The 108,022-nt window shown below is 36.5% G+C and overlaps 6 protein-coding genes and 1 long non-coding RNA gene across 8 annotated transcripts; 3 read left to right on the forward strand and 4 right to left on the reverse strand.

The window, feature by feature from the left end:
- Positions 1-10,481: 10,481 nt before the first annotated feature.
- LOC138316340 (uncharacterized) lies at positions 10,482-12,151 on the forward strand. The gene is made up of 2 exons (XR_011207640.1): positions 10,482-10,906; positions 11,777-12,151. It is a non-coding gene; the product is annotated as an uncharacterized lncRNA (long non-coding RNA).
- A 2,980-nt stretch (positions 12,152-15,131) lies between these two features.
- Positions 15,132-15,902, forward strand: LOC138316818 (uncharacterized). Its single transcript, XM_069258476.1, has one exon. It carries the CDS (start codon positions 15,132-15,134, stop codon positions 15,900-15,902), a length of 771 nt encoding a protein of 256 aa, XP_069114577.1.
- A 480-nt stretch (positions 15,903-16,382) lies between these two features.
- LOC138316819 (atrial natriuretic peptide receptor 3-like) lies at positions 16,383-24,312 on the reverse strand. The gene is made up of 3 exons (XM_069258477.1): positions 23,868-24,312; positions 17,046-17,258; positions 16,383-16,546 (listed from the first exon to the last, which is right to left on the reverse strand). Exons 1-3 carry the CDS (start codon positions 24,310-24,312, stop codon positions 16,383-16,385), a joined length of 822 nt encoding a protein of 273 aa, XP_069114578.1.
- A 12,794-nt stretch (positions 24,313-37,106) lies between these two features.
- Positions 37,107-39,198, reverse strand: LOC138316342 (uncharacterized). Its single transcript, XM_069258031.1, has 2 exons — positions 38,291-39,198; positions 37,107-38,093 (listed from the first exon to the last, which is right to left on the reverse strand). The coding sequence occupies exons 1-2, from the start codon at positions 38,676-38,678 to the stop codon at positions 37,471-37,473; spliced, it is 1,011 nt and encodes a 336-aa protein (XP_069114132.1). The 5' UTR covers positions 38,679-39,198; the 3' UTR covers positions 37,107-37,470.
- Positions 39,199-41,880: 2,682 nt separating this feature from the next.
- Positions 41,881-59,347, forward strand: LOC138316341 (atrial natriuretic peptide receptor 1-like). Of its 2 annotated transcripts, XM_069258029.1 has the most exons (22): positions 41,881-42,598; positions 45,037-45,249; positions 45,639-45,785; positions 46,189-46,340; positions 46,728-46,863; positions 47,415-47,509; positions 48,108-48,237; positions 48,721-48,802; positions 49,232-49,367; positions 49,963-50,091; positions 50,569-50,673; positions 50,940-51,011; positions 51,266-51,434; positions 52,338-52,496; positions 52,815-52,989; positions 53,819-53,965; positions 54,310-54,433; positions 56,572-56,640; positions 57,237-57,411; positions 57,529-57,627; positions 58,421-58,512; positions 58,783-59,347. In XM_069258029.1, exons 1-22 carry the CDS (start codon positions 42,151-42,153, stop codon positions 58,840-58,842), a joined length of 3,114 nt encoding a protein of 1,037 aa, XP_069114130.1. In that variant the 5' UTR covers positions 41,881-42,150; the 3' UTR covers positions 58,843-59,347. The 2 variants fall into 2 exon arrangements, with proteins under 2 accessions (XP_069114130.1, XP_069114131.1); XM_069258030.1 differs by lacking the exon at positions 57,529-57,627.
- A 1,128-nt stretch (positions 59,348-60,475) lies between these two features.
- Positions 60,476-68,698, reverse strand: LOC138316343 (fatty acid hydroxylase domain-containing protein 2-like). Its single transcript, XM_069258033.1, has 5 exons — positions 68,492-68,698; positions 64,923-65,044; positions 62,646-62,851; positions 61,199-61,471; positions 60,476-60,925 (listed from the first exon to the last, which is right to left on the reverse strand). Exons 1-5 carry the CDS (start codon positions 68,550-68,552, stop codon positions 60,799-60,801), a joined length of 789 nt encoding a protein of 262 aa, XP_069114134.1. The 5' UTR covers positions 68,553-68,698; the 3' UTR covers positions 60,476-60,798.
- A 4,141-nt stretch (positions 68,699-72,839) lies between these two features.
- On the reverse strand, positions 72,840-73,916 carry LOC138316820 (FMRFamide receptor-like). Its single transcript, XM_069258478.1, has one exon. The coding sequence runs from the start codon at positions 73,914-73,916 to the stop codon at positions 72,840-72,842; it is 1,077 nt and encodes a 358-aa protein (XP_069114579.1).
- Positions 73,917-108,022: the final 34,106 nt, after the last annotated feature.

A 108,022-nucleotide genomic window follows, 5' to 3' on the forward strand; every position in this document is an offset into this window, starting at 1 on the left:
ACGAGGGCTTCACGTAATCGTGATGTCTTCTTAAGCCATCAGATAACTTCGTGTTTCTTCGAAATTATAATTGTGCCCATTATCGCCGATGATTACACAATGGGAAGACGAAGAAGACACGAACAAGATGTCCTCGCGATTGCCTTACGAAGGGCAAGATGGACACACGAATTGAACACGAAAATGACCTTCCGCGTAGTGTTTGGACAATATTTTGATATCCAAAGATTATGGCGTCACTCACGAAGTTACCGTCGATGTCTGAAAAACTTCCTGGACGGTCATACGATGGCTAAAGATGCCCTCACGAATGGCCCGATGTGCTCAAGATCAGCAACGATTTTTATTTTTTTTTATTTTTCGTGTGTCCATCCTGTGTGTGACGCCAACAATAAAGTGGATACAGGTTAACTGCTCTGTGAACGTACCTTGTGGAATTCTAATAATGTTTTTCTATTCAGTTCAACAGTAGGTATAGCCAATTTCCTGATGGCCACGATATTACCCCTACAGTTCCCCACGCACGTAAACAACTGCTGGTGGGTCGCATCTGTGTCCTGTTAAAACCGACAAAAGTAACAGACAAAATAAGCAAATTGTTTCAAATGTCGTAGGAGATGATACATAGTGATCATTATAATACACCGTGAAGGTCGTAGGAGATGATACATAGTGATCATTATAATACACCGTGAAGGTCGTAGGAGATGATACATAGTGTAGGAGATGCCGGTAAGTGATCATTATAATACAAATTGTGAAGGTCGTAGGAGATGATACATAGTGATCATTATAATACACCGTGAAGGTCGTAGGAGATGATACATAGTGATCATTATAATACACCGTGAAGGTCGTAGGAGATGATACATAGTGATCATTATAATACACCGTGAAGGTCGTAGGAGATGATACATAGTGATCATTATAATACACCGTGAAGGTCGTAGATGATACATAGTGATCATTATAACACACCGTGAAGGTCGTAGGAGATGATACATAGTGATCATTATAATACACCGTGAAGGTCGTAGGAGATGATACATAGTGATCATTATAATACACCGTGAAGGTCGTAGGAGATGATACATAGTGATCATTATAATACACCGTGAAGGTCGTAGGAGATGATACATAGTGATCATTATAACACACCGTGAAGGTCGTAGGAGATGATACATAGTGATCATTATAATACACCGTGAAGGTCGTAGGAGATGATACATAGTGATCATTTATAACACACCGTGAAGGTCGTAGGAGATGATACATAGTGATCATTATAATACACCGTGAAGGTCGTAGGAGATGATACATAGTGATCATTATAATACACCGTGAAGGTCGTAGGAGATGATACATAGTGATCATTATAACACACCGTGAAGGTCGTAGGAGATGATACATAGTGATCATTATAACACACCGTGAAGGTCGTAGGAGATGATACATAGTGATCATTATAATACACCGTGAAGGTCGTAGGAGATGATACATAGTGATCATTATAATACACCGTGAAGGTCGTAGGAGATGATACATAGTGATCATTATAATACACCGTGAAGGTCGTAGGAGATGATACATAGTGATCATTATAATACACACCGTGAAGGTCGTAGGAGATGATACATAGTGATCATTATAATACACCGTGAAGGTCGTAGGAGATGATACATAGTGATCATTATAATACACCGTGAAGGTCGTAGGAGATGATACATAGTGATCATTATAATACACCGTGAAGGTCGTAGGAGATGATACATAGTGATCATTATAATACACCGTGAAGGTCGTAGGAGATGATACATAGTGATCATTATAATACACCGTGAAGGTCGTAGGAGATGATACATAGTGATCATTATAAACACACCGTGAAGGTCGTAGGAGATGATACATAGTGATCATTATAATACACCGTGAAGGTCGTAGGAGATGATACATAGTGATCATTATAATACACCGTGAAGGTCGTAGGAGATGATACATAGTGATCATTATAATACACCGTGAAGGTCGTAGGAGATGATACATAGTGATCATTATAATACACCGTGAAGGTCGTAGGAGATTGATGATACATAGTGATCATTATAATACACCGTGAAGGTCGTAGGAGATGATACATAGTGATCATTATAACCGTGAAGGTCCCGATGATACATAGTGATCATTATAAAACCGTGAAGGTCGTAGGAGATGATACATAGTGATCATTATATAACACACCGTGAAGGTCGTAGGAGATGATACATAGTGATCATTATAATACACCGTGAAGGTCGTAGGAGATGATACATAGTGATCATTATAATACACCGTGAAGGTCGTAGGAGATGATACATAGTGATCGTGAAGGTCGAGGAGATGATACATATATCATTATACACCGTGAAGGTCGTAGGAGATGATACATAGTGATCATTATAAACACCGTGAAGGTCGTAGGAGGAGATGATACATAGTGATCATTATAATACACCGTGAAGGTCGTAGGAGATGATACATAGTGATCATTATAATACACCGTGAAGGTCGTAGGAGATGATACATAGTGATCATTATAATACACCGTGAAGGTCGTAGGAGATGATACATAGTGATCATTATAACACACCGTGAAGGTCGTAGGAGATGATACATAGTGATCATTATAATACACCGTGAAAGCATTTCATTTCTTATTATAGGGAAGAATTGAAATAATGACAAATGCTTGGGAACATTATTCTGTTAAAGCATTTATGCCTCTAGAAGGATTACAATTGACTCAACTGACTAAAGTATTAAATAATGTGCCAGCCGAATGGTCCTATGATGTCCGTTTTGACATACGCTACTAATGACTGGATGTATCGTGTATAGTCAGCCTTACCGATGATACCATGGATAACCGAGACTTGGATAGAAACGACCCCCTCTTATCCGCCTTAGACAAAACCACTTCAGCCCAGGTGACAAGCCATACTGTTTTTCCACTTTCCATTTCAAACTTTATTTTTCTGAAAACAAATTTTCGAAAAAAGAAAAATAAGTAGATATGGATGTATTGATGAAGATATAACATCCGTGTTTTCCCTGTGGTTATAGTCATGTCTTTAGTGTAATATATAATATTATCGGGTACATCAAATGTATTCTAAACATACAATAATAACACATTCAATAATTTACAATATAATTTGGCTTGATCACAGTCCACGATAAATGCATTATGTAACGTGTTTTAACACTTTAGAAATATTAACTTGGATATGCTTGTTTTGTTATAGAAATATAACAAACATCTGAATGTACTCTGAATGAAGCACAAAACGTTAATTCATATGATTTTCATCTTTCACTTGTAGTTCCACTTTTTTATATTGATATTTCTTTTAGAAATAATAACAATGCCGTATCACCCTATTAAATGTCACTTTATGAACGGTGACGCCATTCTTTACGTTATGGTCTGACACTTTATGAACAGTGACGCCATTCTTTATGTTATGGTCTGACACTTTATGAACGGTGACGCCATTCTTTACGTTATGGTCTGACACTTTATGAACAGTGACGCCATTCTTTATGTTATGGTCTGACACTTTATGAACGGTGACGCCATTCTTTATGTTATGGTCTGACACTTTATGAACGGTGACGCCATTCTTTATGTTATGGTCTGACACTTTATGAACGGTGACGCCATTCTTTATGTTATGGTCTGACACTTTATGAACGGTGACGCCATTCTTTATGTTATGGTCTGACACTTTATGAACGGTGACGCCATTCTTTATGTTATGGTCTGACACATATGAACGGTGACGCCACTTTATTATGGTCGGAACGGTGACGACGCCATTCTTTATGTTATGGTCTGACACTTTATGAACGGTGACGCCATTCTTTACGTTATGGTCTGACACTTTATGAACGGTGACGCCATTCTTTATGTTATGGTCTGACACTTTATGAACGGTGACGCCATTCTTTATGTTATGGTCTGACACTTTATGAACGGTGACGCCATTCTTTATGTTATGGTCTGACACTATATGAACGGTGACGCCATTCTTTATGTTATGGTCTGACACTTTATGAACGGTGACGCCATTCTTTATGTTATGGTCTGACACTTTATGAACGGTGACGCCATTCTTTATGTTATGGTCTGACACTTTATGAACGGTGACGCCATTCTTTATGTTATGGTCTGACACTTTATGAACGGTGACGCCATTCTTTATGTTATGGTCTGACACTTTATGAACGGTGACGCCATTTTTTATGTTATGGTCTGACACTTTATGAACGGTGACGCCATTCTTTACGTTATGGTCTGACACTTTATGAACGGTGACGCCATTCTTTATGTTATGGTCTGACACTTTATGAACGGTGACGCCATTCTTTATGTTATGGTCTGACACTTTATGAACGGTGACGCCATTCTTTACGTTATGGTCTGACACTTTATGAACGGTGACGCCATTCTTTACGTTATGGTCTGACACTATATGAACGGTGACGCCATTCTTTACGTTATGGTCTGACACTTTATGAACGGTGACGCCATTCTTTACGTTATGGTCTGACACTTTATGAACGGTGACGCCATTCTTTACGTTATGGTCTGACACTTTATGAACGGTGGACGCCATTCTTTACGTTATGGTCTGACACTTTATGAACGGTGACGCCATTCTTTACGTTATGGTCTGACACTTTATGAACGGTGACGCCATTCTTTACGTTATGGTCTGACACTTTATGAACGGTGACGCCATTCTTTACGTTATGGTCTGACACTTTATGAACGGTGACGCCATTCTTTACGTTATGGTCTGACACTTTATGAACGGTGACGCCATTCTTTTACGTTATGGTCTGACACTATATGAACGGTGACGCCATTCTTTACGTTATGGTCTGACACTTTATGAACGGTGACGCCATTCTTTACGTTATGGTCTGACACTTATGAACGGTGACGCCATTCTTTACGTTATGGTCTGACACTTTATGAACGGTGACGCCATTCTTTACGTTATGGTCTGACACTTTATGAACGGTGACGCCATTCTTTACGTTATGGTCTGACACTTTATGAACGGTGACGCCATTCTTTACGTTATGGTCTGACACTTTATGAACGGTGACGCCATTCTTTACGTTATGGTCTGACACTTTATGAACGGTGACGCCATTCTTTACGTTATGGTCTGACACTTTATGAACGGTGACGCCATTCTTTACGTTATGGTCTGACACTTTATGAACGGTGACGCCATTCTTTACGTTATGGTCTGACACTTTATGAACGGTGACGCCATTCTTTACGTTATGGTCTGACACTTTATGAACGGTGACGCCATTCTTTACGTTATGGTCTGACACTTTATGAACGGTGACGCCATTCTTTATGTTATGGTCTGACACTTTATGAACGGTGACGCCATTCTTTACGTTATGGTCTGACACTTTATGAACGGTGACGCCATTCTTTACGTTATGGTCTGACACTTTATGAACGGTGACGCCATTCTTTACGTTATGGTCTGACACTATATGAACGGTGACGCCATTCTTTACGTTATGGTCTGACACTATATGAACGGTGACGCCATTCTTTACGTTATGGTCTGACACTTTATGAACGGTGACGCCATTCTTTATGTTATGGTCTGACACTATATGAACGGTGACGCCATTCTTTACGTTATGGTCTGACACTATATGAACGGTGACGCCATTCTTTACGTTATGGTCTGACACTTTATGAACGGTGACGCCATTCTTTACGTTATGGTCTGACACTTTATGAACGGTGACGCCATTCTTTACGTTATGGTCTGACACTTTATGAACGGTGACGCCATTCTTTACGTTATGGTCTGACACTATATGAACGGTGACGCCATTCTTTACGTTATGGTCTGACACTTTATGAACGGTGACGCCATTCTTTACGTTATGGTCTGACACTTTATGAACGGTGACGCCATTCTTTACGTTATGGTCTGACACTTTATGAACGGTGACGCCATTCTTTACGTTATGGTCTGACACTTATATGAACGGTGACGCCATTCTTTACGTTATGGTCTGACACTTTATGAACGGTGACGCCATTCTTTATGTTATGGTCTGACACTATATGAACGGTGACGCCATTCTTTACGTTATGGTCTGACACTTTATGAACGGTGACGCCATTCTTTACGTTATGGTCTGACACTTTATGAACGGTGACGCCATTCTTTATGTTATGGTCTGACACTTTATGAACGGTGACGCCATTCTTTATCGTTATGGTCTGACACTTTATGAACGGTGACGCCATTCTTTACGTTATGGTCTGACACTTTATGAACGGTGACGCCATTCTTTACGTTATGGTCTGACACTTTATGAACGGTGACGCCATTCTTTACGTTATGGTCTGACACTTTATGAACGGTGACGCCATTCTTTACGTTATGGTCTGACACTTTATGAACGGTGACGCCATTCTTTACGTTATGGTCTGACACTTTATGAACGGTGACGCCATTCTTTACGTTATGGTCTGACACTTTATGAACGGTGACGCCATTCTTTACGTTATGGTCTGACACTATATGAACGGTGACGCCATTCTTTACGTTATGGTCTGACACTTTATGAACGGTGACGCCATTCTTTACGTTATGGTCTGACACTTTATGAACGGTGACGCCATTCTTTACGTTATGGTCTGACACTATATGAACGGTGACGCCATTCTTTACGTTATGGTCTGACACTATATGAACGGTGACGCCATTCTTTACGTTATGGTCTGACACTTTATGAACGGTGACGCCATTCTTTACGTTATGGTCTGACACTTTATGAACGGTGACGCCATTCTTTATGTTATGGTCTGACACTATATGAACGGTGACGCCATTCTTTACGTTATAGTTATGGTCTGAACGGTGACGCCATTCTTTACGTTATGGTCTGACACTATATGAACGGTGACGCCATTCTTTACGTTATGGTCTGACACTTTATGAACGGTGACGCCATTCTTTACGTTATGGTCTGACACTATATGAACGGTGACGCCATTCTTTACGTTATGGTCTGACACTATATGAACGGTAACGCCATTCTTTATGTTATGGTCTGACACTATATGAACGGTGACGCCATTCTTTACGTTATGGTCTGACACTTTATGAACGGTGACGCCATTCTTTATGTTATGGTCTGACACTATATGAACGGTGACGCCATTCTTTACGTTATGGTCTGACACTATATGAACGGTAACGCCATTTTTTACGTTATGGTCGGACACTTTTTAAGCCAATGAAAATGTTCGTTTCAAACAAAACCATATTCTATTTGTATATTTCCTGAAAGCTTCACGTTTGAGGTATTAAAATGTCTGGTTTGCTACATATATATACGGCAAACCAACGTAGGTTCGCGTTGACCTGTTTTCCATGCCTTTTCTCGTCTTTACTCGACGATTTGTAGTCGCATCCTTTCACTGTATGTGTACTTAGAACATTTTCGTTCAAATATCCGTTGATTTATAGTAATCAGATAGTAATATGATGAGTACTGATCGAGCTATAGTGGTTGAAACTAAATAGTAAGCATCTATGTAACAGTCAACACTGTTTCCATGTCACAGAGTTGGTGTGTATGACTCACCTATACACAAACATGAAGGCGATCAGCCCTACCACAAGTACACTGGTCAACGACAGACTGACCGGCAGTACCACCTTCGTCTCATCAGCGTCAGCTAAAAAGTAGGCATATACTTATAAATACATTTTGTTGCAGTTCTTTATTACTTTAGACTTTTTAGCTTGTCAGTTTAAATATACATACAAGCATGTAATACAGGTGGAAACTCTCTTATCCATTCACCCATCATCTGGCTGTTGTACACATTACCTAATCAGTAAGGTGTTGTTATAGTTCCTTAAAAATAAATAGTTTGATAATTTTCAGACTTCGGTTTTGTTTTCTGATTCCATAGGTTCTAAAACCCTAAACATGCTATGTCTTACATAATAATATTTCCTAATATATGGTATTCCTATTTCTGTATCACATTGAAGTATATAATGAAATTTCCTTTTGAATGTCCCCGCTTTTACAACATATCATATGAATTGTTCGTGGTTTTATAATAACTAAGTTTGGTGTCTCTTTGAGATAGGTACAACATACACACCTGAGATACATAGTTCGTTTGTGTATCCGCATCCTGGCTTATCCACAGGTAAACCGTTCGGCCAGCTAATTTCGATTCCCGGAAGAGCTTCATACTGTTGTGTGAAGCCTCGGAACACCCCAACAATCTGTCCAACATAATATATTGGGGGTAAGAATCCACACGTATTTACTTTTTATTTGACGAAATCATGACATTAACTTGTACTAATATTATCTGTCTTTATTTTCAACAGAGAGATTATAATCATAATTAATATAATATATTTATTATAAAGAATAAACATATGTATGAATGATTTGAATGTCAGTATGAGAGAATCAAATTTGCTGAAGTTATGTATTTATTTGTAAAATAATATACGTAATATGCATTTCTTGAATAAAATATATGTTTAACGAAAAAAAAAAAAAAAGATCTGGTTTTAATCAGATTGGGAAGTTCATACATGTCCTTTAGAAATGAAAGTGCCTGTGCTTCTGAATTACTATTCATTATTCAAAAATTTAATAAAAAAAAACCTTAAAAATGAATCAACAACAAATAAATGCAAGTGCCTGTTAAAAAAAAAAAAAAAATCCACACGTATATAATATTCTACTATTAGACAGACCAATATACACGTATTAACTACTTGTTATAAAGGATAAGTAAAAGGAAAGCGATCATTGTGACTTACGTTAAATGTTTTTGAAATAGGGTCCGTCATATCTAGAAAGTCAAAATCTGCGATTCTGTCCCCGAACTCATCAATGGCGACTGTCCCCGAAATACCTAAAACAAAACTCTACATGTAAGAGAAGCAACATTTAAAGGAAATATGATACGTTCGGTGAGTCGCAGTTGAAGAGACTATCGTGCTCGACTGCTAAAGTTTAGAACCAACTGACCGATGTTACGTCGATTTAGTTACATGTACTACTTTGGCCTAACTATGTACAAATGTACATTATGCATATAGTTGTCATATTCTTGTGTTCGCACTTTCTTTTCTTACACGTTTTCAAGTTTTTAAAAATCTGTCTTGCAATTAGTACAACTTTTGCAATCAAATCAGCTGAACGGAAATATCTATCGTGTGAAAAATACAGATCACCGCATGTTGCGTCAACGCATTTTATCAGCATCGAAAGAAAATGTTTTTAAGAACATGTAAGATAAAATTTGGCGATTTATATTTCATTTATAAATAATATTTCAACATTTTCTAAGATGCTGATTTTCAGAATGTTAACATCGAGAGTCTAGGTGATTTTTTTAAATTCGCGATTTATGCGAAACAAAACAGCTACTCCTGTATAGAAATATTAAACCTGTTCTGTACAGTATAATTACCTGGATAAGTACTGTTCCAAAGTTTCTGGGCGACTGTCAGGCCGTCTGTGATATTCTGTCCGTCCGACAACGTCCGGTTAAAGGCTTCGGACAGATATAACACACCTTCATAAAAGGCTGTGATAAAGTAGTTCACCTGTAATTAAGAAAAACAAATACAGCTAAGAATAAAGAGAACCGGTAAGGAAATGGTAATTGCTGTTTTTATTTATTTGTTTGTTGTTATTAGGGGGGATGAGTATGAGTTTGAAATATAAAAAAAAATTGAACAAATGCTTAAAGCTAAACAAAGCTGAGTAAAATTCAAAACGAATACCTGCCTTTCGCTCTATCTGAAAATACCCATAAGTATTAAAATAAACATTAAAAAACAAACAAACAAAAATCATATCTTAAAATCAGTTTAAGAAACTAAAGTTAAACACATTTAAAACCTTACGATAAACAGCTGTTTTACCGTTTCATCGCCAAAGTCAAACCCGTAGTCACGGCTCGCACGAATCTTAACTTCAGCTGCGAAATTCAGATATTCGGAACTTCTCGGGAGGTGAAGTGTAAAAACTAAAGCGGACTCGTACGCTCGGGTTACACCTGCATCTTTGTAGTCACCTGCAATAAGTAACAGATAACCATTATCTTAATGACAAACATAATCAATCTGAAGCCATTTTATTTACAGAGCCCACATCTTCTTTATACATCTATATTGTTTGCTTTTCATCGAGTTTTTTTGGATTTCTGTGTTTGATATTGCTTTTCTTGTGCTCAGATATTGGCTCATTACACCTGTATTTAATCTCATTCATATAGTTTATATAAATTCTGTCTCGAACAACACTGTCATCCCTCACCATTATGTCTCAAATGTTACCTCCTCTTCCTTATGGATAAAGGCGAATTCATGTTCTTAAAGCCGCATAATCCGTATCTTTCAGGGTCCGTAAAACAAACAATGACAAGATATTGTGTAATAGCCCTAAAAAGTTACGAACTTTCCCCAAATTACAAGTCTAGAAAGTTAAGAGGTCCAAAGATATAAATATACAAAATTTTATTTTAGACTTATGCGCGGTCCGACAGAAAGTCAAAAGTTAACGCCTCCAAATCTTAAAAATGCTACTTTGCGCATGTCCGGAAATAAAAGTTGTTTACCGCAATGGAGCGAGCTTTGCAGTGAAAGCTCGCCGGCTTAGAATCAACTGCTGATTCGAAGTGAATAAGGAGATTATTTAAACTAAGAAATGTTGTGAATTGCTGAGAATATTATATGGAAACGAATTCGAGCTATGACAACAACTATGATTTGCGAATGATCTACCAAAACCACATAAACCGATTTCCCTTCGTCTCTATAAGGTGAGTGGGGCCCCGAAGGGGGTAACAGTTAGGCCTATATTCTATAAGTGTTTGGTCGCTTTTTGGAATTGGTACCATAGTAAAACAGAGATTAGAAATCAGGAAAAGTGTTGATAAATCGGGGAACATATAACAGATTTAATCTTGGATTACAACAGAAGCATTAATAGAGTCGTATTATACGCGTTTCCTTAAAAGATGATCGCATTCTTTAGTGTTATACATGTACATATGTACGATATATATACATGTAGCTACTGTTACAGGCTTACAGCGTCAGGAGTGTGATATCTTTTCCGATATCTATTTGTGTATTTATGTATATCAGTGATATGTACCCTTTTACTGTATGCTATGGATATTACTGTATTAAAGAAGCCACTTTCAAACTTACTTCATCAGTGCTCGTGTGTGTAAGATTGTATTTTTTAGACTTACAGTCACTTAGTCACGTACTCGTTATCCTATCTAATGGTCATAATTATATAAAATTCACACCAATACATCATAAGTGGTGTAAGTAAAGAATAGTAATTGACTTTTTACAATATGTATTATATATTATGTCCAATGGCAATATATTTAGGCTACATAAATTCTGGTACTAATTAGTACCATTATTCTTCACATGAAAATGCCTAGACCCCTGTAATTCAAGAAATGACTAACTTATAATTAGTATCTAGTGAGGTTTGATTTTGATAAACTTGTGTTCAAAAGATGTGTAATTGTTATAAATTTGTGTTTGACAGAAAACAATTGGAACTAGTTTGTTTTACATGCAGGATAACACTGAAAGATTATATGCATGCATGTATACAGTATTAATCTATGTACATAACTGACATTTACTCCATATTTTCTTTATAGAATGTATGGGACCTTCAACCAGATGACAGAAGTGCAAGATGTGATGGCAGCTCGCCCAAAAATAATAGGGAAAAACAACTACATGTATCTCTGAGATCAAAACTGACAGTAAAAAATAAAGTCTGTTTGTAATGTACCCATTATGAACCAGAAAGAAATTATTTTCAAGAAGGAAGGACAGAACAAACCTAGCATAATTCTTTACTATTATCACCAAGATATTTTCAAATTATTTATTTCTTCTTCACACAAATGAAAAAAGGAATAATAACAATTATTGCATGTCTACATACCTAGTATGTATAACTTTTGAATAATTTATATGGGACAAGGAAGTAATTCCAATTTATGAACAATAAACCAATTAAAATAATATGTCATTTGTCTGAGTTGTTAAATTATGTATTGTTCATTTTAGAAATGTTCAAATACAGAAAATAAATAGCAAACAAGATTGGAGCTAGATCAAGGGTTATTTGGGTCAAAAGTCAGTGTCAAATCTCAAGGTTTTGGCTCTATAGATATACAGATATCCCTATGTGTAATAAAAAAAAATCTTGTTGTTGTGTTATACACAAATTGCACATATATATAAGAATATCCATATATCTAGAGACAATAGCCTGTGATGTATGTTGTTAAATTGCATTATTCATTATAGACTATTTTAAGTTGCAAAGTTTTGATTGAATTAGAAAGGAATAGACTGACAATAATTTTAATTAGTCCCAGGTCAATGAAGGTCTACATGTACAAGCTCTTAGCAAATTCACTTAGTGTTTGGAGCAAGATCACACTAAAGGAATTAGGATTGCTTAAATATATAAAGATAAACTAACAAAATACAACTAATAAAGTTGGATTTTCCACAAGGTTAGACTAAATAAATACTAAAAAATGAATTTTACTGCAATTACTCTGATGATATGAGAATCACATGCAATGGTCAGCTTATTTACTACTGGATGCTATTTTGAACTCCAGTCATTTTTTTATTGACTTAAAATTCAATGCATAATATGTGTACATGCACACTATACCATGTATATGAATGTGCTATTTGTGCATGAATATGATTGTATAAGAAACACCTAGGTCTTTCATTATACATGTTTCTGATTCATTTGATTCAGAGGCAAATTCACGGCTGGACATCATATTATATGGTAGCTATTATATGGTTCATTGGCAAGCTATCATGTACATTTAACCAAGGGAGCTGTCTTCATTATCTACACAGAAAATATATACATAATTGCATGTTAGACATTCAGAACTTTTAACACACATTAAACCGCCGTATTGCAACCTCGACCGCATTTTTTCTTTTATTTTTTTTTTTAATTTTCTGTAATCCTTGAAATCATATAACCAAATGTTTATAGTTTCACCAGAAATTTATCATCATGTTTTTAACGAACACGGAGCTTTTCCAACGTAAATATCAGAAATATACATACAATAACGCGTATTAAATTTTATACTCGTTTATGGCGGTACATGGTGATTTTTTAACTAATAGATATGTATGTATACATGTATACATATATATATGACATTGAACAAAAATACATATTATGTCAAGTTTGCTCTCCGTGCTTACTTTACTTGATTTATTATTATATTTCATTTGGACCTTTATAAAACAAGTTATATGGTTATCCAACTGGCAAGTCAAATATCGTCCGAATTATTTATTTTAAAAAATATCACCAGAGATTTACATGTACATGTAGATAACCATTTTCGTCTCTATATAGTACGTTGTGTCTTGTCTATTTCATTATTTATCAATACCATTATTTATATATCTGATACATTTTTGTAAAATTTATTATCTTGTCTAGTACGATGTGTGGTATCGCAACACATATTTTATACGAAGGTTAAATACCGTCCCCACAAAAATCCCTCCGGTGGCCCCCGGAAATTAGGCAAAGCATAGTCAACCGATCGCCGTATTGTAAACACTCAAAATGACCGAATGGAAGTATTGTTTACACGACGATAATGTATATATATTGTTCTGGAGGACTCTTTAACTTCATCACATAACAAAACATTCATTTGTTCATGATAAGTAACAAGTTCTTCCGTAGAAGTTCCTGCTAACATGAACGACACGCTTTTGACTGGGCACGCCATTTCGTTTGGTCTGGAAAGTCACGTGATCGTCTACGATTGAAAATGCATATTCAAATACTCTGGATATCGAATTTTTAATCATTAATTTCTTTTGAACTCGGGACTTTTTGGGTGTGTAATTAGGGGAAAGTTGATAACTTTTTATAATATATGTACCCGAATTTTCTTTTGTTGATTTACGGACCCTGAAAGATACGGATTATGCGGCTTTAACAAGTACATACATCTCAACAAAATGACAAAATTACAAAATCACGAAACCATTACAATGATGTCACGATAACGGTGACAATGAATCCTTCACTGCCTTACTTATATGTCAATAATGATGACACGATGAGGTAAAACAAGACAAGTGAAAATGTAACCCTCCAATCCCCTCAACGTGAGATCTCAACTCTCCAATCCCCTCACATGACACGGGAGATCTCAACTCTCCAATCCCCTCACATGACACGGGAGATCTCAACTCTCCAATCCCCTCACATGACACGAGAGATCTCAACTCTCCAATCCCCTCACATGACACGGGAGAACTCAACTCTCCAATCCCCTCACATGACACGAGAGATCTCAACTCTCCAATCCCCTCACATGACACGGGAGATCTCAACTCTCCAATCCCCTCACATGACACGGAGAACTCAACTCTCAATCCCTCACATGACACGAGAACTCAAACATGCACTCCACTCCATCCCCTCACATGACACGGAGAACTCAACTCTCCAATCCCCTCACATGACACGGAGAACTCAAATCTCCAATCCCCTCACATGACACGAGAGAACTCAACTCTCCAATCCCCTCACATGACACGGGAGAACTCAACTCTCCAATCCCTCACATGACAGAGAGAACTCAACTCTCCAATCCCCTCACATGACACGAGAGATCTCAACTCTCCAATCCCCTCACATGACACGGGAGATCTCAACTCTCCAATCCCCTCACATGACACGGGAGAACTCAACTCTCCAATCCCCTCACATGACACGAGAGATCTCAACTCTCCAATCCCCTCACACTGCACGAGAGATCTCAACTCTCCAATCCCCTCACATGACACGGGAGAACTCAACTCTCCAATCCCCTCACATGACACGAGAGAACTCAACTCTCCAATCCCCTCACATGACACGGGAGATCTCAACTCTCCAATCCCCTCACATGACACGGGCGGGAGATCTCAACTCTCCAATCCCCTCACATGACACGGGAGATCTCAACTCTCCAATCCCCTCACATGACACGGGCGGGAGATCTCAACTCTCCAATCCCCTCACATGGCACGAGAGATCTCAACTCTCCAATCCCATCACATGACACGGGAGAACTCAACTCTCCAATCCCCTCACATGACACGGGAGATCTCAACTCTCCAATCCCCTCACATGGCACGAGAGATCTCAACTCTCTAATCCCCTCACATGACACGGGAGATCTCAACTCTCCAATCCCCTCACATGATACGGGAGATCTCAACTCTCCAATCCCCTCACATGATACGGGAGATCTCAACTCTCCAATCCCCTCACATGACACGGGAATTCTCAACTCTCCAATCCCCTCACATGACACGGGAGATCTCAACTCTCCAATCCCCTCACATGACACGCGAGATCTCAACTCTCAAATCCCCTCACATGGCACGGGAGATCTCAACTCTCCAATCCCCTCACATGGCACGAGAGATCTCAAATCTCCAATCCCCTCACATGACACGGGAGATCTCAACTCTCCAATCCCCTCACATGGCACGAGAGATCTCAACTCTATAATCCCCTCACATGACACGGGAGAACTCAACTCTCCAATCCCCTCACATGACACGGGAGATCTCAACTCTCCAATCCCCTCACATGACACGGGAAATCTCAACTCTCCAATCCCCTCACATGACACGGGAGATCTCAACTCTCCAATCCCCTTACATCTGACAGGAGATCTTAACTCTCGGAGTAAGAATCAAAGTAGTTGAAACAAACACGTGAACACATCGTGTCTTACACACTAAATATCCTTGTTCTAGGAGTAGCACTGTCCCATATTGACTAAGATTATAATCATCTTCATCATTTTGAAGTTTTTTTGTTCATTTTTCTGTTCAATTTCTAAACTGAAGTGTGGAGTTTATGTCAATAATTACAGACCTCTGAATAAATAAACCTGGTGTAAGGTTGTTGGTTTGCATTTTATATACAAATATTAAATTTAAGTTCGAAATTAATAAGTAAATATCCATCTGTAGCCTTATATTCATGCCAACTGTATGTTACCATTATCTTTCATTCAATTTTGTAATATTTTGCGAAATTCCTTCCAAGTCGCCTCCAATCATTATCCCTTGTTGTTTTCACCACTACAATTGAATCATAAGTTAACTAATTATTTTATAGAGTTTTAATTATAATTATATACTTTGCATACATTCTTTTCATGTACTGCATAAGAATTCAATCTAGTACCCACACTCACCGCGTAGGAATTCGGTGTAGTAGCCAAGCCAGTCACTAGGAAATAGTTCCATGGTAAGGAACACATAACCGCCATCAGCCATCCCTAGCTGATAGGCCCGGTACATAAAATCTCGGAAAAGCTCCGCGTCACAGAAAATGACAAATACTGAAACAAAATTAGAAGAATGTCATACAATGAGTAATTGAACTGTTACTGTCAGGATGTTCCTGCCATGTTTACTATTTTACTTTTCTCACAGAAAAAAAACGAATATTCATACAATCTACCAACAACCATTCTTAATATTTACATATAGTATTATTCTTATCTTCAATATAATGAATATTTGCAGACTGATACGAAATCAAAGAAACCTGTGAATTATCTTTGGCGATCATTAGTCCCCCATCGGGAAACAGAGAGAGGGATATAGGTTAGCGAAGTGCCTGTCTGTCCGACTGACATTTTCCAGGCTCTATACTATAAGAACTTAGAACTTCATACTAGGTACGTGTATGTGGGTCCACCTTCATTGTAGGTGAGACGCTGTGACACCTACCAAAATGAAGTCACCTGAACCTTTGACCTCAGTTTCAAAAACATATATGAGACACGCGCTTTGGGAATAAAGTCCCTTCATTAGCTTGTTTTCTGCTAGACCTACCCCGAGATTGTCGACTGGCCGTCTTCAGCAGGATCCCGGGATCAGAAAGCTTGGACGCTGCAAATTGTAAATCTAGAGGACGTGGCCAGGCACCATTGTTAACGAAGTCACGAACCAGGTTAACTCCAGCAAGCTCAAAGAAGATGTATTCCACGTCATAGATGATAGATATGTGTCTCCAGTCGTACTTACTCATCAGCGACATCAAAGAGGCTGACAATAGATCAACCATAGGTTATTATGACTTTACCCTTCTACTTATTGTATTACAACTACATTACTCTATAGAAAATATCATACATTTCATTATGAAGAACCGTTATATCCCCTGTTTAATTGGCTATAATTGTTAGTTGCTTTCCATGGTACAAGTTGCAATTTTTTTATCAGCATGATGCTTATAACCTATGCATAAAATCCATTACGATGTTGTGTGGACGTAGCTAAACGCCACGAACTGTCAATCACGGTCTGCTGTGCAATTCAAGCATTTACCGAGCGTACACGATAGGTGTCAGGGCTAAACACGGCATAATTCTGAAACCCTTGAATTCGTGATTAGATACGCGAACGTTGACTGATTTATAATAACAATTTATGAACTACTTGTTAAATACATCGTATCACAAGTGTGTTGTTGATCTAGGTTGTTTATTGTTCTCTCTGTAAACATAACAACCGTTAACGACGAACATTTCACAGAGATTACGATCGTCGAGGTTTAATGCTGTAATAATAAGTGTGCAATATGGCATTGCCTGTAAATGTTGTAATAATAAGTGTGAAATATGTGTAGAAATAACAGAGGACAGAGTTGTGATTACTTGTCAAAACGATGATACAAAATGTGCGCTACTACTTAATGGAACGGAAATAAAAAAAATCAAACGGTGAAATTTTTTGAAGTCGAAAAAACTGACAAATGTTACAATCAAAGATGCATCATACGAACTAGGCGACGATGATATCGCTTCTTATATGGCTAGATACGGCCAAGTCGTATCAGGCAGTCTACGCAGAGGTAAAATTCGTGATACTTACATTGAAAACGGCACAAAGTATTTGAACTTTATAGGATGTGTCCCTACCCTCCCGTTGCGAACTTCAATTGGGCGTTTTGATATAAGAATATTTGCAAATAACAATAGAACGCCATGTTATCATTGCAACTTAAAGGACCACTCACCATTTAAATGTCCAAACAAACCAGTGCGTGAGCAAAGAAAATGTTTTATTTGTAAAAATACTGACCATCTTGCTCGAAACTGTCCACAAAAAGAAACGCCTATCTGTAATTACTTTAACATGTCAGGTCACATTCAATCTGAATGTAGACAACGTGATTCGGACCAATACGGGGATTACGCGGAAGAAATCAGAGAAGGTCGTAAAAACGAAGATGACAAAACTGATGACGTAATACCTAATTCTTCAGATAGGGATTCCGTACAGAAAAAGCAAAATCAACCGATATCTCTATTACTTGGCGCGTCTAACGCGAAACGAATCCAGTTCAACTCGAGAAATATTATTAACGCCTCGGTGTCTGGTGCATCACTGGCGGAAATCAGCCATTCAATCGAGGAATCACTCTCCTGCATACCTGAAGACACTGACACAAAAATATCACAGTTTGTCTGGGTACCAATGACGTGTCAAGAAACCAAGGCGAGTCTGACCAAATCATTGTTGACCTAACTTCAGCAATAAAGAAATTGAAAATCAATTCCCAGATGTCCCCATTTGAATATGTGGAATCCTACTCCGAAAAGAAAACAGCGAGAAAATTTCGTTCCTGAACGAGATAACTGAAAGTGTCAATAGTTTCACTGAAAAAATGTGTAAAACAAAATCCCATATAGAATACATTGATATCCCGCTTCTTTTCCGTAGCGACGGAACGGTTAATGATCATCTATATGACGGTTTTGACACCTCAGGTGTACACGTAAATAAACAAGGAGCGTTTAAGTTAAGAGAAAAATTATCAGTCTTCATGCAAACAACTGTAGGACCAATGCTGGGCACGCCAAAAAATAGAAAACGCTTTATGAGTTCGGCAACACCACCATCAACTGAACGACAACACAATAAAATCCAAAAGTATGATACCCCAGAGAACAACTGAATGCTTTTAAACATAGACCTTTAAGCAATATTCATAAACTCTAACCACTTTATATTAACTTTTGTCTATATCTATAGCATCAATTAACATTAATGGGCTGAGAAATGTTGAAAAAAGAAATGCGTTTTTCTATTGGTTAATCAAAAAGAAAATTGATGTAACTTTGTTACAGGAAACCCACTGAACTGACAAAGATATCTTCATTTGGTCTAAAGAATGGAAAAATCTAGGGGGAGGCTATAGTTTATGGAATAATGGTACCTCCGCCTCAAGAGGCGTCGCAATTCTAACAAATGGGAAAACTAAATTGTTTTTTGAAAGAATTTAGCAGAGATAAAGATGGACGGTTATTAACATGTATTTTAAAAAATGACGAAAGAAATATATGCAATATAGTAAACCTGTATGCACCTAATAATAGCTCTGAACGAAACCAATTCATAAGAAAAACTATTAACAATCACCTATTTGATAATAGTTATATATATGCTGGTGATTTTAATTGTACGCTAAACAATCAAATCGATAGATACCCACATAAAAATGCAGATGACTCCACAACATCATGTCTAAAAGATTGAATCGATTCATTTCAACTTGTGGATATTTGGAGACTTCGTAACCCCAGAAAATCGGAATACACATTCAAAAGAGGATATTCAAAATCAAGAATAGACATGTTTCTTGTTACCAAAGACATTGAAAATGATATAGCCAAAACAGATATTACAGCGACCATAATATGATTACATTAAAAATCAATACAGATAAAGTGACAATTGGTCCAGGGACGTGGAAAATGAATGTTAATACAATAAAAAACGATATGTTCAAAAATACATTTCAAGCCTTTTGCACTCATTGGGTTACAGAAAAGAACAAATATGATAATTTGAAAGACTGGTGGGACATAGCAAAAAAATGAAGATTAAAGAAATAACAATTTCTGTTGCAAAGTGCCTGAATAAGACCGACAGGTACATTGATGAAATTGAAAAAGAACTGGATGCATTAACAAAGACTAACCCAGATAATGAAAAAATCAACATGCTAACTAACATTCTGAGAGAGTATTATAGTAAAAAAGCAACAGGGTTGAGAGTAAGAGCGAGAGTGCAGGAGTTCGAAGAGCATGAAAGATCAACAAAATATTTTTTTTAACCTAGAAAAACAGCGTGCTAAAGAAAAGCTTTGGCATAAAATTAAAACCGCAAAAGGAGATTATAAAAATGACATAAATTCTATCCAAAAAGAACAGATTAAATTTTATAAGCAACTCTTTACATCGGAAGGATGGCACAGAGATGCTGCGGATATTCTTTTAGTTAATCTAGAGAACAAAATTCAGATGATCAAAGAACATGTATGGATAAAGAGAACTAGTTTATTGAACTAGTTTATGAAATATGTAATACTAATAAGTTATCAATATCACAAACAAAAGGAATACTAACGTTATTGTACAAAAAAGGCGAGCGTGAAGATATTAAAAATTGGCGACAACTAACGATGTTAAACGTTGACTATAAGATAATTGCAAAAACATTGGCCAACAGAATAAAGAAAGTTCTTCCAGATATCATACTTCCGGATCAAAAAGGTTTCGTTCCTGGACGAAACATTGCTGACGCGAATAGATTGATACAGGATGTGAAGAGGGGTCTGTTATCTTTCAAGATCAACAAAAAGCTTTCGATAGGGTTGAATTGGGATGGATAGACAAATGTCTCGAGCGATTTAATTTTGGAATAAATTTACGGGGTTGGGTACAATTGTTGTTAGTGGATGCGAAGAGAAATGGTTTTATCTCGGAACATTTTGGCATTTCAAGATCTGCAAGGCAGGGCTGTCCAATCGCACCAATTTTGTACATTATTCAAACAGAACCTTTGGTATGTTCAATTCGCAAAAGCAATAGTATAAACGGCTTAAAACTTCCCGGTCAAATTGAAACAAAAATTAACATGTTTGCTGATAATACGCAATTGTTTCTTAGAGATGAAAAGTCTATTACGGAATCGTTTAAAATTTTAGGACAATATGAAAAAGCATCAGGCTCAAAAGTAAATCTACAAAAAACTACTGGAATATATCTTGGAAGATGGAAATATAATCTACCTAGATTAACAGCAATTAATTGGACACGATCGAACATCAAATACACTAGGTATTCACCATGGGCATGAAATAGATAACGACGCAATATGAAGAGACAAAGTAAATAAGATTAACAGTTGTATGCACGTTTGGAAAGCGAGAAACCTGTCTATCTTAGGTAAAAATGTTATTATTAAATCACTTATTATATCTAAGATTGCAAAACTCGTAAACACCTTAATTAAATATTAAATAATATTAGATGATATTATGCTTCAGGCAGGGTAATTTTAGAAAATATGTAATACAACATTGTCATTGATATGTGATATAGAGTATTAAAAATCAAAAGAAAAGTAATCATCGTGATGAGAAAATGAGAATAAAACACAGTATCAGCTATGCAAATTATACCAATATGTATGTATGTATGTATGTATGTATGTATGTATGTATGTATGTATGTATGTATGTATGTATGTATGTATGTATGTATGTATGTATGTATGTGAGAGTGAGGGTGTGTGTATGTGAGGGTGTGTGTATGTATGTATGTATGTGTGTATGTATGTATGTATGTATGTATGTATGTATGTAATCAAGCTCATCGAAGGTAATCAATTCGATGGTAAAATGAACAACACAGGGTTTATTTCCAATTAAAAACAGAAAATAAGAATTTTAGTAATTATTATCTCGAGATGCGTACTATGTTCTACGTGTTTGTTGACATTTTCTACTATTCTCTGTAATGTTTACTTATACTTGTTTTACACCATCTAATACTCCTTTAACTTTTTTAAAGTTATAAAAAATGATGGCCGACAACTTGAAGGGTTCGAAGAAAGCTCATCTTCTTTCGAGTGCTATAATATCATTCAGAGGTTCGATATTTCTTTTGATGCCAAGTGGATTTAGACGTATTCTAATTGTCATCGGGTAAATAAAACATTTATCTTAAATTAATCAATACATATTGAATTTAAAATCTCCTTTCAAAAACCGTGATCATTTCATATTTTAAAACAATATGCCGTTATCTACACAGTGTGTATAATAACCTGAAAACCAACATAGTTCAGAATACACAAGAACATATGTATGTACTGGAATGTTAAGAATTTTTTGTGTGAACAATTATTGTAAGACGCTTATCTTCTCATTGTCATTCCATGACTGATGAATATTTGTAATTATTTTCCTTAAATGAAACTTATTTTGGAAAAAGATATCAAAATATAAAAAAAAATATAAAAAATACGAACAATTACCATAACTTTACCTAGACATTCACTATTTCCTAGATGAGGAATGTACAGTCCAAACTGGTTGTAGCGTCATTTTTTGCCCTTTGCTATTGAATAACGCTGGCGATAGTGTTAACTGTACAGGAAAACTTGTCAATCTCACTGCAGTTGTTTATTAGTATAAAATGGTAAGCATTTGTGTATAGAGAACAATTAAAGGATGGCTAGATTGCGAATATTGGAGATATAAATATCATCCGAATTGCATTTACATTGTATATATAATGAATTTCTGTCCTATAAGATCTAAAACATAACCTTCTATTTTGTTATTAATGATTTTTGATCTGATATTATATCAAACTTAGGATTAAATTACATATCTTTTTTTTTAATATTTACATTTTGCCATAAATACTTCCATTACTCTAATGATAATCATGATCTTTACTTGTGTGATTACATACAGCCTAGACTTTTGAGGTAATATCTATACTCCTGAATGGGAAACATGTTTATTGACACCAATTTAATCCGCAGTTGATAACTGGCTAAATGAACCAGATTAGTAATGGAATTAAAACAAACATTTGAAAAATCAGGATTATTAATGTGAAATGTAAAAGTTAATGGAAATGTGTTTTTATTGTCTTTTAAAATTATTTAAGGAACTATTTTTATTACATTGACCTTAGCTGTTCAGGTCAAATGGTTAAATCGGAAATTCATATGTTCACTCGCATCTAAAATAATTTTTTATTGTGTAATAGAAACAAAATGAAAATATTACAATTCAAGGATTGTTAGATTGCAATTATTGGACTATTGGTTATAACAAACCTCTGGGGACTTACGACGAAATCACTTTGTTATAAGCATAGTTTGGCTGATTGTTCGAAATTCAGATATTAGTAACAGATGAAAATTGGTACATAGAGGTTACGATGGATATCGAACATAGTATAACGACTGCGAGGTCGTTTATTTTACTGGACATCTGTAATGGTCCCCATTACAATCTGTTCTTAAACGCTGCTCCATCAAAATGTTTTTAAATGCCAAAAGAACCTTGGCGCCTCTCGTTAATGTTACCATTTATCGACATAGTTAATATGCACCATTAACTTGTGTGGTATTGATATTGACTATAAACAAAATGTCTAACAACTAATCGAATAAAATGTTTAACAGGAGTTGTCGTTCCTTTCCCTTTCGAGAGTAAGGAACGAAAATTATATTGACAGAGCTTGTAAAACCTATTTCGAAAATCATATTCACATCGTCGTTATACCATTTAAAAACATCTAGATTGCATCGTATGAAGTCAAAATATGTTATTTTAACACTTACTTGAAAATTTTCCGAGATTGTATGACATTCTAGTGAAAGTTGTATACATATCCGAGGGAGACCGAATGATGAGATCGCCAACACCACTCACCATGGGGATGTGTAAATACTGAGCAAGTCTACCTATAGATAAGATAGTTTCCGAACAAGCCGGTCCTATTACGGCCTGAACACTGTGGTCGTAATAAAGTTCCGAAAAGTGTCCAATCGAAGACTGTTTGGGGCAAAATCCGGTGTAATTCAGAGTCACTGGGATATATCTGATTCCGTAATAACTTTCCGAGAATTCAAACGCGATGTCTAATGCCGGTTTTATACGACGTAGATCAAAAGGTTCCACGGCCTCCGTCATCAGAAGAACTCCGACTTTCACTTCCGTCACGGTACCACTTATATCAATACAGAGTAGTAACAAACACACACAAAAGTCATATTTTGTAGACATTTTGCCTCTTTTTTTGCTTTACATATCAAGTGAAATTTTCGAACTCTCTTTCAAATTTGTTTTTTCTGACTGTTCCACTTGAATAAAAAAGCTGACCTGAATTGAAAAATATTACGCATTCATTTTTTCCGTCTGTAAATCAAACGCGTACAAGCAGCACTAACTCAGTCTTTGGACACTTGGTTAAGGCATATCATGTCACTGTATCACTTGTTACAACTAGCCTTATGTAATATATACTACAACATCGGCGTCTAAGGCCGCTATAATAAATGTTTATTGATGCTAATAGATTGTGATCCTCTGATTGAATAGGACGCGTGGCGTATAAACACGTGCGGATGTCATTAAATATATATATTAACGTTTTTACACAATCCTGCGCCGTGTGTTTTGTTCCCAGTGTCGTGATTGCGTGCGAGTGTGAAAAACATTCGATGACGCGCCGAGATCTCACACTCAGGTAAATCGATCACGGACCCCCAATACTGCTTCTATAGTAATGGTCATGATTGTAAATTTGTTTCATAGTTTAAATGAGATGACAGGAGATTTTCCTCTATTGTGGTCAGCGATCTCCGATAATAAGACAATCCGGGAGTTTGAGATTCTACAATCGCAAGGGCCAATCACGATTAGTCATTCGGTCAAAATATCAAGTCATAAATGACATCATAATCACCAGAAAGAAGGACTTATCGACGGTAATAGCACATCTCGAGATGCCGTACGTATATTACTACAGTCTTTAAGGAGACTTTTTAAATTTGGCCATATAACATTGACAAACAGTTCAGCTAATCAGATTCAAGCCGAGCGTTCTTTTAAAATAAAAACTCTTTGTACGATTTATTGATTACCAGCTTAAACGTACGTTAACCCTCTGAGATGACGCAAAGTGAAATAGTAAATGTATTAAGGGGACTAAATGAATGTCGCCGGTAAAATGAGACTACATGGCCATATTTTACTCAGTCGGTATGATGGTTTACATTTCCATCTCTTACTAATTGGATGATTATTTTGTTAAGGTGACTTATCTTTGAGGTGATAGATGACGTTCTTTGTAAAGGTTGCGCTTCAGTGTTACTTAAATCTACATTAGTAACTATGACTAGGTACAGCAAGAGTCCTTAACAAAGCTACCTAAGAGCAGATAGATAAAAACGCAGGTGAAATACACAGGGACCTGGCACGACTTTTTAAAGATGCTCCACCGCCGACAAAGCATAAATGATATTCCTCAGTTGAACAATAATTGGTGTTTGATCGTGAATGTATATTTGTCTGATTAACAGAAAAAATAATAATAATAATAATTTACGTCGCCTTTGGTCCCTGCGCAATCAGTACCTCCTTCCATATCGGATATAGTGACACGAAATTTTTTCGGGATGCAATTAATTATTTTTCATATTTTAACTTGAAGTAAAATTAGAAGCTCAAACTCTTCAATAGTGGTAATGGTGTAAAGAAAGTAACTTTTGTAACTGAAGAAAAATACTAAATCGTCTGCTCCTGTTTTTGATAGTGAAAAAATACCATTTGCCAGCTGTGGAGCAACAGTATACACATATATTTATATTATAGTATCATGTAAATGAACTCGGTGGTAAAGAAAAACGGACCTATGTTCATCTGCATCATTGCAATACACTCGACCGTTCACTAAGTTCATCTATATCATTACATTATCAATCGACCGTTCACTAAGTTCATCTATATCATTAGATTATCACTCGACCGTTCACTAAGTTCATCTGTATCATTAGATTATCACTCGACCGTTCACTAAGTTCGTCTGTATCGTTAAATTTTCACTCGACCGTTCACTAAGTTCATCTGTATCATTAGATTATCACTCAACCGTTCACTAAGTTCATCTATATCATTAGATTATCACTCGACCGTTCACTAAGTTCATCTGTATCATTGAATTATCACTCGACCGTTCACTAAGTTCATCTGTATCATTTCTTTATCACTCGCCTGTTCACTAAGTTCATCTGTTTCATTGAATTATCACTCGACCGTTCTCTTAGTTCATATGTATCATTGGATTTTAACTCGACTGTTTACTAAGTTCATCTGTTTAATTGAATTATCACTCGATTGTTCACTAAGTTCATCTGTATCATTGGATTATAACTCGACCGTTCACTAAATTCATCTGTGTCATTGCATTACACTTAACCGTTCACTAAATTCATCTGTATCATTGGATTATCACTCGACCTTTCACTAAGTTCATCTGTATCATTGGATTATCACTCGACCTTTCACTAAGTTCATATGTATCATTAGATTATCACTCGACCGTTCAATCACTCGACCGTTCACTAAGTAATCTGTATCATTGGATAATCACTCGACCGTTCACTTATTTAATCTGTATCATTGGATTATCATTCGACCGTTCACTAAATACATGTTCACTAAGTAATCTGTATCATTGGATTATCAATCGACCGTTCACTAAATTCATCTTTATCCTTGAATTACACTCGACCGTTCACTAAGCTCATCCGTTTCCTTGGATTATCACTCGACCTTTAACTAAGTTCATCTGTATCATGGAATTATCACTCGACCGTTCACTAAATTCGTCTGTATCATTGGATATCGCTCGACCGTTCATTAAGTTCATCTGTATCATTGGAATTCACTCGACCGCTCACTAAGTAATCTGTATCATTTGATAATCACTCGACCTTTCAATAAGTTCATCTGTATCATTAGATTATCATTCGACAGTTCACTAAATTCATGTTCACTAAGTAATCTGTATCATTGGATTATCACTCGACCGTTCACTAATTAGTTCATCTGTATCCTTGAATTACACTCGACCGTTCCCTAAGCTCATCTGTTTCCTTGGATTATCACTCGACCTTTCAATTAGTTTATCTGTATCATTGGAATTCACTCGACCGTTCACTAAGTAATCTGTATTATTGGATATTACTCGACATTTCTCTAAGTTCATCTATATCCTTGAATTACACTCGACCATTCACTAAGTTCATCTGTATTATTGTACTTCAATCTACCGTTCACTAAGTTCGTCTGTTTCCTTGGATTATCACTCGACCGTTCACTAAGTTCATCTGTATTATTGTACTTCAATCAACCGTTCACTAAGTTCATCTGTTTACTTGGATTATCAATCTACCGTTCACGTTTATAATGACCCTGGAAATTGGTGTTTCATTGACATCCATCTTATAATGATCCTGGATGTAAGTGTCTCCTTGAAACCCATTTTATAATGATCCTGGATGTAAGTGTCTCCTTGAAACCCATCTTATAATGACTCCGCAGGTTATTGTTTCCTTGACACCCATGTTATAATGACACTGGATGTAATTGTTTCCTTGACACCCATCTTATAATGACTCCGGAGGTTATTGACTCCTTGACACCCATCTTATAATGACCCTGGATGTTGGTGTCACCTTGACACCCATCTTATAATGACCCTGGATGTTGGTGTCACCTTGACGTTTATCTTATAATGACCCTGGATGTTGGTGTCACCTTGACACCCATCTTATAATGACCCTGGATGTTGGTTTCACCTTGACACACATCTTATAGATCTTGAAGAAGAGCTTATTTTAAAAGACTTTGAAGGGGTGTCAATAAATTTTTTGAAATTATTTATATTACTTTATGCAGATGACATCACTTTGATGGCCTGCACTAGTACTGGATTACAAAAGGGTCTGGATATTCTGCACGGTTATTGTGATAGATGGAAATTAAAAGTAAATGTTGAGAAAACCAAGGTCATGATTTTCAGAAACGGTGGTCGATTACCAGAAGATTTAAAATTCTATTTGGGTGAGGAGGAGGTGCAGATAGTTAAAAAGTTTTCTTTTTTGGGCTTAGTACTGTCATCCAGTGGGTCATTTTCCGATGCCCAATTAACTCTAGCAGGACAAGGAAATAAATCACTTTTTCAGCTGGAAAAACAATTGCAAAAAATTATTAGCCTTTCACCTAAACATGCATATAATTTATTTGAAAAATTAGTATGTCCCGTAATGAGTTATGTGTTGGCAGTAGAAAAGGTTCATTTAAGGTTTTGTAAAAGACTGCTTGGAGTGAAAACTTCGACACAGAACAACTTTATTTACGGAGAATTATGATCTTTGCCACTAAACCTATTTTAAGATAATTAAGTATTGGCTACAGATTGTCCATCATAAGAAAAATGTATTGGTGAAGTCAGTCTATGATGAACTTTATCAACAAGCTGAATCATATAGAATAATTAACTGGGCAAAATTAGTAAAACAATTATTATGTACGTATGGTTTTGGTTATGTTTGGTTAGAACAACAAGTTGGAAACGAAAAGGTATTTTTAGAGTTATTCTAAACTAGAGTTAAAGATATTTTTATACAAAACTAGCATAGTGAGCTGGTAGATTCGCCAAGGGCAAGATGTTATTTATTGTTTACAAATGAATTTGGAGATAAGAGTTATCTCGATACTGTAAATATTGAAAAATATAGAAAAGCTCTAACAAAGATTAGAACATCATCACATAGATTGTACATAGAAACAGGTCGGTGGCACAAGCCTAATCCAATTCCAGTCGATTTGAGATATTGTTTTAATTGTGCAAAAATTGAAGATGAATATCATTTTATCTTGGAATGTCCTATTTATGTAGATATTAGATCAAAACTGTTAAAAAAGAAATTTTGGTTGAGGCCTAATATGACTAAATTTATGGATCTCTTGATTTCAGAAAATAGTAGCATTGTTAAAAAATTTAGCTATCTTTGTTCACAAGGCTAATGAAGTTAGAAATTCAATATTATTTGATAATTGATATATTTGTTATGTGCATCCTTTCGCTGATTTCTTTTTTTTTTTTTTTTTTTTTTTTTTTTTTTTTTTTTTTTTTTTTTGATTTATATATATATATATAGTGTACATTCTTTTTCCAGAAAAGTCTGTTTACCATTGTCATGTCTGTATTTGTTTTGCACAAAGGCTTTTTAGCCTATTTGCTAAATGAAATAAAGATTGTATAATGACACTGGATGTTAGTGTCTCCTTGAAACCCATCTTATATTGACCCTGAATGTTGGTGTCTCCTTGACATCCATCTTATAATGGCCTGGCCCTGGATGTAAGTTTCTCCTTGACACCCATCTTATAATAATGACCCTGGATGTAAGTTTCTCCTTGACACCCATCTTATAATGACCCTGGATGTTGGTGTCTCATTGACACCCATCTTATAATGACTCTGGATCTAATTGTGTCCTAGCCATATATTTTATAATGACTCTGGATGTTAGTGTAACCTTTACATCCATTTTATAATGACTCTGGATGTAAGTGTATACTTGACACCCACTTATAATGAACCTGGTTGTTAGTGTCACCTTGACATCCATCTTATAATGACCCTGGATGTTAGTGTCACCTTGACATCCATCTTATAATGACCCTGGATGTTAGTGTATCCTTTACATCCATCTTATAATGACTCTGGATGTTAGTGTAACCTTTACATCCATCTTATAATGACTCTGGATGTTAGTGTATCCTTTACATCCATCTTATAATGACTCTGGATGTTAGTGTAACCTTTACATCCATCTTATAATGACTCTGGATGTTAGTGTATCCTTTACATCCATCTTATAATGACCCTGGATGTTAGTGTAACCTTTACATCCATCTTATAATGACTCTGGATGTTAGTGTAACCTTTACATCCATCTTATAATGACTCTGGATGTTAGTGTAACCTTTACATCCATCTTATAATGACTCTGGATGTTAGTGTAACCTTTACATCCATCTTATAATGACTCTGGATGTTAGTGTAACCTTTACATCCATCTTATAATGACTCTGGATGTTAGTGTAACCTTTACATCCATCTTATAATGACTCTGGATGTTAGTGTAACCTTTACATCCATCTTATAATGACTCTGGATGTTAGTGTAACCTTTACATCCATTTTATAATGACTCTGGATGTTAGTGTAACCTTTACATCCATCTTATAATGACCCTGGATGTTAGTGTAACCTTTACATCCATCTTATAATGACTCTGGATGTTAGTGTAACCTTTACATCCATCTTATAATGACTCTGGATGTTAGTGTAACCTTTACATCCATCTTATAATGACTCTGGATGTTAGTGTAACCTTTACATCCATCTTATAATGACTCTGGATGTTAGTGTAACCTTTACATCCATCTTATAATGACCCTGGATGTTAGTGTATCCTTTACATCCATCTTATAATGACTCTGGATGTTAGTGTAACCTTTACATCCATTTTATAATGACTCTGGATGTTAGTGTAACCTTTACATCCATTTTATAATGACTCTGGATGTTAGTGTATCCTTTACATCCATCTTATAATGACTCTGGATGTAAGTGTATCCTTGACGCCCATCTTATAATGACTCTGGATGTTAGTGTAACCTTTACATCCATCTTATAATGACTCTGGATGTTAGTGTATCCTTTACATCCATTTTATAATGACTCTGGATGTTAGTGTATCCTTTACATCCATCTTATAATGACTCTGGATGTTAGTGTAACCTTTACATCCATTATAATATATGACATCCATCTTATAATGACCTGGATGTTAGTGTAACCTTTTACATCCATCTTATAATGACTCTGGATGTTAGTGTAACCTTTACATCCATCTTATAATGACCTGGATGTTAGTGTAACCTTTACATCCATCTTATAATGACCCTGGATGTTAGTGTAACCTTTACATCCATCTTATAATGACCCTGGATGTTAGTGTAACCTTTACATCCATCTTATAATGACCCTGGATGTTAGTGTAACCTTTACATCCATCTTATAATGACCCTGGATGTTAGTGTAACCTTTACATCCATCTTATAATGACTCTGGATGTTAGTGTAACCTTTAACATCCATCTTATAATGACTCTGGATGTTAGTGTAACCTTTACATCCATCTTATAATGACTCTGGATGTTAGTGTACTTACACCCTTGACATAGTGTAACCTTTACATCCATCTTATAATGACCTCTGGATGTTAGTGTACCTTTACATCCATCTTATAATGACTCTGGATGTAGTGTGTAACCTTTACATCCATCTTATAATGACTCTGGATGTTAGTGTAACCTTTACATCCATCTTATAATGACTCTGGATGTTAGTGTAACCTTTACATCCATCTTATAATGACCTGTGTTAGTGTAACCTTTACATCCATCTTATAATGACTCTGAGTTAGTGTAAGTGTCTTAAAATGACCTGGATGTTTTACCATCCATCTTATAATGACTCTGGATGTTAGTGTGTAACCTTTACATCCATCTTATAATGACTCTGGATGTTAGTGTAACCTTTACATCCATCTTATAATGACTCTGGATGTTAGTGTAACCTTTACATCCATCTTATATATGACTCTGGATGTTAGTGTAACCTTTACATCCATCTTATAATGACTCTGGATGTTAGTGTATCCTTTACATCCATCTTATAATGACCTGGATGTTAGTGTAACCTTTACATCCATCTTATAATGACCCTGGATGTTAGTGTAACCTTTACATCCATCTTATAATGACTCTGGATGTTAGTGTAACCTTTACATCCATCTTATAATGACTCTGGATGTTAGTGTATCCTTTACATCCATCTTATAATGACTCTGGATGTTAGTGTAACCTTTACATCCATCTTATAATGACTCTGGATGTTAGTGTAACCTTTACATCCATCTTATAATGACTCTGGATGTTAGTGTAACCTTTACATCCATCTTATAATGACTCTGGATGTTAGTGTAACCTTTACATCCATCTTATAATGACTCTGGATGTTAGTGTAACCTTTACATCCATCTTATAATGACTCTGGATGTTAGTGTAACCTTTACATCCATCTTATAATGACCCTGGATGTTAGTGTAACCTTTACATCCATCTTATAATGACCCTGGATGTTAGTGTAACCTTTACATCCATCTTATAATGACTCTGGATGTTAGTGTAACCTTTACATCCATCTTATAATGACTCTGGATGTTAGTGTATCCTTGACATCCATCTTATAATGACCCTGGATGTTAGTGTCACCTTGACATCCATCTTATAATGACCCTGGATGTTAGTGTAACCTTTACATCCATCTTATAATGACTCTGGATGTTAGTGTATCCTTTACATCCATCTTATAATGACTCTGGATGTTAGTGTAACCTTTACATCCATCTTATAATGACTCTGGATGTTAGTGTCACCTTTACATCCATCTTATAATGATTTTATAATGACTCTGGATGTTAGTGTAACCTTTACATCCATCTTATAATGACTCTGGATGTTAGTGTCACCTTTACATCCATCTTATAATGACTCTGGATGTTAGTGTAACCTTTACATCCATCTTATAATGACCCTGGATGTTAGTGTAACCTTTACATCCATCTTATAATGACCCTGGATGTTAGTGTAACCTTTACATCCATCTTATAATGACCCTGGATGTTAGTGTAACCTTTACATCCATTTTATAATGACTCTGGATGTTAGTGTAACCTTTACATCCATTTTATAATGACTCTGGATGTTAGTGTAACCTTTACATCCATCTTATTAATGACTCTGGATGTTAGTGTAACCTTTACATCCATCTTATAATGACTCTGGATGTTAGTGTAACCTTTACATCCATCTTATAATGACTCTGGATGTTAGTGTAACCTTTACATCCATCTTATAATGACTCTGGATGTTAGTGTAACCTTTACATCCATCTTATAATGACTCTGGATGTTAGTGTAACCTTTACATCCATCTTATAATGACTCTGGATGTTAGTGTAACCTTTACATCCATCTTATAATGACTCTGGATGTTAGTGTAACCTTTACATCCATCTTATAATGACTCTGGATGTTAGTGTAACCTTTACATCCATTTATAATGACTCTGGATGTTAGTGTAACCTTTACATCCATCTTATAATGACTGGATGTTAGTGTAACCTTTACATCCATTTATAATGACCCTGGATGTTAGTGTACCTTTACATCCATCTTATAATGACTCTGGAATGTTAGTGTAACCTTTGACATCCATCTTTATAATGACTCTGGATGTTAGTGTACCTTTACATCCATCTTATAATGACCTGGATGTTAGTGTACCTTTACATCCATTTATAATGACTGGATGTTATGTACCTTACATCATCTTTAATGACCTGGATGTTAGTGTAACCTTACATCCATCTTATAATGACCCTGGATGTATGTACCTTTACATCCATCTTATAATGACTCTGGATGTTAGTGTAACCTTTACATCCATCTTATAATGACTCTGGATGTTAGTGTACCTTTACATCCATCTTATAATGACCTGGATTAGTGTACCTTACATCATCAATGCCTTAATGTATTGTATCCCTGACGCCCATTTTATAATGACTCTGGATGTTAGTGTAACCTTTACATCCATCTTATAATGACTCTGGATGTAATTGTATCCCTGACGCCCATCTTATAATGACTCTGGATGTTAGTGTAACCTTTACATCCATCTTATAATGACTCTGGATGTTAGTGTATCCTTTACATCCATCTTATAATGACTCTGGATGTTAGTGTAACCTTTACATCCATTTTATAATGACTCTGGATGTTAGTGTAACCTTTACATCCATTTTATAATGACTCTGGATGTTAGTGTATCCTTGACATCCATCTTATAATGACTCTGGATGTTAGTGTAACCTTTACATCCATTTTATAATGACTCTGGATGTTAGTGTAACCTTTACATCCATCTTATAATGCCCCTGGATGTTGGTGTCACCTTGACATCCATCTTATAATGACCCTGGATGTTAGTGTCACCTTGACATCCATCTTATAATGACCCTGGATGTTAGTGTCACCTTGACATCCATCTTATAATGACCCTGGATGTTAGTGTAACCTTTACATCCATCTTATAATGACCCTGGATGTAAGTGTATACTTGACACCCATCTTATAATGACCCTGGATGTTGGTGTCTCATTGACACCCATCTTATAATGACTCTGGATCTAATTGTGTCCTAGCCATATATTTTATAATGACTCTGGATGTTAGTGTAACCTTTACATCCATTTTATAATGACTCTGGATGTAAGTGTATACTTGACACCCATCTTATAATGACCCTGGATGTTGGTGTCTTATTGACACCCATCTTATAATGACTCTGGATCTAATTGTGTCCTAGCCATATATTTTATAATGACTCTGGATGTTAGTGTAACCTTTACATCCATTTTATAATGACTCTGGATGTAAGTGTATACTTGACATCCATCTTATAATGACCCTGGATGTTAGTGTCACCTTGACATCCATCTTATAATGACCCTGGAAGTTAGTGTCACCTTGACATCCATCTTATAATGACCCTGGATTTTAGTGTCACCTTGACATCCATCTTATAATGACCCTGAATGTTGGTGTCACCTTGATATCCATCTTATAATGACACTGGATGTTAGTGTCACCTTGACATTCTTCTTATAATGACCCTGGATGTTACTGTCTCCTTGACACCAATCTTATAATGAAACTGGATGTTACTGTCTCCTTGACACCCATCTTATAATGACCCTGGATGTTGGTGTCACATTGACATCCATCTTATAATGACCCTGGATGTTAGTGTCACTTTGACATCATTTTATACTGGCCCTGGATGTTTATGCCTCCTTGACTCATTTCTTATAATAACCCTGGATATTGATGTCTCCTTGACATCCATCTTATAATGTCCCTGGATGTAAGTGTCTCCTTGAAACCCATTTTATAATGACTCTGGATGCTGATGTCTCCTTGACATTCATCTTATAATGACCCTAAATGTTAGTGTATCCTTGACACCCATCTTATAATGACTCTGGATATGAGTGTCACCTCGACACACATCTTACTATGACTCTGGATATGAGTGTCACCTCGACACACATCTTACTATGACTCTGGATATGAGTGTCTCCTCGACACACATCTTATCATGACCCTGGATATGAGTGTCACCTCGACACCCATCATACAATGACTCTGGATGTGAGTGTCACCTCGACACACATCTTACTATGACTCTGGATGTGAGTGTCACCTCGACACAATCTTACAATGACTCTGGATATGAGTGTCACCTCGACACACATCTTACAATGACTCTGGATATGAGTGTCACCTCGACACACATCTTACTATGACTTTGGATGTGAGTGTCTCCTCGACACACATCTTATAATGACCCTGGATATGAGTGTCACCTCGACACACATCTTACAATGACTCTGGATATGAGTGTCACCTCGACACACATCTTACAATGACTCTGGATATGAGTGTCACCTCGACACACATCTTACAATGACTCTGGATATGAGTGTCTCCTCGACACACATCTTATAATGACCCTGGATATGAGTGTCACCTCGACACACATCTTACAATGACTCTGGATATGAGTGTCACCTCGACACACATCTTACAATGACCCTGGATATGAGTGTCACCTCGACACACATCTTATAATGACCCTGGATATGAGTGTCTCCTCGACACACATCTTATAATGACCCTGAATGTTAGTGTCTCCTTGACACCAATTTTATAATGACCCTGGATATGAGTGTCACCTCGACACACATCTTACAATGACTCTGGATATGAGTGTCTCCTCGACACACATCTTATAATGACCCTGGATATGAGTGTCACCTCGACACACATCTTACAATGACTCTGGATATGAGTGTCACCTCGACACACATCTTACAATGACCCTGGATATGAGTGTCACCTCGACACACATCTTATAATGACCCTGGATATGAGTGTCACCTCGACACACATCTTACAATGACCCTGGATATGAGTGTCACCTCGACACACATCTTACAATGACCCTGGATATGAGTGTCACCTCGACACACATCTTATAATGACTCTGGATATGAGTGTCACCTCGACACACATCTTATAATGACCCTGGATATGAGTGTCACCTCGACACACATCTTACAATGACCCTGGAAATGAGTGTCACCTCGACACACATCTTATAATGACCCTGGATATGAGTGTCACCTCGACACACATCTTACAATGACCCTGGATATGAGTGTCACCTCGACACACATCTTATAATGACTCTGGATATGAGTGTCTCCTCGACACACATCTTATAATGACCCTGAATGTTAGTGTCTCCTTGACACCAATTTTATAATGACCCTGGATGTTGGTGTCTCCTTGACACCCATTTTATAATGACCATGGATATTTTTGTATCCTTGACACCAATCTTATAACGACCCTGGACGTTAGTGTCTCCTTGACACCCATCTTAAAATGACCCTTGATGTTTGTGTATACTTGACACCTATCTTATAATTACCCTGGATGTTAGTGTATACATGACACCCATCTTATAATGGCCCTGGATGGAAGTTTCTCCTTGACACCAATCTTATAATTACCCTGGATGCTAATCCTTGACACCATTTTACGTTGGTTTAAAAATATGAGTTAGAGGGAGATAACTCCAACAAATGAGAATGACAATATTTCACGCCGTGGTACAGATTCAAACGGTTTACCCTATAGATTGTTAGACACTTATTGAATGGGTATGAGGGGAATAGCACTTTTATGGTTCCCAGAGAAACGAACTATTTTCCGAGGCGAAGCCGAGGAAAATAGCTCGTGTCGAGGGGAACCATAAAAGTGCTATTTCCCGAATATACCCATTCAATAAGTGTTTTATTATACCTTTGCTTCATTTTCGCTATGTAAAAAGCATACATGGTGTATACTATTACAGTGACGAAGATGTCATCGTGATTAAATGACGCGTAAAATCAAGAACATTTTATTGGTAATATGTTCGTCACCATAATACCCATACCTCTGACCATGTCTGTGTTTTATAATTATAGTTCTGACAAAAAACACAACTGAAATACTGTATTAAATTAATGAAATTTTATTGATATTCAAGAAATGCACAAACAGTAAATAAGATAACATATATAATATTCCATAACAACAGTCAGTATTTATATGATCCAGTTAATTCTACTTTGTGATATTGATGGTAACATTGCAATTATTGAGATGGAAATTTCCTGGAATATAGCCTGATGTACTCATTGGGATGTTATTGCAGACATTTGTCCTAGTAGCGGCTAGCTCATATGCAGTAATGTCAGCCATTATACTTTCGAATTCGTCGTCTAAAAAGTCGGGAAGCTGGAGGTTGGAAGAGCATGTAGCTAGTTCATTTCCGTTGACAGAGTTGTGTAGTTTTGGAGACTTTGCTGGGACAACATTTTCACTTAGTATGTCCGAAATTTGGCGTTTCTTGTTTTCACTTAGTCTCTCACTATAAGACCTGATAGAGTTTTCCGATTTGTGCCCGCTTATGCCCGTGATGTGCCTTGCTTCGACTCCCTTTTGGTGAAGCGTCGTGATACATGTTGCCCGTATACAATGGTTGGTGTATTTAACAGAGAGACCTGCATCTTTGCTGAGCCGTGACATGAAATTGTTCAAAGTATTTTTACCTACAGCGCAATTATCATAACACACATTCATGCTCTGATCGACAGTTTTCTTCGGCCTTTGCCAGAAGTTGTCATTGTTAGGATTTAATTTGCTTAGGTATTTCTCAATAGTAGCCACAGGACAATTAGGATTCCCTGAAACATATGAAGAGGAAGGAAAATGAAATGCATTATTTACTTGACTCATACAAATGACAAAAGTCAATGCTAATGAAAAATGAACACGACGTAATTGTAAACGAATTTGGTATTGTTTGTATAAGCTACACCTTTAAATACGCTTTTTCAAATTTGAAATATTAAAACTATCAATAAAATCAACGTTACAGTACCTGGTTGATCATACATGCGTCCCTCCTTGTCATTGTCTCTTAAATCGTCGCCTCGATGGTTTTTTGTTTGCCGACTGGTGACGGTGACGTATCGTCTCCCTGTAGCATCAGTATTGATGTTGAAATCATTTTTCTGAATATCTCTCAGGTTCTCACGGCCTCTATTACAGAAATAGTATAGATATTCAAATATTGTCCGGTTTTGTAATCCCTCCGAGGTGTTTGTAGAAAAGATTTCACTTGCGTAAAGCTTCTCCATGTCTTTTGCATCAATTGGAGCTTTGTGTTTCGTATCCCCTAATCCCGCCTTTTTTAGGTTCACCAACACCGACTTGAACATTTCATTTGCTTTCTTAAATGCGTCGGCGTTTATAATATCCTCATCCATCGCGCTTCTTTAAAAAGTACTTTTGCAATCCATACCTGATTGTAATCATGGATTGTTTTAGTGTATCGGGATCCATCAACTTTTTTCAACTCCGCGTAAAACTTTCGAAGAATACCGTTCACATGTTCGCTTGTTTCACCCTCAAGTTCACTGATCGTTCCAAGTGATTTTTCTCGGAAGTAATCCTTCAAGATGTTTACCGCAGTTTTGATGACCTGTTGGGTTTTTGCACTGTCTCTTTCGTTTACCAACTTTGTTAGTGTTTCCTCGTCGAAGTTGTCAAATCGTGTTCCGTTTACAGCCATTTTCCCAAACACCAGCCTTGTCGCTTTGCGATGGAACGTCAATGACGTCACATAAACGTCATCTGACGTCATGAAACGTCGTCAGATGACGTCCAATCAAAATCGCTATAGAGGGAAAGTCCGCCAAATTTGAATGCAGGTAAATAGCCTTTTCCCACGGTAAATAGTCCAAATGACTATTTACCGGGGAATAGCTTTTTATGACAGTGAACATTTTAATAGCATTTCTATTGACTACTTTTTATATAGCGAAAAAGAAATAAAGGTATAATAAATATAGTTATTGACGTTCAGTGTATAGTTTTATCAAATTGATAATTATCCTCTCAGTATGAAGCGTATAATAGACAATGCTATCCCTAGTGGAGAGTTTTGAATTTGCAAAATGGGTTTTACCGTAATGTTAAAAAAGAAAAAAAAATCAATATATGTTACGAAAGCATTAAAATATACACTATATATACAATATATTCTCCTACACTGTAGAAACAGCTTAATACGGCTATTATAGAGCCTATCAGTTAAGTGTTTACATCACACTAGTAGTTTACATATCCTTATAACAGTCGTTTTTAGTCAAGCGAATCTTCACCGCACGATTGTATTCCTATTTGAATGTACAAGTAGTAAAACCAGGATCTTCTTGTGGCAAAGGATACCTTCCAGATATCGTTGGAGTCCTTCAAAGATACGAGCTACTCTCATATCTTGACACGTACCTCAGGTCATGTTCATTCCCTATAAATGTAAATAGAAGTCGATAGTGAATACCGCAATATCATCTACTGAAAACGCGGCCTTGAAAGTGAGATGTTTCAAATTCGGCTGTGTCATTCATCCTACAAACCGTACGTCATGTTGCAAGCAGCAACATCCTTATTGGATGTTCAGGTAATTTACTGCTTGTGTTCCATGTTGACATTATCAGTCACCCATGATACTATAGTGTGTGTTTTGTGCCTTCAGCACTTCCACGACGCCATAGTTCATTTCTGTGCTAACTGTGATCATTCCAGAGCTCTCCGCAACAGGTTTCTGTAGGAAATCATGACTGAATTTGGGCCCAGTGTCTTCACCACTATCATAAGCAAATATGACATTTCATTTGCTGGAACCCTTTTAGGCGAAACGGCAGGAGTCCCTTTCCAGGGTGCTGCTGATAGAAAGACATACCTGATGAAATCAGCTCGGTTCATCTTGAACGCCTTGCGTTTATTCCATCCGTGAAAGTGACTTTGATAAAAATTCACTTAAAAGAGTAATGGCTTATGATATAACCTAAAACTTACAATTTCTCTCAATTAGAAAATAAAGTACCGGCAAGCAATATAGTTAAAGTTGGTAAAATATTTGCATCAACTGAACAGATAAAGCCGAAGATATCACATCGCTTAGCTTCGGTTTTGAGCGGTGAAATCTAAAGTATCAGTCCAACACATGTCAATTAGTCAATTTTAAAGGTAGGGGAACTTAGAAGAAATTAAGGGAAATGTTTGAAATAAATGAATGTAATCACTTGTATTTGTAATAGCTTTACATGTGTAGCTACCTATGACATGCGATTAAAGTTATGAATTAAATGTTCGTTGCGGTAGTATTCATGCGTTTAAAATATCCTTTTCTTAGACTAGTTCTTTTATAATTAACGATATTTCAGCTTCCGAATCATATGGATTTCGACTAGAGATGTTCTCGCCATTAGAACACTGTCGTGTGACTGCGTTCGTTCGAATCAGTAGGTAGGACCCAAATATCGAGTTTGTGTTCAGCTTTGGCACATTTGTATATTCTTTAGACATTGATTACATCGTATTTTCATTTCTTGTCTTCTTTTCGGAATAAGAGGAGTCAAACACTCTCGGTCAAGTTCAAATCACGAAAACGGTGTTATTCCGTTACCATGGAGAATACCGGGTAATAGTATATACATATTTAAAGATGCTCCACCGCCGACAAATGGCATTTTTTCACTATCAAAATAAGGACCAGACGATTTAGTATTTTTCTTTAGTTACAAAAGTTACTTACTTTACACTATTACCAACATTGAAAAGTTTGAGCTTCTGCTTTTACTTCAAGTTAAAGATATGAAAAATAATTAATTGCATCCCGAAAAAATTCCGTGGCACTACATCCTATATGGAATGAAGTATTGATTGCGCATGCACCAAAGGCAAAATAAATTATTTTATATAACTTTTTGTGTTAATTAGACATATATATACACGATAATACACCAATTATTGTTCAAATAATTAATATCATTTATGTTCTGTCGGCGGTGGAGCATCTTTAATCTAATTTTAGGGAATATGACTGCGGCCCGTTTTCTACCTGCCTGCACGCCATATTGCGTAACATTTTCTATCGCTATAATAAAATGAACTTCCAGGACACTAACGAACAGACAGTGCGATGGACGGGAGTACGGACTTAATGTATTAAAGATAGACATTAATGAACATGGACAATGATAATGACCGATATGTGTTCACACGAACTATAATGAGGGGCACGCGAGATCCACCCCACCAAATCACATGCCAATTAGGGAGCGATTGTTTGGTAATTATCGACTAAGATGGACTGTTGCCGATTGTCTGTGCTATCAATTGAACCAATATATACGCACTAATTGTTTCTATTCTTTCACATCCCATCGTACACATAGATAGTACACCAGATGCCTGTATATACACGCGTTCAATTCCATGTTAATATCATGAAATCGATTTTCGACTAATCCGCTGATGGCAACAATCTATAACTGTTGTTAATTTCCTTTATGACATCAACAGGTTGTGAATGTTTCATTTAATTTGGTTACGCTAACCGAGTAGTTACCCGGTAAGAGAACTTGGTGACAATGTATTAGTACTTTCAGGTGTGTCCTAAATGACACGATGTCCTTCCATTGGAAGGCGTTGCTCAGCCATTTGTCACCTAAATATTATATAACGACAAACGAGTTAGTTCATTGGACAATATGTATAACTTTGTATAGAACTGAGCAATGGTTTAGGTAATATAATTAAGTAATCTGATAAAATGTCAAAGATTCACCCTTAAATACTACAACAGAGCTTGTATATTGGTCAGATATGATGGAACTGGCAGATAGGAACGAATGTTTGTGCAAACCTTCAGCTTTAATGTGATTTTCGAAAATGGAATTTAAGTTTAATATTTTACTGTTCATATACTTACAAACAATTGATTTGAGTTATTCAGTAACTGAAATTAAAGTCGGAGTCCTTTTGATGACAAGTGCCCCAGAACCTTTCGATTTAAGACGGATCGGACCAGCACTTGACATTGCGTTTGAACAATCAGAAAGCCGATATGGAATCAAATATGATGTTTTCGTACATAATTACACGGAGGGGACGTGTCCTCGACAAACTACGATCGGACATTACGCCGAGCTAGCGTACCAACAAAACATACAGGCAGTGATAGGGCCTGCCTGTTCCCAGTCCCTAGACGCCGTAGGAAGACTGGCCCAATATTTAGAGATGCCCATTATCAGTGGGGTTGGTGATCTGATCATCAGGACGGGCCCGGAGATGTATACCACACTCACTCGCACGTGTTACAACCTCGGCAAATTCTCAAGTAAGTTCTCTGTCAGAATTTCGGCACTTGTTTGAGCATTTTAGTTGTGTTTTGTCTGCTGCTGAAGCAGTAAGACATAATTTAATAATACGTAAAACTACATTTATATACGACATGGCAGTCAAAGTCATCAAAGTGATAATTAACACAAACCCAATGTAAGATAAAGATTTGAAAGAATAAACCCCAGAAATCACTTAAATCATTCACGAGATTGTACTTTTAAAATACAATTGGTATTAAATTAATGTTACTGTTATTACAGTAAGCATGATAGAGGATACATCTGATATACAATCTATCTAGTATGTTTTTTCTATTTCTTTTTTATTTATTCTATTTCTTTTTCTTAATTCTATTTCTTTTTTCTTTATTCTATTTTTTTTTCTTTATTCTATTTCTTTTTCTTAATTCTATTTCTTTTTTTTATTCTATTTCTTTTTTCTTTAATTTATGTGTTTTTTCTTTATTCTATTTCTTTTTTCTTTATCCTATTTCTTTTTTTTTCTAAACGGGTATATGATAAACGGCACATGTTAATATAAAAACAAGAGTTTGAGATATATATACATTTGTATATCCAAATACTCAATGACCCATCTTTAAAATACTGTCTTTCCTGGTTTCCAAAGAATGCATTGTAAAACGCTTTTCTCACATTAGTAAGTCACTAATCAATTTTCAGAAAATATCTGTTACACTATCATTTATTTATGAAATAAATTATTTATTTATTTATTGGTTTTCAGACATTCGATTTACTTGTAAATTACCAGTTGAATGAGGGTAGGCGTTTTGAACACTGTTATTATTAAAAAAATGAACATTATTTTTGTTTCTTTTGTTAAAGTTTAAAAGTTACTCTGAATTATTAATGAAGGTTTCCTCTCAAAACCATAAGACGTTGCTACACTTGCAAATCAACGGGAGTAAGTCATTAGAAAGAAGTGTTATGAACACTGACATTATATGTGTCGTTACAATAAAACTGAAAGGTTGTATTCTTGAAAATAACGTGTACTTTTTATCATATTTAATTAAGTATGTTTCCATTTTGAAGGCATAATTCGAGTCACAATCTATACTGACATTTCACACCTGCGCGCACAATAGGTGTAAACAAATATGTAGACGAACACGTTGTGTTAGTGTTATTTCGGACTGAAGAAGGCCCTATAATGGCTGAATATATATCCCATAAAAATGATTTTGATTTTACTTTGAATTTATTTTTACTAGCTTTATACCGTTTTTATCTCATTATCACAATCTATACATTTTAAATATAATATTTGATTTCTTGCTGTATTTGAATATTTCCCACCAGGTGTTTTTTTATATAGAACGATGATAATTAATTTACAAATACTCCAGATATTTGATTTGTAAGTTCTTAGAGCACTGCATTACAACATTTAGAATGACATTAAATGTTCATTCAATTGACTCGACACATCAGACGAGATATGTACGAGTATATTATTGATATTGTTTTATAGCCATTTAACGATGAATCATTGATTAACACCCCAATATACTCTAATGACAATGATAAACTGACAAATCGATCCTCTGTGGTCAAGTCCAAGGTCTGATGGCAATAATATATACCTACATGCCTCCGGACAGACTTCCATCCTTCACTTGACATTCATTCATCAATACATTATTTGGAATATGAACATTAATACATTGAGTGGTTCATAACTATATTCACACAATATACTCAGTAATACAAATAAAACTACAAAGACTTCGAACAAACTACTAGAGTAGCGATTACAAGTTTTGAATTAGTGTTTGTATCGCATAAATAAGCATGGTTCACAATAGAACGATCATGTTATAACTCTACAACAGTTGGTTATCGTTTATGTTTACACACAATGTGTAAACACCTACGGGCCTCTTATTGGTTATCTCCACTCTCCCATGATTTCGATTGGCTTTCAACTTCTGATTACTTTTCACCGCGCATGTTTTAAACGGTATTGCATTGACTGTATACCGTATACTAGGCAGTAGTAGCTCTCCATTTATATTTTATGACGGAAAGACGATATGACGCAGTATGAGGTGGTTAGATTTTCGGAGTGTAGATAGAAATAGAGATATAGTTGTGGGATAAACGAGTTTCCCAACACATGACTGTTATTAATCATATTGGTCTAACACCATTACCGCAGAGATTGCGGTTAACACCGGAAGAATGCAGGAATTTGATGTGGTAAAGGTCCACAAAATTGTCAAAATACTAAATTCTGCTGAATTAATCAACAACTGAGGTAGCCCACTTGGTGGAGCAGACATTGTAGATTTTACAGTATTGTAAACTTTACAGTAGTGTAAACACTACTAACTTTACAGTAGTGTAAACACTACTAACTTCACACTACTAACTTTACAGTAGTGTAAACACTACTACCTTTCCTTACCAGCCTCCATTATGGGCCTGATGCGGCAGTACAGTTGGCAACATATCGCCGTCATCTATGACGTCGATTACATCTTTTTTGAGCTGGCTGGTGGCAATCTCGTGCGAGACTTCCATAATGATGCTTCCTTTCCACGACCCCTTGACCTCCAGTTTCAAGCTTCCAAATTAGCTGACCCGGGTTCATTGTTGGTAGAGGCGAGTAAGGAAGCAAGATGTAAGTTGATCTAAAAACGAAGTGTAGAGTTAATTTATGTGTTGAAAATTACACAAAAGGTTTATCACCGCAAATATATATTGCCACAAATATATTGATAGGTAAGCATTCATTTTATACAATTTTAAAATTCGTCAGAACAGAAATGCTGTTTTAAACTATTAGGTTGATCAATAATTTGATAAAATTGTATTGTTTACAAGTAGACTAAAGAAAACATTTGAAGAGAAAATAAAAAAAAACATATTTCAAGATCTGATCTGTATAAGCGTTATAATTAGAAAGAAGGACAATACATATTTGTACATGTATATCATTACGACTTATACTACATGTAGCATTGTACTTCTATACTAATACAAAACAATCATATGCACTTTCGTTTCCAGTCGTGGTGATTTTCTGTGATGCTGAACTTCTCCGGACCTTCATGTACCGGGCCTATCAGCTAGGGATGGCTGATGGCGGTTATGTGTTCCTCACCATGGAACTATTTCCTAGTGACTGGCTGGGTTACTACACCGAATTCCTACGCAGTATGTAATCCGTTAGTTATACAGTCAATCTGAGAAAGTTACCCAACAGGATATGCTGCTCTGGGTTTTATCAAAGGTTTTGAAAATGTTTTGTTGTGTTTGTCACAAAAATAACTTATACTGAGGTTACCGATCACTATGGTTATATTGTGTGAAACAAGAAAAAAAGAGGTCAATTGATTATAAAAGTTTTATTACGAATGTGTCAACCAAAACTGGAATTTAAAAAGAAGAATCGCACTACGAGCTACAATTTGGTTATTTGCTTGAATCAGTTGTTATTCATTACCTTGAATCAGTTGTTATTCATTACTCGATTATCGAACAAAATATTTAAAAACTAGAATGGATAATATTGAAGTATATTTTTATTATGACCTTGATGTTATAATCTCTGACGTAGATGACTACATGGATACTGGAGTGACCAAGGCGTACGAATCTGTCCTGATACTAACCTTGAGCCAGCCCAACACTACAGAATACAACGCTTTCGCTGAAGAGGTCAAGAGGAGAGCGCTCAGAGACTATAACTATGACTTCGGCGAGCAAACCGTAGGATTCGAATCACTTTACTACATGACAATCGCATCTTTTTCATAATCGGTGTCGAAAAATAATTCATTAATACTGAAGAAGACATGTTTTCAAAGTGTTATGGTTATCGATACCGTGAATGTTATGTTTGTATCTGTTAATCTATTGATCCAGTGTTAACACTATTTATAGGTATCGTTATAAGCCCAAATAACACCATGATATTTAATCAGTTAGACGGCAATGAATGATTTTTTGTTATTTATTTATTTATTTTTTTGTTATTTGAAAATTGTAATATTAAATGATTTAATATCTAATTATAAACCCAGTTTTTTATTTTTAAAAGATCGATTTTCTGCTAAATCTAGCTAGGTGTAATTTTATTAAATTTCTTTTGACCAGGTGAATTATTTTGTGACAGCCTTCTATGAAGGGGTGTTATATCTGTCCGAAGCCTTTAACCGGACGTTAGCGGACGGACAGAATATCACAGACGGATTGACAGTCGCCCAGAAACTCTGGAATAGTACATATCCCGGTAAGATACTAAGTAACATAAGATAGTTCTCAAATAGTCAATGTTATATCTAAGCTACATTGTACAATTATCAAAGGGTCAATGTTATATATAAACTACATTTTACAGTGACACAATTGTCAATGTTATATCTACATTTACAGTTACTCAAGAGTCAATGTTATATATAAACTACATTTTACAGTGACCCAATTGTCAATGTTATATCTACATTTACAGTTACTCGAGAGTCAATGTTATATATAAACTACATTTTACAGTGACCCAATTGTCAATGTTATATCTACATTTACAGTTACTCGAGAGTCAATGTTATATATAAACTACATTTTACAGTGACCCAATTGTCAATGTTATATCTACATTTACAGTTACTCGAGAGTCAATGTTATATATAAACTACATTTTACAGTGACCCAATAGTCAATGTTTTCTAATATGTTGAAAGTAATAACTGATAATAATATGCGAATTCCACATCAGATATTGGAATGTAAATTTGAGAATTTGACATCTACGAGTGTAATACTATTACATATTTGTACTTACAGGTATATCCGGAACAGTGGCGATTGACGAGGTCGGGGATAGACGAGCAGACTTTGATTTCCTAGACATGACGAATCCTGGCAGTAGGACATTCAGGGTAATGGTTCGATCTTCTTATACATACCTAGTTTATCCCTAATAGTATGTTCTGTAATGGTGTCTACAACATCTCAAATTATCACGCCATTTTCAACGTAATGGTTGCTGACATTATAACTTGACATTGTGAATGACAAGTGTTTGCAACTTAGTCAGTTCGCTCCGAAAGCATACAGTTTTGTTGGAAAATCAAGTTTTAAATTAAAATAAGGACGTTATCTTTATGGGTAAGACTACTCCTCATGGTGATGATCCTTCAGATGTTCTGTTGATACAGGGTTTGTGTTATCTTTGGTCATCCATACATATAGTACTCGATTCTATACTTAATAGGTCACCAATGGGTGTCTGGCTGGGAAGATCATGATTCATATTTCATTTGTAAATGTTTTCATTCAACAGTGTTTATGAATACCTTTTATACATTATTTTATAACACACTTTGATGGATGTTGGTTGATGCCTGTGAGAATCACTGATAAAACAGTTGTATGTACAAACCGAAGGAGATTTGCACTATTGGTTTAAAACTCAACATCATGTGTGTCATATTGCGAGCCTATTACACCTAACATAAGCATAGACTTTGTTTGTAGTCAGTAGGTACGTTCCTAGGATCGAGTCTGTTGTATCTTCCTGTACCTGGGGTGGAGATTCACTGGCCAAACGGACTTCCGCTGGACGAGCCCATATGTGGTTACACGGGGGAGAAATGTATCCTGAACGGTAACTATGATATTCTCTCGGTACGATATTTCAAATGTAATATTTGCACAGCATTGTGCAAATACTTTATTTTGGAAAATAAATTCTTAAGAAATCCGCTATAAGTTATATGGAAAATTAAGTTCCGCTACTGCATATTATACATATCTAAGTGTAAAATTCTATATTCACCTGTAATATCAAACAGTCATAATATTTAAATAGCATCTGTCCTTTCGAATTCGAGATACTGAGTCCCATTTGCATACTACTGCCGTGAAATCTGCTTATTAGATATAAAGTAATGCCTAAGTAAATAAACATTGATTATCGAACAATAGAATAGAACGACGCTACACAGAACAATAATTAATCAGAAATCAAATTATCAAATTTACGTTTGTCATGCAATTTTGTATATATGATATGCGATATTGATCATTTATAAAGCTAATTGATTTTAATTATTTCAAGTAATCATTTCTCTAATCTATTTTCGCACAGACAACAAAACAACACTTATTCTTGCTTTGACGTTCGTCGCCATCATCGTGGTAGCGTCCATCATCACTGTAATCATCTATAGGTGAATAACGTTTGTTACATCTCAGACATAGTAAAAATAGTGAAAATCCGCAAAACATTACAGCAGTAAAAACAAATCGTTATACGTTAATTATATATTTAATATTATATTTTGTTATTTATATATTTAATATTTTGTTTAGTCTTTATATATATTTAATATTTTGTTAAGTCTATATATATGTTTTTATATATTTAATATTTTGTTTAGTCTTTATATATGTTTTTATGTATTACATATTTTGTTAAGTCTTTGTATATGTATTTAAATATTCAATGTTTTGCACTCGAAGGAGTTTGAATCTTTACAGAATATGTCTGATAAATAATGAATCTTTACAGAATATGTCTGATACATAACTTAACATCGATATAATGTCTGGTTGTTGTTTTGTTACGCTTGATTGTTTCGTTTTATTGACTCTTGCAGAAAATTAAAATTTGACTCAGAAATCGGCAAGAAGACGTGGCTTATACCTTGGGATGATGTGAATATATCGAAGGGTGACCAAGGGGGTTCGGTACTATCGCGATCCAGAGTATCCATGTTGGCAGCAGACGGAAAGGTAATGATACAATCAAGTAGTGCACAATATTAATGTAGTTCGTTCATCCCTGTTACGATATTTGGCGGATACTATACACATTGCGACTTAATGCGATATCCCCGTCATAAAACAAGTTTTGTTGGTTTAAAACATTAACATCACAATTTATAATTTGTAAGTTGATATGCAAGTAACTTAATATAAAGACCTTAATTTGTTAGACTCAATACAAGTTTCCCCCACGATAAAACACCATTTGTTTATTTTATATACCTTTACAAAATTTGTTGTTTACAATGTCAATGTTTACACTGATAGTTACAAAATTGTCCATATATAGAAAGCAGACATGGATATAAACACAAATTAGATTCGATGCTTACACTTGTAATTGATTTCTCCACATCTACATTTTACAATGTTTGACCACTGCCACGAATTACCAGCTGGAATCTATATTATACCTTTATGTTATAATCTAGAGATAACCCATATGACGTTTCATCAACACAAACATTTCTTTACTTTACAATGTGCGTTGTTTAAAATACTGAGACATACGATTGTAAAGGTTTATCTTGTTGACGTATTTAATAACATTGTATAAATACAGATAGACGATGTTGCCCAACAGCAACTGTTTACTACTGTCGGTCACTGTAGGGGTAACGTCGTGGCCATTAGGAACCTCAAATGCTTCAACATTGACCTGAACCGAGTTGTCCTCCTGGAATTCCATCAGGTAAAAAACGACCGATCGAGCATACACATGCATCGAAAAATCCATATACCAACATTTTGCAGTTCAATATATTTTTAAATGGTATGTTCTGTCTTTTCGCTGTTGTAATTAGTATAAAATTTATATGTACTCTGGCGTATAACATATATATGGGGTCTTCCATGAGTGTTCATTTCATATGAGATTTTATGAAACGAGTCTAAGAAGTTTTTATTTTTGCGAGTCTTGGCGAGCAAAAATTAAAACTTCGAGACGAGTATCTCATACAAATGAACACAAATTTAAGATACTTTTTATCACAAATCTACAAATACCTACATAACAAAGAATTTCACGTCAAAAGCTATTGTATGACTACCATACCATTTTATATAGGATATATAGATTTACTAGTTCGTGTCTGTATCACATTAAATCTATATAAACTACAAAGTTTATATCTACCTTAGTCTATGTGTACTTATCATTGTGTTTTAGCTCCAGGGTGTTCAGCACCAGAACCTGGCCAGATTTACAGGGGCGTGTATCGAGCCAGGGAAGTGTGCTATATTAATGGAGTACTGTCCCCGGGGTAGTCTGCAGGTAAGAGACACAATAGCTAACGCGGATAATCCTGTTTGCACAATGTAAGACAGAATATGATTTTTACAGTGCTTCATTAAATTCTCGCTACTTTTTATGCTCGCGACAGCACGGATATTAGTTCATACACATATTCTTTTAGATTAAGACTTATCACATTATACACGACAAATCAGTCAAAACAGTAATTCACGTTAGAGCGGTATGACGTCAGCATTTGATTTGATTTTAATATTATAGTGCAATATTGCTGCTTCCTGTTGTAGGATATTATTGAGAACGACGACATTAACCTGGACTGGACGTTTCGCTACTCACTGATATGGGATATCATCAGGGTAAGTAGATTTAAACGGCAAAATATAAATTCAGAGGGTAAACGTAAAAAACCCTAGGGAAATCTGGATTTTATAATGATTAAACAACAATCACTAGTTGCCATTTGTAAGCTCAGTATAGAGACGACACTGCATTAATAAATCATAATGACCTTATTAGAATGTAAATGAATGAAATAAAGATACCTGCTCTATCACGCCTAATAGCACAGGCGTTTTGAGACTAACAACTTCTGTGATATTACTGCCTTTAGGGGATGCAGTACATACAAAACAGTGCGATGAAATATCATGGTCGACTGAGCAGCACGAATTGTGTGATAGACAGCCGATTTATGTTGAAGCTGACTGATTTTGGTATCCCAACGGTTTTCCTCCTGGAACGTCTGGCTTGTGTAAAAGCCAATGAAACAAACAACAATAGTAAGCAGATTTTATTACCATTATTTTGTATTAGTTTCAGAAAAACAATTTTCTTACATCAAATTTATCAAAGAAATAAAAGAACATATAGAACAGAATTACGCAAGCATATACACAATGTAAACCAATTAAACATAAGAAATCGTAAAAAATAAACTAGCATCGCAATTCGGGCAATTCCTCTTATTCTGCTTCACTAAATAACACCATTTAAAAATAATAAAGAAGCAGATGATTCCCACAGTACAGTATATACTGTATAGTTACATGTTTATAGATATATGGTCTAATATTTAGTATAATTAGGATTCCTGCAGTTCACAGTATATGTATATTTGATATAAAACTAATATTATGTATAATTAGGATTCCCGAAGTACACAGTATATGTATTTAAATGTATAATCTAATATTTAGTATAATTAGGATTCCTGCAGTTCACAGTATATGTATATTTGATATAAAACTAATATTATGTATAATTAGGATTCCTGAAGTACACAGTATATGTATTTAAATGTATAATCTAATATTTAGTATAATTAAGCATCGTTGCACTAAATTTTTTTTAATTTCATCGGGGTATAAAATAAATTTTGTTTCCAAACTTTGTGAATACGCTACAGTTTGCAAACAAAATTTATTTCATACCTCGATGAAATTTAAAACACAGTGTTATCAATAGTTTTAATTAATTTTTAAACAAAATACGTTTACATGTACGATTCCATTGATGTTTTCTATTGTGACGTCGTCACGATAACGTCATGTTTTCGTGCCATTCTCGTATTTTTTCATATTGATACGAAAAAAAGTTGGCCAATCAGAAAGACAGAATTAGTATGAAAACAAAGAAAAAATTATTATTTAGAATGTAATCTTTGGGTTTATATTTTCTAACAGAGTTGTTATGGACGGCCCCCGAGATACTCCGATCAGACTCCCGGGTAACACATAGCCCGGTGACGTATCAGAAAGGGGACACGTACAGCTTTGGCATCATCTTACAGGAGATAGTTCTACGGGGAAGTCCTTATGACGAGATGGACTACTCTACCGATGGTAAGGGGGGATATCATAACACTTTGACGTTCAAAAACATTGAACATCGAATGGCATTATCAGGGGATGCATACGAACACATAAAACTAAACATTAGGACAGTATGAACCAATAACAAACGTAAGAAGAATGCTAAGAAACATCGGACTAGAAATAGCTTTGATACCAAATCAAAACACAATGAGTGGATTTACTGGAAGACAATAAGATGGCTATCCTTGGACGAATCATTCGATCTTGTGACACGGACAGAATCATCATAAATCTGATAAATACAGTTGTATCCAATAGATTATTTAAATTTTATCTCTTTTACAGAGATCATAAAGATGGTCCAGGCACAGCCAGACAAGAACACACCATTCCGTCCGATGGTTCCCTTGGCGGCGTGCAGTAAAGAGCTCCACTTCCTTATGCAGACGTGTTGGACAGAATCCTGGGAGGATAGACCGAGTTTTGATGCTATTGCCTCATCCTTCAGGAAAATAAATTCGTAAGCAAAGCCAAATACAGACTACATTTGCCATTTCATTCAAAATAGAACTACACGCATCGCTCATATTCTATATATAGTTGAAATATACCAATTATAGCATTAACTCGAGTACTTCTTCGCATAAACTGACCTGATGAACATGTATTACTCTAGCAGTATATTAACTTTGAAGATCTTTTTAATTGTTAAGTTTGACTTGAAACATACTAGTATGACGATGATATTAATTAGTTGTACACAAAATGTGAAAGATTATAAGACTCTTTCATATGTGGATATGAAGGATAGGGATATTCTACCCGAGGGTCACAAAATGTAGTAAAACCCGAGGCTTGCCGAGGGTTTTGCAACATTTTGTGATCCCGAGGGTAGAATATCCCTATCCTTCATATCCACTTATGAAAGAGTATTTTTCTTTCATACCACGACGTTTTACTGCAATTTTACAACTATAATATCCCGCCATTTTGAAATAAATTCGAAGAAATCCACGACTGGAAGTCAATTTCCATACATGAAAAATTACGTGATATTTTCAACACAAATTCCGTTGCTTGCATCTTTTATAGTAAAACCAGTCAATTTTGTGAAAAAAAGTTAAAATTTTACTGAGGAAATAGAGATTTTGTTGACGCCGTGACGTCACGAGGCTTTATTGCATGGGTAGCCATGCAATACAGCCTCAGGCGACATGAGTGTATTGCCCTAGACCAGCCAGTATTACACGTGTAGGTATGAAAGAAATTGTTGTATCAAGTAACATTTGCTAAACCAATGAAACTGACCCGGCGATATTATATCTGGACCAATCTATTAATACTTTCAGTGGAACAAAGGGAAATATCATGGATAATTTAATGAAGCGTATGGAGCAGTATGCTAACAATCTGGAGAGTTTGGTACAGGAGCGGACCAATGCTTATCTAGAGGAAAAGAAGAAAGCTGTAGAGCTGCTACACAGACTCCTGCCGCCGTAAGTTCTGGGCAACATCGTTAGACAAGTGTATTTAATGATACATACATCATAGGACTTATTGTACATGCCATCCTTCTACTGTGTGTTGTACAAACATAAATATGCAGTTCACAGTGATTTTAGGCCTATTGCTCGAATGTTTGCGATACGAAATTATCACTTGTTTTATAGAATGATGATTATTCTTCTGAATATCACAGGTGTCACCAAAACGCACTATTAAATAGCTTATCTATAAATATTGTAAAATTGAATGTTTAAACATTAGCCCTAGGAATGATTAAATGACCGTACGTTACAACTCCTGAAGACAATTAATTTATTTTTTGTTACATCCCCAGATCCGTAGCGGACCAGCTAGAGTCTGGTCAGCAGGTGTTACCCGAATCCTACAAGTGTGTTACTATATACTTCAGTGACATCGTCGGCTTCACCACCATATCGGCCATGAGCACACCTTTAGAGGTAATGTCTCCTCTCACATAACTTACTGTAAAAGTACATCTTTGGAGGTAATGTCGCCTCTCACATAACTTACTGTAAAAGTACATCTTTGGAGGTAATGTCGTCTATCACAATAACTAACTATAAAAGTACACCTGTGGAGGTAATGTCTTCTATCACAATATCGTATTGTAAAAGTACACTTTGGAGGTTCTGTCGTCTATCACAATAACTAACTGTAAAAGTACACCTGTGGAGGTAATGTCGTCTATCACAATAACTTACTATAAAAGTACACTTTGGAGGTAATGTCTTCTATCACAATAACTTACTGTAAAAGTACACTTTGGAGGTCATGTCTTCTATCACAAAACTTACTGTAAAAGTACACCTGTGGAGGTAATGTCTTCTATAACATAGCTTACTGTAAAAGTACACCTTTGGAGGTAATGTCGTCTATCACAATAACTTACTGTAAAAGTACACCTTTGGAGGTATTGTCTTCTATCACAATAACTTACTGTAAAAGTACACCTGTGGAGGTAATGTCGTCTATCACAATAACTAACTATAAAAGTACACCTGTGGAGGTAATGTCTTCTATCACAATATCGTATTGTAAAAGTACACTTTGGAGGTTCTGTCGTCTATCACAATAACTAACTGTAAAAGTACACCTGTGGAGGTAATGTCGTCTATCACAATAACTTACTATAAAAGTACACTTTGGAGGTAATGTCTTCTATCACAATAACTTACTGTAAAAGTACACTTTGGAGGTCATGTCTTCTATCACAAAACTTACTGTAAAAGTACACCTGTGGAGGTAATGTCTTCTATAACATAGCTTACTGTAAAAGTACACCTTTGGAGGTAATGTCGTCTATCACAATAACTTACTGTAAAAGTACACCTTTGGAGGTATTGTCTTCTATCACAATAACTTACTGTAAAAGTACACCTGTGGAGGTAATGTCGTCTATCACAATAACTAACTATAAAAGTACACCTGTGGAGGTAATGTCTTCTATCACAATATCGTATTGTAAAAGTACACCTGTGGAGGTAATGTCGTCTATCACAATAACTTACTGTAAAAGTACACTTTGGAGGTAATGTCTTCTATCACAATAACTAACTATAAAAGATCACCTTTAGAGGTAATGTCTTCTATCACAATAACTTACTGTAAAAGTACACTTTGGAGGTAATGTCTTCTATCACAATAACTAACTATAAAAGATCACCTTTAGAGGTAATGTCTTCTATCACAATAACTTACTGTAAAAGTACACTTTGGAGGTAATGTCTTCTATCACAATAGCTAACTATAAAAGTACACCTTTAGAGATAATATCTCCTCTCACATAGCTTACTTTAAAAGTACAACTTTGGAGGTAATGTCTTCTATCACAATAACTAACTATAAAAGTACACCTTTAGAGATAATGTCTCCTCTCACATAGCTTACTTTAAAAGTACACTTTGGAGGTAATGTCGTCTATCACAATAACTAACTATAAAAGTACACCTTTAGAGATAATGTCTCCTCTCACATAGCTTACTTTAAAAGTACAACTTTGGAGGTAATGTCTTCTATCACAATAGCTAACTATAAAAGTACACCTTAGAGACACCTTTAGAGATAATGTCTCCTCTCACATAGCTTACTTTAAAAGTACAACTTTGGAGGTAATGTCTCTATCACAATAGCTAACTATAAAAGTACACCTTTAGAGATAATGTCTCCTCTCACATAGCTTACTTTAAAAGTACAACTTTGGAGATAATGTCTCCTCTCACAATAACTAACTGTAAAAGTACACCCTTAGAGATAATGTCTCCTCTCACATAGCTTACTTTAAAAGTACAACTTTGGATGTAATGTCTTCTAATGTCTGTGCTCGTGATATTTTTTCCACACAAGAAGCGCAGGCGATCTGAATTGTCAGATCAACACATTTGAGTGGTTTTCTTATCTATCATACAGCTCACCGTCAAAGACTCGATTTGGCGTTTATGATTACTACAAGTAAGGTGTTACTATTTCCTTGACAACACGTAATTACTGTGTGTTGAATCGTGAAGTGATCTGTTGCACATAGACCATATAATGGTTAAAGACAATGTGTGTTACTATAGGTTATTTCACTCCCCAGGTGATAGCCCTTCTGAATGAGCTGTACACGTCCTTTGATACCATCATCGACAAGTTTGACGTCTACAAGGTAAAATATCTGGTCTTATCACGTTTGAAAATACAATATTGTGCATTTTTATTTTATCTACTGTTAAATGATAGTAAATAATAAAAACATGGCGTTATAGTTCTTTCTGTTATCAAACACAGGAGCTGATTTAGATTCTATCATTTCCATCGTATATTTAGTATAAGAATAAATCAATGCATGAATTGGTTAAACATACGTATGTGGATTTAATAACAAACTGAACTTTAAATGTTTTAAGTAGACTGGCCGCAGTCTTTAGAATAATATGAATTTAAGGCAAAGCATCAGAAGAGCGCAGCTGCATGTAGATACAAGATTATAACTACATAACTTTATATTGTCTACATTTAGCTTACTAAGCTGGGTAACGACGGTAGTCAGGATAGCCGTCGATATAGTTCCGATTAATGAATGTTATAGCTGCAGTTTGATTTGAAAATAACAATTTTCAATGTTTTTGTCTCTGCGATAGGTCTGAATCCCAAATTTAAAACTAAGGGGAGATAATCTAGTAATATATTGGTTTCTAGTCTGTATTTTAAGACCCCTACATAGTTTGAGGTTTTAATGTAAAGTTATGTCGACACAAACAGGTAGAAACGATCGGCGATGCCTACATGGTGGTTTCCGGACTACCAAGAAGGAATGGAGACAATCATGCGGAACAAATAGCCAGTATGTCGTGCGAGATCCGGCGGGCTGTTCTTGGTTTTAAAATTAAACATCTCCCCGACGAGGCATTAAAAATCCGCATAGGACTACATTCTGGTAAGTCACATATTGATACGCCATCCTCTTGGGTTTAGTGACCAAAGTATACATAAATCTGTCAAATTCTTGCTTTAATGGTCAAAATGTCTGAATATTGTCTATTGGTCACTCTAGGTCCGGTTGTGGCCGGAGTGGTCGGACTGACCATGCCTCGGTACTGTCTGTTTGGAGATACCGTGAACACTGCGTCCAGGATGGAATCTAATTCAGAGGGTATGTGTTATAATTAAATTGATCGTAATGACGCAGATAACCGGCTAAAGTGATGTCCATGGCCTTATAAGTACCAGGAATATTTTATGTTGCTCATAACAGTTTTTCTCGTCAATGGGTTGTGTTTCTTTGGTGACATTTTAATGCTATATAACATACGCATAAGAGCAAGGCTGCGTGATATGCATTTTTATATTTGCTTAATTGTTTCAAGTATTTACCTTTATGCATAACGGCACAAGCAATAGTATATGCAATGTAATTAGAGTTAGTGTATTCTGTCATTGAAAACATAATAAAATGTACATGCTGTTCAGGCTACAGATAAAACATTGAGGACACTCAGAATGGCTTGATTTAGGATACACCGAAGAGAAAAGCTTTAAAGTGAATAGTCGTTCAAAGAAAACCAGTCTAAATGCGTTCATTGGCCGTCCAAAAGTTCTCACATATTAATACGACGGCCAAGTTCTGCTTACGTTTCCCAGTTCTGACCATTAAAGTAAAGGAAAGTTGAAAGCATTGAAAGCGAGGCTGCGTGTAAATGTAACCACGGACATAGTCAGCCGGGAGGACGTTTTAGGATTCCTATACTTTAAATTGATTTCTTCGTACGCAGACAGATTTTGGCGAGAGATTTTATTTTTTCTATTTCATAAGAAATTATACTGGATACATTCACATCATTTTACCGACTTTAGCCATCCTTGCCCGACTGTTCACTTTAAGGAGTAAGATCGCATTTATCAACAAAATATCTTATATATACTTGTTGTTCTGTTTACCTTCCAAGCCTTACGGATCCATATCTCCCATCCTACGAAGACAATACTCGACAAGTTCAACAAGTTCTGGATTGAGGATCGGGGCGAAATTACCGTCAAAGTAAGTTACAATATCAGTAAGTAAATCACAAGGTCAACTTAATTGGTTGTAATATTTAAATCAGTTTTAAACTCGCATTCCAGCAACAAGCCGTAGATGTGTCACGCTAGGGAGAGTTATCTAGATATGATACAGTTTTCCAATATATTCTATAACCTATGAACTAGCTGGAATGGTTTCATTTGCTGACATGCATATATATAGATAACTTTTGTATTATTATTGCGTTGTTTAAAAAATGCTCTTTGAGGTAAAACTTTACATTTGTAGGGGAAAGGCGTTATGAATACCTACTGGCTCAACGAACCGCTGGAGGACCTACTGGATTAGTAGAGGACACAGTGAACTATTTTGTCGAGGAGTGTTTATGTTAATTTGTCTGTTAACAGATGTTGTGTGATATGCTAAATGGACATTGCAAATAGACAGATTAATTTATTTTGTGTATAACTCATGTTTAGGGTGGTCACAGAATGTTGAATTGTTAAAAAGTGATAATGCGTTGTTCTTCATTTCACAATCAGATAAAGGGGTTTAGTAAGAGATTCACAATTATATCACAATCCCGTTCCAATTCTACTTCCATATTATAACCACAAAAATGCCAAAATGATATATTTACACAGTTTAATTCAATAGAACAAGAAAAGCTCATTTCGAATTCATACTCAATACTGATATTCATTTTGTTTTAATTGTAACTTGATTAATGCATTATTATTCATTCCGCAAAATGATAAATGTCCGACTACTTCTATTCATTTGATCAACAAATGTTCTTATATTGGTTATGAAGTCAAAATTGTAAAGAATATTTAATAAAATAGAAAGTGTTTCCTCTTAGTTATATTGCTGTTATTTCTAATACAAAAGCATCATTTGATAGAGAGTATGAAAATGAAATGTGAGTTAGGACGGGGGTGGGGAGGTGAGGGGGGGGGGGGGGGTCAAGCACCTGTCAAGTCAATGTGACTGATGCCAACAACATCCACGCACTGTGTCATATCAGGATAGGAATTCTGAATTCTGGATAAATGCATTTCTAAGGGACCGTAACTGAATCCATCCTCGATACTCCAGAGGTTACTATCACTGACGTTTTATCCACCTCTGGACTATCTCATAGTAAAACGGAAGGCAAGAGAAGACATGGGTAATTTAATCCTTTGATGTACACCAAAAGAATCGAATACAGGTAAATTGTGGTTGACTGTGCGGCTTTGAAGTTGGGCGTCAAAGGAAGTCTCTGCATGCCCGTCATTGGTCAAGTTTTTTCCCCTGAGCTGCCTCCAGTTTTACTATGAAATCTAGGGGTGGATATTACGTCAGTGATAGTAACCCCTGGGATATCTACGATGAACTTAATCAGAACTTTCCTAAACAATGAAAAGTATTCAGAAGAAAAAAATATTCTGCATGCTTATACCGTAAGAATGACAACCGTCAGCAATCTTCTACCATATCTCACAACAAACCAAGAGTAGCTTTAAGTTGTCGTTTTAATATCTTAAACAATAAAAATGATTGTCAATACATTTATCTCATTTTGAAAAAGACAGGTGAATATTTCCATTATTTATAAGAATTAATAACGGAATAAATATCAAAATATTAACATAGCAGATGATATGATACAGTGTACATTTGATGTAGATAAGGCATTATTGTGGTCGATTTGGCACAAGGATGGTAGAAATTATATTCTTATTAAAGGGGACAAACCCCGCGATAGTTGATATCAATGTGAAGTAATTAGATAACAAAAAAATGAATCATTAAAAACAATGCAGTACGTAATATTAAGTATGAGTTTGTTAAGACAACAGTAACCATATCGGTGACACATAAAACATTTGCTGTAAATCGAATCGTTTTCACAGGAGACCATTTCAGTTTCGCATTCAGAAATCGAAGTATTAATTGTAATATGCATCCATTAGGATACACCATACACAATATACAATCAGATATCAAGGTATTTATTGTGATATACATACGTCTATTAAGAAACAAAATACACAATATGCAATCAGATTATCGAAAACATGTCTTTACCAGAATCGCCTTAGATGTTGATTCATAATGATTCAACGAACATGAACTGGTATGCAATTAAATCAAAGAAAAGAGTCGATCCCCTGCTATAATAACATTAAATACGTTACACAGATAATAAATCGTCATGTCTGGTCGGTCATACAAAGACAACCGGTAAAATATCTCCGGCTGTTGTAGTTTAGATAAAAGGGAGGTTCTATCATCCCGCGTCTAATTATAAAGACAGGTTTATCCGATCAGTTCCCGAGCAGAAAAAATTAGTTTGTGTCGTCTGCTTTGTTTACTTTTGCGGAAGTGCTTGTCCGTGCCATGCAGCCAGTCGAGAATTCCTAAGACGCCGTAATTACCTGTAAATCTGACAAAATAAGAAGAAACATTATACAATTTGAAAAGAGATGAAGCATTCTCGTTACTTTCAATAAATACATGCAAACTTCAAAGATCCTGAATGACGTCAATATTCGTGTTTTTTTTGTGTTTTTTTTTTACTATTTTAAGCAACACCATATTACACACATCCTATGTAAATGAACATGTATGTAAATCCAGCATTGTTATCAAACAGCGCAATACAGAAAAACATGACATAGAGCATTAGAGCATGGCACTGAATTATATAATTACTCACTTCAAATGATGATAGTCGTGGAACTCAGGAGATGGTAATAATGGAAGATGGTACCCACTGTGGTGTATCACAGTCACCACCACAGACAGGAAGAGCCACACACCGGAAGTCACCACGTCACATCCGATCACGAGGGGACCGGTCATTATTGTTCCAAGGTTCGAAAACATGAACTCAACTGGATGTGAGTAGGCAGAAACGAGGCCAAATGGCGCCGTGAAGTCATGATGGAGCTTGTGATACCGTTTGTACATGAACGGAGAGTGGAGAATTCTGTCAAAGAAAAATAGCAACAATTAATAAACTGGACTGGAGGAGAATGCTTAATAGGAAAAATACCAACAATTCAAAACGTACAATGACCGAAAAGAGTCTGGGAACAAGATATGAAAAAACTGTAACGCTTTTTATCAATGTTTTTCACATCTTCTTGTACCATGATATGATTCAAAGACATGTGAAAGTGCTTAACAGAAAGATTATAAACATCTATGGAAAATTCAGATTACACTCACATATATATGTTCCAATAGCCGAAATGAGACAGAAAAAGAAGTGAAAGCTAATTTCTTTTCACGTGTTGTTGTACCACTGATGGTACAAAAAGATGTGAAAGCATGGTACATAAACATGTGAAACGACTTACCTTTCACATCTGTCTGTACCATCAGTGGTACAAAAACATGTGAAAGCGTGGTGCATAAACATCAAAGAGTCTGAGCTTTCACATCTTTTTGTACCATCAGTGGTACAGAAACACTTGAAACCTTGGTACAGAAATATGTGAAAGGAACTTTGAAATGTTGTTATCAAACACCGAGACCAGAGCTGACACTGAATATCAGCGGTTTGATTAGGGCGTCACAACAAGCGTAAAATGTTGTTTCGCACTTCTGAGGAAAAACAGAAATGAAACTATTGTGTTATTTTTCGGGTGTAACTTGGGCCTAGAATTGTTATCTTAGGGGTCATTCTAATTATGTAGATAATTAAATAAAACGTGGTTTCCAACATTATAGTATTTTTCTTATTGTTTTTTATGGTGTTTTTCTATGAAGATGTATACAATCTAACTGTTTTATCAGCTTTATCAGGAAGCCATTTGTCAAACCCAGTAACCTTCGAGTCTTTCGCCTTTTACATGTTTCTGTGCCATGACTGTTTTCGGCCGTTATTTTGGTAAGGAAAGTTATAAAAGTGACTGCTCACATAAATACTGCTTTCACATTTTTGTGTACCATGCTTTCATATGTATACAGCTGTATTTAGTAACAAGACCATAAGCGACCTATTCATCTTCACTTACTGTTTATCCACACGCTGACATACTATTCAGAGCATGTCATTACTGTAAACAATGATATCTTGAATCTCTCGTGATATGATTGGGACAGTGATGCTAATTTGAAGAGGACGCCCAAAATCCAACCGGAGTTTTAAAACTTACCGATGTGAGTAATAGAACGTGACTTCCTCTAGTAGTATACACAGAGAGAGATCCCTAATAAACGGGAGAAGGGCCGGCAGTCCAAGGGTCTGATCACATCCCCTCCACACTTGTAGGTAATAGTAGACAAACATAAAGGGCAGGTGGATGAGCAGGGAGTTGATGGTAAGCTGACGGAGGACCTTACCGACGTCATTGACGGTAACCTATACAATGACATACTAGATCAAAAGAGAGTTGGATTGGTAAGCTGACGGAGGACCTTACCGACGTCATTGACGGTAACCTATACAATGACATACTAGATCAAAAGAGAGTTGGATTGGTAAGCTGACGGAGGCCTTACCGACGTCATTGACGGTAACCTATACAATGATATACTAGATCAAAAGAGAGGTTGATTGGTAAGCTGACGGAGGACCTTACCGACGTCATTGACGGTAACCTATACAATGACATACTAGATCAAAAGAGAGTTGGATTGGTAAGCTGACGGAGGACCTTACCGACGTCATTGACGGTAACCTATACAATGATATACTAGATCAAAAGAGAGGTTGATTGGTAAGCTGACGGAGGACCTTACCGACGTCATTGACGGTAACCTATACAATGATATACTAGATCAAAAGAGAGGTTGATTGGTAAGCTGACGGAGGACCTTACCGACGTCATTGACGGTAACCTATACAATGATATACTAGATCAAAAGAGAGGTTGATTGGTAAGCTGACGGAGGACCTTACCGACGTCATTGACGGTAACCTATACAATGATATACTAGATCAAAAGAGAGGTTGATTGGTAAGCTGACGGAGGACCTTACCGACGTCATTGACGGTAACCTATACAATGACATACTAGATCAAAAGAGAGGTTGATTAGTAAGCTGACGGAGGACCTTACCGACGTCATTGACGGTAACCTATACAATGATATACTAGATCAAAAGAGAGGTTGATTGGTAAGCTGACGGAGGACCTTACCGACGTCATTGACGGTAACCTATACAATGACATACTAGATCAAAAGAGAGGTTGATTGGTAAGCTGACGGAGGACCTTACCGACGTCATTGACGGTAACCTATACAATGATATACTAGATCAAAAGAGAGGTTGATTGGTAAGCTGACGGAGGACCTTACCGACGTCATTGACGGTAACCTATACAATGATATACTAGATCAAAAGAGAGGTTGATTGGTAAGCTGACGGAGGACCTTACCGACGTCATTGACGGTAACCTATACAATGATATACTAGATCAAAAGAGAGGTTGATTGGTAAGCTGACGGAGGACCTTACCGACGTCATTGACGGTAACCTATACAATGACATACTAGATCAAAAGAGAGGTTGATTGGTAAGCTGACGGAGGACCCTTCCGACGTCATTGACGGTAACCTATACAATGACATACTAGATCAAAAGAGAGGTTGATTGGTAAGCTGACGGAGGACCTTACCGACGTCATTGACGGTAACCTATACAATGATATACTAGATCAAAAGAGAGGTTGATTGGTAAGCTGACGGAGGACCTTACCGACGTCATTCACGGTAACCTATACAATGATATACTAGATCAAAAGAGAGTTGGATTGGTAAGTCAACAAATAGTTTACGTTAAACTCTACAGGATAATAAAGATGGTCATTTGACGAAAGACTTTCGAGAAAAGGCCGTTCGCTTATTTCTCTGTCCTTACATTCTTAATTGACAAAGGCTGCATTGCCGTATCTTCCTTAAAGTCAAATATCAAGAAGAGCTTTTATTTCTTGTATTCATCATCAAAAATCATTTTGAGAATTACAATTCTTTTAATGCATAAGTTTTAATTTACAAGAACATATAAGAGCTGATAATGACGTTTGTCTGTACTGCCAAAAGTATTATATTTACATCTACAGCACAGTGAAATGTATTGAGTACATATGGTCAGGCCATGCAGCTAAGTTGTCGTCTACAATTTCATATCACATTTGTACTGTGTTATTAGTAATTATTTCTGCGGGTATGTTTCCATCTAAACATACATATGGCAAAAAAGAAAGATGTTTACGGTTCATAAACTCTGTGTACTTACTAATATATACAAGGCACCATACGTGTTTGTCTGTCCAATGATTTACCCAGCTTAATTCATCAAATCCTATGCGTTGTAATAGATTGATGAAGACACAATAACATAAAAAAAATTCCGCCTAGTTTCGGGTCATATGACTTGTTAAATCTGATTTTTGTTTAAACATCATGATCAATATTTAGCTGTATTACCTTGTAGTTCTCTGGAGATTGAGTCTTAAACTTAAGCATCCATTTTGGTTTTCCAGTCAAATCCGGAATCAAGAAAAGAAATCCTGTCCCAAAGTAGGCGACAACCAAAACAGAGCTTAGAACTGAAAACAAATCAATCATAAAAGTGATCAATGATTTGTACAAATTAGTCATAACAGTGACAAATGATTTGTACAAATCAGTCACGACAGTGATCAATGATTTGTACAAATTAGTCATAACAGTGACAAATGATTTGTACAAATCAGTCACGACAGTGATAAATGATTTGTACAAATTAGTCAAAACAGTGATAAATGATTTGTACAAATCAGTCACGACAGTGATAAATGATTTGTACAAAATAGTCATAACAGTGATAAATGATTTGAACAAATCAGTCGTGACAGTGATCAATGATTTGTACAAATCAGTCATAACAGTGATCAATGATTTGTGCAAATCAGTCGTGACAGTCATCAATGATTTGTGAAAATCAGTCGTGACAGTAGTCAATGATATGTACAAATAAGTCGTGACATAGTGACCAATGATTTGTACAAATCAGTCGTGACAGTGATGACTGATTTGTACAAATCAGTTGTGACAGTGGTCAACGATTTGTACAAATCAGTCGTGAGAGTGATCAATGATTTGTACAAATCAGTCATGACAGTGATCAATGATTTGTACAAATCAGTCGTGACAGTGCTCAATGACTTGTACAAATCAGTCGTGACAGTGATAATTGATTTGTACAAATCAGTCATGACACAGAGATCGATGGTTTGTACACCAGTCGTGACACAGTGGTCAATGATTAATACATACAAATCAGTCGTGACAGTGGTCAATGATTTGTACAAATCAGTCGTGACAGTGGTCAATGATTTGTACAAATCAGTCGTGACAGTGATAAATGATTTGTACAAATCAGTCGTGACAGTGGTCAATGATTTGTACAAATCAGTCGTGACAGTGATCAATGATTTGTACAAATCAGTCGTGACAGTGATTAATGATTTGTACAAATCAGTCGTGACAGTGATCAATGATTTGTACAAATCAGTCGTGACGGTGTTCAATGAATTGTACAAATCAGTCGTGACAGTGATCAATGACTTGTACAAATCAGTCGTGACAGTGATCAATGATTTGTACAAATCAGTCATGACACAGTGATCGATGGTTTGTACATCAGTCGTGACACAGTGATCAATGATTTATACAAATCAGTCGTGACAGTGATTAATGATTTATACAAATCAGTCGTAACAGTGATAAATGATTTGAACAAATTAGTCGTAACAGTGATCAATGATTTGTACAAATCAGTCATGACAGTGATAAATGATTTGTACAAATCAGTCGTGACAGTGATGATTGATTTGTACAAATCAGTCATGACACAGAAATCGATGGTTTGTACACCAGTCGTACCACAGTGGTCAATGATTTATACAAATCAGTTGTGACAGTTGTCAATGATTTGTACAAATCAGTCGTGACATTGGTCAATGATTTGTACAAATCAGTCGTGACAGTGATAAATTATTTGTACAAATCAGTCGTGACAGTGGTCAATGATTTGTACAAATCAGTCGTGACAGTGATCAATGATTTGTACAAATCAGTCGTGACAGTAATTAATGATTTTTACAAATCAGTCGTGACAGTGATCAATGATTTGTACAAATCAGTCGTGACGGTGTTCAATGACTTGTACAAATCAGTCGTGACAGTGATCAATGAATTGTACAAATCAGTCGTGACAGTGATCAATGATTTGTACAAATCAGTCATGACACAGTGATCGATGGTTTGTACATCAGTCGTGACACAGTGATCAATGAATTATACAAATCAGTCGTGACAGTGATTAATGATTTATACAAATCAGTCGTAACAGTGGTTAATGATTTGAACAAATTATTCGTAACAGTGATCAATGATTTGTACAAATCAGTCACGACAGTGATAAATGATTTGTACAAATCAGTCGTGACAGTGCTCAATGACTTGTACAAATCAGGCGTGACAGTGATGATAGATTTGTACAAATTAGTCGTAACAGTGATCAATGATTTGTACAAATCAGTCGTGACAGTGCTCAATGACTTGTACAAATCAGTCGTGACAGTGATTAATGATTTGTACAAATCAGTCGTGACAGTGATTAATGATTTGTACAAATCAGTCGTGACAGTGATCAATGACTTGTACAAATCAGTCGTGACAGTGATCAATGATTTGTACAAATCAGTCGTGACAGTGATCAATGACTTGTACAAATCAGTCGTGACAGTGATCAATGATTTGTACAAATCAATCGTGACAATGCTCAATGACTTGTACAAATCAGTCGTGACAGTGATCAATGATTTGTACAAATCAATCGTGACAATGCTCAATGACTTGTACAAATCAGTCGTGACAGTGATCAATGATTTGTACAAATCAATCGTGACAATGCTCAATGACTTGTACAAATCAGGCGTGACAGTGATGATAGATTTGTACAAATTAGTCGTAACAGTGATCAATGATTTGTACAAATCAGTCGTGACAGTGCTCAATGACTTGTACAAATCAGTCGTGACAGTGATTAATGATTTGTACAAATCAGTCGTGACAGTGATTAATGATTTGTACAAATCAGTCGTGACAGTGATCAATGACTTGTACAAATCAGTCGTGACAGTGATCAATGATTTGTACAAATCAGTCGTGACAGTGATCAATGACTTGTACAAATCAGTCGTGACAGTGATCAATGATTTGTACAAATCAATCGTGACAATGCTCAATGACTTGTACAAATCAGTCGTGACAGTGATCAATGATTTGTAAACATATCTAAAGGATGGATATTACTGTCATACTCGTCGATTATATTTGAAAACCGTGGTAGGTGATACACATAAGGGATTGTTTTACTCGATCCTATGTCTATTCCTTTGGAAAGAGGGAACCATTTCATTGAATACTGGTTTCAATACTAATACACTTTTGGAACTTGCAAAAATATCTTCGATTCACATACAGCTTTTGGTAATTAAACATCATTGAAAAATATCCGTAACTACAATTTTCCATATTCAAATTTTATATCTAATAATTATAAGATGTTTCTACTGTAATATAGCATAAACAACACGTATCTTATGTATTTTGCCATGTACTAAAAGAAATTGATAAATCCATTTTCCTATTTCTGTTCAATAGTATTCAATGATATAAATAAAACAGTTGCCTCCCTTTAATCAGGAAAGCGCCGTCGGGTACACAATGCATAACGTTTCAATGGAAGCTAACTGTCTTGGCTTCCAGTGCAATTTAAATGTGTGGAGTTATATATAGCAAACCCATTTTAAAACTACATTTGTGAGTTTTCAGTTTGAGAACATCTTCTGTACTTTGCATGATTATGACACACAGAACAACTAGTATGTTTTGAAGTCATTCAAAAAGCATCAAATATTGGAGTATCGGCGAAACAAGCGAAATGTGATTTCTTTTCAAAAACAAAAACAAATATCTAAATAAAAAAGCAGGTTAATTAAACTTACTTGCTGTATTTTGAAACCACTCCGACTTCAGGAAATCGACGAGACTCGAGGTTTCCGCCATTTTGTGTACGCTACCCGATAATGCTATCGTACTTTAATCTGTGACCCGGTGTAGTATGGTTAGCTTGCAGTGGTGAAGTTTTGCTCTTTATAAGTTACATTTCTACTGCTGGGGTAAATGTATTCGTAAGTGGAATACTTCATACTCATATCTACTAAACGTTTGTTGTTAAAGAGGAAATATCTTGAAGATGGTTGGTAAAAACAATCCTACTATATTTCACAATGCGCCCTCTTTATATTAGTGTCAATGTTGTTATCCAGTGTTTACTCTGATATAGGCCATATCAACGAATCAAAGTCAAACAAAGTTATCACTTTCCTACCAAACAGAAAGGCACCATTTCTCTACAAAAGTCATCATGCGTATTCGAGGAGTTACTATCACTGTCGTAATATCTTTCCCTAGATTACGTCATAACACAACTGAAGGTTCTGTGTCCAACACCAGGTAGTTTACCCCTTTAATGTGCATCAAAGAATCGCATAACAATAAACCGTGTGACTTCGGGCATCGTTCTCTAATCATTGGTCGTGATTGGTAAGTTTTCTTTTTCTGAACTGTCATCCGTTGGTATGACATAGTACTGGGATAGGTATAATGACAGTGGTAGTAACCTATGGTATATCGAAGATGTACAAAAGAAATGTCCTGCTTTACTGATACAGACATCTAAATTGACCCATTACCTACACAATCGGTACATTTGCCTTCACGGTGAGAGCAGACCACTTTTTCTAAGCACTTTGAACGCAAAATAAACGTTCAGTCCTCATAAATGTTTAATTGCATTACAAAGGATCAGTAGTGAGGCGGTATCAAGACAGACTTTGGAAGAATAAAATTAAGATAACATCCATAATTCGGTCGCATTTTATGATCATGCAATAGCGAATACTATTCTAACGTCCTATGAGCAATTAATTACAAATATAAAGCAATACAGTTTTTTACGAGTTTTATTACATTCAACCATATACAATACCAATATGAATGATGATAAAGCAATAAATATTTACCAAATTGTAGTATATAATCAATATATATACAATTTGGGTGACAGATAAATTGAATGTCGCCCGTTGTCTGTTGAGGGTCCCATACGGAGGAGCAGTACTCCAGTTTGGGTCTGACTATGGATTTGTAAGCATGTTCTTTTATATGTTGTGAGTTTATCTGGAGATTTCGTTTTATTGCTTTATATTACTGCAATTTTCAATGTTTTCGTCTTGATTTTCATTTTATTTTCATTCATGGCAACATTTTGAATTTAATAATTTCGAATACAAATCCTATATGATGATAGGCTACTAGCTTTGTTTATTGTTTACTGGCGGTCATGTTTGTTTACATTGTTTGTATTCCTACACGGAGACCTCATCACTGTAAATTGCAGACATACTCTCATATACTACAATTTGGTATACTAGAGATATATAGGCGAACGCAAAATGAAATGTAAATATATAAGGTTAAATAGCAAAGTATCATTAAGGGATTTTGAAAGGATATTTTGAGATAGTGAACATCATGTCATTGATCATACTATCAGGTATCAACTCAAAATTGTAGGATATTCCCCTCCATTCTGTTGAGTGTCTCTGACAGCCATAAAGTTACGCCCGTTGTTATATAGTGGCGTGATACACAAGTGAGAACAATTACGAATAAAACACCAAGGGGAAATATCAAAAGACATACTGTTGATACTGAAGGAAAGATGTAATTTTAGATCTAAAGAAAAAAATTGTAGGATAATGTTGCTGATACGACCACACAGCAGACATTATTGTACAACTGTAAATGTGATGACAAAGTTATGGCATCGGCATTTCTGTTGATCAAAAACAGGAAAATTAAGTAGAAATGATGTGAGATTCTTAGTCGGCTGGTCAATAGTGAGGCAAACCACAATCCATAAATACATTTATATTAAATTCATGAACAACACGTAAAACAAGTTCTTCGCCATACCAAAAACAATATAAACCCGAAAAGCATTCGTACTATACAACACTCAAAAATACTGTACAAACAGTGTATCAATAACATATGTCAAAGCAACATCAATCTGAATAGCCCTACTATACCATGCAATAACATCAATCTAAATCAATCTGAATAGCAAAACTATACAAGCACTAACAACAGTCTAAATCAATCTGAATAGCAATACTATACAAGCAATAACATCAATCTAAATCAATCTGAATAGTCATACTATACCATGCAATATCAACAATCTAAATCAATCTGAATAGTCATACTATACCATGCAATATCAACAATCTAAATCAATCTGAATAGTCATACTATACCATGCAATATCAACAATCTAAATCAATCTGAATAGTCATACTATACCATGCAATATCAACAATCTAAATCAATCTGAATTGTCATACTATACCATGCAATATCAACAATCTAAATCAATCTGAATAGCCCTACTATACCATGCAGTAACATCAATCTAAATCAATCTGAATTGTCAGACTATACCATGCAATAACATCAATCTAAATCAATTTGAATATTCTTTCTATACCATGCATTAGTACATAACGTGTCCTTTACTTGCATTTTATTGGCTCAGTCCCCGGGCACTATTAAGCCATAGTCCCGGGACTATGGTTTCTCGCGGGACTTTTTTACGTACGTCATATTGACGAAATGCCGTCACTGTCGCTATTTGCACTGTTCACTGGCAAACAATCTGTGTGCGGACGACGTTTAGCGAAAAACAAATGTCGCTTCCGGCTCGGGTACTATGCCATTCCTCGACAACACCATAGTGCCCTCAAAAGAAGGCAAAAGTATATAGATAAAATCAATTTGAATATTCATGCTATACCACAAAGACAACAATCTGAATAAATCTGAATATTCATGCTATACCATGCAATAAAATCATTTTGAACATTCACACTATAATATAAAAACACATCAATCAAAGTATTCATACTACACCATTAAAGAACATCAATTTTAATGAATATGAATATTCATAAATAAACATCAACATGAATATTTATACTTTGATATACATTAACATGAATTGTATACCACAGACAACATCAATATGATTTTATCTGTATATTCATACTACATCTTGTATCCCAAAAATCTCTCGGGATCACAAAAAGATGTAAAACCCTCGGCAAGCCTAGGGATCTACAATATTTTGTGACCCTCGGCTAGAATACCCCTATCATTTATATCCACGTATGAAAGAGTCTTATAGTATTAATGTAAACATGTTCGGCTATTTAAACAATACCGTTTCATATTTGACCACTTTAAAGTGAAATGAAACTAATGTTCTTCATTATTTAAATTACATAAATCCATGTAATGGTATTTTTATTGAGTCCCCTTTATGTAAAGAGTATTAAAATTGGGAACATGTCTTGGAGATGACCATCAAAATTGGTTTTCTAAAATTATAACACTTCAACTCAACTTCGTGACCAAGACTGTGTGTATAAAAGAGAGCGTTTGATCGAATCATTACCGGTTCAATCGCATCTGGTTTATTACCATCCATTGACTTTCCTTGAATTATCCTATCATACGATTCGTTATCTATTTTCTGTTTGTCACAAGTAACCTATTCAACTCATTTTAATAAACAAACAAAACATTCGCTATGTATCTTTACAATACTCACCATTAAATTAAATTGTGCAGCTTCTAAACATTTCGGTGATTGTTATTTACTATAACTGTGAATATATCTTTATCTTTCCGTATCATCAATGTCAAAAGGAATACATTAAGGGGATGATGCCCCCAAGACTCACAGCAAAAATAACCTTTGGATGTGTTGTTATAGAATGTGTATAAAACAGAATTTATATTGAACGGGATCAAAAATAACAATTGTACGATTTTTCTAGAAAATAAATCAAATCGTCTGAAACAATAAAGCAAATTAGTAGCTACACATTTCTTTTTTTTTAAATTATTTTTAAGACTATCTGATGGCTAAACCAGCACTCATCTTCTTTCTTAAACGCGCACCTCCTTTGAAAACAACCAGTCAAAGTTCTATTTGTGTAGTGAAAATACCAGCTACATGTATATTATGTCATCAGTAAAACAATATTTTAAAACTCTTGCATTTGATACCATGATTGATTAAAACAAATAACAGAAATGACCGGTACACCCACAATACTTGACTTGTAAAGTATAAACTTGCGTCATCCAGTAGACTAAAAAGCGTTCAACAACTCCGTAACCTGGATCCCATCTGACTTCATCGTTCTAGATCTGTTCCCAGGTTTATTGTGTGGGTGACCTTCTTCTGATACATCGAAAGCTGAACGTCTCCAGAAACATGGCCCGAAAACGTTGTCCCGACAGCCCGTACAGTATGAAGTTTATTGCATGGTTTAAAAAGGAGCACACATCCGCAAGCGTTCCCGGGATGGAATGCCATCCATAACCGTAAACTATCTCGTGCAGCGAAACGCCGATAAATGGAACAAACAGCAGCAGAAAACACGCAGTAATTGAAAATAAAACGGTAACAGTTTTAGCAGTGGAATCTTTAACGGTCTTGGAGGAGGTGTTGTCGCCCTTGCCCTCGGTGAGCATGCGTCTTCTGCCAGCCGCACTGTACAGCCCGCGCACGATCAGAGAATTCATAGTAAATATGAAGCAGAAAGGAATCAATCCGTACATTAACAAATCTATATAACTTCTGTATTTGAAGCAATAGTCATCAGTGAATACAGGGTAGGTACAGGTGGCCGTGTCGTAGTCCCATTGAAAACAAATGTTCGGTAAATTCAACGCCGCGATCACGACAAACGCAACAAAGACGTAGATCGCCGCACGCTTTCTGGTACAGTACTTGGTCACAGCAAAAGGGTGGCAGACGGCGATATACCGATCGATAGAAACAGCGACTGTAATCCACGAGGACAGCTGCGAAAATATGAGTGTTACCACAAAAGTCTCGGAGCATAACATCCGCTTAAAGGTGTCATAAGGTCTGTAGATCCCCGTCATCTCCATCCAACGAAATATCCCGCCGTTAATCAGGAATGCCATGTCGGATACAGCCAGTAAGGCAAGGTACATATAGAATGAGGACAGTTGGGAAAGCTTGAATAACACCACGGACGAGAGCGTGTTGCCTACGATTCCTAGTGACGTCATAATTGGCCAGGAGATGTCATAGAGAAAATAATAGAAATCAGAGTTCTCTTCGCTCATATTATTGGTGTAGTTGTTCAAAAGGTTACTCTTGTTGACAAGGGTACTGCCGTTGAAAATGGTACTGATGTTGAAAAGGCCACTGGCGTTGAAAAGCTCTAGCGACTGGTTATGAGAACTCAGGTTCTGGGCCGCCATGATTTCACTGAAAATTATTTTTCAATCAACGTGTGTGACAGCTAGTTGTTTTAAGATAAATTCATTTAACATAAAGTTCTGGAATATTGTCACCGATTATTTAGATGGATGATTTGTAAAAAATCAACGTCATATTTACAGCTATCGCTATCAACATGGTTCAATGTATGTGATTACATGGATCTGAGTTCCAGTTTTTAAGGATTTACCGAAGTGTCTATTTAAAAGAATATCCGTTCGTTTTGACTTCCTAAACTCAAACTATATCGAGAACAATCCTTATAAATTAAGTTGAATAAGTCGGTAAGGTACGTATTAGGCATTAATTTGCATATCCATTTGTTGCGCATTGATATCTTAGCCGATAGTTTTGTTTGGTCAATGACTGTGCCACTTTTAAATTCTTCCGCGAAAACGTTCTTTATATATAACGTCATAAAACTTTCACTTCTTTCTGTCAATGGAAAAATAATCTCAAACGTCTAACCAATAGAAAAGAGTGTAAAATATGAAATTAAATCATATCAATTAGGACACACCAGAGTACATATTGGCCATTTTAGACGTTATAGGGATCATGATCAAAAATCAGTAAAATTATTTAGTACTATATACCAAAAAGGTGGAAAGTACCCCGAGACTTAAGATCTGCCCAACCTGGTTTTAGCGGTTAAAACTATATTCCTAGTAAGTCTTCACTGCACGCTTAATACCGTTTTAACACCTATCTAAGCACCCTCCACAACTATAAAAAGTGCCGTCACTAAGACGATAGCAGCCACTTTTCAACAAAAAATACACAAAAATGTCCTCAATCGGGGTTTGGGAATTCATGTTGCCACATTCGCACTAATTATCCTACTGGTAATGGGAAATCCCTATACCTATTGCCCTAGGTCTTTCATATTCTGATGGTTCATCTGTCTCATTGTGACTTGTTCAGTTTGTTTTGGCATGCACTACCAAGAGGTTGATGGCTCGGTGTAACTATACCACTCGGCTACCATGGTCCCGATACTTTCAGATACACGTACAAGCTATGTATCATTTCTTAAATGCTAAAACTAGGTTGAGTAGAATTTTTTGTCTCTGCACTTTCCACCCTTTACGTCTATAGTGCATGTTTAATTCGCATTTTATTGATTTTTTATCTAGACTCCTAAATCGCCTGTGAGATAGCGACAGTAACTATCAAAGCAAGCAGTGCATTCTATGAATGTGATGAATAGATCAAAATGAAATGTTGAATTCATTACAATTTCTTCCTCTTTGTTGCCGATTCTGATACTTTTTTTCTGACACATTTCCGTTCAGCCATTTTGTTTACTTCTAAATACACAACAATGCGCATGCGTGCAAACATCCAAACCATCGCAACTTCATTTTATGTCCATCAGACATCGGTAATAAAACAAAGATTTCCCTAAATATTGTATTCAGAAAGCTTTGTTTAATCCCATACGCCTTTAGAAATTTAATTGAGATATATTTAATTATGTATTTTTAACTGATATCCCGTTTCTCGGGTTTTACAAAAAACGATTTACTAGGTTCTAAATAAAATTAACTATAATGTCTTATTTTTTCCCCATTTTAGTCTTTGATAATAATATTCATTGGAATAAACCGTAAAGGTAATAATGATTCAATCTAAATGGATGTTTAGTAAAAAACGAATTATGCATGGATATAGCTAAAATGCAAATACATGATTATTTTAATCAGCCTTAAGCTCTCTATGAAGCGAAAGAGACAAATTTTCAAAATGATCACCCATTTTTTTCATTTTATTTTTAAGTCATTGTGATATTCACAAACCGTACTATTCTAATATAAATATGCATATGGAAATATTATGGAATTTTAATATCACAATACATTTTATTTGAGTTCATTGTCACACTTAGCGAGAATAAAACTTTAAAGGAGAACTCTTTTTTGCAAGTTGACTGCTGCTTCAAAATCATCCCTTGGTTATATCCCTTTATATATCAAAGAAAAATTTTCATTTACTTATTTATCGTAGTAAATCTAATATAATTGAACTATATATTTTTCGTCCTTAAGATTGATTTAATTTCTGTTTGTTGTTATATGATCATGATTGGAACGTTCCAATAGATAATGTTGTGATTACCGTGACAATTGACAAAATGTGTTTGGACATTTTAGAGCAATTTTCTAATGAAACAAAAATATTATTTGACGAAAACCGTTAAAATATAAACATAAATTGATTACAGAAGTCATCAGAGAAAACCACACTGCACTGCTTACCTTAGCCTAACTCAATGTCGTGAGTTAGAATGGCGGAGACCGGTGGTTTGATGAAGGTGTCTGCCCAATCGACAATATACGGAACGATGACGCTGGTTTCTCTGAGAGAAAAGGCTGTCGAAATGCTTTAAATACTGAATTTATCTCCAATGTTAATTCTTTTTAAAAAGATTTGATTGGTCTACATGATGAAGATTACTGGGATAAATATGATTTCTCAACGGTAAATTGTGTGATAGTTGTACCCAGACTGTGTAATGTAAATTGTGTGATAGTTGTACCCAGACTGTGTAATGTAAATTGTTGTGATAGTTGTACCCAGACTGTGTAATGTAAAGTGTGTGATAGTTGTACCCAGACTGTGTAATGTAAATTGGTGTGATAGTTTAACGCCAGACTGTGTAAGGGATATTATGATAGTTGTACCCAGACTGTGTAATGTAAATTGTGTGTGATAGTTGTACCCAGACTGTGTAAATGTAGTGATAGTGATAGTCTGTACCCAGACTGTGTAATGTAAAGTGTGTGATAGTTGTACCCACACTATGTAATGTAAATGTGTGTGATAGTTGTACCCAGACTGTGTAATGTAAATTGTGTGATAGTTGTACCCAGACTGTGTAATGTAGTGTGTGATAGTTGTACCCAGACTGTGTAATGTAAATTGTGTGATAGTTTTACCCAGACTGTGTAATGTAAATTGTGTGATAGTTGTACCCAGACTGTGTAATGTAAAGTGTGTGATAGTTGTACCCAGAACTGTGTAATGTAAATTGTGCGATAGTTTTACCCAGACTGTGTAATGTAAGTTTGTGTGATAGTGATTGTACCCAGACTGTGTACCCAGACTGTTAGTGTGTGATAGTTGTACCCCAGACTGTGTAATGTAAAATTGTGTGATAGTTGTACCCAGACTGTGTAATGTAAATTGTGTGATAGTTGTACCCAGACTGTGTAATGTAAATTGTGTGATAGTTGTACCCAGACTGTGTAATGTAAAGTGTGTGATAGTTGTACCCAGACTGTGTAATGTAAATTGTGTGATAGTTGTACCCAGACTGTGTAATGTAAAGTGTGTGATAGTTGTACCCAGACTGTGTAATGTAAATTGTGTGATAGTTGTACCCAGACTGTGTAATGTAAAGTGTGTGATAGTTGTACCCAGACTGTGTAATGTAGTAGTGTGTGTATAGTAGTTGTACCCAGACTGTGTAATGTAAACCCCAGACTGTGTGATATTGTGTTGTTGTACCCAGACTGTGTGTAATGTGATAGTTGTGACTGTGTAATGTAAAGTGTGTAGTTGTACCCAGACTGTGTAATGTAAAGTGTGTGATAGTTGTACCCAGACTGTCTAATGTAAAGTGTGTGATAGGTGTGCCTAGACTGTGTAATGTAAAGTGTGTGGTAGTTGTACCCAGACTGTGTAATGTAAATTGTGTGATAGTTGTACCCAGACTGTGTAATGTAAAGTGTGTGATAGTTGTACCCAGACTGTGTAATGTAGTGTAAAGTGTGTGATAGTTGTACCCAAGACTGTGTAATGTAAATAAAGTGTGTGATAGTTGTACCCAGACTGTGCTAATGTAACAGTGTGTGATAGTTGTACCCAGACTGTGTAATGTAAAGTGTGTGATAGTTGTACCCAGACTGTGTAATGTAAATTGTGTGATAGTTGTACCCAGACTGTGTGTATATGTAAATGTGTAATGTAAATTGTGTGATAGTTGTACCCAGACTGTGTAATGTAAATTGGTGTGATAGTTGTACCCAGACTGTGTAATGTAAAGTGTGTGATAGTTGTACCCAGACTGTGTAATGTAAAGTGTGTGATAGTTGTACCCAGACTGTGTAATGTAAATTGTGTGATAGTTGTACCCAGACTGTGTAATGTAGTGTGTGATAGTTGTACCCAGACTGTGTAATGTAAATTGTGTGATAGTTGTACCCAGACTGTGTAATGTAAAGTGTGTGATAGTTGTACCCAGACTGTGTAATGTAAATTGTGTGATAGTTGTACCCAGACTGTGTAATGTAAATATGTGTGATAGTTGTACCCAGACTGTGTAATTTAAAGTGTGTGATAGTTGTGACCTGTGTAATTAGTGTGTGATAGTTGTACCCAGACTGTGTAATGTAAATGTGTGTGATAGTTGTACCCAAACTGTGTAATGTAAAGTTGTGTGATAGTTGTACCCAGACCTGTGTAATGTAAATGTGTGATAGTTGTACCCAGACTGTTCTAATGTCAAGTGTGTGATAGTTGTACCCCAGACTGTGTAAATGTAAATAATGTAAATTGTGATAGTGTACCCAGACTGTGTAATGTAAATTGTGTGATAGTTGTACCCCAGGGAACTGTGTAATGTAAATTGCGTGATAGTTGTACCCAGATAGTTGTACCCAGACTGTGTAATGTAGAAGTGTGTGATAGTTGTACCCAGACTGTGTAATGTAAAGTGTGTGATAGTTGTACCCAGACTGTGTAATGTAAAGTGTGTGATAGTTGTACCCAGACTGTGTAATGTAAATTGTGTGATAGTTGTACCCAGACTGTCTAATGTAAAGTGTGTGATAGTTGTACCCAGACTGTGTAGTGTAAATTGTGTGATAGTTGTACCCAGACTGTGTAATGTAAATTGTGATAGTTGTATTCAGACTGTGTAATGTAAAGTGTGTGATAGTTGTACCCAGACTGTGTAATGTAAATTGTGTGATAGTTGTACCCAGACTGTGTAATGTAAATTGTGTGATAGTTGTACCCAGACTGTGTAATGTAAAGTGTGTGATAGTTGTACCCAGACTGTGTAATGTAAATTGTGTGATAGTTGTACCCAGACTGTGTAATGTAGTGTGTGATAGTTGTACCCAGACTGTGTAATGTAAATTGTGTGATAGTTGTACCCAGACTGTGTAATGTAAATTGTGTGATAGTTGTACCCAGACTGTGTAATGTAAGTGTGTGATAGTTGTACCCAGACTGTGTAATGTAAATTGTGTGATAGTTGTAACCCAGACTGTGTAATGTAAATTGTGTGATAGTTGTACCCAGACTGTGTAATGTAAAGTGTGTGATAGTTGTACCCAGACTGTGTGTAATGTAAACTGTGTATTGTGTGATAGTTGTACCCAGACTGTGTAATGTAAATTGTGTGATAGTTGTACCCAGACTGTGTAATGTAAAGTGTGTGATAGTTGTACCCAGACTGTGTAATGTAAAGTGTGTGATAGTTGTACCCAGACTGTGTAATGTAAATTGTGTGATAGTTGTACCCAGACTGTGTAATGTAAATTGTGTGATAGTTGTACCCAGACTGTGTAATGTAAAGTGTGTGATAGTTGTACCCAGACTGTGTAATGTAAAGTGTGTGATAGTTGTACCCAGACTGTGTAATGTAGTGTTGTGATAGTTGTACCCAGACTGTGTAATGTAAATTGTGTGATAGTTGTACCCAGACTGTGTAATGTAAATTGTGTGATAGTTGTACCCAGACTGTGTAATGTAAAGTGTGTGATAGTTGTACCCAGACTGTGTAATGTAAATTGTGTGATAGTTGTACCCAGCCAGACTGTGTAATGTAAAGTGTGTGATAGTTGTACCCAGACTGTGTAATGTAAATTGTGTGATAGTTGTACCCAGACTGTGTAATGTAAAGTGTGTGATAGTTGTACCCACACTGTGTAATGTAAATTGCGTGATAGTTGTACCCAGACTGTGTAATGTAAATTGTGTGATAGTTGTACCCAGACTGTGTAATGTAAATTGTGTGATAGTTGTACCCAGACTGTGTAATGTAAAGTGTGTGATAGGTGTGTACCCAGACTGTGTAATGTAAAGTGTGTGATAGTTGTACCCAGACTGTGTAATGTAAATTGTGTGATAGTTGTACCCAGACTGTGTAATGTAAATGTGTGTGATAGTTGTACCCAGACTGTGTAATGTAAATTGTGTGTGATAGTTGTACCCCAGACTGTGTAATGTAAAGTGTGTGATACCCAGACTGTGTAATGTAAAGTGTGTGATAGTTGTACCCAGACTGTGTAATGTAAATTGTGTGTGATAGTTGTACCCAGACTGTGTAATGTAAAGTGTGTGATATAGTTGTACCCAGACTGTGTAATGTAAGTGTGTGATAGTTGTACCCAGACTGTGTAATGTAAAGATTGTGTGATAGTTGTACCCAGACTGTGTAATGTAAAGTGTGTGATAGTTGTACCCAGACTGTGTAATGTAAAGTGTGTGATAGTTGTACCCAGACTGTGTAATGTAAAGTGTGTGATAGTTGTACCCAGACTGTGTAATGTAAATTGTGTGATAGTTGTACCCAGACTGTGTAATGTAAATTGTGTGATAGTTGTACCCAGACTGTGTAATGTAAATTGTGTGATAGTTGTACCCAGACTGTGTAATGTAAAGTGTGTGATAGTTGTACCCAGACTGTGTAATGTAAATTGTGTGATAGTTGTACCCAGACTGTGTAATGTAAATTGTGTGATAGTTGTACCCAGACTGTGTAATGTAAATTGTGTGTGATAGTTGTACCCAGACTGTCTAATGTAAATTGTGTGATAGTTGTACCCAGACTGTGTAATGTAAATTGTGTGATAGTTGTACCCAGACTGTGTAATGTAGTGTGTGATAGTTGTACCCAGACTGTGTAATGTAAAGTGTGTGATAGTTGTACCCAGACTGTGTAATGTAAAGTGTGTGATAGTTGTACCCAGACTGTGTAATGTAAAGTGTGTGATAGTTGTACCCAGACTGTGTAATGTAAATTGTGTGATAGTTGTACCCAGACTGTGTGACTGTGTACTGTGTAAAATTGTGTGATAGTTGTACCCAGACTGTGTAATGTAAATTGTGTGATAGTTGTACCCAGACTGTGTAATGTAAATTGTGTGATAGTTGTACCCAGACTGTGTAATGTAAAGTGTGTGATAGTTGTACCCAGACTGTGTAATGTAGTGTGTGATAGTTGTACCCAGACTGTGTAATGTAAAGTGTGTGATAGTTGTACCCAGACTGTGTAATGTAAAGTGTGTGATAGTTGTACCCAGACTGTGTAATGTAAATTGTGTGATAGTTGTACCCAGACTGTGTAATGTAAATTGTGTGATAGTTGTACCCAGACTGTGTAATGTAAAGTGTGTGATACTTGTACCCAGACTGTGTAATGTAAATTGTGTGATAGTTGTACCCAGACTGTGTAATGTAAAGTGTGTGATAGTTGTACCCAGACTGTGTAATGTAAATTGTGTGATAGTTGTACCCAGACTGTGTAATGTAAATTGTGTGATAGTTGTACCCAGACTGTGTAATGTAAATTGTGTGATAGTTGTACCCAGACTGTGTAATGTAAAGTGTGTGATAGTTGTACCCAGACTGTGTAATGTAGTGTGTGATAGTTGTACCCAGACTGTGTAATGTAGTGTGTGATAGTTGTACCCAGACTGTGTAATGTAAAGTGTGTGATAGTTGTACCCAGACTGTGTAATGTAGTGTGTGATAGTTGTACCCAGACTGTGTAATGTAAATTGTGTGATAGTTGTACCCAGACTGTGTAATGTAAATTGTGTGATAGTTGTACCCAGACTGTGTAATGTAAATTGTGTGATAGTTGTACCCAGACTGTGTAATGTAAATTGTGTGATAGTTGTACCCAGACTGTGTAATGTAAATTGTGTGATAGTTGTACCCAGACTGTGTAATGTAAAGTGTGTGATAGTTGTACCCAGACTGTGTAATGTAAATTGTGTGATAGTTGTACCCAGACTGTGTAATGTAAATTTTGTGTGATAGTTGTACCCAGACTGTGTAATGTAAATTGTGTGATAGTTGTACCCAGACTGTGTAATGTAAAGTGTGTGATAGTTGTACCCAGACTGTGTAATGTTAATTGTGTGATAGTTGTACCCAGACTGTGTAATGTAAAGTGTGTGATAGTTGTACCCAGACTGTGTAATGTAAAGTGTGTGATAGTTGTACCCAGACTGTGTAATGTAAATTGTGTGATAGTTGTACCCAGACTGTGTAATGTAAATGTGTGTGATAGTTGTACCCAGACTGTGTAATGTAAAGCTTGTATGTGTGTGTGATAGTTGTACCCAGACTGTGTAATGTAAAGTGTGTGATAGTTGTACCCAGACTGTGTAATGTAAATTGTGTGTGATAGTTGTACCCAGACTGTGTAATGTAAATTGTGTGATAGTTGTACCCAGACTGTGTAATGTAAATTGTGTGATAGTTGTACCCAGACTGTGTAATGTAAAGTGTGTGATAGTTGTACCCAGACTGTGTAATGTAAATTGTGTGATAGTTGTACCCAGACTGTGTAATGTAAAGTGTGTGATAGTTGTACCCAGACTGTGTAATGTAAAGTGTGTGATAGTTGTACCCAGACTGTGTAATGTAAAGTGTGTGATAGTTGTACCCAGACTGTGTAATGTAAATTGTGTGATAGTTGTACCCAGACTGTGTAATGTAAAGTGTGTGATAGTTGTACCCAGACTGTGTAATGTAAAGTGTGTGATAGTTGTACCCAGACTGTGTAATGTAAAGTGTGTGATAGTTGTACCCAGACTGTGTGTAATGTGTGATAGTTGTACCCAGACTGTGTAATGTAAAGTGTGTGATAGTTGTACCCAGACTGTGTAATGTAAAGTGTGTGATAGTTGTACCCAGACTGTGTAATGTAAATTGTGTGATAGTTGTACCCAGACTGTCTAATGTAAAGTGTGTGATAGTTGTACCCAGACTGTGTAATGTAAATTGTGTGATAGTTGTACCCAGACTGTGTAATGTAAAGTGTGTGATAGTTGTACCCAGACTGTGTAATGTAAAGTGTGTGATAGTTGTACCCAGACTGTGTAATGTAAAGTGTGTGATAGTTGTACCCAGACTGTGTAATGTAAAGTGTGTGATAGTTGTACCCAGACTGTGTAATGTAAAGTGTGTGATAGTTGTACCCAGACTGTGTAATGTAAAGTGTGTGATAGTTGTACCCAGACTGTGTAATGTAAATTGTGTGATAGTTGTACCCAGACTGTGTAATGTAAAGTGTGTGATAGTTGTACCCAGACTGTGTAATGTAAATTGTGTGATAGTTGTACCCAGACTGTGTAATGTAAATTGTGTGATAGTTGTACCCAGACTGTGTAATGTAAATTGTGTGATAGTTGTACCCAGACTGTGTAATGTAAAGTGTGTGATAGTTGTACCCAGACTGTGTAATGTAAATTGTGTGATAGTTGTACCCAGACTGTGTAATGTAAATTGTGTGATAGTTGTACCCAGAACTGTGTAATGTAAAGTTGTGTGATAGTTGTACCCAGACTGTGTAATGTAAAGTGTGTGATAGTTGTACCCAGACTGTGTAATGTAGTGTGTGATAGTTGTACCCAGACTGTGTAATGTAAAGTGTGTGATAGTTGTACCCAGACTGTGTAATGTAAAGTGTGTGATAGTTGTACCCAGACTGTGTAATGTAAATTGTGTGATAGTTGTACCCAGACTGTGTAATGTAAAGTGTGTGATAGTTGTACCCAGACTGTGTAATGTAAAGTGTGTGATAGTTGTACCCAGAGACTGTGTAATGTAAATTGTGTGATAGTTGTACCCAGACTGTGTAATGTAAATTGTGTGATAGTTGTACCCAGACTGTGTAATGTAAATTGTGTGATAGTTGTACCCAGACTGTGTAATGTAAATTGTGTGATAGTTGTACCCAGACTGTGTAATGTAAAGTGTGTGATAGTTGTACCCAGACTGTGTAATGTAAATTGTGTGATAGTTGTACCCAGACTGTGTAATGTAGTGTGTGATAGTTGTACCCAGACTGTGTAATGTAAAGTGTGACTGTGTGATAGTGTTGTTACCCAGACTGTGTAATGTAAATTGTGTGATAGTTGTACCCAGACTGTGTAATGTAAAGTGTGTGATAGTTGTACCCAGACTGTGTAATGTAAAGTGTGTGTATAGTTGTACCCAGACTGTGTAATGTAAATTGTGTGATAGTTGTACCCAGACTGTGTAATGTAAAGTGTGTGATAGTTGTACCCAGACTGTGTAATGTAAAGTGTGTGATAGTTGTACCCAGACTGTGTAATGTAAATTGTGTGATAGTTGTACCCCACTGACTGTGTAATGTAAATTGTGTGATAGTTGTACCCAGACTGTGTAATGTAAATTGTGTGATAGTTGTACCCAGACTGTGTAATGTAAATTGTGTGATAGTTGTACCCAGACTGTGTAATGTAAAGTGTGTGATAGTTTTACCCAGACTGTGTAATGTAAAGTGTGTGATAGTTGTACCCAGACTGTGTAATGTAAATTGTGTGATAGTTGTACCCAGACTGTGTAATGTAAAGTGTGTGATAGTTGTACCCAGACTGTGTAATGTAAATTGTGTGATAGTTGTACCCAGACTGTGTAATGTAAAGTGTGTGATAGTTGTACCCAGACTGTGTAATGTAAATTGTGTGATAGTTGTACCCAGACTGTGTAATGTAAAGTGTGTGATAGTTGTACCCAGACTGTGTAATGTAAAGTGTGTGATAGTTGTACCCAGACTGTGTAATGTAAATTGTGTGATAGTTGTACCCAGACTGTGTAATGTAAATTGTGTGATAGTTGTACCCAGACTGTGTAATGTAAATTGTGTGATAGTTGTACCCAGACTGTGTAATGTAAAGTGTGTGATAGTTGTACCCAGACTGTGTAATGTAAAGTGTGTGATAGTTGTACCCAGACTGTGTAATGTAAATTGTGTGATAGTTGTACCCAGACTGTGTAATGTAAAGTGTGTGATAGTTGTACCCAGACTGTGTAATGTAAAGTGTGTGATAGTTGTACCCAGACTGTGTAATGTAAAGTGTGTGATAGTTGTACCCAGACTGTGTAATGTAAAGTGTGTGATAGTTGTACCCAGACTGTGTAATGTAAATTGTGTGATAGTTGTACCCAGACTGTGTAATGTAAAGTGTGTGATAGTTGTACCCAGACTGTGTAATGTAAATTGTGTGATAGTTGTACCCAGACTGTGTAATGTAAAGTGTGTGATAGTTGTACCCAGACTGTGTAATGTAAAGTGTGTGATAGTTGTACCCAGACTGTGTAATGTAAATTGTGTGATAGTTGTACCCAGACTGTGTAATGTAAATTGTGTGATAGTTGTACCCAGACTGTGTAATGTAAATTGTGTGATAGTTGTACCCAGACTGTGTAATGTAAAGTGTGTGATAGTTGTACCCAGACTGTGTAATGTAAAGTGTGTGATAGTTGTACCCAGACTGTGTAATGTAAAGTGTGTGATAGTTGTACCCAGACTGTGTAATGTAAATTGTGTGATAGTTGTACCCAGACTGTGTAATGTAAATTGTGTGATAGTTGTACCCAGACTGTGTAATGTAAAGTGTGTGATAGTTGTACCCAGACTGTGTAATGTAAATTGTGTGATAGTTGTACCCAGACTGTGTAATGTAAAGTGTGTGATAGTTGTACCCAGACTGTGTAATGTAGTGTTGTGATAGTTGTACCCAGACTGTGTAATGTAAAGTGTGTAATAGTTGTACCCAGACTGTGAGATAGTTGTACCAAGACTGTGTAAAGTGTGTGATAGTTGTACCCAGACTGTGTAATGTAAATTGTGTGATAGTTGTACCCAGACTGTGTAATGTAAATTGTGTGATAGTTGTACCCAGACTGTGTAATGTAAATTGTGTGATAGTTGTACCCAGACTGTGTAATGTAAAGTGTGTGATAGTTGTACCCAGACTGTGTAATGTAAATTGTGTGATAGTTAAGTGTGTGATAGTTGTACCCAGACTGTGTAATGTAAAGTGTGTGATAGTTGTACCCAGACTGTGTAATGTAAATTGTGTGATAGTTGTACCCAGACTGTGTAATGTAAATTGTGTGATAGTTGTACCCAGACTGTGTAATGTAAAGTGTGTGATAGTTGTACCCAGACTGTGTAATGTAAATTGTGTGATAGTTGTACCCAGACTGTGTAATGTAAATTGTGTGATAGTTGTACCCAGACTGTGTAATGTAAAGTGTGTGATAGTTGTACCCAGACTGTGTAATGTAAAGTGTGTGATAGTTGTACCCAGACTGTGTAATGTAAATTGTGTGATAGTTGTACCCAGACTGTGTAATGTAAATGTGTGTGATAGTTGTACCCAGACTGTGTAATGTAAATTGTGTGATAGTTGTACCCAGACTGTGTAATGTAAATTGTGTGATAGTTGTACCCAGACTGTGTAATGTAAAGTGTGTGATAGTTGTACCCAGACTGTGTAATGTAAATTGTGTGATAGTTGTACCCAGACTGTGTAATGTAAATTGTGTGATAGTTGTACCCAGACTGTGTAATGTAAATTGTGTGATAGTTGTACCCAGACTGTGTAATGTAGTGTGTGATAGTTGTACCCAGACTGTGTAATGTAAATTGTGTGATAGTTGTACCCAGACTGTGTAATGTAAATTGTGTGATAGTTGTACCCAGACTGTGTAATGTAAATTGTGTGATAGTTGTACCCAGACTGTGTAATGTAAAGTGTGTGATAGTTGTACCCAGACTGTGTAATGTAGTGTGTGATTGTTGTACCCAGACTGTGTAATGTAAATTGTGTGATAGTTGTACCCAGACTGTGTAATGTAAAGTGTGTGATAGTTGTACCCAGACGTAATGTAGTGTGATAGTTGTACCCAGACTGTGTAATGTAAATTGTGTGATAGTTGTACCCAGACTGTGTAATGTAAAGTGTGTGATAGTTGTACCCAGACTGTGTAATGTAAAGTGTGTGATAGTTGTACCCAGACTGTGTAATGTAAATTGTGTGATAGTTGTACCCAGACTGTGTAATGTAAAGTGTGTGATAGTTGTACCCAGACTGTGTAATGTAAATTGTGTGATAGTTGTACCCAGACTGTGTAATGTAAATTGTGTGATAGTTGTACCCAGACTGTCTAATGTAAAATGTGTGATAGTTGTACCCAGACTGTGTAATGTAAAGTGTGTGATAGTTGTACCCAGACTGTGTAATGTAGTGTGTGATAGTTGTACCCAGACTGTGTAATGTAAAGTGTGTGATAGTTGTACCCAGACTGTGTAATGTAAAGTGTGTGATAGTTGTACCCAGACTGTGTAATGTAAATTGTGTGATAGTTGTACCCAGACTGTGTAATGTAAATTGTGTGATAGTTGTACCCAGACTGTGTAATGTAAAGTGTGTGATAGTTGTACCCAGACTGTGTAATGTAAAGTGTGTGATAGTTGTACCCAGACTGTGTAATGTAAATTGTGTGATAGTTGTACCCAGACTGTGTAATGTAAATTGTGTGATAGTTGTACCCAGACTGTGTAATGTAAAGTGTGTGATAGTTGTACCCAGACTGTGTAATGTAAATTGTGTGATAGTTGTACCCAGACTGTGTAATGTAAATTGTGTGATAGTTGTACCCAGACTGTGTAATGTAAATTGTGTGATAGTTGTACCCAGACTGTGTAATGTAAAGTGTGTGATAGTTGTACCCAGACTGTGTAATGTAAAGTGTGTGATAGTTGTACCCAGACTGTGTAATGTAAAGTGTGTGATAGTTGTACCCAGACTGTGTAATGTAAATTGTGTGATAGTTGTACCCAGACTGTGTAATGTAAATTGTGTGATAGTTGTACCCAGACTGTGTAATGTAAAGTGTGTGATAGTTGTACCCAGACTGTGTAATGTAAATTGTGTGATAGTTGTACCCAGACTGTGTAATGTAAAAGTGTGTGATAGTTGTACCCAGTACTGTGTAATGTAAATTGTGTGATAGTTGTACCCAGACTGTGTAATGTAAATTGTGTGATAGTTGTACCCAGACTGTGTAATGTAAATTGTGTGATAGTTGTACCCAGACTGTGTAATGTAAATTGTGTGATAGTTGTACCCAGACTGTGTAATGTAATTTGTGTGATAGTTGTACCCAGACTGTGTAATGTAAATTGTGTGATAGTTGTACCCAGACTGTGTAATGTAAATTGTGTGATAGTTGTACCCACACTATGTAATGTAGTGTGTGATAGTTGTACCCAGACTGTGTAATGTAAATTGTGTGATAGTTGTACCCAGACTGTGTAATGTAAATTGTGTGATAGTTGTACCCAGACTGTGTAATGTAAATTGTGTGATAGTTGTACCCAGACTGTGTAATGTAAAATGTAAAGTGTGTGATAGTTGTACCCAGACTGTGTAATGTAAATTGTGTGATAGTTGTACCCAGACTGTGTAATGTAAATTGTGTGATAGTTGTACCCAGACTGTGTAATGTAAAGTGTGTGATAGTTGTACCCAGACTGTGTAATGTAAAGTGTGTGATAGTTGTACACACTGTGTTAGTTGTACCCAGACTGTGTAATGTAAATTGTGTGATAGTTGTACCCAGACTGTGTAATGTAAATTGTGTGATAGTTGTACCCAGACTGTGTAATGTAAAGTGTGTGATAGTTGTACCCAGACTGTGTAATGTAAAGTGTGTGATAGTTGTACCCAGACTGTGTAATGTAGTGTGTGATAGTTGTACCCAGACTGTGTAATGTAAAGTGTGTGATAGTTGTACCCAGACTGTGTAATGTAAAGTGTGTGATAGTTGTACCCAGACTGTGTAATGTAAATTGTGTGATAGTTGTACCCAGACTGTGTAATGTAAATTGTGTGATAGTTGTACCCAGACTGTGTAATGTAAATTGTGTGATAGTTGTACCCAGACTGTGTAATGTAAATTGTGTGATAGTTGTACCCAGACTGTGTAATGTAAAGTGTGTGATAGTTGTACCCAGACTGTGTAATGTAAAAGTGTGTGATAGTTGTACCCAGACTGTGTAATGTAAATTGTGTGATAGTTGTACCCAGACTGTGTAATGTAAAGTGTGTGATAGTTGTACCCAGACTGTGTAATGTAAAGTGTGTGATAGTTGTACCCAGACTGTGTAATGTAAAGTGTGTGATAGTTGTACCCAGACTGTGTAATGTAAAGTGTGTGATAGTTGTACCCAGACTGTGTAATGTAAAGTGTGTGATAGTTGTACCCAGACTGTGTAATGTAAAGTGTGTGATAGTTGTACCCAGACTGTGTAATGTAAAGTGTGTGATAGTTGTACCCAGACTGTGTAATGTAAATTGTGTGATAGTTGTACCCAGACTGTGTAATGTAAATTGTGTGATAGTTGTACCCAGACTGTGTAATGTAAAGTGTGTGATAGTTGTACCCAGACTGTGTAATGTAAAGTGTGTGATAGTTGTACCCAGACTGTGTAATGTAAAGTGTGTGATAGTTGTACCCAGACTGTGTAATGTAAAGTGTGTGATAGTTGTACCCAGACTGTGTAATGTAAATTGTGTGTGATAGTTGTACCCAGACTGTGTAATGTAAAGTGTGTGATAGTTGTACCCAGACTGTGTAATGTAAATTGTGTGATAGTTGTACCCAGACTGTGTAATGTAAATTGTGTGATAGTTGTACCCAGACTGTGTAATGTAAATGTGTGTGATAGTTGTACCCAGACTGTGTAATGTAATTTGTGTGATAGTTGTACCCAGACTGTGTAATGTAAAGTGTGTGATAGTTGTACCCAGACTGTGTAATGTAAATTGTGTGATAGTTGTACCCAGACTGTGTAATGTAAAGTGTGTGATAGTTGTACCCAGACTGTGTAATGTAGTGTGTGAAGTTGTACCCAGACTGTGTAATGTAAATTGTGTGATAGTTGTACCCAGACTGTGTAATGTAAATTGTGTGATAGTTGTACCCAGACTGTGTAATGTAAATTGTGTGATAGTTGTACCCAGACTGTGTAATGTAAATTGTGTGATAGTTGTACCCAGACTGTGTAATGTAAAGTGTGTGATAGTTGTACCCAGACTGTGTAATGTAAATTGTGTGATAGTTGTACCCAGACTGTGTAATGTAAAGTGTGTGATAGTTGTACCCAGACTGTGTAATGTAAATTGTGTGATAGTTGTACCCAGACTGTGTAATGTAAAGTGTGTGATAGTTGTACCCAGACTGTGTAATGTAAAGTGTGTGATAGTTGTACCCAGACTGTGTAATGTAAATTGTGTGATAGTTGTACCCAGACTGTGTAATGTAAATTGTGTGTGATAGTTGTACCCACACTGTGTAATGTAAAGTGTGTGATAGTTGTACCCAGACTGTGTAATGTAAAGTGTGTGTGATAGTTGTGTACCCAGACTGTGTAATGTAAATTGTGTGATAGTTGTACCCAGACTGTGTAATGTAAATTGTGTGATAGTTGTACCCAGACTGTGTAATGTAAAGTGTGTGATAGTTGTACCCAGACTGTGTAATGTAAAGTGTGTGATAGTTGTACCCAGACTGTGTAATGTAAAGTGTGTGATAGTTGTACCCAGACTGTGTAAATGTAAATTGTGTGATAGTTGTACCCAGACTGTGTAATGTAAATTGTGTGATAGTTGTACCCAGACTGTGTAATGTAAATTGTGTGATAGTTGTACCCAGACTGTGTAATGTAAATTGTGTGATAGTTGTACCCAGACTGTGTAATGTAAATTGTGTGATAGTTGTACCCACACTGTGTAATGTAAATTGTGTGATAGTTGTACCCAGACTGTGTAATGTAAAGTGTGTGATAGTTGTACCCAGACTGTGTAATGTAAAGTGTGTGATAGTTGTACCCAGACTGTGTAATGTAAGTGTGTGATAGTTGTACCCAGACTGTGTAATGTAAATTGTGTGATAGTTGTACCCAGACTGTGTAATGTAAATTGTGTGATAGTTGTACCCAGACTGTGTAATGTAAAGTGTGTGATAGTTGTACCCAGACTGTGTAATGTAAATTGTGTGATAGTTGTACCCAGACTGTGTAATGTAAATTGTGTGATAGTTGTACCCAGACTGTGTAATGTAAATTGTGTGATAGTTGTACCCAGACTGTGTAATGTAAAGTGTGTAATAGTTGTACCCAGACTGTGTAATGTAAATTGTGTGATAGTTGTACCCAGACTGTGTAATGTAAATTGTGTGATAGTTGTACCCAGACTGTGTAATGTAAATTGTGTGATATAACTGTGTGTGTGTGATAGTTGTACCCAGACTGTGTAATGTAAATTGTGTGATAGTTGTACCCAGACTGTGTAAATGTAAATTGTGTGATAGTTGTACCCCAGACTGTGTAAGGTGTAATAGTTGTTGTGTGTAATGTAAGTGGTGTTGTACCCAGACTGTGTAATGTAAATGTGTGATAGTTGTACCCAGACTGTGTAATGTAAATTGTGTGATAGTTGTACCCAGACTGTGTAATGTAAATTGTGTGATAGTTGTACCCAGACTGTGTAATGTAAATTGTGTGATAGTTGTACCCAGACTGTGTAATGTAGTGTGTGATAGTTGTACCCAGACTGTGTAATGTAGTGTGTAGATAGTTGTACCCAGACTGTGTAATGTAATATTGTGTGATAGTTGTACCCAGACTGTGTTAATGTAAAGTGTGTGATAGTTGTACCCAGACTGTGTAATGTAAATGTGTGTGATAGTTGTACCCATGACTGTGTGTAATGTAAATTACCCAGATAGTTGTTACCCAGGACTGTGTAATGTAAATTGTGTGATAGTTGTACCCAACGTGTGAATGTAGTTGTGAGTTGTAGACTGTGTAAAATGTGTGTGATAGTTGTACCCAGACTGTGTAATGTAAAGTGTGTGATAGTTGTACCCAGACTGTGTAATGTAAATTGTGTGATAGTTGTACCCAGACTGTGTAATGTGTGTATAGTTGTGTGTGTAATGATAGTTGTTACCCAGACTGTGTGTAATGTAGTTGTAAGTGTGTGATAGTGTTGTGTACCCAGACTGTGTAATGTAAATTGTGTGATAGTTGTACCCAGACTGTGTAATGTAAAGTGTGTGATAGTTGTACCCAGACTGTGTAATGTAAATTGTGTGATAGTTGTACCCAGACTGTGTAATGTAAATTGTGTGATAGTTGTACTCAGACTGTGTAATGTAAATTGTGTGATAGTTGTACCCAGACTGTGTAATGTAAAGTGTGTGATAGTTGTACCCAGACTGTGTAATGTAAATTGTGTGATAGTTGTACCCAGACTGTGTAATGTAAATTGTGTGATAGTTGTACCCAGACTGTGTAATGTAAAGTGTGTGATAGTTGTACCCAGACTGTGTAATGTAAATTGTGTGATAGTTGTACCCAGACTGTGTAATGTAAATTGTGTGATAGTTGTACCCAGACTGTGTAATGTAAATTGTGTGATAGTTGTACCCTGTGTGTGTACCCAGACTGTGTAATGTAAATTGTGTGATAGTTGTACCCCAGGACTGTGTAATGTAAAGTGTGTGATAGTTGTACCCAGACTGTGTAATGTAAAGTGTGTGATAGTTGTACCCAGACTGTGTAATGTAAAGTGTGTGATAGTTGTACCCAGACTGTGTAATGTAAATTGTGTGATAGTTGTACCCAGACTGTGTAATGTAAAGTGTGTGATAGTTGTACCCAGACTGTGTAATGTAAATTGTGTGATAGTTGTACCCAGACTGTGTAATGTAAAGTGTGTGATAGTTGTACCCAGACTGTGTAATGTAAAGTGTGTGATAGTTGTACCCAGACTGTGTAATGTAGTGTGTGATAGTTGTACCCAGACTGTGTAATGTAAATTGTGTGATAGTTGTACCCAGACTGTGTAATGTAAAGTGTGTGATAGTTGTACCCAGACTGTGTAATGTAAATTGTGTGATAGTTGTACCCAGACTGTGTAATGTAAATTGTGTGATAGTTGTACCCAGACTGTGTAATGTAAAGTGTGTGATAGTTGTACCCAGACTGTGTAATGTAAATTGTGTGATAGTTGTACCCAGACTGTGTAATGTAAATTGTGTGATAGTTGTAGTACTGTCCTCAAATAATAGCCCCCCCCCACGCAATAGTGACACGTGCTGTCCTTTAATATTACCCCCCCGGCAATAGGGACACGTACTGTCCGCTAATAATAGACCACCCCCCCCATCCCTACCCCGCCCGCAATAGTGACACGTGCTGTCCTCTAATAATAGCCCCCCCACCCCTACTCCCCTTCCCCCCCCACCCCTACCCCCTCATCCCCACCCCACCCCCCGCAATAGTGACACGTACTGTCCTCTAATATAATAGCCCACCCCCACCCCTACCCCGCCCGCAATAGTGACACGTACTGTCCTCTAATAATAGCCCCCCCACCCCTACTCCCCTTCCCCCCCCCCACCCCTACCCCCTCATCCCCACCCCACCCCCGCAATAGTGACACATACTGTCCTCTAATATAATAGCCCACCCCCACCCCTACCCCGCCCGCAATTGTGACACGTACTGTCCTCTAATAATAGCACCCCCACCCACCCTTCCCCCCCACCCCCACCCCCCCCCTCCACCCCCCAACCCCCCAACCCACCCCACCCCCCGCAATAGTGACACGTACTCTCCACTAATAATAGATACTACTTGATCCCTCCCAATGTCACGCCATTACAATAAGATCACAGAAATATCGACACGATATGTTGCACAGGTATCGTTGACATGTTTGATTACGGACATGGATCATTGTGGTACAAGTATTACTGTCGATATATATTTGTTAGGCTCGCATCAGGTGTTCCTGATTCTTTTGTAGACACTCCGCGGAATGGGGTATTGTGCTGAAATCGATTTTTGAAATGCTTAAACAACGGTGTGTAAACTTATAATCCCACTTATGAAGACTACGATCTGTTGCGATCGTTGATCTGAGTGGCTCTCAGGATAGACCGGATACTAGCTGTACTGTGGTATAGTAAATGGCCCGGTCCGTCTGCTGATACCAGTGCGGGAGGAACATGGGTTCCCATGTACCCTTCGCGCAGTTTGTCGAAACGTGTTTTTAGGACCAGCTTGATGCTTAGTTTCATTTTATGCTTGTTGTCATTGACATCTCAAGTCACATATGGGTCATATGGTGGCCATCTTGGATTTCAGTTATCTTATCAAAAATGGCCAAAATGAGACATTCGTATATACGCCCATAGATAAAGAACCAGAGACAAATAAATACCTTGCATTTCGCCCCAGATTGATTATGAGCCTTCTAATAAGCAATCCTGATCATATGACATATATCCATCTGGAGATGGGCTGGTAAGAGAAATCCTGCTGACCCTATTTTAACAAAGTCCCTTTCCCTAAGCGACAGGAACAAAGCAATCGATCATCAAAAGAGACTGCCAAGAAAGGAACCTTAGTGGGATCCAGCCACAAACCAGGGACTGATTCTTTGCCAAAAAAGCAGTATTAGTGAAAAGGGTTACGACAGAAGTTGGTGAAGGTCCATGTCTAGTTAGAGATACTAAACCATCACTGTCGTTGGTGACGGTCCATGTCTAGTTGGGGATACTAAACCATCAATGTCGTTGGTGATCAATCCATGTCTAGTTGGGGATACTAAAACATCACTGTCGTTGGTGATCGGTCCATGTTTAGTAGGGGATACTAAAGCATCACTGTCGTTGGTGACGGTCCATGTATAGTTGGGGATACTAAACCATCACTGTCGTTGGTGACGGTACATATATAGTTGGGGATACTAAACCATCACTTTCGTTGGTGACGGTCCATATCTATTTGGGGATACTAAACCATCACTGTCATTGATGATCGGTCCATGTCTAGTTGGGGATACTAAACCATCACTGTCGTTGGTGACGGTCCATGTCTAGTTGGGGATACTAAAACATCACTGTCGTTGGTGACGGTCCATGTCTAGTTGGGGATACTAAACCATCACTGTCGTTGGTGACGGTCCATGTTTAGTTGGGGATACTAAACCATCAATGTCGTTGGTGATCGGTCCATGCCTAGTTGGGGATAATAAACCATCACTGTCGTTGGTGACTGTCCATATCTAGTTGGGGATACTAAACCGTAACTTTCGTTGGCGATCGGTCTATGTCTAGTTGGGGATACTAAACCATCAATGGCGTTGGTGACGGCCCATATCTAGTTGAGGACACTAAACCATCACTGTCGTTGGTGACGGTCCATATCTAGTTGAGGATACTAAACCATCAATGTTGTTGGTGATCAATCCATGTCTAGTTGGGGATACTAAAACATCACTGTCGTTGGTGATCGGTCCATGTCTAGTAGGGGATACTAAAGCATCACTGTCGTTGGTGATCGGTCCATGTCTGGTTGGGGATACTAAAGAATCAATGTCGTTGGTGATTGTCCGTGTATAGTTGGGGATACTAAACCATCACTGTCGTTGGTGACGGTACATATATAGTTGGGGATACTAAACCATCACTTTCGTTGGTGACGGTCCATATCTATTTGGGGATACTAAACCATCACTGTCATTGATGATCGGTCCATGTCTAGTTGGGGATACTAAACCATCACTGTCATTGATGATCGGTCCATGTCTGGTTGGGGATACTAAACCATCACTGTCGTTGGTGATCAATCCATGTCTAGTTGGGGATACTAAACCATCACTGTCGTTGATGATCGGTCCATGTCTAGTTGGGGATACTAAACCATCACTGTCGTTGGTGACGGTCCATGTTTAGTTGTGGATACTAAACCATCACTGTCATTGATGATCGGTCCATGTCTAGTTGGGGATACTAAACCATCACTGTCGTTGGTGACGGTCCATGTTTAGTTGTGGATACTAAACCATCAATGTCGTTGGTGATCGGTCCATGTCTAGTTGGGGATACTAAACCGTAACTTTTGTTGGCGATCGGTCTATGTCTAGTTGGGGATACTAAACCATCAATGGCGTTGGTGATCAATCCATGTCTAGTTTGGGATACTAAAACATCACTGTCGTTGGTGACGGTCCATGTCTAGTTGTGGATACTAAACCATCAATGTCGTTGGTGATCGGTCCATGTCTAGTTGGGGATAATAAACCATCACTGTCGTTGGTGACTGTCCATATCTAGTTGGGGATACTAAACCGTAACTTTCGTTGGCGATCGGTGTATGTCTAGTTGGGGATACTAAACCATCACTGTCGTTGGTGACGGTCCATATCTAGTTGATGATACTAAACCATCAATGTCGTTGGTGATCGGTTCATGTCTAGTTGAGTATAATAAACAATCACTGTCGTTGGTGACTGTACAAACCTAGTTGGGGATAATAAACCATCACTTTCGTTGGTGATCAATCCATGTCTAGTGGGGATACTAAACCATCACTTTCGTTGGTGATCAATCCATGTCTAGTGGGGATACTTAACCATCAATGTCGTTGGTGAGGGTCCATGTCTAGTTGGGGATACTAAACCATTAATGTCGTTGGTGAAGGTCCATGTCTAGTTGGGGATACTAAACCATCAATGTCGTTGGTGACGGTCCATGTCTAGTTGGGGATACTAAACCATCAATGTCGTTGGTGACGGTCCATGTCTAGTTGGAGATACTAAAACATCACTGTCGTTGGTGACGGTCCATGTCTAGTGGGGGATACCAAACCATCACTGTCGTTGGTGACGGTCCATGTCTAGTGGGGGATACTAAACCATCACTTTCGTTGGTGACGGTCCATGTCTAGTTGGGGATACTTAAGCAACACTGTCGTTGGTGATCGGTCCATGTCTGGTTGAGAATACTAAACCATCACTGTCGTTGGTGACGGTCCATGTCTAGTTAGGGATACTAAACCATAACTTTCGTTGGTGACGGTCCATGTCTATTTGGAGATACTAAAACATCACTGTCGTTGGTGACGGTCCATGTCTAGTGGGGGGGTACCAAACCATCACTGTCGTTGGTGATCGGTCCATGTCTGGTTGAGTATACTAAACCATCAAAGTCGTTGGTGACGGTCCATGTCTAGTTGGAGATACTAAAACATCACTGTCGTTGGTGACGGTCCATGTCTAGTTGGGGATACTAAAGTATCACTGTCGTTGGTGATCGGTCCATGTCTGGTTGAGTATACTAAACCATCAAAGTCGTTGGTGACGGTCCATGTCTAGTTGGGGATACTAAAGTATCACTGTCGTTGGTGACGGTCCATGTCTAGTTGGGGATACTAAAGTATCACTGTCGTTGGTGACGGTCCATGTCTAGTTGGGGATACTAAAGTATCACTGTCGTTGGTGACGGTCCATGTCTAGTTGGGGATACTAAAGTATCACTGTCGTTGGTGATCGGTCCATGGTTAATGTCGTATTAATGCCGTCCATATGACCATCCGTAAAGCAGTGGTTACCATGGTAAACCAAACAGTAAGAAGAACATTAATTGGACATAAAAAGAATCAAATCGATAGTGAGAATAGTTTAATAGTGTACGATAGTACTGAGGTATTCCCAAACGTCTCAAGGTATTTGTCTACATAAAATATGGTTTTTGACTGTTTGTATACAGTGTATGATAGTACTGAGGTATTCCCAAACGTCTTAAGGTATTTGTCTACATAAAATATGGTTTTTGATTGTTTGTATACAGTGTATGATAGTACTGAGGTATTCCCAAACGTCTCAAGGTATTTGTCTACATAAAATATGGTTTTTGATTGTTTGTATACAGTGTATGATAGTACTGAGGTATTCCCAAACGTCTTAAGGTATTTGTCTACATAAAATATGGTTTTTGACTGTTTGTATACAGTGTATGATAGTACTGAGGTATTCCCAAACGTCTTAAGGTATTTGTCTACATAAAATATGGTTTTTGACTGTTTGTGTACAGTTTATGATGGTACTGAGGTATTCCCAAACGTCACAAGGTATTTGTCAACATAATATATGGTTTTTGATTGTTTGTGTACAGTGTATGATAGTACTGAGGTATTTCCAAACGTCCCGAGGTATTTGTTTACATATATTTAAGGTCATTGATTTTGTTTGTACAGTGTATGAAATGTCTTTTCAAAGCAATGAGTGACGTCTTACAACAGAAATTTAACTAAAAGAAACAGCTGCATTAGTAATATGCAGTTTAATGGTTTAGATACGAGAAATGTTCGAAACAATTGAAAACAATTGCTAAACCAAATGCATACCTACATCATACGATTGGCTATTTGAATGCATGCGGTGTAGGACATGCATTATTGTAAGATTGACTATTTAAATGAATGCAGGCAGTCGTTGACCACTGCAGTAAAAAATGGATGGAAGAAGCGTCAACAAAAAAGATGAAATATGGGCTTAAATCAAAGCTACAGCTCAAAACTCGGTTGTTCCTTAAGAAAGTGATGACTGGTATTTCTACTGCTTTTGGACTTTCTTTTGTGTCTTATGACACAGATAGGCAGTGGAAAAAGAAATTTGAGTCAGATGTAGAGTCCTACATAAATGCAGCGAAATGAGGTAGGTAAAATTCTGCATCTCGTAAAGGGAAATACATCACCGGAAAGTACAACAAAGACGTAGTACTGAAGAAACTGAAAAGTAATATCATAAACGATGCCTTGCCACTGGTTTTAAAGTCCTGTCCACTAGTTTTTACTGTCCGTCTTCTACATGCTTCACACGTCTACATTAAGTAACTGTTTCACCTCACTCCCCGTATTCTCCAGACCGTGCCCCATGATTTTTTTTCCGAAATTGAAAGCATTCCTTGCTGGGCGAAATAGCAGTCCCGACAGGCGCTTGGATCTGCCCTTCTTCAGCACCTCATCACTGTGCCCAAAATCAGCGTACCGTGAAGTGGATACTTTGGCTGAAACTTTGCATTCCTTATCACGGAAAGTACTTCGAGGGAATGAAATAAGCGCTTTTGGGCTAACTTAAAATTTGAAGTCTCTAGATAGAAATAAGAATTTTTTTAAATCTCTCGTATAGACCCTGCTGAAATTATATTGATAATTAAATGACATTTCCTATTTATATGTATAGTAATAAAAATCACATACAAGTGATGCTGTTTTCTTCATAGATGAGCGAACCGATCATATAATCAACACACGACAAATCATCTACAATACGCCTGAAGCCAAAGTAACAAACACTTTGAACCCTCAATCGATTAAAGATAGAGAACACACCTGTAATGTTGTCTAGGTTTTGATTCATCAATTTCGAGTCTTTTATGTCCTGACCATTAGATCACTGGCAAATATTGTCCTTACAAATCGATTGGGCATTAATCTTACAGACTATTCTTAGGTCTTACAAATCAGGTATACACAAATGTATCTGCCTTATTTATGCTTTCGCCTTTGGGCGTCCTGAAGTTATATGCGTTTTTCCTGATTCTTAGTATGTGTAGTGCTATACAAGAGATGACTTATATTAAATTGTAACCACAGTGTCTTTCAAAGTACAAATGTCTTTCTTATGCATGGATATTATATATTTTGCAATTAGTATCTGGTGTTGTAGCACCTTGGACTAAGTGTTCGTCGAGGTTTCTCTAATGGATGTTCAAAACAGATTTAAAACCTTTTAGTGACTTGAATTCACACAACTGTTTGGTACACAATTGCAGCCATCCACGGCTCTATTTGCAATGATACTCTTCCTGATAGTTAGTCTCGATCTTTGTTTTTCTTCTTCCTTATTACGACCTCTCATCCCCAAATTTCTTGATATGCTATCATTTACTCCCTTTCTTGCTAAGATGGTAGATTCCAGACATAATCTTACACATATAGAGGACTCCTTTTCCTTATATAGTCTAGTGTTGGTAAACCTAGATAGAGTCAGAAACCTTTCTTTGTACGATTTGTCTTTCAGTCCTTTTAGTATTGTTTTTTCCGGTGTTAACTCCTTCCAACACTTTTATGTCTTTGTGGTACATTGGGTTACAAACTGTGACAGCATATTCCAAATGTTGTCTGATCTATAAAACATTTACTTGACTACTGGTGACTGGAACCAAGACATTCAAAAATTGTCTTTGTATAGTGTAAACAAAATATAAAATTATGTTTCGAGTAAAAACAAAAACATTTACTTACTCATACAAGTGATGACTCTTATTATTAGACCTGCAATTTTACTGGCCTTTAGAGACTTCTCGAAGAGGATGCCTAAATATATTTCTTGATTGATATTTCTAATTTCCATGTCTTTCTTTTATCTTTTATGTGATCTCTAGATTTCCTTGTCCAAAATACAATGCCTTGCATATTTCGGTATTAAGTTTTAGTCGCCATATTTGAGTGATTTTGTATCTCCCTGGCCTCAGTTTCTGTATTGCCTTGTCGTATATCTTACTGTCCTCTGTGAATAGTTTGATGTTTGGTGAGACAACTCCTGCTAAGTCGTTTATACATATTAGGCCGGGATCTAGGGGGTTCCACGTGCACCCCCCCCCCAAACTTAAAGCACCAATGTTTTCTGAAGCCTGATGACCCACTGATAACGAAATCGAGAGGTAACATTGTATAAACTGGGATGAACTCCCAGTTATGACGTCATCAAGATGGCTGCCATCTCAAATTTCACTAAAAATTGAAAAATAGTCATAGCATAAAAATTGAAAAATAGTCATAGCATTGACATTTTTCAACCGAAGAAGACAAACGAGGCATCAAAATGACCACAATAGAACAAAAAATACATCTCAGGACCATATAATCCAATATATGTAGTTATTTCTACGCAGGTAATGAAAAAATCGGATTTTTAGCTCAAAAATGGTAATTTTTAAGCAAATTTTTCATATTTGGCTTGACGCAGCAAAAATGTTTGCCAACAGCAAACAAATATTTCTAATAAGTTATTTGACCTCGTATCAATAAGTAAAAACAACACCAACAAAAAAAAACAATGTTAACATTGTATAAGCTCCGTTTATGACGTCATCAAGATGGCCGCCATCTCGAATTTCACTAACAATTGAAAAATACTCATAACATTAACATTTTTCAACCGAAGTAGACATATGAGGTATCAAAATGATCATAATAGAACAACAAATTCATATCGGGACCACATAATTCAATATATGTAGTGATTTCTAGGTAGGAAATGAAAAAAAAATCGGATTTTAAGCTCAAAAATGCTAATCTTTAGCAAATTTTTCATATTTGGCTTGACGCAGCAAAAATGTTTACCAACAGCAAACTATTATTCGTAAACAGTTATTTGACTTCTGAATCACTCAGTAAAACAATAAAATATATAGAGATACAAAAAAGAATTATTGTTATACCATCATTAAGTTTACAAAACATCACCGGGTGCGTATATTGGGTATATGCTATTTATATGCTCCAAACCGCTGACACTACAGTTTCCTGGTGTATTATAAGTTCCTTAAATAAGTTTGACTATTGGCGATTTATAAATAGGAAACATGAATGAAACATAGTATAAGCAATATGTCAGATGGTTACCACAATGTCACATATTTCTTTCACTGGCTCTCAATTATAACCATTATCATTGTGCGTGCTTTCCCGCCTCACTGCACTATCCTCTGACGTGACTCGGCATGTCTGGTAGCTGGTACATGCAGTCCGAATCAGAGTAATCGAGATATCAGTATCCAATTCGTCGAAAGCCAGAGCGCCGTCTTTGATATCGATGAGCCGATGTGACACTACATTACCATTGGTGTTCTAGCCTGTCATCTTTCATGACCCATCCATGGCAAGAGTTTATATCAGGAACAATAGGTTCAGGGATGTGGGATCTCCTTCAGATTTTAACATATCATATATGCTGTTTGCAGACTTCTCAGGAAATTACACCAGATCCAGATTCTTCGAATGGTGGAATGATTCAAGCCCCATTCACCAACCTTGTGGACAATGTTGCGACTATAGATGACACAGGTGATATCCTCGAGGTCTTTAATGAGGTCATAAATGTTAATGTTTTTTCATTGGTCAGAATTTCCCTAGTCCCTTGAAGGTACTGGTTGTGTCGCATCTGGTGTATGCGTGGATACACCATTGAAGACCCTCCAGAAAAAGTTTTCTGCAGTGCTCTCCAGACTTGGCAAAGAGAGGAACTTCACTGTAGACCTCATTTATGACCTCAAAGAATTCACCTGTGTCATCTATGGTCACTGAGGGTTCACAAGAATGAGGAATTTTTGCTTCATACGAATAAAGGAGAAGCAACTCAACCCTTCGCTGGATGTGAAAACAGGATGAGCTCCCACATCCGCGAACCCGATGTTCTTGATGTTACCTCTGGCCATGGACGGTTGACAAGTTAGAACCACGATGGTAAATCGGTAATGTAATGTCACATCAGCTCATCAGCTCATCGACACTCTGGCGAAAAATCACGCACAACGATAATGCTTATCATTAAGAACTATTGAAAGAAATATGTGATACTGCAGTAACCATCTGACATTTCCTTACGTTATACACAGAAAAATAAAGTTAACAGTGGATGCGCTATTTCTAAAAGAAACAAATTTCGGAAAGTGTCGTGGTATTAACGGAAACAAATACTTTCTTCAGTTTTAATTTGATACCCTATTGTTGGCGTTGTGCTGTAAAAATTCATTTTGAGACGCTACTAGTCTATAAACTTTCAAACATGAAAATGGATTATGTTAGGAAATTGTCAAGTCCTACTTAGATATTAAGCCAACTTAAAATTCAAATGTGTTAAGATATGAATCGTCAATTGCCAATGTTATCTTCAGGAAATTCTAAGACATCCGGAAACTGTAGTGTCAGCGGTTTGGAAAAAACAGCAATCATATACCCTGTATACGCACCCGGTGATGTTTTGTAAACCAAATGATGGTGTAACAATAATTCTCTTTTGCATTTCTATATATCTTTGTTGTTGTTGTTTTTACTAATTGATAAGAGGTCAAATAACTGATTACGAATAATAGTTTCTTGTTGGGAAACAATTATAGCTGCGTCAAGCCAAATATGAAAAATTTGCTTAAAAATTACCGTTTTTGAGCTCAAAATCCGATTTTTTTTCATTTCCTGCGTAGAAATAACTACAAATATTGGATAATATGGTCTTGATATGTATTTGATGTTCTATTGTGGTCATTTTGATGCCTCGTTTGTCTTCTTCGGTTGAAAAATGTCAATGCTATGACTATTTTTCAATCTTTAGCGAAATTCGAGATGGCGGCCATCTTGATGACGTTATAACCGGAAGTTCATCACAGTTTATACAATGTTACCTCTCGATTTCGTTATCAGTGAGTCATCAGGCTTCAGAAAAACATTGGTTCGTTAAGTTGTGGGGGGGTGCACTTGGACCCCCCCCCCTATATCCCGGCCTATATTAGATGATTATTTTATACTGTGAGTATTTAGGATAGATTCTTATTTTTTTCCTTCACACCTGTTAGGTTCACTGGTCTATGGTTTCGACTAATCGTTTATTTCCCTTTTTTGTAGATGAGGGTAAAATAAAATGCATTTTGTTTCTCTCCGATTTGATTTTATTGATTTGATGAAAATAATTGTTAAGGCTGGAGCCACTAATGATTTAATTTTTTAGAACTTTGGGTGTAGTTGGTCCGGACCTGCTGATTTTGCTCCATCTAATTTCTAAAGTGTTTTATAACTATGCTCAGGTATATTTTTATGTAAGATGTATTTGTGTTTGTGATATGCCTGGCTTCCGGTAATTCCCTCATATCTTACTGTTTCCGGTAATTCCCTCGTATCTCTCTGCTTCCGGTAATTCCCTCGTATCTCACTGCTTCCTCATATCTCACTGCTTCCGGTAAATCCCTCATATTTCACTGCTTCCAGTAAATCCCTCATATCTTACTTCTAGAGAAGGGGTTAAGAAAATCTGCCTTTGGAGCTTGATAAACATACAACTGGCCTTCATTGTTTTTTTATGTTTGGTACAGTTCTCATGTTCTCATTTACCTTTGCTATCGATCTGATATTTTTTCAAAGTTTCTTTAGTTATTATTTCGATTTTTTTTTTATTCACCTGCTCCCTTCCTTTGTGCTATGATCGCTTTATTCCTAGCTTTTTTTTGTATTGTTCATAATATTCGGATGTTTTGTAAAGTATTTACTTGCTTGTTTTACTGCATCCAGTGCACTCGAGTCTTGGAATTGTCAGCCACTGGTATGTATTTCTTGGTATTATTATGCCAATCTCCACCAGGTTGCAATGCGGTTTCCACATTTAAACAAGGATGATAGTCCAATCGAACTATCCTCTACACTAATTGTACTTTTGAGTTTTAGATATTTCTTGGGAGTAGAAAAGGACATGGAACTTTTAGCTGAGTGATGACGACTTTTCCCAAAGGGTGTTCCAATGTCGAGATCTTGAATCAGACCCTTACATTTGTTTTACCAAGCCTAATCATGATGGTTCCTTCTATGTGTCGTGTGGTCGCACAGACGTGTTGGGTTTAAAACGTGGACTGGTCGTTTATTGTTCCTATAACTCAACAAGACTGTGGATGCATGGCGTCTGTCGTTGTTTCGGTTTCCTTATCAACGTTTTTGAAATTGAAATCGCCAGTAATCAGGATGTGACTAGTACTTCCCGGTGCCTTCGTTAATCAGTCAGCGATCAATTGTACACTACCCGGCCGGGTACGAAATGCTCCCCGAGCACTACCGCAGTGAATTTGTTTTTCTGTTGTTTTATAGGTTTCCAATTATTTCATGCTTATAGATGCATGTACTTTATATAACACTTTTCTATAAAAAACAACATAATAATCATCAATGATATATCTATCTTACTACTCACATGATGTCAGTGTCCCAATCTGCAAAAATTGCTGTACTTCTCCTTTAGATTTGTGTATCTTATACCTGACTAGGACTTCAATTCTGTATACGTTGACTTGTAGATAAGAGAGATACAACTGGCTCAATACATACCAACGGGAAAATAATCATTTTGAAATAATAATAATAATAATAATCTGCCCCATAAGCAGTCATAGGCACAAATTGTAGCTCTAAAGACGACACCGTCCTTTTGTGAAGAATTTGTAATTTCTTTAGGTGTAGATATTGATTTAACTTACATTTTATTAACACATTTCCAATTTGTGTAAATAAAGCTAAAATATTCAAAAACCTTTCGGCAAAAAAGGGAAAAATTCTTATTTTTAAATGTTTCATTCTCTAAGATTTTCATTACTGTTCTTGGCATAGTATGTTTGTAGTTTAAGTAAAAGATGGAAAAGATACAGCAAAGAGCTTTTCATTTTATTGAGGATGATTTTACAACTCCAATTTTACATCTTTTAGATAAAGTTTCAATTATCATATCTACATGTAAATAGAATGAAATAAATACATGGCATGTGAAGTTTTTTTTTAAATTATTTCCAAAGTTGCTCCAGAATACCTTCACAATTTACTTACTTCCACAGCATATTTTTATTGTCTTAGGAGTGGCCACCAGCTTGAGCAACCCAGAGTCAGAACAACCAGGTATGACTTGAAGTCTTTCTGTTATGAGGTCGCCCGGGTGTGGCAAGGTCTGCCGAACCATTTGAGGAAGGTGAATAATTATCTATATTTTGTCAGACTGTTGCTTGCATGGGACGGCCACATATGCTCTTGTGCTTTGTGTATCTGCGCTTAGCTGTCTCCTTTTTACTTTTGTATCTGTACATGTGGAATCCTTTATGCTTTTAGGTTTTTCTGCTGTGTGTAATATTACTTACCATTACAAATAATAGTCTTTATGCTAATATAGCAAAAAGTAAAAATTGACATAATATATGCTAATGTTAGTAATGTAGCATAAGGTAGAAAAACAGAAGTAAGTTGTTTATAGTTTAAAATGCAAGAAAATTAGAGTTATGCTATATATGCTCCATATTGTGTCTTGACAAAGGGGCAGATCGCACTGTAAGAATTACCCCTTTGTCCTATATTTACTACTTTAAGTAATTCGTATCCTACAGACATATATGTCTATAAGGATCCAGTGTTATATGGAAAATAACTGTTGATATTACTTCCTTGCCCGATATGCTCCATAATGGATATAGAGGTTCCCTAACAAGTGACTGTTGTTTATCATGTTTATCAAACTCGAATTAGTTAATTTTCAAATTTCTAAAAGACACAAGCTTTAGCGAGTGTCTTTGAAAATTTGAAAATTAACTAACGAGAATTAGATAAACATGATAAACAAAAATATCCCATATATTTACACCATGGTGACCATTTTCTCGTATTCGTTCAGGGAAACTAACCACCATACAATGTGTAATGATATCTTTCCGCCATAGAATATAGTGCCTTAATAGTGAACTAACATTCTATTGTTTAATACTTTGAATAAGGATCTACCTGTTATGTAGTTTATACAATGCTGTTTTAAAGAAAATGTGCTATGAAAAGTAGCCTGAAGTCGAAAGCCAATCGGAATCAAGAGATCTTGGCATTGACCAATCAGAGGCGCCGTAGGTGTTTACACACTGGAGTGTGTATAAACATAAATGATAACCAAATGCTATGGAATTTATCACATGAGTTTTCCATTGTGAAACATGCATACAGTACCCGAAGGGTGATTTGGGAGTAAATAGCTCCGCGGGCGAAAAATCGCTCGAGCTTTCGCTTGGAATTTGAGCGGGATCGCGGCGAGGTTGGAGCGGGATCGCGGCGGGACGGGAGGATGATCCATCGCTCACAGAGCGGATCCGCCCGCTGTCCTCCCCGCTCTACGAGTGGGTTCGCCCGCTCGTAGAGCGAGTTCGGCTGCTCGTTCCTAGAGCGGATTCGCCCGCTCATGGAGCGAGACCGCTCGCCCTCAGAGCGGATTCGCCCACCGATCATATCTGTCTCGGAGCGGGAACAGTTACTAGTACGACATTTAAGCAGTTTCGAAAAGTCATGGCATGGTAAGTCTTATACAATGTATATCATTTTCTTTTTTCATATTCATAATCTATTTTAACAAAATGGAAAAGAATCGACAACAAGACTATATGTGCACATAAATGAATTGTTTACAGGAAGATGTTAGAATTACGCTGAATGTTCACATTCAAATTCCTTTTGTAGCATCTTGTAGTTGAATAAGGTCATTGTGACATTTATTTGGAACAGACATATACAAGTACAGAGTGAAATATCGGGAAAGCATATTATCTATTATACAAAATAACGATTCCGGAAGAATGAAAGAGCCTTTACTCTTACATCCATACCATGTACGTTTCAATTACGTAAGTGTAATTTAACAACGTGAAGTTAACGCGGAGACTTTCATGTACTTTGTATAGTTGCATTGCCAACCGTATACCGGGATCAAGGATTATGTTGTTTTGATTACACATGTCCCTGTTGATAATGACATTTTTTAAAAACAAGCTATAATTTTCAAATATATAGCAGAACAAAATACCCGGAAAACATATATAAATAGTCTTAAATCTGACATGGATTCCAAACGTACGTTGGTGAAATTACTCAATGATCAATAATCATGTGTACTACTTGGTACGCTTTATATTTTCTAATAAAACTAAATAGATCTTAATCCAATAATATTAGATCACGATATTGAGAAACTTCTGATGTGCAATATCGAGATCTAATGCCCGAACCCTATACGAGTCTTCGCAAGTTCCGCCCTCGAATTAGAGCGGAACTTTGACGCTTAATTACCAAGTGAAAAACTTACCAGAATGTCAAAAAAACATGTATAGCGTGAATCAGTAGTTATCCATGAACACATCCTGGTATAAGAAGAGGTATGACATAACATTAATCCACGGAATAATCACACATTTAAGAGCTGACCCATAGCATCGCTGTATAATCTAGGTTAATTCCTATTCAAATTTTCGTCACTTCCGGTTTATCAAATGATAGTATGGTGTATCAAATGGAAAGATAATATTAATAGTGGTAACCAAGGTTGTTTATATG

This window comes from Argopecten irradians, chromosome 2 (genome assembly GCF_041381155.1).
Source record: "Argopecten irradians isolate NY chromosome 2, Ai_NY, whole genome shotgun sequence".
NCBI lineage: Eukaryota > Metazoa > Mollusca > Bivalvia > Pectinida > Pectinidae > Argopecten > Argopecten irradians.

Bases quoted from the DNA above. Each gene is read 5' to 3' on its own strand.
- LOC138316818 (XM_069258476.1), top strand. From the start codon at position 15,132: ATGACACGGGAGATCTCAACTCTCCAATCCCCTCACATGACACGGGCG.
- LOC138316819 (XM_069258477.1), bottom strand. From the start codon at position 24,312: ATGTCTACAAAATATGACTTTTGTGTGTGTTTGTTACTACTCTGTATT. The intron at 17,259-23,867 runs GTAAGTGTTAAA...ATCTATTGTCAG, and splicing joins CAATCTCGGAAAATTTTCAA to CCTCTTTGATGTCGCTGATG. The intron at 16,547-17,045 runs GTAGGTCTAGCA...ATTTTGTTTCAG, and splicing joins GGCCAGTCGACAATCTCGGG to TATTTGTCATTTTCTGTGAC.
- LOC138316342 (XM_069258031.1), bottom strand. From the start codon at position 38,678: ATGGATGAGGATATTATAAACGCCGACGCATTTAAGAAAGCAAATGAA. The intron at 38,094-38,290 runs GTACTGTAACGT...CATATGTTTCAG, and splicing joins ACGCATGTATGATCAACCAG to GGAATCCTAATTGTCCTGTG.
- LOC138316341 (XM_069258029.1), top strand. From the start codon at position 42,151: ATGGAATTTAAGTTTAATATTTTACTGTTCATATACTTACAAACAATT. The intron at 53,966-54,309 runs GTAAGTTCTGGG...TTACATCCCCAG, and splicing joins CTACACAGACTCCTGCCGCC to ATCCGTAGCGGACCAGCTAG. The intron at 57,412-57,528 runs GTAAGTCACATA...TGGTCACTCTAG, and splicing joins CCGCATAGGACTACATTCTG to GTCCGGTTGTGGCCGGAGTG.
- LOC138316343 (XM_069258033.1), bottom strand. From the start codon at position 68,552: ATGGCGGAAACCTCGAGTCTCGTCGATTTCCTGAAGTCGGAGTGGTTT. The intron at 65,045-68,491 runs GTAAGTTTAATT...ATTTGTTTTCAG, and splicing joins GTGGTTTCAAAATACAGCAA to TTCTAAGCTCTGTTTTGGTT. The intron at 62,852-64,922 runs GTAATACAGCTA...GTCATTGTATAG, and splicing joins AATCTCCAGAGAACTACAAG to GTTACCGTCAATGACGTCGG.
- LOC138316820 (XM_069258478.1), bottom strand. From the start codon at position 73,916: ATGGCGGCCCAGAACCTGAGTTCTCATAACCAGTCGCTAGAGCTTTTC.